At 33.8% G+C, this 144,179-nt stretch overlaps 8 protein-coding genes, 2 long non-coding RNA genes and 1 pseudogene across 25 annotated transcripts; 4 read left to right on the top strand and 7 right to left on the bottom strand.

Moving 5' to 3' along the window:
• Window positions 1–3,292: 3,292 nt before the first annotated feature.
• On the top strand, window positions 3,293–4,267 carry LOC123690155. The gene is made up of 2 exons (XR_006750951.1): window positions 3,293–3,984; window positions 4,170–4,267. It is a non-coding gene; the product is annotated as an uncharacterized LOC123690155 (long non-coding RNA).
• Window positions 4,268–5,048: 781 nt separating this feature from the next.
• Window positions 5,049–10,147, bottom strand: LOC110997800. Its single transcript, XM_022266120.2, has 5 exons — window positions 9,471–10,147; window positions 8,966–9,154; window positions 8,588–8,757; window positions 7,940–8,102; window positions 5,049–6,661 (listed from the first exon to the last, which is right to left on the bottom strand). Exons 1-5 carry the CDS (start codon window positions 9,635–9,637, stop codon window positions 6,595–6,597), a joined length of 756 nt encoding a protein of 251 aa, XP_022121812.2. The 5' UTR covers window positions 9,638–10,147; the 3' UTR covers window positions 5,049–6,594.
• Window positions 10,148–10,459: 312 nt separating this feature from the next.
• LOC110997799 lies at window positions 10,460–22,656 on the top strand. Of its 2 annotated transcripts, XM_045633110.1 has the most exons (15): window positions 10,460–10,744; window positions 11,057–11,158; window positions 11,472–11,596; window positions 11,813–11,928; window positions 12,177–12,295; window positions 13,637–13,743; window positions 14,944–15,060; window positions 16,109–16,254; window positions 18,167–18,266; window positions 19,362–19,408; window positions 19,621–19,864; window positions 20,086–20,188; window positions 20,275–21,325; window positions 22,072–22,252; window positions 22,356–22,656. In XM_045633110.1, exons 1-13 carry the CDS (start codon window positions 10,580–10,582, stop codon window positions 21,241–21,243), a joined length of 2,460 nt encoding a protein of 819 aa, XP_045489066.1. In that variant the 5' UTR covers window positions 10,460–10,579; the 3' UTR covers window positions 21,244–21,325; window positions 22,072–22,252; window positions 22,356–22,656. The 2 variants fall into 2 exon arrangements, with proteins under 2 accessions (XP_045489066.1, XP_045489065.1); XM_045633109.1 differs by having other exon boundaries at window positions 22,072–22,656.
• A 570-nt stretch (window positions 22,657–23,226) lies between these two features.
• Window positions 23,227–26,299, bottom strand: LOC110997802. Of its 2 annotated transcripts, none has more exons than XM_022266124.2 (7): window positions 26,141–26,299; window positions 25,997–26,056; window positions 25,624–25,848; window positions 25,285–25,430; window positions 24,919–25,063; window positions 24,249–24,519; window positions 23,227–23,461 (listed from the first exon to the last, which is right to left on the bottom strand). In XM_022266124.2, exons 2-7 carry the CDS (start codon window positions 26,016–26,018, stop codon window positions 23,293–23,295), a joined length of 978 nt encoding a protein of 325 aa, XP_022121816.2. In that variant the 5' UTR covers window positions 26,019–26,056; window positions 26,141–26,299; the 3' UTR covers window positions 23,227–23,292. The 2 variants fall into 2 exon arrangements, with proteins under 2 accessions (XP_022121816.2, XP_045489089.1); XM_045633133.1 differs by having other exon boundaries at window positions 26,242–26,260.
• A 3,571-nt stretch (window positions 26,300–29,870) lies between these two features.
• Window positions 29,871–39,251, bottom strand: LOC110997796. Of its 8 annotated transcripts, XM_045633114.1 has the most exons (8): window positions 38,923–39,251; window positions 37,276–38,464; window positions 36,906–37,086; window positions 35,134–35,646; window positions 34,624–34,798; window positions 32,775–33,028; window positions 32,068–32,339; window positions 29,871–31,705 (listed from the first exon to the last, which is right to left on the bottom strand). In XM_045633114.1, exons 4-8 carry the CDS (start codon window positions 35,202–35,204, stop codon window positions 30,132–30,134), a joined length of 2,346 nt encoding a protein of 781 aa, XP_045489070.1. In that variant the 5' UTR covers window positions 35,205–35,646; window positions 36,906–37,086; window positions 37,276–38,464; window positions 38,923–39,251; the 3' UTR covers window positions 29,871–30,131. The 8 variants fall into 8 exon arrangements, with proteins under 8 accessions (XP_045489070.1, XP_045489071.1, XP_045489069.1 ...); XM_045633115.1 differs by having other exon boundaries at window positions 35,134–37,086; window positions 38,290–38,464; XM_045633113.1 differs by having other exon boundaries at window positions 35,134–37,086.
• Window positions 39,252–40,479: 1,228 nt separating this feature from the next.
• On the bottom strand, window positions 40,480–43,090 carry LOC110997798 (WD repeat domain-containing protein 83). The gene is made up of 2 exons (XM_045633135.1): window positions 42,892–43,090; window positions 40,480–42,583 (listed from the first exon to the last, which is right to left on the bottom strand). The coding sequence occupies exon 2, from the start codon at window positions 41,790–41,792 to the stop codon at window positions 40,884–40,886; it is 909 nt and encodes a 302-aa protein (XP_045489091.1). The 5' UTR covers window positions 41,793–42,583; window positions 42,892–43,090; the 3' UTR covers window positions 40,480–40,883.
• A 539-nt stretch (window positions 43,091–43,629) lies between these two features.
• Window positions 43,630–49,897, top strand: LOC110997806 (sorting nexin-16). 3 transcript variants are annotated; one of them, XM_022266125.2, is made up of 5 exons: window positions 43,630–43,868; window positions 44,729–44,866; window positions 45,299–45,538; window positions 47,192–47,355; window positions 47,773–49,897. In XM_022266125.2, exons 2-5 carry the CDS (start codon window positions 44,739–44,741, stop codon window positions 48,093–48,095), a joined length of 855 nt encoding a protein of 284 aa, XP_022121817.1. In that variant the 5' UTR covers window positions 43,630–43,868; window positions 44,729–44,738; the 3' UTR covers window positions 48,096–49,897. The 3 variants fall into 3 exon arrangements, with proteins under 3 accessions (XP_022121817.1, XP_022121819.1, XP_022121818.1); XM_022266127.2 differs by having other exon boundaries at window positions 44,732–44,866; XM_022266126.2 differs by lacking the exon at window positions 43,630–43,868 and adding an exon at window positions 43,888–44,011.
• An 892-nt stretch (window positions 49,898–50,789) lies between these two features.
• LOC110997812 (zinc finger protein 611) lies at window positions 50,790–62,499 on the top strand. Of its 2 annotated transcripts, XM_022266134.2 has the most exons (14): window positions 50,791–51,108; window positions 51,412–51,537; window positions 51,687–51,801; window positions 52,120–52,217; window positions 52,385–52,454; window positions 52,721–52,812; window positions 53,621–53,694; window positions 54,279–54,371; window positions 55,235–55,340; window positions 55,798–55,907; window positions 59,471–59,579; window positions 60,637–60,735; window positions 61,953–62,069; window positions 62,337–62,499. In XM_022266134.2, exons 1-14 carry the CDS (start codon window positions 50,989–50,991, stop codon window positions 62,472–62,474), a joined length of 1,467 nt encoding a protein of 488 aa, XP_022121826.2. In that variant the 5' UTR covers window positions 50,791–50,988; the 3' UTR covers window positions 62,475–62,499. The 2 variants fall into 2 exon arrangements, with proteins under 2 accessions (XP_022121825.2, XP_022121826.2); XM_022266133.2 differs by lacking the exons at window positions 59,471–59,579; window positions 60,637–60,735; window positions 61,953–62,069; window positions 62,337–62,499 and adding an exon at window positions 57,113–57,881 and having other exon boundaries at window positions 50,790–51,108.
• An 873-nt stretch (window positions 62,500–63,372) lies between these two features.
• On the bottom strand, window positions 63,373–78,677 carry LOC111001939 (zinc finger protein 92). 4 transcript variants are annotated; one of them, XM_045633120.1, is made up of 13 exons: window positions 78,598–78,677; window positions 75,316–75,465; window positions 74,499–74,718; window positions 73,806–73,929; window positions 72,630–72,746; window positions 71,008–71,125; window positions 70,209–70,424; window positions 69,141–69,265; window positions 67,996–68,106; window positions 67,034–67,237; window positions 66,290–66,401; window positions 65,429–65,536; window positions 63,373–64,382 (listed from the first exon to the last, which is right to left on the bottom strand). In XM_045633120.1, exons 2-13 carry the CDS (start codon window positions 75,400–75,402, stop codon window positions 64,206–64,208), a joined length of 1,719 nt encoding a protein of 572 aa, XP_045489076.1. In that variant the 5' UTR covers window positions 75,403–75,465; window positions 78,598–78,677; the 3' UTR covers window positions 63,373–64,205. The 4 variants fall into 4 exon arrangements, 3 of the variants coding, with proteins under 3 accessions (XP_045489076.1, XP_045489074.1, XP_045489077.1); XM_045633118.1 differs by lacking the exon at window positions 78,598–78,677 and adding an exon at window positions 76,261–76,581; XR_006750948.1 differs by lacking the exon at window positions 78,598–78,677 and adding an exon at window positions 76,261–76,582 and having other exon boundaries at window positions 64,262–64,382; window positions 67,034–67,152.
• Window positions 78,678–97,651: 18,974 nt separating this feature from the next.
• Window positions 97,652–98,428, bottom strand: LOC123690152 (annotated as a pseudogene).
• A 12,819-nt stretch (window positions 98,429–111,247) lies between these two features.
• Window positions 111,248–111,869, bottom strand: LOC123690159. Its single transcript, XR_006750956.1, has 2 exons — window positions 111,744–111,869; window positions 111,248–111,676 (listed from the first exon to the last, which is right to left on the bottom strand). It is a non-coding gene; the product is annotated as an uncharacterized LOC123690159 (long non-coding RNA).
• Window positions 111,870–144,179: the final 32,310 nt, after the last annotated feature.

The raw sequence follows: 144,179 nt of genomic DNA on the forward strand, positions 1-144,179 counted from the left end.
GCTTATTGCAGGTGAAGTTATAATGTAAGGTCAGTAGATCCCCAATCCAGTAGGTCCCGAGATTACCCACACACACATACCACAGCCACATAAACTTTACCTCATAATAATATTATTATATATAAAAATATACACTTAGGATAGGAAACAACTTGAAATAAAACACGTTTTATCAACAATAAAAGCATTTATTCTAACCGAAAGTGTATTCTAACAATAATATGGCGATACATTGCACATGACACAACAGAGATCAATAATAGCAAGAAACCATGAAAGAAAAATAGCGATGGCAACACCAAACTGTAATCATAGGATATACATATTAAACAGGGCTAGAATGAAGAGTACCCACCAAAGCTGTAATAAAAATATGGCAAACCCCAAGTCTGCTACTTTGGTCACAGAAACACCATCTAAAACTATGAAGAAATAGCAGTTTAAATAGATTTCGGGGAATCTGAAGAGTAGGTTGCAAAAATCTTATGTACCCTCATCGTGATATTTCCATTTGAAATTATTTGACGGCTGTAGCTGGTTATCCTTCCTCTTATATCAAGTATTTTAATTGTACACAAATTCATTCGGAAATTTGAAATCAGAATTCACACAAAAATAGTTTTTATAAAATATGTGTTCGATATACGTTTATCAAATTAATAACGACATAATTTTGAATTTAATCATTTCATACAATTAAAAATCAATCAATTGATAAACTGTGCTAGATATTTGATAATATAATTTCTGAATATATATCTCCTCCTAAACTACCGAACCGATATCAATAAAATTTGCACACCGTGTGCAAGATAACTCAATTTATACCCGCAATATTATATTATTGCAAATTTTTGACAGATAGCGCTGTGATAAAAGTACCAACGTTTCGCATAAGCTAGTATCTACCTTTCACATAAGTTCTCCTACCGTTTCACTTGAATAGTTTACTACTATGTAATATAACAAAAACCTAGGCACAGCAACGCTTGGCCAAGTCTGCTAGTTTTATATAAATATTAAGCCTTCCACCTCTCTGCCTCTCATTTTCGCAGAGCTATCTTTATCCAAAATACAAAATTGTATCATGATTATCTCGGTTTTTACATCATATATTACGTAAGAATTCTATTAGTTAGTTATAGTAATTAAATATAAAGCATGCTGTGTTTCCCTGTTAAAGGGTGTAAGGTGTAATCAGATATATAACATATTGAAACAGCAGACTTGGGGATTAACACTAGAAGCAGGCGTCAATTCATTAACAATCAAAATTAATAGTAAAAATAAAATATATGACTAGTCTTAATCTATTGACAAAATACAACAGCACGAAAACAATTACCAATATGTTATACATTACAACACTTTCGACGTTTCATATTAAAATAGAAAGTATGGTTTAGAACCATTTACATTTTTAAGAAACTCAACATCATCAGAACCTTCTACGATAATGTAAAATAATCAGGTCAACAGACAATACAAAAATCTTTGACCAACTGTCACAGAGATTAAGCCAATTTCTTCTCTAAATTACTCTTTTGTCTTTTTCTGTCAAATCGTGTTTACCGTGTGATTAAAAGAGATGTCGTCACTGTAGGATAATATCGTATGTCAAACCATTTATTTTTTATTCTTAGACACTGTCATTTAACTGATACAATCTACGCCCTTGACTTGCGAACTGGTAGTAAATGTAAATTTACAATTAATTTAATTTTTTTGACGTTCATAAGTGTACTTGTTTACCTAGATGAATAAATATATTTTGTTGTTGTTGTATAAATAAATATGTAAGTATTTTTTAGTATCCAAGTCCATGTACAGAAGCAAATAATAATATTTTAACGAACATTGATGAAACACTTTTTCGTTTCCTGTAATGTTTGGTTCACACAAACACACACACACACGGGGTTATCATACAGTGACGTGTTATCATTCTTCTTCTTCTTTTTTTTGACGTTCATAAGTATATATATAATGTTACCTATATTATTATTTTTGATTTGATTTGACGATATGCCCTTTAGTTAAAGCAGTGCTTAGATGATTTCATAATAATTGGGTTACACTCTGAGACAACTTGGAGCTCAATCGCATCTGTCAAATGCTGATAAGATTTTGAAAGATGAAAGAGTTATTTTGCGCCTAGACCTATCTTTGAATCAGCGAATTTTACCTTCAGGCTACATCCCATCATCAAACCCCATAGACGGTGACAACCAAATAATCAAAGTCATATGTCAATCCGAGAAAAACTTGTCTTTGGATTTAGCCTTAATTTACATGCGAGTGTTGTTTTTTAAATAGTAAAGTACCTACATATAATGGTATGTCTTTCAAATGATATCGTTGCTTCAAAAGCTTCTAAATGTGACTTCTATGTTATAGATATGGCGCAGCCAGTTAGCGGTTCTTTAACAGCCAAGTCTATTAACTAAACGGCGTCGTTTAACTAGCGGCCTGAAAGATTTAATAAACTGGCTGGCTAATGACCATTCGTAGGATAGTCATTATTTGGCTAAGTAATAAAAAAAGATGAAACATATGACATGAAAAATATTTCTTTTAAAATTAAATTGCTTGAGTCAAATTCACATAATTATTTCACTACACTCTTCCATTGAACTTGTTTTTCATGAAGACTTGGAAAGTTGTGATTTGCCGACGCCATATTGACAGTTTGAAGAGTTTAGTTTCGAGTTTAAGAGTGACAAAAGGTGGAATTAAATTTAAATTAACAGTCAACAGGCTAAACAAGTAATGAAACGTCATCGATCTCAGTCAATTGCCTAGATGTTTGATCAACTGGCTGAACATCTTTTACGTCGCTAGTTAAACGGCTAGGGTGTTAACGGCTAATTAACTGGCTGCGACAGACATACCAGATATATAGCTGAGAAACTTTCAATTTGCACCAACCTTATACCACCAAACAAATATTAATAATTCAATTAATATTGCAATTTAGCACCTCAATGAAAAAAACCTTAAGCCTAACTTTAAATGAAATACAGCCTTTTTAGGTCCATACATAGAGTATTTACTTAGGAGAAATAAAAAAAACGTGTATTTCATTTAACTGTGTCCTACTCTCGTAAATAAGACATTATTAAAAACTCTCATAATAAAAAAACAAACTTAAAATTAAATGAAAAAGTAACAAATAATCTTAAAGATTATTGCCATACCAAAAAGTGCCGGGTTCTTACAATATTAGTTTACATTTAACTTCAAAAGATCTTAGTTTTATCACCCACTGTATACATTTACTTATTGTTGTAATGGCGCTTCTAAACGGGCCATGTTTTGCTGCAATTGATGGCTGCAACACATGGCCCGGCAACATTGCAAACAATGTCAGCCACACTATGCAATGTTGCAGTAATGTCCCGGCCATATAGCCAAACATGTTTTGTGTAGCCACTTATGGCCGATATGGCCCCGATGGGTTGCCGAACGATCGCTAGGCTATCGAATTCAACTGCAATATTGCACAGCCAGTTCTATTGTTGTATCAGTCACTCTCTTTGTTATGGCATAGTGTATCCTTTTCTACGCGTCATGAAGTTTGCTATGAGTGAAGTGTGCCTGTTGCTATATTCTGTGTTTTGCGATCAGCTGCATTTTGACAACTACGTAAAAATGGTTACTGGTCTAACAAGACAATTACTGATTTTATTGAAGAAATACATTTGCACCCAGAGTTGTGGGATATAAAAACCGGCTCATACAAAGATAGAAATTCTAAAAAAGATGCATGGAATGAAATCGCTGAAAAGTTTGGCATAACAAGTAACGAGGCTTACAAAAAATTCAGAAGCCTAAGAACTTACGCAAATAATGAGGAGAAAAAGAAGAAAAGTGGTAGTGCTGGCGGTAAAACAGTAAAGTGGTTTGCTTAAGATGCGATATCGTTTCTCTTTACTCAAAATACCACGAATATAGGATTACATAGTGAAAATGAAAACTTCTAACGTAAGTATCTTTAATAAAATATTTTAGTCATTATAAATGTACATATCTCTGTATTACGTATGTATCATATCGATTGATAAATTGAACTTCTTCCCTCGAAATCTTTTGCAACTTGTTTCTATTCTGTTACTCCTGATGGCATCTGAAAGGCTTAAAGATATACTAAAAATTTTATGCATTCACAGGCGACTGAAACTACATACTGACATCAGTGCTGACCCACGTGAAGTCGTAAAATCAGAAACAACCGACACTTTGGAAGCCGTCGATACTACTCCAAAACTACGTACTAAAAGGCTCAAAATATTATACGCGATGCTGGCGAAAATAAAAACGAATATGCTGCTACTAGATACCTATTATTATTAAATTTAAAAAGTACATAATAGTTACTACCTATGCGTAACATATTTAATAAACCTATGTTAACTTACCTTGATGTATTATTTTAATCCTTCTATAATAGCTGTACACACCTCTTGTATAAAAGTTGAAATCTAACACTCTACTTGAAATCTAACATCTAACACGGAACAGGTACATAAAACTTTTAAATGAATCTCCTGTTGCCAAAAACCGTAGAGTTATCGCAAATCTCGTGATGGCGATGAAACAGGTATTGCTGTTCTCATGTTTGTATCATTTCTTTTTATTTTTGGTCCAATTTTGTTTAAGAGAAAGTCAAAGTCGCCTTTTGAAATTCTAGCCAAGTTCTTGAATAATTTATTATCAAGGCTTATTACTGCTAGACTCAAATTGTCTACAGTTTCACGCCTATTTAAATAAGGTCGAATCCTCAATCTCTTCTTTTTCTGTTCTTTTAAAATTAATATAAGCTGCTGCGACAAGTGTGATTTCATCAGCCATTGTTGCCGGTATGTGTGGCCCGTTTAGGAGCCTGCATCATGGGCCATACTATTGCTGACATATTGCAACACATGGCCCGGCCATAGATTGCTCGGCCATCATCTGCATTAAAACATTTTTGTGATGGCCGGACAATTAATTGCCAATAGTGCAGCCATCAATTGCAGCAAAACATGGCCCGTTTAGAAGCCCCTTAACTGTAGCAAAATCTTGAAAAAAATAAACTAATTTCGCAAAACGGCTCGCCCAACTATTGTTCTTAACCTAAGCAATACGCTAAGAAGATATTTATTAGAATAATTATTTTTAAAAAACACTTACTCTAAAATTTTGTACTCAAAATCGGCCGATTCAAAATTTTTATTTCTACCATAAACTAAAAATATAATGGTTAATCGCCAATTTTGACATTTTAACTACCTACTGACATTATTATTATTTTTTTCAATCTATCCCTAATGGAAAAGGCAACTATGTTGCCACCTCTCAAATAAAAAATATCCCTAATGTTTCGTTGCGTCACATACGTTGCTTTGGCAATCGTATATTTTTGTGCCATATTTGATACAGACAGAATATTGTAAAAACTTTTGTTAATTATGGTCAAAGACAAAACCAATAATTGTTTTAAGATCAATTTTAGTAAAAAAATAATTTTCTTCATGTTTCTTTTGACATCTTATAATATTCCGCCATGTTTAAAAAACCATAAACCAACATCACTTGTCAAAGCGAACCATTATTTTTAATTTATGGTATAAAATCCTAACTTACATCACATCCAATCACAGATTGTAAACCCTGCCATCATTTACGTCATCCAGGTTTTAAAATAAGTATTACAAATGTTTCCATTGAATTCAAGTTCAAATTTCCCCAAATTATATAATATATAATTAAAAGATGGTAATAATCTTAACTCCGTAATACTTATTTTAATCCTGGACAACCACCCATTCCCCTTGAATACCAAAACGCCAAATCATCTATCTATATCTATTAATTTTATAGGTGTGTACGTTAAGTCGTAAAAAGTACAGATAAACAAACCACATGTACTTCGAATTCTCGCTGTCTATGACGTGTTTAATACTGAAGGTAAAATATTGCAATACTTTGTGTCTGATAGATTTTTGATGATAGTATTTGTATAGACTATGTAATTTTTTTATTGCAGGATATTTATATTATTTATATGATATTTAGATTCATTAACGCCAACGGCAACGAGCGGAACGTCAATTGTCATATTCTGATCAATTCTAGCATTCATAAACAATAGAAAATCATAACAGAACAGGGATTCGAGAACTAATTCTAATAAATAGTATCTTTACAACTTAGCGTACCTTATATACTACCAGCAAAATTTCTATCTCAAAATTAGTAGATTATTTGTCGAAAAATTGTGACTTCCATATTTTAAAAAAAATACATAAAAAAAATAAATTTAAATTTGGAATTGATTAATTTGCTGACAGTATACCTAAACTTAACAAGTAATGTAATCTAAATCTTTACTATTGTAATATTTGAAATGTCACTGAAATTTTTATATACTAGAAAAATACAAATGCGTTATTTGTATGGATTTTTGAAATCAAGATATGTCACTGTTGATTCCTTATCATTGAGCTGTGAATTTAAAAACATTTAAAACGTGCATCGTCCCGCGATTTCTAGATTTAAAATCCAATAAAATAAAAAAAATATCAAATTTCATATAAAAACAACAATATTTACTTATTGCGAATTCCGTTGCTCTGCAGTAAAATGTGGGTTTTCAAAATGACTCATTTTGAGATGACGCCTGAAAAAACAATTTAGGTGCTAATATCAACTAGAACTAACACATCAAAATAGAATTAAAAACACCGAAATTGAATTCAATTATTTTGTTCTTAAACACACAACATGAATATTTTTAAAGAATAATTCTCATTACAAAAAATGTTTTTTATATGAGAACTAGCGACCCGCCCCGGCTTCGCACGGGTGCAATGCTGATACTAAATACACTACAGAAAATCTGTGAACGTTGTATATAAAAATGTGGGTTATCCATAAGAGATAGACATATACCATCATGGACTCTTCTGTAGACCTTTTCAATGTGTACAATACTTAGTACATTATTTTGATAAAATTTGGGTTCAGCCTGCGTTTGCAATGTAAGCGGAAAAAATGTAATTATTTACGAGATCACATTAGAAACCTTAAAAATAACAGTACTTCTCCACCATTTAATGGATGTTATTATACATATAAACCTTCCTCTTGAATCACTCTATCTATTAAAAAAACCGCATGAAAATCCGTTGCGTAGTTTCAAAGATTTAGGCATACTAAGGGACATAGAGACAGAGAAAGCGACTTTGTTTTATACTATGCAGTGAAGATAATATCCTACGAACGAGACACGTCGCCATCAGACAACCGTCACAATTTTAGTTTTTTTGTATAATTTAGAATTAATTAATTAAACGCGCTATTAGAACGAATTTTAGACGGTAATGGATAAAATAATTACACCTCCTTATATTAAAAGACTTCTTCAAATAATTTGATCGCGACTTCGGCAAGATAAGCAAACTCGCTTGAGGAGTACTGTTTGATTTTTTTAAATAATAAGCTATGTTGTTGTTGTTTCATCGCCATAATTTCGGTTTTATTAGTCTGTGTTATCTAAATAGTGATTTTATTAATTTATTTTGTAGTGTTTGTATGATAGAAATTTTGTTTTTGCATGCTAATTTTAATTAGATATATGAAATGTGGCTTGACTATAAATTAAATTATGTACATATGGCGGAATACATATTATAAGCAGACACTATAGTGTATTACATGTACTATGTATATGTAAATGTGTTTACTGATGTATATATACATCAGTAACATGTGTGACTGTCTGATATTCTGAAACAGACCCATTTCAGTCCGTTTACCTGTTTTTTTAGGCAAGTATAACATTTACAGCCTAACCCTAATTAATTAATAACATACATTGATACTCTGTGCCTACTAAAATATTTATGATTATTCATAAACAATGGAGTAAATAAAATAATGAAAAAAAAACACCCACCTAAGTCCTCTCTCCCCTCTACAAACCAAGTTGCAAATTTTGCAAACTCTTTTATCTTTTATAGATAACTCAGAGGAGTCTGAGTCTTTGCTTTCTATTATCTCTGGTTTTGACATCTTCTTGTCTTTGACTGGTGTTGGTGATTTGATTTTATATTTGAGATCTGAAAAAATATTATTATTTAGGTATGATATTGACTCAGAAGTGTTGGTTCCTTACTATAGGGGTTCCAATATTTTAGTTGACAGCATTACGAAGTCATTTATCACCAAGGGTTATTCTAAAACTTCAGATCATTATTGAAGAACATAGAAAAGTTCCGCATACAATTGAACCCAGACTCAGTACTCAGACACAGTAGTTTTTTATTAACATAAAATATATCTATAAACAAAACAATATTATGTAATGTTCAAAATAGCTATGGAGAAAGCAAGGGACATGAGATAAAATCACAATTGTACAGGAAAATGGCTTTTTGACAGCTTAGTTTTCAAGATTTTCGTTTGGGGCCCTGTTCAATCTCTGGCCATATTTGTAAATATTTGTTTATACTTCAACACTACCACTATCATCTACTAATAAATATGGTTGAACAGAGACAACTTTTTTCTCTTTTTGAATCTTTTATGTCCATTGTAAACTCACCACTGGTGATAATGACAATATTAGGTACCCCCATAACGTCATTAGGTCTCTCAGGTGACGTACTTCGTCTAACATCTATGTCCCCAATTCGGCTGAGTGGTACAGCCTCATCACTAGAACCATCTGACTGTTTGGATTGTTTTTGATGCTTCTTTATTCGTTTGCGGAATCTAAAACATTATTCTTATTTAAACCAACTATCAAACATTCTGTAAGGAAAGAGTGTATTTATATACTTCTAAATCAATTTACTTATCTCTCATTTAGTATGAAAGAAAATTGTATTTGATTTTAAAATTAGCTTATCAAGTGCTTGTTATTGTGTTTGTCCAGAGTACCATACCATATAACTTTAAAATATAATTTCAAATTGAATACCTTTTCTTTGGCTTTTTTGGTTGCCAGGTCTGCTTTACTCTTTCTTCATTGTTATTTATGTTAATATACTTCTCACAAGCAATGCTACCCAACTCCAATCCTTCCAGCTCAGTGCTACTTGATATAGATGATTTATCACAAGCAAAAAGGTCTGTTTCATTACTCAAGTCATTGCTGTCAATAGATGCACTGAAAATATTTATATTAAATTAAATAATTAAAATAAATATTCTAAGTGTAAGAATCAAAAACAAGACATAGCATTAAATGTGTGGGATTTTATCATAGTTTGCATCGAGTCTTGTTTTTGAACCTCACAATAAACTTCATATTAATTTATTACAGAGGGAATACAGACTGAATGTTCAAAGGATGATTATATCTTTTACCTCATCTGAGAAACACTAGCATGATGTATTTATATTAATTGCATTTGTATTTTTTTAAACCAAACCAAATTCTATATGTATCATTATATATAAAACTTCTACTGGGATAGTTATACCTTTCTGACAAATCACTCTGAGGTGGATTCTCTAATTTCTTCACCGGAAATGTAAGATTTATACGTTTGTATATCTCTTCTGTAATATTTCTACATTTTTCATACTTTGAGTCCAATTTTTTTTGTTTTATATTCGTCCAATCAGTTTGACTGTGTAACGTCGACATTTTTAACGTAGTATTGTAGTTGTAATAACTCTTATTAGAAAATTGTTAAATTCATCTTTTCTTAGTGTGAAAACCGTAATACACTACATTGCAAATTGCGATTTTCCAGTTTTATTACAAAATGGCGGGATATCCAATGAACATTGTGTCAATTAGGCTCTAGAACATTTGTTTCACATTTTCATAGCGTACTGATATCACTTTTCAAAACAAAATCACCATAAGAAAGTAACTTCTTTTCATAACAAAGAAACCACTAATAATAAATGGCACGAAAATGAATACCGTCAATGATTTTATACTTGCTACTTTTCTACATTGAAAAAAGGGACTAGAACAAAAAAATTGCACTAAATATGAGATTAAAACAAGAAAAACAACATTTTTAAACGTAAAATTAAAATATACACAGCCTTTGCGGCTTTTTTTATATTTTTGACGTTTTCAATTTAGTGTTGCTTGACACTAATTGCTCGTAAAATATTAAAATTAAAAAGTCTTTCCTACCATAAACATTACGATTCACGAGTCTCGTCTCTATTTTTAGCATTCTCAACAGTTGTGACGTAAGAAATTTGAACAGAGCAACACCAAAAAATATTTTAATAGATTACAGAAATTCAGTACCCTTGGTTTCATGTTAATTTATAAGCTACTAAAAAATACTTTTTTAAATTTTACTTTACTTCAAAATGCCAAAATATGATTAGTGCGGAAATATCATAGAGTTCGGTATTATTTATTTACATAAGGTAAATGGTAACACAGTAATTATCAATTTATCTATAGTATACTTTTTGTTGTCAGTGTTGACTCTCCCGCCAAATTAATGAAATACTATAGGGCGATTCGATTTTCGTGGTTGTTCGATTTTACGTTTTAATTGTGAATAAAATCACTTAAGTGTGTTACTGCTAAGAAGTGCTGGAAAATTGGCGCCTCATGGCTGGAAGATATTTATTACCTACTCGAAAATATCAACACACGTTAGCTCGAGTTGCCACTGAAAGAGCCCCTTGTTGTTTTTGCAAAAGAGACGTTGATGATGAATTGTTATATGGTAAATTGTACGCTATTGGAGACATACATTGTCACTATTTTTGCGTCGTAAGTACCTACTTTTTAGCAGTTTTATTTATAAATATTGGTTAAAAACATTTACTTTCATTAGGTACATTAAATATTACGTCAAATTTTATAGTAATTACTATTTTCTTTTCATTAATTCACATTGCCATGTCCTAAATGAACTATGCAGAATTATAGCTTGCAAAATACAGTTTAGTTATGAAACTTGCATGTATTCTACATGTTATGTACTAGTACTACTACAACTCCTACTCGCGGTCAATGTAACAGACAATCATGATCTAGATCTTTTGTACAGACAATGTTATATATATCACAAACTGTTTTTAGCTGTTGTCGTGTTGTTTAATTCAACACGGTAAAGATGATGAAGGCTTATTTGGGTTTTTATATCCAGATATATTGGCAGAAGTTGAAAGAAGTAAAAAACATGTAAGTACAATCATATAGCACTTCAAACCAATGATTTGGTAGATATATTTTTATATGCATAGTGTGCTGTATATTTCTAAATTAATAACATTTTATAGGTATCTAAGTAATATTAATGTGTGATATGTTACCCTTCTAAACTTTAAATTTCTTAAATAGTGAAATATTCGCTTCCTTGGGATGTGATGATGAACTAAATCTGGGATGTTGCATTCTTTTAACTAAAGTATTCTCTTAGAGTCATAAAGAGATAAACATATATTTTTATGAATCAATAGTTTTAGTCTTTAAGTTGTAGTTGGTTTAATTTCAGAAATGCTCATATTGTATGAAGGAAGGTGCAACTCTGGGTTGCTCTAAATCACAATGCAGGAAACAGTTTCATCTACCATGTGGACGGAACAAAAATGCTGTGTCTATGTTTCATGGGAATTTTAAGTAAGTATATCTATTTAAACAAAGCTAAATGTGACATTTAGAGACAAGTTTTCCACAATTATTAATTAATTAATTTATAATTTTTTATTTATATTAATTATTTTATAATTTTTGTAATTTCACAAAATTAAATAACAAACATGTGAAATTTAAATTATAGTAATATTAAAAGCTAGCTCTTTTAATAATTTATTGTATTTTATCTTTTAATTTCAGGTCATTCTGCCAACACCATGTACCAAAACAGAAATTACCAAATAATATATTAGAAAACATTAAGGATAGGAAACTAAAGATGAAAAAATCCAAATTAGATAATGATTTGTCTGAAGGTATTTAAAAGTATTACTTTTAAAAAATTTAAAAAGTTATAAATACCATTCTATGTTTAACGCCTGACATACTCAACTCATTACAGTAATATTTTGTACAGATGTAAGCCACAGTTGAAAAGTTTCATACTTGTCATATTTCTGTTCAAATCAAATTGGAAAATCATTTTTCAAGACCAGTCCTATGGAGTTTTGTTGCATTTATTCGGTTTTTATCCTCTATTGTTATTACAATTAATTTGTTTTAGATATACAAGAGATGGTATGTGTTATTTGTTATGAAAGTGTTGACGCGTTTCCCACAATACATACATTTTGGCCACCCTGCTGCGCTCGCGATGCATGGTTCCATAGATCATGTATACAGGTATTTTTAAGCTTTTTAATATGAATAAAAAACATTTATTATTCAACATATTTTCCTAGTTGTTTGTTTACGAATAGGAAAATATGTTGAATTGTAAAATTGCTTCTTGCTTTTGATCAAATTATAATAGCATGTTACTGGTATTGTCAAGAGAACAGAAGTAAGATATAAGTATCTTACTTTTATTTATTTTATATTTAAAATTGTCGTGTCGCGGTGTTTGTGGTTAACCTCCTCCGAAACGGCTTTCCCGATTCTCATGAAATTTTTGCGCATATTGGGTTAGTCTGAGAATCGGACAACATCTGTTTTTCATCCCCGTAAATATTAACGGTAATCAACCCCTAACTTTTTTTAATTTTAGATTTTAAAAAAAATTATGATACAGCATTAGTAAATACATAAAACCCTAAATTTTCAACCCTCTACGATCAACCCCTATTTTTTAATTATAAATTATATACATGGCAAAACGACGTTTTGCAGGTCAGCTAGAATTCTTGTGAGCTGTCTGTAACTGATCTTTAGCTATTCACAAAGCTGAGCACGCGTCATTTCATGTTTTTGCCGCGCACCACCACTCTGTGGAACCAGCTGCCAACTGAAGTATTTCCCAACCAATTCGACTTAGGGTCCTTCAAGAAAAGAGCGTACCAATTCTTAAAAGGCCGGCAACGCACTCGCGAGCCCTCTGGCATTGAGGGTGTCCATGGGCGGCGGTATCACTTAACATCAGGTGAGCCTCCTGCCCGTTTGCCCCCTGTTCTATAAAAAAAAAAAAAAAAAAAAAATATTCACAAAGATTACTTTGCAACTAGAGTACCTACTAGACTAACTGTAAGTCTAGTTAACATCTTATATCTTTAAACGAGCAATTCTTGTATATATATATATATATATAATTGGAATCTCGGAATTGGCTCTAACGATTTTCATGAAATTAAGTGTACGGGAGGTTTCTGGGGCAATAAATCGATCTAGCTAGGAATCATTTCTAGAAAATGTCATTTTAATCGTGTTATATCAACTTAAACATAGAATTGCTTGTTAAGGATATCAGTCAAATAAAAACTTAAATATGAATATAATCTTTATTCGATAATTATATTCATATTTCTTCATTTTATAAGTATGTAATTCGTATTTAAATATAATTTCCAATAACCACAATTTATGAAAATAAAAAAAATACCGAGCTAGGCTCAGTCATCCAGGTACTAAAAAATTAATTTAGCAATGCTGCCTCAAATCACGAATTTCCTAACAGACTAGCTCTATACAATATTGGTATATTAGCACAATTAAATATGTGTTTTGTTTGTAATGCAAAGTTTGTTTCAGCGGATGGCCTTAAGCGCAGGTGTCCATTACCTACGATGTCCTTTATGCAATGATAAAGAAAGGTTCTACGAGGCCGTGTTGAGTCAAGGATATTATGTACCAGACAGGTAACATTTGCATCTTTCAATTATCACAAGATTTGTATTGTAAATTGTAATGTGGCTTTCGACATGTATTCTAATTATATAAAAAAATATTATAACGAAATTTATGATATAATGTTAATTAAGTTACATAATATATATTTTAGTCACTAATTAGAAACGTAAACAAAATGTAAACAAGCATGACACTTGAAGGCAATATGAGCCTTTTAGTTTTTATCACACTCATAAATTGTATTTACCCCCAATTATATATCGCAGTAAAGTAGTTAATTGAATCTCTAGACCAGTGATTCTCAACATTTTTTTTGTTTCGGCACATATTAAACGATTTAAACTTTGGCGGCACACATTTAACGATTTAAAAATTTGGCGGCACACAAAGAAAAAGATAAAAACCTATTTACTTACTACAACACACTCCATAAATAGTTTATGACAAAAGTTTTAAATATACAGAATAAACTAATATTTGCTTCAATAAGAATAATTAAAAGTTTATTACGGGATTAATCACAAGCTAATAATATTTTTTTTTTAATTGATATAATTTAATGTTGATATAGTTATATGTTCGCAAAATTTGGCGGCACTTTTGAAATCTGGCGGCACACAAAAGTGCCTCGGAACATAGGTTGAGAATCACTGCTCTAGACAGTTATTTAAAGATCTAGCATTCAATAAAGTCGCTAGCATTTTGATTTAAATCAAGCAGCGTCGAAAACGTTTAACTATCTGTCTGACCGAAAGCCAGTGTGTTGATTAATGATGTAAAACAAGATGGCGGTCACGACAACAGCTGATTACTTTTAGAATCTTTTGGCAAATGTTGGTTAGTTGTGTAAGTGGTTTTAATGTTCAAATTGTGGTCTATGGTATATTTGTAAACATACCATATTTATATATTAGGAACGTTTGGGAAACTCGATCAACGTTTCGTTCAAGCACTTGTCTGACGGAGTTTAGCGACTTGATTGAATATCGATAATTAACTGTCTACAGATTCGATTAACTCTCTAATTTAATAACTTTACCGCGACAATAATAATTTCATTTAGATATATGAACCTTTAGATAAGCCAAGTTTGTTTTTGTAATAAATATGTACCTTGTTATATATCCCAGCTTCAAACAAAGAGTTTAATTTAAAAAACTCCATATGAAAACCCGTCACCGAACTTGAATGTTTAATGTCGTTTTCAGAGATGCGTCGTGGGAATTGGAACAAAACGCGTTTGCGGAAATCTATGAACGGACCATTGAGTGTAGTGTACCGGAGTGCGAGTGCCCCAACGGAAGAGATAACGACTTGGAAAGCGGGTAAATTATGTATAGACTTTATTTATTACGACGTTAGTTATAGCGTCTAAATCAGTGTTCCCCAAACTTTTTTGTGTCGTAGACATCTTGACATGTTTTTCCATGTTGGGTAGGGGATCTACCTACCTACTTACCTGATATTGATTTCCTGTAAATTTCTAAATTTAGTTAAGTTTAGAGTTAAAAACTTACAGTTTAAAGACATGTTAATTTATTGATTGATTTTTTTTTGTTTTTACAAGTTCAAAATGTCTTGCAACCACAAAGCGAATACCAACATCCTACAACTTACACAATTTTATAAACATATATAATAAATTTTTTGCTTCATAGCTACTTTTTTAAATAATGTATATTTTTGATCCACTATCGTGGACCTCCATTTTCATTTCATGGACCTCCAATTTTTTTTTTTCGCTGACGTAGACCCTTTGCAGGTTATCATAGACCCCTAGGGGTCGATATAGACCACTTTGGAAATCACTGGTCTTAATCTAGTCCCTAGAATTTAAAGCATACAGTATTTTAATAATTATTATTTATTTTCTCTCATACAATATTTGCAACAAACATTAAGATTAGAGTTAGATAAGGTATTGGAGACTGGATTCCAAAGTAGGTGAGAACCTGTGATATGGATAACCAGGCTTCCGTTTCACATCAATTTCATACTGAGTGTTAAAAAAAAGTTCATACATATGTGGGTAGGCAAACATATATAACGTTTTAAATAAGAAAAAAAAATAAACCAGTCAACAAGTAAGTAGATATAAATCACACACAAAAACAAAAAAAAAGATAAAATTGTATGGGTGCGAGGGTGTGTGTATATGTGTGTGATAGTATTACAATATTCTTATTGCTAATTGTGGCTTTGGATTCAAATAATTTCCTTTTTTCTTGTAAAGCCGGCAATGCAATAAATCGCAAATCAACAAACACAAACCAAATGTCTTGAGTTCGATTTCAGTAAAATCGTTAGTTGTATGTTATGTACATTCACATGAAATGTAGACACAAGAAAACTACATATTATATTAATTTTCAGCCCATGGGATATAAAACTGTGTTTGCTTTGCGGGAACGTTGGTGCGCATGCGCACTGCGCAAAATTAAAGGGGCAGATATATGTTTGTCCTACCTGTTTGCCTGCTGCACCCAACGATCCGAAATATTTAGAAGCCATTCATGCTAGTAAGTTTATGATTCAATATATATGTACATGCATATGCTACTAAGGGGGCGTCCATAAATTACGTGAGGTGTTTTTTTAATTTTCTGACCCTCCCTCCCCCCATGCTGAGATGTCGTGAGATTTTATTCAACCCCCTCCCCCATCCCCCAATCTCACGTGAGATTTTTCAAAAAGTGAGTTTCATACGTAAACGCGTTGGATTGTTATTGTAAAAAGAAAAAAACAAATTTGCTTCGTGCTTTTATTTACGACTAGTGATCTTAATCGTATTACGATTACGCTTAAGATTAAATCTTAAGCATGTACAATCTGGATTAAATGGACCAAAATAGTATAATTTTTTTTTGTTTCAATCAGAAAAAAAATTGCGTGATATTTGCCGAGACCCCCCCTCTCTCCAACGTAAGATTAGATTAGATTTGACTCGACCCCCTCCCCCCCTTAAACACCTCACGTAATTTATGGACGCCCCCTAACTACTACTAACACTATGTAACTACTGGCCAATAAATAACATATACTTGGCTTTATCGACACATTACATCAACATATTTTTTATCGTTTCTCGCACGTAATTATAAAAACGTCATGGTTTCGTTATCGTTTCTCGCACGTAATTATAAAAACGTCATGGTTTCGTTATCGTTTCTCGCACGTAATTATAAAAACGTCATGGTTTCGTTATCGTTTCTCGCACGTAATTATAAAAACGTCATGGTTTCGTTATCGTTTCTCGCACGTAATTATAAAAACGTCATGGTTTCGTTATCGTTTCTCGCACGTAATTATAAAAACGTCATGGTTTCGTTATCGTTTCTCGCACGTAATTATAAAAACGTCATGGTTTCGTTATCGTTTCTCGCACGTAATTATAAAAACGTCATGGTTTCGTTATCGTTTCTCGCACGTAATTATAAAAACGTCATGGTTTCGTTATCGTTTCTCGCACGTAATTATAAAAACGTCATGGTTTCGTTATCGTTTCTCGCACGTAATTATAAAAACGTCATGGTTTCGTTATCGTTTCTCGCACGTAATTATAAAAACGTCATGGTTTCGTTATCGTTTCTCGCACGTAATTATAAAAACGTCATGGTTTCGTTATCGTTTCTCGCACGTAATTATAAAAACGTCATGGTTTCGTTATCGTTTCTCGCACGTAATTATAAAAACGTCATGGTTTCGTTATCGTTTCTCGCACGTAATTATACAAACGTCATGGTCTTGCACGTTTCGCACGTATGAGTACGTGCATGCAGTTGGACCGAGTCGCACGTAATATAGTGCAGTTGGTGGCTTGTTATTGGATGCTCAAATATTGACATTGTGATCCAATTTTCACCACCTTTTCTTCAATAAAGAGGCTATAATAATAATATTTACTTTTTTATTGTATATTATTTTTGTAATTTTAACAAAACAAGTGTTAAATGAATTATTTTAAAAAAAAGTGGTTAATTTATCTACCCCATATAGATTTTTGTATTTTAATATTCGGTTCAATTATTTTGCCGCCCGTTGCATCCCTTGTAATTTTAATAATTAAAATAAATAAAATTAGTTAAGTCTATATGGATACCTTTATCTCAATAACTACAGAACTGATTTCTAGGCTAACTCCATTTTATGTAGTTTCTAAGAAATTTATAGACAAACATATTACATAAAGAAATTTCATTTTTTTTTCGACTGTCGGAACCCCTTGGGTAAAGGCCGGATAGTGGTTTTAACAAATCTGAAGAAAGTTTGTTAAAACCACTCTCCGATTTCTCCCATCTCTTCCTGGTATGACTTCTGTATCTTCTATGTTTAAATTATTTTATATGTTTTAATTAAAATAAAACTGTAATTTTTATTTGTAGCACTCGAATTGAAAGCTCACGTTTTATAGTTAAGTTTTTTAACTTTTAGTTACTATTCCGGACCCGAATCAACCCTCGCGAGTTCAACACGGACCCAGGATGCCAAGTCGTATGTCGATAAGACGGACAAAACCAAGGCTGCGTAATGTGTATGTATATAGTTAGTTTTATCTTAACAGTTACTACTAATTCGATAGAACTCCAAAATAATCCAACAATTATTCTACATAAAAACATTAAAAAATTAAACTTGTATTCCTAAATCTTATAACTAACAATATATATTATAGATTGTCATAATATACATATAATACTAAAAGTAAGATTATAATAATTTTTAGTGTATATATAAACTTAACTGTGCCATGCATAACATTTAATGTTCCTGCTCACACTTAACTTTTAACTAGAGTTGCTACGAATAGTGATTTAGCCGAATACCGAATGTTCTGCAACGCTACCGGCCGAAGCGCCGAATATTCGGCCGCCGAACATTCGGCACTTAGTACATACTTGTCGAACGCAAAATCATGTCGCGACCAGGGGGTCTAGTCAAGACGGCTTAACAGTAGTGTATGTAGAAAGTCGAAAACTAAATTTGTATGAAAATGACAGCTAGTATTACTATAACGTAAGTCTAGCGCTGGCCGATACGTGGAGGGAATTACTGCGCATGTGTACTGTGGTGCGGGGGCCGGAATGCGACTGGAGAGCCAATCGACGCTCTTCATTCCGCTAGCCCCCCTCACGTACCTTATTATTTACTTCGGCGCAATAACTGTCAGCGCTAGTTTCGTGCCGCTACTAATAGTTGGTACCAACTGTCGACACTAGCTGTCAATTGTCATTTTCATACAAATTTAGTTTTCGACTTTCTACATACACTACTGTTAAGCCGTTTTGACTAGACCCCCAGGTATATTTGTCGTTGTACGGATTTATCAATTTTGTGTTTCGATGTTTTGTTTTGCTTTGCTTCTGTATCATAGTTTTACTAGTAAAACCTTTTGTGGATACATCCAATGTGTTTATTTCATGTTTTATTTTTTACAAGAGGGGGGGGGGGAATTAATTGCATTAAATTCGTTTACGTGAACCAAATATCGAGGCTTTTGGTGAATATATCATATATATTCACCAAAAGCCATATATATATAATATATGATAGCCTTGTATAGTTGTAGAACTTTGGAAGACATAATATGAAAAAGCCTTTCTCTCATAGTATGTGTTTTTATTTGCAGTGGGTCCAGTTCCAACACAACTGATCCGTTAACTACCACATTAACAGGTGAACATTAATATATATTACTTTACCTCTGGAGACAGGGGGAGAACGGGCAGGAGCCTCACCTGATGTTAATTGATACCACCGCCCATGGACACTCAATGCCAGAGGGCTCGCGAGTACGTAGCCGGCCTTTTAAGAATTTTTTATAATGTCCGAAAGACCACAATTTATAAATAGAGTAATTTCAATTTTTTTATTTAATTGGCTTTCAGTACATTCAGAAAACACGATAAATAGTCGTCAAGAGCTAAATCTTGGAACGCCGTCTCGACCCACAATCGAACATTCACAAACGGTTGATAATGGAAATCAGTCGCCGGTTAAACTCTTCAAACAACAGTTGTGTGAAATGAAAGTGCTGGACAATTTTGAATGGGATTCTGACAGTGTGATAGAGTTGGTGAGGGAAAAACTGATGAAACCGAAGCCCCTTTCTATACGAAAGAAAATAATTAGGTAAGTGAATGTCTATTAAAAAAAGTATTTGTACAAATTTAACAAAGTAATATTTATTTTATACATGGTCCCAAAAATACTTGGATACCCACAGATATGTAATTGTATTAAATCGATTTTGATATATGTTGAACTGTTTCCAATATATGTGATTAAAATTAAAAATTATTTCACGAGAAATTTTCTGAACTTACTTTTATATTATATATTATTTGTTGCAGCTTTATAATAGATAGTATTTTAAATGAAAAATTAAAACCAAATATCAAAAAACAGATAAAGGAATGGAAATCTCCGAAGAAAGACGTATTAGATGTTGAAATGGTAGGATTTGTAAAGTACTTCGTAATTTCAATTTATGTAAAAACTGGTAAAAATTTTCAATTTACGATTTAAAATTTCGCTTTCAGAAAACTTTAGAAGAAAATTGTATAGCACAAGAATTGAATGAATCTATAAATGAAAACGAAAATTTAAATAAGACTTTAGAAAATATAGATTGTGATATATTTAAAGATCTGTGTGAAAATAAATCATTAAATCGTGAAAACGGTACAAAAATTACAATTGGAAGTGAATGCGATAATGTTTTAACTAAAGACTTTTTAGATAAAAACCTACCCATAGTGAGTGCTAAGTCAAATCCAATTTTATTAAAGAATGATTCTTCTATGGAAATTTCGGAAAATAACCAACAAATTGATATTAATGTAACTCCGGGAAAGATAAACGAGACAATTGCCCTGAAATTCAGTCCAACTAAAGAAGTTTTGGGTGATAACATAAATATTGACCTTGAAATATTTAAAAATCATTATCTGAATGAAGTGGGTGGCGACCATTTGTATAAAACAGATGCTTTACCATTGAATGAATGTGCAAAAGAATCAAAAACCAGACGCAGAGATAAAAAACATAGAAACCTAAAAAAGCATCGCAAACAGAAAAAGTATAAAAAAGACAGAGAACACAGTAATGTAGATAGACATTATAAAAATATCGACAGACATACAAACAATGATTGTAAGAAAGATAAAAACTATAAACCTCTAGACAGTACAGGTATAGTACTAAAATTTGTTTCGGAGGAAGAAAATGAGAATAAAGAAAAACGCAAGCCCGAACTATCGATTCGTAATAAAAATATAAAAGTCAATATTGAATGGAAAAAGGAGAAATTTAATATAAAAATAACTAATGGGAATAGGAAAAAACAGCATGCCAATAACATATTCGAATATGCCAATAATAAAATCATAATGACGCCCGGCATAGTCTCCCGCGTTAAGAGAAAATATAAGAAAACAGAGAAAATTACTGATAAGTTGAAGCAAACATCGCTTGACAACTTTTTTACTGTCAAGTTTCCTGAAAAATAATCAAAAGTTATTTTTTATAGTTTAACTTAAAAAATCGTCATCAAAAAATCGCTTTGGCGATAATAATTGTTAGTACTAATAGGTAAGATATTTATTTAGACTTCATTGCACAGAATCAATCATTCTCTCAGAAATCAATCATCTCAGAAAAAATAGTATATTTCATTACAAGTGCGGAAAGCCTGTCATTGCAAATAGTTTTGACAAATTTTTGACAGTCGGAACAAGTTGCAATGACGGTACCGCACGTGTACTAAACGACTATTTTTAATACAGTTGCGAAAAAATTAAGCAATTTAATAAATAAAATAAATATCGTCGAAATTACTCATTTTGTTTGTGAAATTACATTTTTGGAAAATGGCGCCAACCGTCAAAGAATATGAGTAAATTTTTTTTCTTTTCTTCACCCATTCTGGGTAGGCAAAGGGAACTTCGCCCATACATAAAAGTCTTCAGTAGAATATTTTTATTACTATTTTATTTTAACCAAATCTAATTCATTGAATCCAATCATAAAAACTGATATTTAAACAAATTAGTAGCTTCTTTTTAAAATATTTGCGTGAATCATAAAAACTTTTATGATTTTTTTTTTAGTAAAACCTTCGTGGTTGGTTTTCTCTTTTTGATAGACATTGTTTTGACAGTTGGCAAAGAAAAAGCACGAGTGTGTAATAGCCCTCTTTCCGAACGCTATACCTCCCTGCAATATGCCACTTTTTGAGCAACTGGATTAAAAATTATGTTAAAAATTCATAAGCAAAAAGGTTGAAAGTCATATAAAGTGGTAAACGTGGAGAGAGAGTTAATAAATAATTCTTCCAGAGTACACGGCGCCTTGTGGAACACCAACATTTAGCTTATTCAAATAGGATTAAAAGCCGTTGTTTTAAATATGCTGGCGGCGACGATATTATTTCTTGTAGAAAGAAAAGCATAACATTTGATGTAACGTTTTTGTTAACAACAATGAGGATTTTTTAACTCTCAAAGTGATAAATCACTTGTAAGTTTGACAATAATTTATTATTCAATATAGTTTGTGAGATGAGTAATAAAAAAAGCCATGGTATATTTTCGTATAATTCTCAAATTGACCAATTTCTCAGGGAGCCAAGGGCTTTGTTAGAAGCGCCACACCCGGTCCAACGCTTTCGCTAAGTCCAAAATTTCCTGAAAAGCAATCGAAACGGCGAGCTATGTAAATAATGTATATTCGCGTTCGTATGAATGAATTAAAGCAATGTATGAAATTAATCTAATATATAAAATTGTGTCGCGGTGTTTGTGGTTAAACTCGGAAACGGTTAGACCGATTCTCATGAAATTTTGTGTGCATATTGGGTAGGTCTTAGAATCGGACAACATCTATTTTTCATCCCCCTAAATGTTTGTATTGTACACAATTTTTCGTTTTCATTTTTTCACGATTAACCATACAAAAATACATGCAACCCTAAATACCCCTCTACGATTAACCCTTATTTTTATATGTTGAAAATAAATAATTTTTTGGCAATTTTTTTATTATTTTGTGATGACAGTAAAATAATTCACATCTCTCACAATTTTCACTCTTATACGATCAACCCCTATTTTTACATCCCGTTTTATCTAGCCACAGATCCGCAATAAGGTTGCAAGATGGCAATCAAATATTATAATTGCAGTAGAATTAAAAATATTTAATTTTATGGTTGTTTTTGTATTAACACTGTTTTTATTGTATCTACTTAATTTCGCTGGTCGTGTCCACATGTTTAATGGACGACACCGTTTTTAATAATCAAAAATCATTTATTCATATAGGCAACATAATGTACACTTATGAACGTCAAAATATACTTTAAATTATTCTAATTTTATATTTACTGCCAGTTCTCAAATCAAGTTTACTACTTTTACTATTTTTGTATGTATGTTAATTTTGACAGGTGATTCTCCAATTTTGTGGGCCAAACAAAAAAAAACAGTATCAAATAGGTTAGTCAAGGTCAGGTCTATAATTTATTATACAAAAATGTTGCTATTTCATTAAAAAATAAACTAATCATTCATATCTCCCTGGTAAACGAAATTGTTTGATTTCGTTTTATGAAATATATGGAATAATTCAGACGTCGGTGGAATCGCACCCAACTTGGCCCAATGTATTAGAGATTTTGCCACGTCTTCCGTCTTCAAGTCCATTTCCATTTTTATTTCCTTATTTAATCTGAAAATTAAGATAAGTTAGAAACGTGTGTTCATATGTTTTTATTCTTATTTAAAATATTTTATATAGTCGGTGACACGATCTACAACGCCAATAAGTGATTACATCTACACATGCATTTTTATTTACATACATAATATAAAAAAGAGACAAAATTCTTGGGATATAAACAATGTAAAAATGCATTAAGCAATAACAAAAGAGATATTAAAACGCCAGGTGCATCAATCCTTCAAGACCATAATAAGCTAGCAAAATTGTTTGACGATAATGTAATGATATTACATTACAGTAAATCATTTTGAAGCCATTCAAAACTCGCTTTTTAGATCACATATTTATATATTATAGTTTGTAACAATTCTGTTATGTTAGCAATACTTAATTAGGTATAAAGTACACTGTTTAAAGGGCGTAAGGGGTTATAAGTTTTTATAGGATTTTTTCGTATGTTCCTAGATGCAAGATTTTTATTGTAATTCCCATTGGGCATTGACTAACTCATAAATAAATGTTTATTAGAAGTAACATACTTGAGATAACAGAAAAATATCATTCAGAACTTTGAACTACATTTAACTAGTAATCATGAGAAGTTTGTAATCTTAAATTGTGACAATTGTGGCTAAAAAGTTAAAATTTTATTAAATCTTTACTTCTTACTGTGTCTTGTGGTGTTGTGTACTAAAATAAAAACAAATAATGTAAAATTTATTCCAACACTTCCCATATAAATATGAAAATTATTTTCTATTACTTATATTTTACTTTACAGTAAAGTACTTACATATTAGGATTAAAATATTCCTTTTCTGTTTTTATTTTCAACATCCTCACGATAGGTGGGTCTGGTCCAATAATTTGTTGTACATAATGTTCATCATATGCTTTGCCTGTATAATCTATGCCCGACTTAGTTATTATTGGTGTTGGATTGTATTCTGGCAACCCAGATAAATGTTCAGCTCGATTGGTGTTGCCTGTATTGTATATTCGGAAAAGGGAGTCTATGTCTTGGCCGCAAAGAGACACGTCTTCGTACGTTTCGTAGCCCAGTCCTGAAAATTATACATTATTCAACAATTATTTTACTATTTTCTAACTCTACATGGTTAATAAGTAGTAATTCCTCTATGGTTGAGTGGAATTTGGCATACTGGTTTCCCTGCCCCGGAAAATAATTATCTTCGGATTTATCTATCCATAACAAATTTAGGTACTTATGTTTTGATGTGAAAAAATTTGTATAAAACTGGAAGCATAAAATAAACCAAAATGAACTATTAAAATATGCAAACTTTTACATATGGGTATCATAAGGCCACCTAGGCTGTAGGGAGTGCTAGTTTGAAACAATATAGTCGGTATTATGTACAAATTTTGAAATTAAATCACATTTACCTTGAAATAGAGATCTGGAGTTTAAAAGTAACCAATTCTTATGTCACGGGACTTACCTTTAACTAGTGCTGCAATTACACTAGACCGCAACGCACTAACCAAAGCAACATCTCCTTGTAAAGGTACCGCCATATAAACTGGACTTGTACCTTGAATTTGAACACTTATGTATACAAGGCTGTTCATTTTAAATGTTTGTATCTGAAATTATATTACAAATGAAAAAAACAAACATTCTTAATTTCATAAATATCCTCACTATGCAAAAATACTCATACTGTAAAGAATATTATCTAAGATTTCTTTGCATCTATGTGAAACAATGGACCCGATTATGAGTTTATTTCTCATGAGCATGTCGAAGAAAGCAATTATATAATTAAAAGAATAGACCTCTTCTAATCTTAATAAATCGATCATACCTGAGGTCGACGATTTTTGCAGATTTTTGTAGTTGTTAATGCTTGTTTTAAAAAAAAGGGTAAATTTGGAGATAGTATAGTAGGTTCATCATCATTCTTGTTGACTAATTTAATGACATGCCATGTCCTAGGTTGGGTTGTGACCACTGAAAAGTAAAGTTGAATGAGTTATAATATTATTGTATGTAAATAAATAAAATATTGATATTAGATTGAAAGATAGAAGCATGATTATAGAGTTTAGCAATGGAGTCAAGATTACACAAAATGAAAGTTTCAGTAAAAAATTAATGGTAATGTGGAGCTGTTTAAATACAAATAAAATTTTAAATAGCTTACATTTTAGTCTTAGACTTGCAACCATTTCAGCTAAATCCTCTGGAAGGAAAGCTCTGTGAGCATAGTTACACAGGACCTTAGCAACATTGGCTGGCTCCATTCTCAGCCTAGAGTTACGCACCCCTCGAATTACATCTGTCCATTTAATTCCGAATTCAGGCAATGCCAGAACACAGCATACATTGAGTGACATCTTTGATAGAATGCTTTTCAGCTCTTTGATGTCTGAAATTGGTAACAACATGATTTATATCCTTTGTAGAAATTGAAAAAAGTTAGGTCATAAAACTTTTAGCTGTTTTTAAGATTGAATTAGCTTAAAAGGTAAATAAACAAAGACTGTAACAGAACTTATTTAAAATATAATACTTACTGTTATTATCGACACCCTCCATTGTTTACTTGTGTTTTGCTTTCAGAGAAAAACCTTTATCTGCAATATATTTCAATTTAATTTTTGAGATTTAAGTCACACTATTTTATTATATTGTTTAATTGCACATTATTATATTCGCACTTATTTTTATTGTTTCGTCTCTTCATGAATATACACACAGATTGAGAAAAATACTAATAAGTACGAAACTGCAATATACATTAGTAGAATAATAACCCAACCGTTAAAAATTCAAAACATATTTTATAAAACACACACACCTGTGTGTCACATAATCTGTGAAGGATCGTAACCCTTAGTTCATTTTTTTTTAAATTTATTTATTAGCCGGATACAAAGTCCATTGGCAGTTCATTTATATTGCCAATGTTGCTAGATTTATAATTAACGACTATTCAATGGTCGATAATAATTATGACTCCTTAGTCTATCATATTATTATTATTGAAAGTTATTTATCATAATTCTAAATATTAGAGACTCGATGACAATAAATATTTGTTTGAGTTTTGACTCTGTAGTCTATTCAGATCTGACTAAATTGCATGTCTCCCGAGCTATCGCTTTGCTTGAAGAGGGTCGAACAGTGTTCTCAACCGTACGATAATTTCATAGCTATGTACGATGGTACTCGACTATCGTACGCAGATTGTACGATAATTTCCGTTCTCATGAAAAATTTGATGATTACACAGATAGCCTGTATTAATTACAGTTTTTAGTGTTAGTGCCATCTATTGCCTCATTGTTTTATTAGGATCACATGCCGTTGCTTCATGGCGCAATCCTTTCATTGGTTGTTATTGTTGTTCAATTCGAATTAAAAATTCGAAATGTTGGCACGTTCGTCACATTCGAAGTGCCCACTGCCCTCGTCCACTCCCCGCTCAAGTCTTGCCATACGTCGAATATTTCATTTGAATAATTTTTTTAATTTAAAAAACACAAATTTACAAGATTTAAACTATAAATCATTTCCAACATTTTATTGTCACGTTTTATATGATTTTGAAAAGTATTTTATCCATTTTCCTGACTTGTACGATAATTTTTATCCATGTACGATAATTTTTCGGCCCTGGAACGATAATTGCCTGGCTTCAGGTTGTGAACACTCGAACTGTGCGTTATGTAGGAAATGATCTAGGAGTAGCCCCTTCTGTTATCTACAGACTTTGGAAGCGATACCGTGAGACGGGAGAATACTCACGAAGGCGTGGTCAAGGTCGAAACTCGAAAGAGAAAAACTACACGTTTGCAAGATCGCTACATCGTCAACTGTGCTTTACGTAACCGCATCACAACTGCAAGAGATCTACAAAATACACTAAGGACGGCTACTGGTGTAGAAATTTCCGACTAGACGGTAAGAAATAGGTTGTTGGAAGCCAATTTGAGATCACGCCGACCAGTTCGGGCTGTGCGTCTAACAATTCAACATAGACAAGCTCACCGACAGTTCGCGCAAAATCACGCTAATTGGCAACTTCGACATTGGAGGCTTTTTACTGACGAATCACGATTCCGTCTAACACGTTGCAATGGTCGTCTCCGTGTTTACAGACGCCCAGGCGAGCGATACAGTGCAGCAGCAGTCCAGGAATATGACTAATTTGGATGTGGCTCTGTGATGTTTTGGGGCGGAGTTAGAGGCTTATTACACTATGCGATATTCAGACTGACTTAGTAAGACTGTCTTAAAATCTAATTAGCAAGCTCGCTATTACACTAGACTGAATACCGCATGCTAACTCATTTTTACTCATTTGCAAAGCGTACGTAGTCGGTGACGGATGTCGCCATGTGACTTAAGAAACTACCTTAGAGTAGGAGCTGCCGAGTTTGAATGACTATTAAAATGTTATATTAGTAATTTATATTATTATATGTAATTTAATAGATACTCCGTACATTCAATATGGCAATAAAAATGGCATGTCTCGGTACAAATCAAGAACAGAACCAGGCTGGCACACTTTAGTATGTTGTCATTAGAGAATCGCAGAAAATTTATTTAAATTTATTGACACATCGTTTGCAGCTAAGATATTCTATAATAAGATTGATTTGTCCGAACCTTCTTTCTAAATTTAAGATTCATGTTTGTTTTTACCAATGTATCAGTGTGTCGAGCGTTGGCTAACTTTATCTATAAAAAATAAAAAACATTTCAAAGTACTTTTTTTTCTTGCGAACACGCCATGGTGCACGCGGCCACAGAAAACAAACATGTACAAACGTCTTTGCTCTGCGACTGCCGCGCGCTGACTGAATGATTTAGCGTGCTAAGTCTTATTACACTACACGATATTCAGCAAGTAAGCCAGTAAGCACTGCCGAACCCATTCGGTCGGTCTAATTAGACAGGCTAACTGGCTAACTCTTATTACACTAGGCTAAATCTTAGTAAGACTGTCTGAATATCGCGTGGTGTAATAAGCCTTTTAGTTTGGACGAGCGCACAGATCTCGTCGTTATTCCCGGGCGCTTTTGTGCTCAAACCTACATTGAAAATGTGCTCGAAGATCATGTTTGGCTCGCAGCATATGGTATGGGCCCAGTTTTTTTTAATGCAAGATAATGCCAGGCCGCATACCGCAGCCATCACGTCAGATTACTTACGACAGCAGGAAATCCGTGTAATGGAGTGGCCTTCCATGAGCCCTGACCTAAATCCAATTGAACACATTTGGGACTTGCTTGACAGGCGCATCCGAAAGCGTCCGATTGCACCTCAAACACTGCAGCAGCTCACTGAAGCGTTGATTGAAGAATGGGAGCGGATTCCACAAGATATTCCGAGGATCATACGAAGCATGCCGCGTCGTTGTCAAGCCGTGATTAGGGCTCATGGAGGCCACACACATTAACGTTACACACGATATAAGAATATTTCTTTAATCGACCTTTTTTATCACCAATTAGTTTTTCGTCTACAATGCACATTTGAATTTTTTTTAGTAAAAAAAATACAAATTGAATTTTTTTATTAATTGTACTAATTAACAAGATAAAAAATAGCGTTCAAGTTTATTTAAATCTAATTTCAGTTTTAGCAATAGAAAGGAGAAAAATCTTGTTCCGCTAATTGTTTTGAGCAGTACATAACATCACAAAACAAAAAAAAATCAAAGAAAACTTAAATTTATTACTAGCAATCAGAAATAAAGTAACAAAACATTGGTAACAAGGGTTTAATAAAAGGTTTAATGTCAATAGTCTGTTGTATTATTTAAATTTTTTTTGTATGAAGTTTTTTAAAATATTTTAAAAATAAAAAACAGATTGTAAATCTTTTTTGGCAAATGCGAATTCTTTATAACTTATTAAGTATAAAATAAAACTATGTACATTTAGTTGTTAACTAAACAATTCCATGCTTTTAATAAACAAAAACCATGATTTCAATTTAATGTCTATTCTCTTGATATAGTTTAGTATAACAAGTGCAATTAAGAAACCAATAGGAAAAAATTCCTTGAATACATGATGATGTAGTCCAAAATTAAATCATTAAAACCTTAGCTTGTTAGAATCTGTATAATTAAATTTCAGAACATTGACAATTTAAAGAAATACACTTTTAATGGATTGAAGTTATGAATTATTATTTTAAATTTAACTGCTGTGATACTTTATTGACATTCACCACCTATTGTCTTCAGTCACCGTGACCATGCACTTGAAACGTCGGTTAAATTTAAAATAATGTTTAAATAATTATAAGTTTACAATAATACATAACTTCAATGCGTTAAAAAAGTTTTTTCTTTAAATGTGTAAAAGTTATGTTAATAAAAGACAATAATACATTGACAATTTGTTCTGTTTGAAAAGAGAAACTAGTATATTGTTTACAATATATAATAATATATATAATTCATAGCTAAACAGTGATCGCTTAACATTATCTTTTTAATTCTTGACCAAATACAAAAAAGTCAGTCTAATTTGCGCTACACAATTTTAAAACAGAATTGTGTAACCATCATCCTGCAAAAACAAAAAACGATCTTTGACATAATTGTTACAATAGTCTTATAACTAGCATTATTATCTAGACTTAACTATAGATACAGTAAACATGCAGACAATCACACAGACATTAACACTATAATTTTAATACTAATATATTACAATCACTATCTTGTTCAATCACTTCATATTCATAATCAATTTTTTTAGGTGTTCTAGTATTATTTTTCACTGTTTCTAATTTAACACTTGGTTTTTGTTTAATTTTAGGTTTAAAGTCATCGGCTTTACTTGCTTCTGTATCATTTCCCACATCTGAGTCACTGCTATCAACATCTGTATTAACTTTATCATCTGTTTCAGTACTTTTAACTTCCGAGTTGTCCTTTTCATTCTTATTGGTATTATCATGAGTTAAAGGTGATGCTTCTTCTTTAAGATTGGATTTATTAATATTGTTCGATAAAGTCTGTGTTACAGTTATGTGTTCTGGTATTGAAACACCAACAAGATTGAAAAATGGATTTGTAGAGGTGGTAGGAATCATGGTATTCACAGGGGCATAAGGAACCGCTACAAATACCATGTTATTATTCATCAAATGATTAGGAGCAGGTGTTACAATAGGTGCTAAACTACTATGAACATTTTCTGTAGTTGAAATATTGTGCGGATTGACTGGAGAATCAGCCACATTATTCATTGAACTGCCACTATTATTAATGTTTACTGAACTAACAGTATTCACTTTAGAATTTGCAGTAGACTTTTTAGAAGTTTTACTTATAGTGTCAGTTACATCAGCAACGCTACTCATGGTTATATTATTTTTCTGACTGCAATTTGTCTTTATAGTTGTATGTGAACGACGTGACCGAGTGACCATTGGTTTGGATAAACTTAAGTTTTTTCTAACAAAATCTCTATATGTATCGTTAAAACTAGAAAACTCCGTGTCTTTATCATCTAGTAAATCAATTTTAGTGTTACAAGATTTAAATTTCTGTTTACCTACATAATTGCTAATTAAAATTTTATTGTCAATATCATCACAAGAATCTGTGTCAGATTGTTGACCAACAGGATATTCTGCTAAGGAGAAAGTATTTACTATTTTAGGAGATACATCTACCATATGGGCTTTTTTCTTCAACGGCTCTGAAATATCTAATTCTAAATTTTCTCTCTTGATTGTTACTTTTGCTTCTTGTTTTAAGACTTCGGTTATTTCTGCATCAGTCAAGGACTTTGTTGGTACGTGATTAGGTTTTATAGGATTGTCATCATCGTCGTATCTGTTTAATATGATTGTCATTTCTAATGCTTTTTCTACCAGTTCCTTTAAGCCAGATATTTTTATTTTAGCAGCTGCTTCCAGTATATTTTCCAATAAAGTTTTAAAATCTAAATATTGATCATATCCATTTGAGTTGTCTATTGATTGCAGAAAGTCTGTGATACGATATTTTCGAAATTCTTTTGCTAGATTATACTCACAAGTTTTATGATTAGCATGGGTTTTATACAATCTGGCTAGAATTCCTTTTGAGTATGATTGTACAACAATTATAGATGGACATCGTTCAGTGAACACATCTGTTATTTTGGTGTTGATGCAATGGTAAAATTGCCTTCCATTTATTTCCTCTGACCATAGACGGTATTGAATAAATGCTAATTTCTCTATATGGTCCTTCCATAAGGTGAACTCTGAAATTAATTATAACAAACATAATTTATCTTACTAAGATTTTAGAGTTGGCAACCTTTTACCCACAATTATGTGACACATTTGATTTAAAGATTAATGTAAAACTTTTAGTTGTATGTTCCCAACTTTTACCTAATTTTAATTGTAAGTATCTTAATTGATAGTCATATTGAGGAAGTGAACAATAATTTCATTGTAACATGAGTTTGTTAAAAGGGCAATATTGTTATAGTAGTCATAATAAAAATTAAATGAATAGAATATCAGTCTCTTGCAGACGTCTACTTGTGCAAGAGGTTATAATACATCACATCTTTAACCTAGAACTAATTGTAGATTTGCTATATGTAACAGTACTTACGTGTCATATTAGGAAAGAACATGGTCTCAACACTTTTGCTATGTTGATACTCCACATGAACAGTGAATTTGTTTATGTTATTGAAAACTTTGCTACACAAATAGCAATAATAATGTTCTTCCTTTGATTTCCCCTGTTTCTCGGTGGTTGCGTCATGGCCCACACCAATTTTATTTTTCTGTATCTCACAGTTACACTTGTGTAGAGCTAAATTCCTGTTTTTCTGCTTGCAATGTGGACAATCCTGAAGTTTTACTGGGTGGATGGCTGTTCTGAAATAAAAAGGTTAAATCACTACTGAAACAATTCAGATACAACAAAAAGGACAGCATGCAAGTATGCCTCATGTAAATGTAGTTTTATTCTTTGTACTTTGTACACATAATCCACCAACTCTGTGTTTAACAGTGCCAATTTATGTTCATCAATTGTTATACATATGACAATTGTTATATGTTTAATTAGACATATTTACAAACATAGCTATATAGGTATATCATGATAGTGCATGATATATCTTACAGTTGATCTGAAATATCACTAATGACTAGACAGGCATGCAAAATACAGTTGAACAATATAGGTACAATTTATATGTATAATGGAATAATGTGCAATTTAATCTCACAACTATAAAAAATTGAGTAAATAAATTTTACTCTATTTAACATACATTCAAAAGTTTTAAATCCATATACCATACTTACAACTGTTTACTATGATAAACCTCTATATGCTTGGTGGCAACAAATTTTGAGGGGAAAATTGCTTTACAAACGGGGCACTGGTATCTCTCAAACTTATCAGTTGCTGCTTTGTTTTTATTACCACACGATTTCATTGGAGGTGTATTATTTACTATACTGTGCATGACTCTCTTGTGATTCTCCAAAGCATTGTTATTTGTATATGTTCTGATACACTTATCACATTTGTATAGTTTTCTCCTTTCCGACGTTTTCTGAAAAAAATATTCCTTTCTTTTAATAACTACATAATAAATGTTAGATATAGAAATAAGGTAATTAGGCAGACTATGGCATTTTAAAATTAATGTTAAATAGACTTGTGTCAAAAACAATAGATATTTCTTATAGAATGTGCAGATGCAGCACAGAAGCATCCTACAAACTATAAATTATACATAGAATAAAGTAAAACATTTGTTCAAGAAAGAAAAATCATTATTTGAAACCCTAAATCACAGGAATCAAAATAAGGTGTCAAAGAAATTACAGAGAATATGTTGGGATATGTTACCCATATTTACTTTTGCCTTTGGATGTTAACAAAGATACCTTAGTGTCTTAGTATGTAACTGGTTTTGCGTATTGCTATATGAAATACCAGCTACCTGCTATCTCAGATTTGATTCACAGTATAACAATAGGTATTGAACCCAGTATATGGAAAGTTTAAATAAGAATATAATGTTCTATGTTTAGATTGAGAATCAGAATTATTTAAATAATATCACATAGAACACTGCATTGTGTATGTAACAATTCTGATATTCTTTTGATTTAAAATATATTTTTGGAGAGGGTTTTGGGCAGCTTTAGTATATTCAAGCATTAGGTTTGTCCAAAAAACTCACATAAAATTTTTCATGAAACAATTTAGCTGTCATTTTTGCTTCACAATTAATTAACTTAAATGTTACAAAGTTTAAAAAAACAACAAAACAGTCACACTTATGAATTAAGACACAATTTTTGCTTCACTCACTATTACAGGTCTTAACTTGCACCAAATACATTATATTTTGCAATTTCAAAGAAGTATACTAAATTCAATTTCTTAATGGAACAGATTAATTTTGGGATAAAAATAACAACACAAATTCAGATTAAGTTATGTTAACCTATGGATGGATTCAAGCGTAGCACAAGAAACAGCAATAAATTTTTAATGTTGCTGCGTTGACAAAGTTTCCCCATATTGGGTAAAATTATTACAAATTGTTGTATTTCTTTTGAATATCTCTGGGGAGATCCATGTCTGGTAGTCGACGACTGTTGGCTGATATTGACTACCAATTAGTTATGATTACAAATCATCAAGGGAAACTGAGATGGATGGGGTGGAACAAACTTTGTGCTTTTCTTAGTAGGAATATGTGGAAGGAAAGGACCATCGTCAGGATATTGTGGGCAAACAATAATAAGGCAGAAATAAAACAATTCTGGTATGCAAAAGCATTTAATTGAAAAGTTTTACAACAGCCTGCTGACTCTTAAACTAGGTTATTGTACATGTTGCTAATTCTTGCATCTCGCTGAGACAGTTGAGATGAGATGTTACAGTTGAGATGTTATAATAAAATTCATTCTAACTTCCAGATACCTCAAAGTTATGGCTTTGATACATAACAAGACATGGTTTTCTAAAGAAATTTGTTCATAAATATGGCCGCACAGATCAGATAAAAATTGTGTAGCAATATATTTTTTCAAATTTTCTACAAAAATATGCATTACCATGTTTAGCAAGAATTAGCCTTAAAAAAGAGATAATTTGGTAGCCAGATAAATAAGTAACAAATATATTACTTACATTTACGCATTTTTCAGGTACTGAATACGGTTTAAGTTGTACCTTTTTTCCTCTATACACGAATGAGGCACCATGAAAATGAAGTGAACAAATTCTCGAAAATTTGGTTGGATGCCAATTTTTTCGCCCAGTGGCCTCCAACCATTTAATTTTAATATCTGGATTAGATGGAAACCTAAAATGTAATTTGACAATGACAAAAACTTTCTTTTTAAATGTAAATGTCCACAACGGTTCATAAGAATAACATAACTATAATACGGCCGATGGAAAGAAATCAACAAGAACGACTGATGACAGCAGCGAACATGACTTCCTTACGTGACTAGGATTATATATAAAATAAAAAATAGCAACACTAAATCTTTCATAATCTAGGTTATTATGAGCCTAATTATTGAAAACCCCTGACTAATCTAACCAAAAAGCATTGAATTTCACTGTTAAATATCATAACTGTCCATATTATAGCATTGCAAAATCAAATAAAGAAAAATTCTGTGTACTTACAAGTGAAAAGTTATTTCATGAAGTTTCCGTTCACTACGGCTTTTACAGCCTAAAACGCTGCAACCCACCATTGTACTTGTAGTGTTTTTATCTAAAATCACTGAATACTTTCCTCAGAACACTATTTTCACCATTATTTCACACAATAATCCAAAGACGCGAGTGTCATTAAGTGTTACCAGAACTAATCGTGACAAACAATAAAAATCGGCCCGACAACCAAGGATTATTCATGTTTCCATTTCTTGGTAATCGGACCAAACAAGTGCAAAGTCACAATACAATCGCCGCAACTGTGAATTGTCAAATCAAAAACTTATCTGCAGGCACTTGTGCTATTTTAATTTTACACTAGTCACTAGTCAGCAACCGCCAGGGTCCTTGACATAGTTGGTCCATAGACACAATAGTTAACAACCATTGCTATAACTGCATCTCTATCTAACTGTAAAGTTCTTAGCTCTAGTGTAGTATAATGCCAACGTCGCTACAATATTTTCTGAAGAGGATAGACTGTGGGAGAGTACACTTTTTACTCAGTGTCCATAAATTAAAGATTACAAAGATATTCGAAAGCATGATTGTTCACGATTATCATAGCATAAGTTTCGGAAAAAATAAGCACATAATTCTGGTTTCCAAACCAAATTTTATTGCCAACAAGGTTTACGAAAGGTTAATTAATATGGCTAACTGCAAGTAATGTCTGTATATTTATTTGAATATTTCTAGTTAACGTTCCAAACTTATTGTTGATAAACTGAACAGGTCACAGTATTCCTTAACCGCCTATTATAAAGTTATAGGTAAATATATTATACACCAAGTAGTGAAAGCTCCGAAATATTTGCGATGTAATTGTCACCCTACATAAAGAATAGTAAAATACCTTTAAGTTATTGAAATACAACTATCAAAATACGTTTTACCTTTAATTGACCAATACAATCGATGTTATCGGACCATAATGTAACGGAAAATATTTTACACTAAACACTTTAAGAGTTGTAATACGGCTGTTTTAACGCATTAAAGCAGCCATATTGATCGTTGTTGTTATAAGCTATATACATGCCTACACAGGCACAAGACATCAACAGACGAATCTACTTGTAACTTTTTATAGATATTACAAAAAGTTATCATGTAATTATTTTTATGTACCTTACCTAAATTACTTGTCTTTTCATTTCATTTTTCAGAAATGTAAATCAATGAATATGACAAAAGTTCGATCATTTATACATATTATATAATTATTTTCTGTATTTTTCTCTTTATTTCCAAATTCCGCATGAATAATTCTGCTACCTGTATTGTACAGTTTATACCTAACCATAGATTCGTACCACAAAATGGCTGCCATTGTTCAGGGTTGTCACGTCATGCCATGTAAAAAATCACGTATGTAGATATAATTTATTCACATTTGTGTATCACATATTTATAATAATAATTTAAATAGTTTTTTAAAGGCATTGAAACATTTTAAGTTTTATCTCTTTTAAGGTTACGTTCATGTTACAACGATATACGGCCCTAATTAAAAAATAAGTTACGGTGATTTATATAAAACTAAGGAAGAAAATTTAGGTACAGAGACTCTTTACAATATCTATCACATTTTATGTTGCTTTTGTAAGGCACTGTCCACTACAAACTTTAAAAGGAAAAAGTCAACTAAGTCATGAGTATTCTATTTTTCTGCTGTATGATTTGTGCACATAGTAAATGTCGACAAAATGAACGCTTATGAATTTAATATAACTTACTTGATATGGAAATATTGATGGCAGTGAGTTGTCACGAAGTCTTATGACATCAAGTGTTTTATTAAAACAACTTTTTTCAAAATGTAATGAACAGACCAACCATTCTTTTTGCCCAGGATCTATCTTCCTCTCACCGATAGCCTCAAGCCATCTTTTCCTTAAAACTTCATTTTTTGGAAATCTACATATAAAATTAAAATTTAATTAATATGATAGAGGGCAACCCTATTCAAGTATACAAGTTACGCAAAATATAAATAAACAGATAAAAATAAAACCGAATTTTAATAGCTGTTTAGTCTTGAATTGTGTTTATTTTACAATCAGAATTATTTTACTATAGTTATGTTGCTAAAAACGGGGTACTAACCTATGAAGCGTCAATTCAGGTTGTTTTTTGTTTTTTCTTGCACCACACATTAAAATACAACACTTAGCCATTTTTTGTAACAGTTTACTTACAGTAACGTTTTTTTAACTAATATTCGTGTTGAAGTCGCAAATGTCTTTTTTTAATAACTAATTGATTGCTCAACTAGCTCCGATCACGAATTGACGACAAACTTTAATGCATAACAAGCGTATGTATATCATGGCGGATTCTGACAGTTGTCAGGACTTAAAAGATATCATTATTAATTTAAGTATTAACGTAAATACATAATATGTAACTTTTGTTAAATGCAATTGTATTTTAGTAACATATAGATTAGGTTATTGTTAATTGCGGTTTCTATAATTTAATGACTTTGACATTTGAAACTAACTTGTTATATTAGCGCTAAACTAGTAAAACAATAGGTCGTGAATCGTGAGATGTAAGAATTATTAAAATAATCATTGAATAAAACTCTCATTTCTCTTCTTACGTCGATAGATAATATTAATATTTCGTTTAAATGGGGAAATAATTGGTTTTGTGGTTCAATGTCGACTAATCTCAAAGAACAACGCTAAATTTATACGACAACTCTTAACATCAAATGTGACGTCTGCTGTATCACTAATCTATTGAATGAACATACGCAAATTAATAAATTTTAGCTATGTTCCTTATTTATCTTTGTTTTAACTCAAACTTTTTTTAATGATTAAAATGAACAATTTGGTTTTGTACTGTTAAGACTTTAGTATCATAAATATGATAGTCATGATGTGTTTTTAGTTTTCATATGAGTAATTGAATGGGCATTGGGCTTTCTACTTAATAACAATAAATAATATCAAAGTATAATTTTATCAATGAGATGTTGCCAGAATTATGGTAACATGACTGAGGCACACAGCTGTATTGTGTTGAATTATTATACAACTCAAAATACAATATGTTACTCATTATATGCGGAGTCTATATGGGTAATTAAGATTTAAGAAATAATTTTACCTTAATGAAAAGTGTAGGTATTGAATGTGGATTCAAGTAGGTTCTATTTGATTTTTGCTGGAAGCAACTAGGGTCAAAATGTTTAGAGCAAATCCGAGAATGACTCTTTGGATTCCAATTAATTCGATGAGTGCACTCAATCCATGCATCTTTTAATTGAGGATTATTGGGAAAACTGAAAAAAGGGTTGCTATATCATTATTTAAATATTTATGAAGAGCTTTAAATCTAAAATACTATGTTAGCAAAATTTGCATAGAGCACCACCACTATTTGGAACCAGTTGCCCATCAATGTATTTCCAAAACAATTCTAGGAACTTTGGAGCTCTCTGGGCCCTCGCAATGTGAATATCAATGGAAGGCAGTATCACAGCAACATCAGATGAGCCTCCTGCCTATTTACAATAATATATTATATGACATATAATATTCTTAGCCCCATAAATAATTGGTGGGTGTAAAATTTAACAAGTAATCTTTAACGTTTTTAATATCAATGGTTGGTTACAAGGCCGAAACAAATAGATAAATCTCTCTTATAAAAATGCATTAACTTAATGTACCAACTTCAGTATAATAGGAATCAAAATAATTATATAAAAAAATATTTATTTTGCTTTATTTTACTTACCGATGAAAGGTTATGTTTAGCTGATTTCGTTCAGTGCGACTTTTGCAGCCATATACATTGCAATTCACCATCACTTTATTTTATAGACTAAAAAAATATTCTTAAAATTTTATCGATCAAAATACTTCATAAGCCAACAATTTATCTGGCTTCAGTTTCTGAAGGCAAACGAATAAAGTAATCCATTGTGTATGTAGTTTGTAGTACGTAAAAGAAAGACAAAATATGCATCCTTTGTCCCATTCACTCTTAACATTTATGTCACAGATCAAGTAGAGATACTAACTATTAATAGTTTTCTAAAACCTAAATCCTGTGATATAACAAGTCTTTATGTAAACTATTACCAAAATAAGCTTAATGAGCTAAGAAATATCTAATACTTATATACAAGAAACTGGCATAAAGTTAATAATACTAATAGTAAAGTACTATAGCCATAAAAAAAATTAATACATTGGGGAAGATCGTTACGTTCGTGAGTCCAGGTACCAACTTTACGTCAACGAAGTTTCGATTAAGATTTTGAGGGTATTGTATTGCTATTGAAGATTTTAAAACCGTATTAAATAGAAAGGTTATTTTTATTCATCATTTTAAAATAATTTGCTGCATACGTAAAGTGACCATTTATTTTTCGTCACAAAACGGGACATTGGTTTAATTGTAGTCAATCAAAAAATAGCTAATGGAAACAAAAAAACAAGTTATTGATTTAGAAAAAGTTAGTTGGGTTGAAGTTTTCGAATCAGAAAATAAAGGTAGGTAGGAGGTACTCAAAATGTTTAGTTATATATTTTATCAGAAGAAATTTATTTTTTCAAGAGATGATGGTGACAACTGACAATTTCAAATAAGAATTAAACTCTTGACACATTTATTTTAAATATTCTGCTGGTCTGGGAAGTTTTATAAAAACGGGACAATTTTACGTCCCACAATTAATTTCGGGGACACTGGGACTCGTAATTATTGGTAAAAGGGACAGTCCCGTTTAAAACGGGACGTTTGGTCACGTTATGCAAATCTACATCAGCTTGCATTTTTTCAGACAAAAATCTGTATAACGATTTGTTACTACAAATGATTTATCACCACCATCTTTTTAACTAATGCTTTTTGATAGCGCAAGGGACCTGATATCGGGTGTTAATCATTTTTGCAATAGCAATAACGTCTTCTAAAAGATAGATTAGCCACGTAGCAAGAGTAGCAAATGCTACGGGCCCCACAAATTTGGGGGCCCCGCGCTTCAACGTACTCATAATAAAAAGATATTATTTACATAAAAATGTTGATTTCCTTACGTTAAATCGTAAAAAATTATTTGGTATTTTATTCTGTTGAACTTTGTTGAATATATATCATGATTTGCTTAAATATGTCTGTATTGAAAGTGTTAATCTACAAATTTTCTTAATAATATGCTCAGGAATTTAATTTCAATTAAGCTAAAAAAGACCGCATATTATCCGACAAGTTACTGAAGTTCCACATTATATTTATGCAAAACAAAGCAGCTATCATTCATAATGTTTTAGCTTTACTTTTTTAATTATTATTGGTTTGTGGTTTCACTTTCGTAACTACAATTTTGAGAGCTTATCTTGTATCTGTAAATACGAGCATTTTACAAGTGAGAGCAATAAAATAAAATAATGTAAACATTTTATTTTAGTTATACTTTATATTTTTGTAGTATGTTAACTTGCTGTTTAAAGATGTATACATAGGTATATTAAGATTACTTGCATTTAGAAATCAAAATTAACAATTTTTAGATGTTTTACCCAAAAAAATTAAAACATACAACTAAATTTTTAATTTGAACTTCCGAATCTATTTCATTGATCATTTAAGGCAAGTAAGCTATCACCTTTCTATGCCTACTGACACAAAATAATTATCATTTTACATAGGATACAATAACCTGGGAGATCTTAAACTAAATAACAGATTAATCATTCTTTGCTATTAACACCCCACAGTTTTATTTCATCTTCAGAAGCTGATAGTAAAATGCTATCAGATGGATGGTGACTAATTGTCACCACCGGCTTGTTAAATTTATGAACTAACTTGTTAGTAATATTACTACTAATTAAATCCCAGTAAAATATTTCACCAGTGGCAGAACCAGAAATGATCTGATTATCTTTGTCATTAATACAATTTTCAAGCAAATAATCGTTAGTCTCATGCCCCATAAAAGTATTTAAAAGTTCTCCTGAATCCTTATCTATTAATTTTATGGTACCATCTGAACAACTTAAAACAAAGCATTGCCCATCATGTGTTAAACTTCCATGTGTTATTATTGAACCAATATAATCAGATATCATTTTTCCAATTCGTAGATCATATAATCTTGTATGGCAATCGACAGAAGTAGTCAAAACCTCATGATCAGTAACCTGTATGGATGTTATAGTATCTTTTGCGTCTCTAAGTATCTGTACTGGCTCCTGTCTTCTACTAAGAACATCCCATAAAGCTACTGTATTGTCTATGGATCCAGAAATTGCCATGGTTGATTCTTCATTGAATTTTATACATGTTACTGAGCTAGCATGGGCCCTATACCTGCGCAAGGGTTGACCAGTAGTAACATCCCATAGGATAACAGATTTATCGGCACTACAAGAAACAATCTGACTATTATCACTTGAACCTGCCACATCTAAAACTTCATTTGCATGACCTCCATAAGTTTTTAAGAGCAAATCGTTATGCGGATTCCACAATTTAATTTTTTTATCAGCGCCGCACGTTAGGCAATAACTCCCATCGATATTAAATCTCACTGCTCGAACAACTTGTTGTTTGCAGTGTATTGTAGAAAGCACCTCCATTTGTACTATTTCAGACATTCTTGGCCTTTCAGAGATACTTTGATACGCATATTATAAAATAATCCAAAGTGTATATAACTAGCGGTAGATCATTTCATTTAAATTATTAGCAATATCATAAAACGCATTCGCAATTGAAGGTTTGTAAATAAGTTGATATATTTTGTGGTTTCGTAGACGGCTGACGGACTATGGTAAAGACCAGGCATCAGCGTACAGCATGTGAGATAGCGACTGATGATCGACATAACGTCATAATATTTATCTATATCTATATGCCACTAATATTGACATGAGATAAATTTTCCCTATTTGAGGGGTAATTTTTACGATAAGAAATACCCAAAAAAAATTTTTTTCAGGGAGTGCTCACTCACTCCACACGCATATAATCAGATGAAACCACACCCGATCAACAACTGCTGCATAGTAACTGTTCTACCTTATACATCACAGACGACGTTTTACACAGTGTTTTTATACACGCACAACTGTTTACAGTCTATATTGGTTAGGTTAAATTTGAATAAAGGCCCAAGCTTTTATCAAATTTTAGCGCCGGAAAAAAAAATTGTGTTATTGGTAAAACAGAACAGCAATTTTACGAATATCACGAAAAGAGTTAAATACTTACGTGCATAAAAAGTGTAGGTATCGCATGAGGTTGTAAAAACGTTTTATTTTTTTTCTTTTGAAAACAATTCATTTCAAAATGTCTTGAGCATATCCGGTCGTATTGAGTTGGATGCCAGTTTAATCTATCTGTACACTTAGTCCATTTATTATTTAAATACGGTTCATTCGGAAAACTGAAAAATGTGGATAATTTATTCAAGTGCTGGCAGCCCCAACGAGTTATATTCCAACTATATCCGGCTAATAAATCAATTTAAAAAAATATATAATCCAACTATTTACAAAGGACACGAACTATGGCAACTACCTTACGTATGTAACATGATTCGCAATTTAGTCGGTTAGCACTGAAAAATATGTTTGGAATTGTCATATTTACAGTTTTAATTAGTTGAAGATTGCTTATCATTGACCAAAATACACATTCGAATGAATAATTCTTGAACAAAGTTACTAAGTCGTGACAAAATGAGCTACTTACCGATGAAAGGTTATGTTTGGTTCTTTACGTTCACTATAGCTTTTACAGCCAAGTATGCAACAATTCACCATGACCGACGCTTAAATATACCTCTTAGAAGTATAAAGTCTTAAAATATGGCATTGATTTGGGTTTGTGTGTGGTGAAAACTTGTTTACCAACAAGGGCTCGGTGGTATACAAATAAAACCAGTTACGCAAATAGAGACAGAAAAACTGATACTCTGTTTCGCTCGCACTTAAGTATTTCACGTTAATGCCTTCTCTCTTCAGTAATTATTGTTATTTTAGAAGCAGTGTTGCCAGATCAGGGGATTTCACCCTAGATTTAGAGGAATGTCAACCGAGTTAGGGCCAGAATAGGGTGAAAAATATTAAGGGTATTTTTTAGGGGAAATTTTAAAAACACGCCAAGTACAGATTTTTTGCTATTGTATATTTCTTTCCTGATATTGGAACTAAATTGAAGAACGAAGAGATCGTAAGAACAGAACCCGTATATCTAACCTTACTAATTGTATATTTGATTTTAATTAAATAAAAAATTCTACAATTACATTAAAATACAATATTATTTTTTTGTATTTGAAGGTTTTTCTTTTTTACTAACAATACTCTTCATACCGTAAGTGTTTGTATACAATACAGTTTTTACAGATAACAATAAAGTATTGTAGAGCCTTCTTTTATCTGTATATAAACAGATAAAAAATTTAATGTGTGGTTTTTTCCAAATATAATTTATAATTATTATTTTTTCTAACGTAGGTTTGACATTTCTGAGTAATTAAAATCATATTATAATTATACCAATTAGCAATTATAAGTAACATCTAGATTCTAGTGAGTATTATACCAATTATGCCATAAATCAGAGTTCTAAGCTAGAATTGGAAACACAAAGACAAGTGAAGAAAGTGTTTTTTATTTCAATGTGAAATGTCAAGAAAACAAACAATAATAATTATAGCATATTGAGTAAGTTTATTTTTTATTCTATCTTATTTGTGTAAATCTACCGATAAAAAATAACATATTTAGATATACAAAATACTTCGTTCGAAAGATAAATTTGAAAGCTCTTGTTGAATGCTCGCCTAATTGTGAGAAAGGTTCTTAAAGTATATTTTAAAAAATTTACCTCACGATATTATTATTTACTGTACTTGCGAGTACTTAATGTACACATGGAAAGTTTATTGGTGCACAGTTAGGGAATTAGCCTATGACAACAGGGATGAGAGTTTCACGCTGAAGCCAACACTGCTCTCTCTGTTCATAAAACCAGGTTTCAATTTTATAATTAAGCTTTTTTTAAATTTAAAGAATTCCTTGATCTTTGCTTAGCGCAAGCAATGTAAGCTCCCGAAAATATTATGCCAAAACATAAAGCCTTTCTCATACAAATTACCAAAAAAATTTCAACTATTTACTCCAGAGATTGGCCTATTCAATTAAACAAACAATGTTTTACATAATAGGCATGAACTAATACTTAATAATATTATATTTCATGATTGTATGGCTTCCTTACTATTTTAATGCTAAAAATAATATAAGATGTGGGTTGCTTTGGATGATATTTGTATTAGTAACAGTGTTTCTTTTCAGTGTACGCTATTGATTAGATCCTTTCTGAAAATCTAAAAGCTTTGTATTTTGTGCATGCTTGAAATTTAGTATTCAGATGAAATTTATATTTTCTGTATATATTCAGATTTTTACTTCGCAAAATATTTGCTACTTACTATTATCTAGATATTCAATAACATGCTCCAGTCTACAGTGCAAATGTCTTGCTCAAATTAGAATTACCACCATTACTGGTTTATTTCCAGAAGTAGTACTATGGCGGCAGTGCAAAAAATGGACAACACTCACACAAGAAACCAAGAAAAACGAGATGTCATGAATAATGAACTCTCATCTACATCTAGTGAAGAAAACCAGATTTCCGTCAAAGTTTATAAAAAAAGGTATTACAAACCAAATTTTGTTTTTATTGTGTTCCTTAAAACACGAAATATATTTTTGTAATTGGAAAATTTTTCTCAAGTCAACATAAAATATGATAACTCACCAGTGTGCTTTACCAACCTTACTTTTGTGTTCAAACGTGCCCAACAACCTTATAATTGTATTTTATATAAGTACTGCTGTATCGTTTTTAAACTTTTGAAATAGAAAAAACTAAAATCTATAGTCATAGTTGCCAGACTAATGAAGTTGTATAAAATATAAGGCTGTTGGTACTAAAATTTCTCCACAATGAACATACACTTACCAATATCTACATAATATTTGAATAGGATACAGTATTCATGGCAATCATTTGGGTGTATATATTTTTGCCTATTTTTTCTGTTTACTACACAACTATATTAAGAAATTCTTATTCTGTACTACAGGTACAAAGACTCTACATCAGACAACGAAATGGACAGACGGCTACAACGAAACCACTACAAGTCAATGGGAAACATAAATGAGGGGTTCAGAGAAGGGAAGAGGAACAGTGCCGAGGGATTCAGGGAAGGGAAGGGATTTAGAGGAGGAAAAAGAAGTAGTATCAGTGTGAGTAATGTGGATTTGAGCTTGCACACTGAGGAGATTAAGAAATTTGATCGATTGCAAATACCAATTGTTGGGTACGTATTAGAACTTATAATTGTACATATTTATAACTATACTTTGTATGAGAGGTAACATGACCAAGTGTCGCTTGTCGCTTATCGCGTTATCTGTGACTATGCCTACCATATATCAAAATCTAATATATTATCAACGTTTCTTGTCTCGTTTGATTATCTTGTATCACATGTCAAAGTATTCACGAACGATTTGAATTTTACACACCCAATTGGATACTCTGAATATCGACGGAACTTGTTCGTGTTTTAACAATTCGACTTTGGGTCCTTCAAGGAAAGAGCGTACCAATTCTTAAAAGGCCGGCAACGCACTCGCGAGCCCTCTGGCTTTGAGTGTCCATGGGGGGCGTTATCACTTAACATCAGGTTAGCCTCCTGCCCGTTTGCCCCCTGTTCTATAAAAAAAAAACAATGGTGACGATTCCTCCGGACTTCTTAAGGGTTGGTATATACTAGAGCTCGATCTCCGGCCAAACATTAGTTGCTATAAATAAAGGCTTCAGATTACTTTTCTTTTTTTTCGTAACTTATTTTTTGTGTTTACAACGGTCGTGGTGAGTGAATCAGGTCGCTAGTTTTTGTGTTACGAGGAAATGCATATAAAGTTTATCTTTCTGTTCGCAAAAACATTAATAGTAAAAGTTCATCCAAATTATATTGAGCACGAAAGCGTAACGAATACATTCACTTTCACATATAATTCGTTACTAAAACAAAATGTTATGTCACATTAAGATTTTTATAATATTAATTATTTATTTATTTAATTATAAGTAAGCCTACTTAATACATATTATTTTGCAAAATACTTATACAATACAGAAAGCAAAAACAGATTACATAGATTAACAAATTATGTATAAAAAACAGAAAACAAGCAAGCGCATTAAAAGACAAAGATACGTTTAAAAAAAACAAAATAATAAAATTAAAAAACTGAAATTTGACATTTAAAAGCAACAAATAATACTAAGAATTTATAACTACTACTTTAAAAAAAACATTAACTTTCTACAGTTAATCGCTTTAAATTACTTGTACGGTTTTAAAATAAGAAAAAAAGAAAATTAAGAAAAATGTCAATCAAATCAATCAATCAAAATTCGTTGATTCAGTTTAGATGCGTCTTAGGACATGCTTATGAATTTCAAAAACGTTTATAAAATTCGCAAAAGAGCAAAACTACCAGGAGGCCTTGTTCTGAGAAAGAACAGGCAAGAAACTCAGCAGGTTTTACCATCCCTCAATGAAAACCACAATGTCATTAAAATAAAAATCTGTTCTATGATTTACCACTTTCACCATTACATACATATTCACAACACTTCCCAGATAACAAAACAAATTATAACAATATAATTAGAACTATTTCCAAGCGTTTATGAAAAGGCAAATAAAGGCATACGTTAGTAAATGAGATATTGATTAGAAGCACCAACAAAAAAAAACGAATGATCACGAATTAGAAATAAAAGGGCCATATATTAAAGGTTAAAAAAAAAACAAAAAAAAAGTTTATTTTAGAACATAAGATCATCATGGTATTTTATTCGAAATTTCATACTGAATAAAATTAATAGCTTTATTACCCTCAAACTTTCCGTTTTCGATAATTCTGAAACTAACAATATAGTTTATTAAACTTTATAGATACGAAGTTATGGAAGAACGTGCAAGATTCACAATATACAAGTTAAAGGTGGAGGACGACTCTCGGGACCAGTCATGGCTGGTTTTTCGACGTTATACAGACTTTGTTCGTTTATATAACCGGATACGAAGTGAACGACCGGATATTATACTACCCCTACCAGGTAATCCATACATATTATATAAATTAGGCCCGGCCGCGTCTATTTGTATGACCGTGATATAAATAATATAGATTTTATCCTAAAGAAGAATTAGCTGCATATTTAATTAATATATTGACCGAAGCGCGTTGTATATATTGCCAAATACAGGAAAACCAACACGCAACACACACAGCTGCATAGATTAGCTGTCAAATCTAAGCTCTCTCATCTCCAATGTTGTAACACTAAATTGGAAACACTGAACACTAAAACATCGTGGAAGTAATAAGCTTGGGCGTTGGCTATTTTTTCCAACCATATACTGGTTGAAAAAACTACTTGGAGTTCTTCTAGAGAAAATTTCTATTTACTAGCCAACTGGATATATCTTCTTTCAAATGAGATACGCATTTCTAAACATATTTTTTTTTTCAGGAAAACGTCTCTTTAGAGACAACTTTGAGCCAGCGTTCCTCGAAGAGCGCGTACGCGGCCTACAAGCATTTATCAATTCCGTCCTGAATAAGCTACCAAACGACTCGACAGTCCGTGAGTTTTTTTGCTTAGACGAACCACCTCAGGTGTTTACCTACCAACCAGAAGTACAAGCGGTATATGGAGCATTGGAAGATTCTATAACTACCCTCAAAATGCAGTTAAAGCAGAAAGATGCAACTATAATGCATTTACAAAAACAACTCGCTCAAATGGAGGTCAAAGTTAAGGGGTGTCCAAACTGCTCCAAAGTACAAATTTAGGTTAGACTGGCTCATACTCAATGGGAATATTTATTTTTTGTCAACAGCCATATTAAAGTTTCGTTTATTCCGGTTCGAAGGACCAGGTAACAAGTAACAAACAGGGTTTCAAATGAATATAGTTAATTGTAGTGAGTATAGTAAAATTATAGTTTGTAAAAATAACATGTATGTCAAAATAAGATTTTGCGAATAGAATCTCGAATAGTTAGGTGTAGATCACTTAAAAAGCAAATATTAAGTCCATCCTAGTGAATATGAGCCTTAGTTTATGCATTTATTTTTATTTTTTTAATACATTCATGATTAATTATTCATTTATAGTTTAAATAGTTAAAACTCACCAAAAAAATGTATAATTTCGTGATTTTTTATAATATAGTAAAGGTGCTATGTGCGCATTTTTACGTGATTCATACGATACTTTAAGTTATTTCACTGAAATATGTAACTTAATGTCCACTACTGACACTGTCATCAGATATAACTCCCTAGCAAGAGTCTTTTATGATGTGATCAAACATTTGCTCTTTGCCATGCGGTTTAGGTTATTTAAGCATATTCGCATATTACAGCCTTGAATGTTTTACAAGTTCAGCCTGCCACACTCCCGAATGTATGACACAATTGGATGTACATCTTGTTCTCAAGCTCTAGTGGTTGTGAATGTAATTGATAATGTAGTATTCAACTATATTTTTAAACTCAAACAACGAAGCAAACATTTGCTATTTAAAAAAAATATATATTTACATGTGCTTTAAAGGGTCGCACTCGCCCTAAAACAATACCGCACTTAATAAAATGGAGACATCCACTAAGAAATAAAATGTATGTATGTGCCCCGCCAGAAAGGTTTATAATCTCTGACATGTCAAAAAATGATAGCTGTCTCCTGACACCGAATCCTTTCTACGGAAGTAAATGAATTGAAAATCGGAATTTGGAGGTATATATTTTAAAGCGTGTCTTTTATTTTTTGTGTTGGCTGAACTTGTGTACCCATGAGGAATTCGGAGTTTTCTTAATCGGCACTTACCTGCATATTAAGAAAAATGTATGATCGCGAAACATATACATACATTTGAGGTTCATAGCTTAAAGATTATTTGTCTATGGTTTACTATAACTATATTTGTTGACTCTTATCATTTAAATATCAAATAAAAGTATCATAGTGGATGTTAAGTTCGAATGTTTGTACAAATATTGTTAGGATAGAAGGTCATACTTAGTGGTCTTTAAACAGTTAAGTATATTATTCATGATAATTATACCTTTATGAGTGGAAAATTATTTCGGTAGATTTTAATATAGCAAACTTAGATAAAACATATTATACCGTACCATAAGTGTTAACATACCGAATTCTAGTAATATTTTAAATGACCACGCCCATAGATTATATTATTGTCAGGCCTAATATATATACAGTGTTGTGATAAATAAACCTATGTACAAGCAATAAAGTGCCTTATATGTACAATTTTACTATGGTTAAAATGTAGTTTTAAGGTGTTATTAAAATATTATTACAATAATTTCATAGTAATGGAAAACTATAAGAGTGATATCTATTTAGTAAGTTGCGGTAAGACGATGTCTAACACACCATGTTGCCGTTTGTTAATTTTACAAATTCTTAGATACAGAAAATGTCCATATTTCGTCGCTATCATTTGTTTTTCTCTCTATTCATAATAATTGATGAATTATCTAAAATGTTGTGTATTTACCGTTTATTACAATAAAAAATATATTATACAATGACGTTTTTTACTTAAGCCACCTGTAAATTTTATAAAACTATATTTATTTTCTAAAAACATTACATTATAAGACTAAATGATGTTTAGAAATAATGTATATTAATGTTTGTAAAAATTAAAATATTTTTATTTTGTTTTATTGTTTTACTGCTTTTGACACAAGTTTTCCGCCACGTATTCGACATGGTAAGATATATCTTAAAATATTACGCTATTTAATTGGTTAGAAAAAACAAATGAACAACTTTTTTTAGTAACGAGTTTTATGGTCAGGTTTCGATGCCTTCCCTATTTTAGTGCATAAAAAAACATATTAACACTAAGTACAATGTTCTATACATTAAGTAGTTACACAAATACACCACTTGCATCGTATTAAGAAATTTTTTTGTAACCAAATTTACCTTCGATGTCATTCTTAGCCTACCTAAAATCTGAACCGAATACGGTCCACAAATAAAACTCATTTCGGAGCGAGTGTACACGTTGTCTTCGACTCCAAATACGCCTGTGAAGGTTATTGGTGGATAGAATAGAAATCATTGCGTGATATATTTACTTTTTATGTTTAATTTTTTTTGTCATGTAAGTCACGTGTACGATTTCGATCAGGAAAAAACCTTTTAAACTTAATATTTTAGCCGATTACCCTCACGTAACACGTTAAATGGACTTAGGCTGACGTCAGTAGTATAAGAATCGAAGTCGATAGCAAAAACTATATTTATAGTAACATGCATTTTAGATAAAGCCGTGTAATGTCCTCCATGAACACATTTCATTTCTCGCCCTCCTATAATTATGTTTACTGTTATAATTGTGTTATCTGTGGAATAGTCATTCATCTAATATGTCAGCTGTAAGCTATCTAACGTTTCATCTTATAAAACTAACGAAAGCATAATCTGTGGCGCACTGCGCAGAGCTTTTACCACAGGCTTTTACTTAGAAGTTAGTACTTAAAAGTGAGAAGGTAGATTTAATTTGGATTTTACATCGATTTTTGTATTTGTTCATAAAAACTAATGGTGGTTTTGTTATTGTTTTGAAGTAAGAGATAATAGGTGAGATAGAGGCGAATAAGTTAATATCTTATTCGCCCTATCACATTAGAGTGATACATTATGCCGCAAATTGACTTAAATAATGTTTTATGTGTATCGTGTTTGTGTATAGGAAGACGATTACAAAAACTAAGTGAAAGTTTAACTAAGTTTTATATGGATGCTCTATACGAAATACCAGTAAGTTAATGAGCGTACTTACCTTGATTTAACACCATTATGTTAAATACACTTAATTTTAAACTTAATTTTATACATTTTTATAGGCTTTACTTGATAGCACCTGCCTGTCTACTAATATAATAATATTTTTCTTATACATCAATAAATATATTGTATCCTATGTGAAATAGAACTTTGTGGGCGTTAATACTGAATAAACCACTCTAGCTATTTTAAAAACATTGAGAAGCTTTGTGACTACTAATTATACAAATTAAGTAAATGGAATATACTTTTATAATTTTTCTGTAATTATTACAGCTATCCAATGTGGACTGTATAGATCCAGTTGTGTGTTGGGAGTGTGAAGCAATTTTGAAGAAATGTCTATCCTTTCGTGAGCAAGTTAAGGATTCATATAGAATTCTTCAAACTTACACAGTAGAGGTAATTTTGCTACAATTCACCGCATTAGTTTTTTATAAAAACTTATGATCATAGTTTTGTTTTTTTTTATATTGAATTTTTGTTAATTATTTTAATACATATAAGTAATAATTTTGTGAAATTATTGTACTTAATATATTTTTTTCCAGAACCTTAATGAATGTCTGCTTAGTGATGTGTCTCGTCCACCAAGATTAATTGTTCATAACAATGATGCAGTAAACATAAACCCATTTAATGAAGTTAAAGTTAAATTTGAAACAGGTAGCCAATCATTATTATTTGTTTTTTTATATCATCCATGGAGTTTCTAAAGAAAAGTGTAAGCTAATGTGTCAATACTCTTTTTAAACAGATATTATCCAAGTACAGTTTTATAGATATTGAATGCCAGACAGGACTGTTTCACTGATAATTATCCATAGTTTTTAGGCAAGAAGTTTCCTCTAGCTTCTGAGCTTGTGAGCTATGTTAATTGGGCTAAAAACTCTAAAAAATAATTTGACTAACTTCCAAGCAGAAAATGCATTATCAACTGCTTATATCAAAAATTTAGAATTTCATGATATTTTCATGTTTTAGAGATACTAAAAACCGACACAGACTACCAATTATCAGATACAGATGACATAAACAATGATGAGATACAGACAGTTTTGTGCGATATTAAAAATGAATTTGTAAGTTTTTCTTTTTAAAGTATTTTGTAACATTCAAATTTAAAATGTTGAATACTTTATTACATCAAAAATTTTAACACAATGTTTTAATAAAAAATATATTAGGTATATTCTTAATTTAAGAATTAAGATTTAGATCTTTACTTTAATTGGAACATTTTTTTCAGGTGTCAACAGAAGATGAGAAAGACAGTCTTTCAATGAAAAATTTTGCTGACATAAAAGATGAAAAAACTGGTAAGTTTTATATTTAAAAATTATTAATAAGTAATATAAGTATTGCATCATATTGATTTTTCTTATTTAAGGCTGGATATAAATGAAACACGCACAAATTGTGTCTTCCCCATGCCCCATTATTTTGCCTTAGAATTACCAAATTGCAATACATATTTAATTAATTGAATGAGTCGGCAATAACACTTATATTTTTACATGTTAACTTTTAAATTTTCTTAATATTGTTTGTTTTTAATATAATTGGAATACAATATCAATTACAGATTTTGATTTACTAGTAGAAAAGAGAGCTACTAAAGACAATGACAAGAGAAAGTTAAACCGAGTAAGAGATAAAGGGAGAAGCAAAATTAAGGTAAGCAACTTAAAGATAAAAACCCAAATACATGCTAAATTTGATTAGAGAACTTATATATAAATTCTACACTTGATGTTTTTTTATATACACAACATACACTAGTGTCCTCCAGTTATATTCTCATTTTTTTATTGGAATTTGATGCTATATATTATTCAATATATTGTATGAATTATATCCAAATTTTATGAATCTTATCAAGAGCTCTCAGTCTTTTGTCTTAGCCACATCATAATTAAATATACTGCTATGCTCAACTTGAAGACAGCTGGAGCCATCTGAGTAATTTTAGGACTAATTTCTGAAGTGTTTTATGTTTGTCTTCCTACTAGTCTTTAAAAAACGACTTAGTGCATTACTTTTGGAAAAAATGTACTATTCAATAAATGATTATTTGCGTGAGACATTGTAATTTATACAAATTTAATAAAGTATGATATGTACGATACAGATAATATAAGAATTGACTTTGACTAATAATGTTAAATGTAAATTAAGATAAATTTGCGCGCCATTGTGTGTGGAAGAATATGCGAACGATTTTCGATTGTACCGCCTTAACATTTTGTACCATATTCTTGCAATATATAAATTATTATTATTAGAGAAAATTTTTAAAAAGCTCATATTATGATGGAACACAGGTCGCGGATGCAGCTAGTAAATAAATGAAGAAGTGCTTACATACATTTCATTTGTATAAGTATAGATAACTTATATCTATTACATAAGACTAAATATGTTTATTTACTACAGTTTTTTAATAATGGTAAATATTGTATGTGTACTTTGTATATTGTTCCAGGGTGATTCAACCAAATATCCAACTTATAAATCCTTACCAAGACAAGTTATACATAGAAATGATCAAGTTCAAAGGTGCAGTCTCAACTTTATCAGATTATTTTAAAACTATTTTTTTATTTTTTTTATTTTAAAACGGGTGTTTAGCCAAGTCCATGTTTCAAGGATCGTCATGCTTACTTAAATGTCATTGGTTGTGGCGGCGTCCATGCGTCGGGTTGTCTCTCCCTAAAATACACTCTTAAATTAAATAAACTCTAATGTTAGATAGGCTTTTCACTAATGGATTTTCTATACGGTGGAGGTAAACATCGTGACAAAACTGACATGAGTTTGTCAAGTCACAGAAGAACTGCTTTATTAAGAACAATAAATTATCCCGAAATAGATGCGTATCAGAGGCATATGCGTACTATTAATAAACTAATTGGGGATATTTATCCAGTTACTCGTAGCTTGTTAATGTCATATAAAAACAAGTTTCATGAATGCTCCTGCCCGTTTGTCCCCTGTTTTATATAAAAAAATGCAATTTTGATTCGCGCCATTGTCTAGAAAAATGTAAAATTTTATCAATTTACAAATTATTGGGTTTTAATGGAAAGCGCAACATTTCCATATACATTAAAATAGACGTAAATAAATTATCGAATTTGCAGGACACCAGAGCTTAAAACTCAAAGGAAAAGAGTTCAATGTGGCGAATGTGATAAAACATTTAGTCATCGTGCTGGTCTGATGAATCATCGTATGTAAGTATATTAAAAAAATCTAACACTCCCTGCCCTCTGCTTACAAGTGAGGATGTAAGGCAGTGGGCATTAGGGGCATAGTTTTGTGGGTTTTATTTTTGTTTCTTCACATCAAAAGGTTTTGTGAACGAAGGTAATATCACTACATATTATAAAACAAAGTCGCTTTCTCTGTCCCTATGTCCCTTTGTATCTTTAGATCTTTGAAACTAATAAACGGATTTTGATGCGTTTTTTTTATTAGATAGTGATTCTAGAGGAAGGTTTATATGTATAATAACATCCATTAAATAGTGGAGAAGTACTGTTATTTTTGAGGTTTCTAATGTGATGTCGTAAATAATTACTTTTTTTCCGCTTACATTGCAAACGCAGGCTGAACCCTACGAGTTTTATCAAAATAATGCACTAAGTATTGTACACATTGAAAAGGTCTACAGAAAAGTCCGTGATGGTGTATGTCTATCTCTTATGGATAACCCACATTTTTATATACAACGTTCACAGATTTTCTGTAGTGTATTTAGTATCAGCATTGCACCCGTGCGAAGCCGGGGCGGGTCGCTAGTATATTATATATCGAACCAATTCGACTTAGGGTCCTTCAAGAAAAGAGCGTACCAATTCTTAAAAGGCCGGCAACGCACTTGCGAGCCCTCCGGCATTAAGAGTGTCCATGGGCGGCGGTATCACTTAACAGCAGGTGAGCCTCCTGCCCGTTTGCCCCCTGTTCTTTAAAAAAAAAATGATAAGGAATATTATCTATTATTTTACCTAAGGTTCTACTGAATGTTGTGTAAACAATCTCTTATTTAAGTAGGCCGGTCGCTTTAAAACTAATGATTAAATATTATTTCTTATAGTACAGTGCACGAAGCTCAAAATGAATTCCCATGCAAAGTATGCAAAAAGGTGTTCAGGTGGAAGACAAGTCTTAAACGACATCTGGAAAAACACGCGGCGAATACTGTAACTAGAATATTTTATTAATTTATATTTAAATAGAATATTATTTTGGTTAATGATATTTTTATAAGTTAGAAAGGGAACAGTGATTGGCTGCCATGTACATGGTCTGTAGTCTCGAACGTCAATCAAATTCTAATTCCACGAACTGTCAAACCGATTATTCTATATGACGTTTGACATATGTCAACATAGGTCAAGACATTTTGACATGAGATTCGAATTAGATCTGTAACTTTTAGGTGCACAATTATTATTTTCACCGATCAATCTCTTCGCCTTCTCCATCTACATGACACTGGCGAAGTACCTTGTGCCCAGTTGGGACAAATTAAAGCCATGAAAAAAAAAAAGAATCTTAGGGTTATAATTAAATTAATCGCCGCTTATGAAACTTTAACGGGTGGTGGAAGTAAAATGGTGGCTTGAAAAATATAACAGATTGTGTACTTTGTTTTAGCAAACTCCTGAAGCATTTTGTTCTCTATGTGGTATCGGTTTTGGGAGTGTAGCATCACTACAGCGACATCTTAGAAACAGTTTGAAACATGTGACGCCGGATCAACTTAAGTGAGTTAATAGATATAGATATATAGTTGATATAGATTTCTGTATTTGTTTCGTGATATCTTTCTAACAATCATGTAAGTGTAATCGACTTTTTGGGACTAAGACATGAAAAATTTATTTTATTATTATTTATTACTTATGTCATGTGGTGTAATGGCTGAAGCTTCTTCCAAATGTTGTGTAAAAGAAAAAACTTGGCGATTAAAAAGAGGGGCGTAGAGTTTATTGACTGTTCTTCTCTTCCGTTCTACGCCTTAGGAGATCCTGTACATAATTTGTTGAGAAGTCACTTTCGTCGTTTCTTGAATTCGCGTCAATCACGCTTTGCACTTCTATGTTCAGGCTCTGTCATGTCTTTCAAAAGTTGTTTATTTGCGTGGTGCCTTTCAAGATATTTTTTTTTGCTTCAGTATTTTGTAAGGTCTTTGCAGGATCTAGTTTTAAGTTCAGTCTGTAGCGACGTTGTATTTCAGCATTTGTCAACACCATTAAGTGCAGAAGTTTCTGAGAAAAAAAACTCAAAATATGTGGGTATTTCGGGTTTCATTTCGTATAAATAACGTTAAAACAATTGTGTTATCTATACAGCGTTACTTTTTGATGTGAAACATCGTCGCCATGCGCAATCTACTCTGCAATTCTCTCCCACTCGATCCGCTAAGCTATCTCTCACGCTACACTGAGCTCTGATAACTACAGTGTATACTCCTTAGTGTATACAATGTTGTTAAACAGATAACCCGTGTTTTACTTAAAAACAAATTATTTTTCTGATAATAAAATGTCTGACCGTGATAATTTAACGAGTGAAAGTGATCAGACTTCTGCAAAGAAAGCAAAATCACACTATGACCCACTATCAAGTAAGTTAAATGTAAAATTGTAAAATAAATGTAGATTATAATTCGCATACATTTTATTGCATATAATGTTTTTAAATTATTTATTAATTTTTATTTAAATTAATGCATTAAAACAATTGCTTGGAGAATAAATTTATTAAGTGCAGCGCACGAATATATTTCTTATTAGTATGAAGATTTAAAAAATTAATTAATTTTTCTAATCATAGTGGAATTTATAGTGAAACATGTGATCTTTAGTAATATATTGAAATATCTAGCATTCTTGAGTTCACTAATATATTGAAGCCAATTTTAATTTTTCTGTATATTTTAATAACATATTTTTTATAAATATTTCAGAACCCAACAATCATCACAGGGGTCAGAAAAAATTAGAGTAAATAATAATAAAAGAGAACGTCAACAAAGATACAGGGAGAAGAACAGAGACAAATTGAAGGCGCGTGAAGCGAAAAGAAGAGAACGCATCCAATATTCACAAATTATTGCCAGACCATCTACCTCTTCAAACACGAATAGACTAGAACTGAAAAATGAAGAAATAATTACTGCTCAAAGTTCATCTGGTTCGGAAAAAATAGAACCATCATCCATTCAAAGAAATGATCTAAATGCCCTACAAAAAAAAAGAGAACGTCAACAAAGATACAGGGAGAAGAACAGAGATAAATTGAAGGCGCGTGAAGCGAAAAGAAGAGAACGCATACAATATTCACAAATTATTGCCAGACCATCTACCTCTTCAAACACGAATAGACTAGAACTGAATAATGAAGAAATAATTACTGCTCAAAGTTCATCTGGTTCGGAAAAAATAGAACCATCATCCATTCAAAGAAATGATCTAAATGCCCTACAAAAAAAAAGAGAACGTCAACAAAGATACAGGGAGAAGAACAGAGATAAATTGAAGGCGCGTGAAGCGAAAAGAAGAGAACGCATACAATATTCACAAATTATTGCCAGACCATCTACCTCTTCAAACACGAATAGACTAGAACTGAAAAATGAAGAAATAATTACTGCTCAAAGTTCATCTGGTTCGGAAAAAATACGACCATCATTCAAAGAAATTATCTGAATGCTCTCCAAAAAAAAAAGAGAACGTCGACAAAGATACAGGGAGAAGAACAGAGATAAATTGAAAAAGCGTGATGCGGAAAGAAGGAGGCGTCTACAAAATGCACATGTGATTACAGAATTATCAACTTCCCCCAACATTTGTTGGTGATATGTGTGCTTCAAACGTTAAACTAGAAGATGGAAGTGAATTAAAATAAAATACGTTTATTTTGGAACATAAGATCTTCTAGGTATCACTTATTCCACGTCAATCAATTCGAACTTGTTGGCATCCCTACTCATCGGCAAAGACAGAGGGTGTAGGCCGAGAGAAAAAGCCGGCGTAAAAAACTCTCGGTACTCTTTTAAAAAAGCAAATCATCAAACAATATTTAAAACAAATATATCAAATTAATTAGAGGCAGAGGCAGGCATTGATCATGATTGTTGTGTACATATCTCCTAATAAAAAATAAATGACGTCATTTCATTTTTACACGAGAGATTATTTCAGTCGCAGAGGTTTAATAAATTTCAAAACCAGTAAAGACAGACTAGCATTTATTTTAGTTGGGGATTATGTATGTTAATTTTGCAAAAGATGAATCAACGCGAAATTACGTTTCACCAAGAAGAATTTCAATTGCAAATTAATAATGATCCAAGAGAACATACCACCTGATACGGAACAACAATAGATGCTGTATTTATTAGATATCTTGATAATGTTTTCTAATACTTTTGTAATATAATTCAGTTACCATCGACGAAATTGTCACAGTAATACCGTCCTCAGACGCAACTTGGAATACAACTATTACCGAATTTGAAATAAATTCTTAATTTTTATATTTTATGAAAATAAATGTTTATTCAATAAATAGTTATTTGGAAAATCGTAATATTTTATTTTATCATTATGATATTTAGTTCCTATCACAAGATGTTCTTTTCTCTGGCTCACATTTTTTTCAGTAACGCAGTATAGCAGTTAAGTCGAACAACTGACTTTTTGTAAATTATCACAAAGTAAAATGATTTTCTTATTTGTTGGGGACACTGATTAAATTATTCTTAATTTCCTTAAAAAAAAATCTTTTATTCGTGTAGGTAACATAATGTACACTTATGAACGTCAAAAAAAGAAATATACATTAAATGCTTCTAATTTTACATTTACTGAAAACTCAACACTAACTGGCAATAAACTCTCCGCCATTCTTTTTAATCGCCAAGTTTGTCATGTGACGCATGGCCAGCCATCGACCCCCTCGCCATATTTTAGGGAGGGAGAAAATCTGACGCATGGACAATTAATGTTTCATGTAAAAAACTTCTATTGGCATAGCAATAAGGTCCACAGTTGGCATTGTTTTTGTGGTCTTGAGGATTGAACGTCATCCAGGAAATAGTTAAGTATACTTCAAACACTTGCTCAAGGACAACGGAATTTAGTACGAATAAGTACTGCGTTACTAAGAATCTCAACTTTGTCACCGTAATTTTCAAATTAATAACATATTTTAGACATAGTATACCATTTTCACAAGTTTATATTGTTTAGATATAAAATTTTAATTTTCATTCCAAGGGACTGGTTTTTAGGCATCTAAAATTTGTGAAAATTTATTTCAGATTCATATGCGATCATTGTAAGCGTCGTTTCGCTGACAAAACAAAATTGCGAGATCATATAGAAGACAAACATTTACATAGAACATACAAATGTTATATATGTGATAAGGTAACTAATTGTTTTTAACATATAAAAACAATGTATATACGATATCCGTTTATCCGTGGTCGGATTAAAACAAAATATACTTGTTATATTACTAAACTACTAAAGTAAGGTTTCTGAATCAACTGAGGATATAATTTTTACTATATTAATGACTCACGTAAAATAAACGAATAGATTCTATTAATGGCATTAATTAAATGTAATGTATGCTAACTAAAGTGCAAACATCTGCCGATATATGCACTGCAGCTGTATGATAACACGATAATTTAATTATACGCTTAAAATACTATAAAAAGTGAATGAGCAATCTTTTCAATTATTATTGTCTCCTTATTTTTAAGAAATATTTTGAAAGAAAGAAAAGTCTGTTAAATCAAACCACGAAACACGATTTTAAAACTTGAATCAATCACTAATTCTGCACTCGCTGAATACTAGGACCCTTCGCTGTTACAGCCGGATCAGCCCTTTAGACTTAATATTTTTAAGGAAATCTATTTATTTAGTACTTTTTGGTAAAGACACTATGTACACGCCTTGACTACCCGCAAATACTGAATATTTATTTATTTATCACTACATTTTCCTATCTTAACAGTAATTACTAATACGATAGAATTCCAAAATCCCACACCAACTATTCTAGATAAAAACATTAAAAAATTAAACTTATATTCCTAAATCTATCTATCCATAACTAACAATATAGCTAGCAACTCTTGTGAACTCAGCCAGTGTACAAACAAATAGGTCCACCTCAATAGAAACTCTGTTCACTATCCGTATTGCCCGCGTGAGTGGCGCTTTGCTAATCATTTATTATTTATGAATATATCAAACTATAACACATATCATTACAGAAAAACGAACAGTGTTGGTAAAGTAAAGTGACTTCCGATACTCGAATCATGACCATCCCTATTTTTCTATAAGCACATTTCTATAATGCAGATGTCGTGTATAAACCCAAAGATTTTCACGCGCTTCCAACATGGAACGCTCATCATCCACTAATTATGTATGTTATGGTTATTAGCAAAGAATTAATTTTCAGCCTTCAAAAAACCGGGTTGGATTGGAACAACACATCCGGAACGTGCATAAGGGCAGACCAAACAATAAAATGTGTCATCATTGTGGAAAGGGATTTCCGGTGAGTCTTTTATGTTTGTAAAACTGTCACAAACTATGTTTATAATATGAAAGCACTTGTTCATAGCCCTAATTTGATCTTTTTGCATTGCGAAACGACCTGCTTCTCTCTAGATATCGAAACCTTTTGTTCTGAGCATTATACCCATGTCTGTAGAGAGTTCGTTGAGGAATATGCTTAAGGCGGTTTCCTCAGTGTTTGCTACATGTCCGTCTAATGTTGAATTTTTGAAATTTTAAAAATTTGCAACGACAAAGATAAAATAAAATACGTTTATTTTGGAACATAAGATCATCTAGGTATAACTTATTCCACGACAATCAATTCGAACTTGTAGGCATCCCTACTCATCGGCAAAGACAGAGGGTGTTAGGCCGAGAGGAAAAGCCGGCGTAAAAAACTCTCGGTACTCTTTTAAAAAAGCAAATCATCAAACAATATTTAAAAAAAAATTTATCAAATTAAAGAAATACTCTATGATAGAATTGCGTTTAGGATTCATCATGTCTCTGGTAAATTGATTGAAGTTCTAAATCCGAATGTGGAATTGTCTTAGTTTTCGCGAATCTCTCAATAAGAAATGTCCTTAGTTCATCCCACGTTTTATAAGTTTTAGTAGTGTTGTAGTAGTATCTAGCAATGTGGTCTGACTTCGCCTTAGATTAAAACTATTATATTTTAAATTTAATTACTAATTTTCTCTTCCTCTATTATTCCTAAGATTACAAATAAAAAAAAAATACGTTTATTTTGGAACATAAGATCTTCTAGGTATCACTTATTCCACGTCAATCAATTCGAACTTGTAGGCATCCCTACTCATCGGCAAAGACAGAGGGTGTAGGCCGAGAGAAAAAGCCGGCGTAAAAAACTCTCGGTACTCTTTTAAAAAAGCAAATTATCAAACAATATTTAAAACAAATATATCAAATTAATTAGAGGCAGCCTGCCCAGCACTAGTCCCAGGCCCTTTTATCAACTAGATAATCAATAACTTTATTGTAAGCCTTTTTACACAGCTTTTCTTTAATACATTTCTTAAATTTATTAAAAGGCAGAGATAAAAGAGCCTCTGGGATTTTATTAAAGAAGAGTATCCCTTTTCCCAAAAAAGAATTACTAACTTTACATAGTCTAGTACGGGGAAATTGCAGCCTGCGATTAGAGCAGTCTTTGATTAGACAGTATTGATAAAGACATAACATGCATTTTTTCAGACAAAAGTCCAACTCGAATCCCACATCCGAACACATACAGGCGAGAGGCCATTTATCTGCGAATACTGTCCTACGACCTTCTCACAACAATCGAACTTGTATAAGCATCATCGGCAGGCAAGTCTCTTGTTTATTCTAGAATATCAAAGTTTATAGTAGTTTTGTGACCATACGTTTCAGAATGCACTTATAAGGTGGGTATGACTAAAAATTACTTTTATATTGTATTTTTATATGTAAATTTTGACTTTTTTAAACTATTGGGAATATTTTTCATGCGATTTTCTTAATTTATTACGTTCAAATATTACTGCTCTATTTGAGTTGATATATTTATTTATAGTTGTCTTCGTTTTTATATTTAAATATTTTTGTGTTTACCAGGTCCATCAAAGTATAAGGATTAGAAAAAAGAAACTACCCGCAATAAAGAAAAATGATCACGAAAGCAATGAAGAACCCGTCTTACCCATAGCAGTCATACAATACATGGCTCTACCAGATAATGTGTTCACTGTATGAAATAAAAACTGTCCCCATTGTATAACTATTTTTTTTTACTATTTATGGAAGCAGGTATCCACAGAAGTATTTCCGAACCAATGCGACTTAATTGCCTTCAAGAAAAGTGTACCAATACTTAAAAGGCCGACAGCGCACTTGCGAGCCTTTTAAGTGCGACAGTTGCAGTGCCCCGTGGGCGGCGGTATCACTTAACACTAGATGACAGACAGTCCTTGGAACAGTATAAATAAAAATTAAACGTATTGATGAACATAAAAAATATTTTTTTTTAACAACTAATAAATCATAATATAATTCCGCAGTGGGATTAGAAAATTGGGTATAAAGATTAAAAAAAAACACACTTTTAATTAAAATAAATTTATATAAGCATAATATATAATACTATTAAATAAAGCGTAAAATCTTGGGAAGTTATAATTATAATTCATAGTCAATAAAACAATTAAGAATTAAGGCTCATCAAACATCTGAGCTCGTATTCTGTAACTTTTATAATGATACTAAAAATGATAAAAATTGTCAAATATCAGTATCAGTATCGTACCAGATGGTGATGGTGAATTTTTTAAAATGAAAATAAGTATTTTTACAATAATTTCAATCTGAATACATATCAAAAGCTTTTGATAATTCAAGGCATAGATGGCGTATTTAAATATATGTCATAATACATAAAGCCTTTATTTATATCTCCTTATATATATATGTTCGCATGTTACAAATTAAGTATCTCATATAAATAAAATACATTTTTATAACATAAACTGTCTCATTTAAAGAAAAACACTTTTTTACGGATTATAGTTATTATTGTATTTAAACTTATAATTATTTGGGCATAATTTTAAATTTAAACCACAACATTTTCTGCAGCTGTAATACTTTTTTGACATTCGACACCTTTTGTCTTCAGTCACCGTGAACACGCACGCTGTAAAGCACGCGAAACGTCGGTGTATGTGTAAAAGTTATGTTAATAAAAGACAATACTATAAACTGTCTCGTTTTTTCTGTCATTGTACGAATTGATGATGGGTCATGGGACTCTGTTGTTTGTTGTCAATGGGCTCGCAGTAAGAGCTCATGGTTGGCCCACAGAGCATATGATACGTTTCACTGATGTTTTAAAATGTCAATTTCCCACGGAACATAAGACCTTCGGGTTAAGAGGACGTTCAAGTATTAAGTAAGCACTATAGGCGTGGGGGGGGGGGGGGGGGGGTTTGTGTGTGTGTGTGTTTGTTCTTATTTTCTTATTGGGTTATTACGTCAACAGTAATGTTTAGCTTTTATACACATATTACATATTGTCTATGTCTATGTCTAATGAATACGTTTATACACCATTATTTTTTTGTTTATTTCACAAGATAAATTAAAATATAATGACAATTTAAATTGCTGTAAATCCACTTACGTAATATGTACTTAGCGGCCCCTAATTAATGCACATTATCAACTAAGCCACAAACGGTGTTTAAATTCATTAATATATATACATATAATTTATTTACATTATTTACATAACTCCTTATAAAAACTTATCTAAACGCATTATACAAAGAACATTAATAAAATTTTCAATTTTCAATGTTTTGGATTGAAAGTGTTACTCTATCAATTGTCAAACTTTATAGATTAACAAATTATAAGACAAGATTTTTAACGGCCTTGGCCGGATTACCTAAAACTATGTAAAGATGAAGTTTTAAACGCACCTAGTCTTTAGGACCCATCTCTATCCATAAACTCCACAACTCGTTTCTGGGGCTGAACTTTATGTACACGCTTCTTATGTGTATATAAGGATGCCTTTTGCTTGAACGATTGCGAACAAATCTCGCATGTCAACGGCCTCTCCATTGAGTGGATCACCTCGTGTTGGTTCAGGGCCTTTTTGTCCTGAAATATAGACGCTGGAATTATTTTTTTGTGCAAAATTTCCATATATATATATGAAGGGGCAGGATGGCCTTCATCAAAACTCATCTTGTGGGTAGGTGGGCGGGAGAGGAAATATCACAAGTCCTGGTTACAATTACATTTACAGTTGTATAATCAGCACGGGGCTTAATAATCGAAATACACAGTCAAATGAGCAATGTACAGTCTAAGCAACACGCCATCAACTTGATTATAACACTAGATTAAACTATCACTCGGATTCAAAGCAATTCGTCAAAAGCGCGGTGTGCGGGCGCCGTCTCGAACAAAAGTGTCAAGATGGCCGCTCTCACAACCATCGACAATGACGCTTCGCTAGGCTGACTTTGACAGCTAAAAGTCAACCTGATGTCTGACGTTAACGGATGCGCCGTCATATATATTATAATTATTCTACAGATATAAAAATAAACTCATAGTGATATTCAGAAACCATACTTTTCTGACGTTTCTACGTGACAAACAGACGTACAAAATAGGAATAACAAATTAAAAAACCTAAAGTAATAAACTACAATTCAACTGCAAATTGACGATTTTTTTATTATTTATTTTACAAAATAATATATATTACAATAAGTTACATTAGAAAACCGCTTTGGTTTTTATTAATGTAACCATAGCACTCTTGTTTAGGAGCGCGACAAATGCATGTAAAAGTAGTTTTTTAATTTAGAATTTATGTTGGTTAGTGTTATCTATTATCTGATTGGGTAGACTATTTATTAGCCGTTGCAGCAAATACCGCAACGTGCACTCGGCGTATACGTTGTACGCTCTTGACGTACAGAGCCGAACTTGCGTTAACGCTCGAGTCTGTACGTCATGCTCCACACGTTTTTTATATCATCTCGAAAAAAGTGCTCGACTAGAAGACATTTGTTTACTTTTTCTGTTATTGGCAGTATTTTACAGTGTTTAAAAAGACCTCTTTCTTAATTTTTATATGAGTCGAGCACGTTTCTCGATACGACGTGTTTGAGTTTGAATAAAAATGTACTAACCGAAAATTTCTTCCCGCATAGATTACACATATGATTCTTCGGTTTCTCCTTTTTCTCGCGATGTACCCTCATTATGTGCTTTTCAACATTCGCCTTTGATGCGATCGGCTGAAATTTAACCATTCATGAACATAATATCCTGGAGTAATCAATTCGTATGGGACTAATAAAAACAGATTTGTTTTTAAACATTTATACTCTGATTTTTAATCCCGTAGAATTCTGACAGCTATTATTTTTTGACATGTCAGAGATGGCAAACCTTTTTGTCCTGAACATTTCTCTATTTTGACAAGCCTGAGTCTGAGATAAACAATAAAGTACATTTTATTTGTTAGTGAAAGTTTCCATTTTAATAAGTGCTGTGCTCATCATTAAAAGTACAGTTTAACGTCGAGTAATAATTACGTCCCTTTTCATCTCAATACAAAAAATGCACAAGTAAACATAACAATTTTGATTTTTTTAAAGGTTTTTATGTTTATTTTATAGCTTAAAAAGGTTTACTAAATCTGAAATTTAGTAGGCAGTGATGCCATATAAATAAATAAAATAGAGTAATTAAAGTCTATTCGATCGATATACCTATTGTTCGTGATATTGAAATATTTGTTATTTTTGTATTAAGTCACAAATACTTAGATTTATCTTTTTGCAGGTAAAACAAAAAAATATTCAAATAGGCATTTCATGTTTTATTAGGTCCTTACCTCAATTGGGTAATTTTTTCCCCTTTTTCGGTGGAGTACTTTTTTAGTAGCAACACTTATAAAATGTTAGAATTCTACCGAATTAAAAATCAGAGTATAGGGTCACTAGATTAGTAATTGGCAAAAAAATTTTTTTTTTTAATGACATTACCTTGCTACATATCGGACATTTATGCGTCGTTTTCCCCAAATGTTGGTAGTTGAAGTGGTCCTGCATCGCGTCTTTCGTCGGGTAACCCTTATGGCACATTGGACATTGAAATCTGAAGTATAGTGAATAGGGACGTTAAATCTGTTTACTTTAAAGCATAAAGTACTGTTCATAAACTGATAACCTCTTTTCATTAAAGTCGGTTAAAAAAATTAATAAAAATGTTGTGTGGTTTTATGAAACCACGGTAAAAGTGAAACTTTTTTTCACATTATAGACATTTCACTAAAATTTTTTGAAATAATATTCCATTAAGGATATAAAATCGCTTTATCAATATTAATTTTATACTTGGAAAATTGGAATGATAATGGGTCTAATAAAAGTAGACTAAGTCTCCAACTAATATTTTTATTGAATTCTGTGTCTTAGTACGACATACATACATACTTAACAATAATTTAGATTATATACACATATTAAAATAGCGTGGAGCATTGGCACAAATGAATAATATATATATGTGCGCCGCCATATTGGCCTTGGCTGCTATGACGAGCGCCTTTCACTTTATCCCTACTCCGCGGCCGACCGTCACGTGACATGCGTCACACAGACCAAAAAGTTTGAGATGATGTAATAGAAATTTCACTTTAATATCATAAACTCAAAAAAAACTGCAAAATATCTTTTGACATAACTTATAATATATAGTTAAAACGTTATAAATGGTACAATACTCACTTGAACACTGTATCCGACGCGTGCGCCCGCGAATATTTAAGATGCGCCTGATACGTCGCAAGATGCGAGAAGACTTTATTGCAATCCGAGCACTCGTATCGACTGGAATTCTGATGTCTCTGTATGTGATATTTTAGTTGAATCACGCGCACCATTTTATTACATATAGGACATTTCTCCCGGGGCAAGGGCCCTTCGTGAAGTCTGAAATTTGATACAATATTCGTACAATACATTATCGAATTTAAACGCGTTACTGATAATTACTGGCTACTGACCAAGATTCTGAAACGCAATGACGTAGAATATAAATTTGTTTAAAATAATACAAAAAAAACGTCATGTCTATCAAACTTTTTTTTTATAGAACAGGTGGCAAACGGGCAGGAGGCTCATCTGATTTTAAGTGATACCGCCGCCCATGGACACTCTCAATGCCAGAGGGCTCGCGAGTGCGTTGCCGGCCAAAGAAAAGAGCGTACCAATTCTTAAAAGAATTGGTACGCTCTTTTCTTGAAGTCGAATCGGTTCGGAAATACTTCAGTGGGCAGCAACTTTTGAAACACCTCCTATTTCCTACATTGCTTACTATATGTACTATCACAATTTAATTATTTCAAGGGGAAGTTAAATAATAAACCTAGACTGCTTTTATAATGTAAACTGATTTTTTATTCCGTAGAATTCTGACATTTCAAAAGTGTTACTACAAAAAAAGTTCATCAGCGTAAAAAATACGTAGCATTTTTTTATGTTTTACTTACAAACTGACATGAAATTTGACGCCCAGACCACAAAAGGTAATAAACTATATATATATATATATATATATATATATATATTTTAAATTTATATTTTATTAAACATTGTAACGGACAACATTCCCTGATCACCTTTTTTCACGTCGATGATTTTGTCGATTAATAAAAGAGTCGCGGTTGTACACGCACATTTGTTTTTACCTCAAATGAGTAACCAATGTCGTCCGGTTCACAAATCGTTTTTTACAATGGTCACACTGCAATCCTTCTCTATGGCATCTGGCGACGTGATTTTTTCTTGCGCGGGAGTTTCTGTAAAATAATTATTATGAAACAAGTTCACCTAGACTAGACACTCATTTGTACAAATTCTTAAAAGGCCGGCAACGCACTCGCGAGCTCTCTAGCATTGAGAGTGTCCATGGGCGGCGGTATCACTTAACATCAGGTGAGCCTCCTGCCCGTTTGCCCCCGGTTATTAAAAAAAAAACATCGTGCGTTCCCGACAAATAGATTTTGGAATCAGTCTTACTGTTATCGTCATATATATAAAAAATATAGGAATGATTAACTTGAATTTAAAAACAATGATAAATAACAATTTGTGTAGTTCTATGATAACTTATCGATTTTTTTTTCAATCTTGTTTAATAGTAAGTTGATATTTTACCGTTTCTAAAATACATTTTTATTAAAAAAAGTGTTATAAGATGTGCTTAAGACTAAGGGGCAATGTTGCCCTAGTGGCTTTAGCGTGCAACACTCAACTCTGAGGTCTTAGGTTCGATACCTGGCTGTACACGAATGAACTTTCTTTCTATGTGCCAATTTAATATTCACTCGAACGAAAAGTCAAAAAGTCGATGGCGTGCGTCAGGCACCTGATCACCTACTTGCCTATTAGATTTACAAATAATCATGAATATTTCATATTCACAAATATAATTCCCAGGGCCTAAAAAGATCTAAGCGCCATTGATATATTTAATTTCTTAGGACCACGAATACTGAGTTTGCTCCAGTTCAAACAATTTGTATTAAAAACTTGGCGATTGAAAAGAGTGGCGGAAAGTTTCTTGCCAGTTCTTCTTACCCGCTCTACGCCCTTGACTTGCGAACTGGTGGTAAATGTAAATTTACGATTAATTTAATTTGTTTTCCTTGACGTTCATAAGTGTACATGTTTACCTAAATGAATAAAGATATTATGACTATGACCACGAATACTGAGAACTACATTAAAATACAAATACATGGCAAAACAATGATTATCCAAAAAGAAAAGTCCAAACCAAATACGTCTAGCTATGCTTATTGCAAAATGAGTATAAAATAAATCTACTTACTTGAAAAATAAATCACATTCCAAACACTTGTAGCCAACTATAGTAGTTTTTGATAATAACTTTCTGAGATCACCTGGTTTCGGATTTGTTATTTCTTCTACTACTTGAGACTTTTTCTTTCGGCGCTGGAAACATTTTTACAAGCTTGATATATGCATATATTTATAATCTATTGCTTAAACAATATAAATAAATCATTGGTACAGCAATGATAATAAAAGATTTGCTTTTTTAAAAGAGTATCGAGTGTCTTTTACGCCGGCATTTTCTCTCAACACCCTCTGTCTTCTTTGCTAATGAGAAGAGATGCCTATTAAATTTTAATGACGTGGAATAAGTGATACCGTCTTATCTTCTATCTCCGCTCGCGAGATGAAGATAAGACGACGACTTATGAGTGATTCTAAGCTATACTAAAACTTTTAATTCGATTCAAGATTTGACAATTTCAGTGTTGCAACGTTATGAAAAGTAATAAATATTTCCGGATCGATTCTTCTGGTTTATAGTAGTATATCTAATAACTACTACTTTAATAGAAACTAAGTATATCAGGCAATTAAATATTTCTAAACGGATAATTAAGTTATGACGACTTAATTTTATTAAGTTCATTACTTTTTCAGTAATACAAAACAAAAATATTAACTTTTTATAAAATAAAGCAGCGATTACTAATTAATAAAGAATTATTCTGAATAATTATGTATTTATTTAAATAAAAATCAACAATTTAGTCTTTAATTGGCACACCAATATTAAATAAACATAAATCGCGATTGCTTATCAGTTTTTGTGGTATAATTTTTTTACAAAATGACAGTAGCTAATGTCAAATGTGGAATCGAAATATAAGTCGTGGTATAGATACTATTCTGAGTTACTGACAACCAATACCAAGAGTTGCTTGCTATATTGTTAGTTATAAGATTAAGGAATATAAGTTTAATTTTTTAATGTTTTTATGTAGGACAGTTGTTGTGGGAATTATTTTGGAATTCTATCGTAGTAACTGTTAAGATAGAAATTTACTGGAATAAATAAACAAATAAACTTTCTCGCTATTACCTTTTTCACACCGTCGCTATCCCCAATTTGTATAACGCTATTGGGCAATTTCTTATCCAAATGTGTTTTAACGTGAAGAGATATTAATTTGATACTATATTCAACACGCGAACATAGTTTACATATATATCTTATGTAGTGCTTGTCTATATGTGCCTGCAGTTTTGACGACTCGACATATACGTAGCAAATTTTGCAGGGTGTGCAGCCAGGTCGCTGAAAATTTATTAAATTGTAAGCCATACTGATTTTGACGTATGAAAGTCATACTTAGCGCTATATATAAATAAAAATTAATCGAGAAAATTTTGCTTAGGTCAAAACTGTAAGACAGGTGTACTAATTTGTGAATTCATTTTTATTTATTCCTTCTAAGAATGTTTTGGAGCGAAAAATTGTAAATATTATTATGTGTGTACACGCAGTATAAGTTATACTTCTTTGGCGTAGAAAAATAAAAATCTTTTCAAAAATGTATCTTACGCCATATTCTAAATTTGTAGACAAAACGACGCTAACAATAGCCAAAAAACTAAAATGTTGACTATAGCTAACTTCAGGGTGTCGGTTTTTGTGACGGCATGCGTACGCATCGTCAAAATTGACTCTCATAATTTTACTCCTAACGCGCCAAAAGAACTATAACTTAACAAAAACTAAAAGTTTAATTTCCCTTAATAGAGAATCTCTCTTACCTAAGCCTGCTCTGCTGCTATAGAAATGTTTCGTATGTATAAGGCTAAAAAATCATATAAAACAAAGCTCACGGGGGCTAATTACAAGTAAATGTAATTCTTACCTCACTATGAGCCGCATCGAAATGTTCCTCAACCTGTTGTTGCAGGTAAAACTCTAATATACACAATTCACACTTATAAACCGAGCTTACATAGCGTACTTTCTTCTTTAATTCCTCCCTAAAACACAAAAACAGTTCTTCTTTTTTTGACGTCCATAAGTGTACATTATGTTACCTATATGAATAAATGATTTTTGATTTGATTAGAAAAGTCAGTGAGTCTTCTAGCAGTGTGTCTATGGACGATCACTGTACATAGGTGAGAATCCTGCCCGCCTATAGAACACACAAAAAGTATTTTTTTTAATTAAAGGTCGACGACACTTCTTTGATTTTAATTGATCAAAAACGAATCATACAATAAACTTTTTATTTTTCTTGTGTCCTTTGGGCGAGTTCAAGTAGAAACCTGAGGCTTACGTCTAAACTTTTGGATGTACCGCGCCACATTCCAACTTGGTTAGCAAAGCGCCACTCACGCGAACAATACAAATAATAAATTTCTGTTGAGGTAGACCTATTTGTTTGTACACTGGAGTTCACAAGAGTTGCTTGCTATATTGTTAGTTATAAGATTTAGGCATCTTCTTAATATATATATTTCTTGTGTGCGTGTGTATGTGACTGAACTCCTCCTAAACGACTGGACCGATTTAGACGAAATTTTTTGTGTGTGTTCAAGGGGATCTGGGAATGGTTTAGATTCACAATTTTGTCCGCTGGACAATGTTTTTTTAATTAATTTTCAATTTATTAGTTGTTGTTGATTTTGGAATGTTTTACATTGGATCCGACAGACGGCGCTACCATCGCAGTGTCAAATTTTAAATAATATTCGAATTTTAATTTTAGTCTGTCCCGAAATTTAAAAAAAGTTTTGTTATTATTGTGTTATATCGTTTGGACCATGTGCTGGATCGTTAGATATTGTCATAACATTTGAATAATAATTTTCATCAAAATGGCTTATTAAAAATTGAAATTTTGAAATTAAAGACGTGTAGACAGGACAACGTCTGTCCGATCCGCTGGTATAAGTATAATTTTTAAATGTTTTTTATGTAGGCTAATTGGTGTGGGTATTATTTTGGCGTTCTATCGAATTAGTAGTAACTGTTAAGTTAGAATAATGTAGTGGAAATAAATAAATAAATAATTAAGTCATGTAATGCGCAGTAACGTTTTTCTGTACCCAATAGTTAAACGTTTCGGTTAGTCTAAATAACTACATATAAACTTGTAGTTTTGCACTTCTTATTATTTTTATACTTGTATACTTGGAACGTAGTCTTCATAAATAAATAAACGCGACAAAACAGATCTTTGGAACACGCCATTTTGAGTAACGAACTGTTTAATTTCATGCCTATTAATGGAAACGTTACGTAAAAAATCTTTTTAAACTTTACTCAATCTATGGTAAATAGTATTCAAACTTTGTAACGATTTCTACCATAAACAAAAAAAACTGTGATTGGAGATACAAATGGGATACTTATAAATATTCCGTATCTACTAGTTTCCGATTTAGATCGTTTTCTGTACCAAACTTACAAGTACTTTCAATTTTGTTATGGTCTTGTAACACCAAAACCCACCCAAAAATTGTATTATTAACTTACCGAGATGCCAACATGTCCTCTTGCGACATATACTCAGTAATAAATCCAGATTTTCCTTCTGTCGTCTCATCTTTAGACTTCGATTCGTCTTTCATAGATTGCATGTTTTCTTGCGGCCTGCAAAAAAAGTGTTCTTTTCAGTATGTATACTGACTTCAGCCTTCAACCCTGATGAGATTTTATCTTCGTGTTCAACACAGTGAAGGAATTCATCTTGAGAGCCCAGAGGCTCTTTTATCTCTGCCTTTTATTAAATTTAAGAAATGTATTAAAGAAAAGCTGTGTAAAAAGGCTTACTATAAAGTTAGTGATTATCTAGTTGATAAAAGGGCCTGGGACTAGTGCTGGGCAGGCTGCCTATAATTAATTTGATATATTTGTTTTAAATATTGTTTGATGATTTGCTTTTTTAAAAGAGTACCGAGAGTTTTTTACGCCGGCTTTTTCTCTCGGCCAACACCCTCTGTCTTCTTTGCTGAAGAGTAGGGATGCCAACAGGCTCGAATTTAATGACGTGGAATAAGTGATACCATGATGATCTTATGTTCCAAAATAAACGTATTTTATTTATTTTTTATTTAGAAGAAAGGTTTGAACAGATATTGAATTTTAGGTCTAAGGCATTTAAGGCAATTTCTTTATATATAAAATTCTTGTGTCACAATGTCAAACTCAAAATATCTTTATTCATATAGGTAAACAAGTACACTTATAAACGTCAAGTTCAGTTCCCACTACAGTAGGTCTGGGGGTTACTATCTTTTATCATATCATATCAAGATGTGGACGCACCCTTATATAAACTTTTTAAAAATAGATTTGTAACTTTACATAATAAAAAGTAAAGAACAGTATGATTTGGTCGTGTACATCGGTTTCAAACTTAAAACTCAAAATATCTTTACTCATATACGTAAACAAGTATACTTATGTATGTCAACACAAAAGATGTTAAATCTATTCTAAATAAAAAAAGAACAGTTTGCAAAAACTGCCAGAATTTAATTCGCACGTATTAATTCATACTGTATAGTGTATACATACGACGCTAGACAATAAAATCAATAATAGTTAAGCAACTAAAGTTAATTATTTACATACATTAATAAATAGCTGTAACTTATTATGTATGAAGTTTTGTAGATAAAGATTATTATTATTATTATAGTTACTCACTGAACAATCAGTTCCGTCATTTCCCCCTTGACATTATAATCCACTGATGAGACCAGGGCATCTGTCCCCACAACTATATGTGATAAGGCACCGGTCACCGGGTTTTTTAGCACGAGCTCAGGTACTGAAATACAAATGGTAAAAGAGAATAGATTTAGTTGACATTTGATATTCATTTGTTTATATTTATTTATATATTTATTTACTAATAACCTTAAATATGTTACGAAAAATGGCTGATTAAGGAAATTAAAGAATAATGTATAGTAAATAATAAAATCTGTACATATATAACTTCTTTGCATGTTTTTTTATTAAAATACTCTTAAACAGCTGAATTGATTTTTATGAAATTTGTGTGTCCTTGTAGATTCCAGAATGATGAACCTTGATACCTTCTAAAAAGGGCACATTTCTTGTATTAATCCAATCAATTATATATGTTAACGGATGTTTTTAATTGTACATTGAGAAAACAGACAAAATTTCTACAATTTGTCACTGCCTATAATAATTATTTATTATTCTTTAGTTTGTTGACAAGATTGAGTTTTTGTAAAAAAACAAATTCAGATGATTTTATTGTCTGTCTGGTCCGCTAGTGCAATTGGAATCTTTGTATTGCAGTATTACATAATAAAACTGTTCAAAGATCCGAGTGACATGTCAGTCAGAAGCATGTAGTCAACTAACCTTCTAAAACTGGATCATCAGTTCCCAAGGTAATGTTGTCCCTAAGTGCTTGTGATACCTCAAATGACTCATTTTTAACATCCTGAGTAGTTATTGTAATGTATGGCTGAGGCCAGATTTCTGTATGTTCCTGGTAATCTATGTAGACTCTATCATAATTATTTTTTATTGAATACTCTAATGGAGACAGTGATTGGGCCATATATGTGTGGTCCAGATTCTGCAAATGAAATCAGATATGTAAAAGGAATAGTAAGTAAAATGAAAAAATAAAAAAAGTGGACAATTTGAAATATAGAGGCTAGAACAATCTCCAAGCTTACTCTACAACTGTAACGTTCCCCTTGTCAAGGCAGACTATTCAATACTTTATTTATATATAACAATAATTCATTATCTTCATATAAAAATTACATATGGTATGATATAAAGGTATTATTGCCATATGTATCAGCTATCGCTCAAGAATTGAAACTGTAATATAAATCTTTCATGCAGGGCTTGTAATTAAACTCGTCAGAGTTTAGAACAATATTAAATAAAAAATAATGTGTTCTAGTGGATTACAGTCTCTTCTCAGTGTCTTTGAGGTCCACTGCTAGTGTATAAGTTCATAGAAATATACTATGCTTTATAAAAGGAATTTAATACTAAAACTTGATTAATAATCTTAGGTTTTTACTATAATCTTTAATATAGCAATGTCATAGTGCTAATTTGATGGCATGTAACACACTTGATATGCGAATAGAAAAATATTGAACAAATCACTGCTATATAAAAATATTTTTTCTTAATTATGTATAATTATACAGACCTCTTGTGTTTGAGTCAAGGACAATACTTTTAAATGCTCATATGCGGTTTGAACTTGCTGTTTGAACTTTTTAAATTTGGTTAACATGGCAACACATTCCCAGCACAGTGTTAATTGTATTTTATAAAAGTAACTTAGAGAGTCTTCAAGCTGAAATTAAAAATAAATCTTCAGTACATTACAAAACATATTGTATTTGTTTTAGTAAGCATTTTTTAAAAATAAACAAGTAATTTGATTTCTAGAGTGAATGATTTTATATTATAGGACCAGGACTAGTTCTTATAATTTTTATATATTTATATAGTAGATATTAAGTTCTCTTCCAGATATTGGAAGATGCCTCTATAGCATTGTTGTCACAAACCCATGACTCCCATGAGTGTAGTATACAAAAACAAAATATTACAGTTGGCATTCCAGTTATAAAATAATTTGAAAAAATAAGCTATGAGACCTTTAATATTCAAAAATATAATATTGAGCTATCTTTTCATTTAATTTACATTGTAAATACTGTATATTTAATTGATATGATAAATAATATTTATTATTTACAGTGTAGAATGTTAAAAGCTGTAACTAATATGACATTTTAAGATCAATACTGTGGAAATACATAAAAATCTTAAGTTCTAAGTTTAGGAATTACATGTTGTATGAGTAAGAATATTTAAGTAGGACTTTAAATGTCTGTTTTCTGTTGCAAATAAAATTATTATTATTATGCCATTAATATAAAATCTAGTAGTTTAATAAAGTTTAATAATATATAATATCATTGTTTTTATTTTTTTAAAATTACCTATCTAATTTAAATTATTACTCTTTTCACCTACTATCTTCTTCATATTATACCCCATTTAAGTTATATAATAAGAATTAAGAAGTGAAAACATATTAGTAAAACAGGCAAACTGTAAACGTAAATTTTTAGAAACTTACATTTTCTCCCGCGTAATCTGCTAAAAGCGATCGAAACAACTTAAAAAGGGTTGTAGATTGATTTACTTGTGTAAAATTTCTATCTATGCTTAAGCAACCACTACAGACCACTTTATAACAAGTATCAGGAACAATAAGCTCCATAGTAGTTATAAATTATTTCACAAAATTAACGAAGTAAACAATGTTTATTTTGATTACTTTTCCCAAAACATAACAAAAAGTTATACCCCCATGTAAAATAGACGAAATTTAGTCAACATTATTCAACGCTACAACGACACCACAAAATGGCTTCTTTACTTTAGTGATGTATCTTTTCGCTTCTGAGTCCGATATAGAGATCGAATCGTATGAGATCCAATTGACGTTAGGATTGAATCCAATTTATTTTGTCGTATTTGAGAGCGATGGATAGACTCGACACTTCAAAGTTCAATATCACATTTTGCATTAATAGATAAATTATGTATAAAACCTATACGTTATATTAAACTTCAAAGTTGATCAGTTTTGTCCTTTCCCGGGTTTTGATGTATGTTGAATTCAATATAATCTTTAAAAATTAAGTATTATTATTATATTATGTATTAGATTTTTTATTCTTTATTTTACAAAAAAAAAATTAATATCTCACAGTATGAAAAAACAGCTGTGGTTTGTATTAATGTAACCATAGCAGTATATGTTTAGGAGCGCGACAAATGCATATGAAAGTCGTTTTTGGAGTTTACTCCTTAAGAATCGATTTTCATATTATATAAGGCGCCCAGTATGAGAAAAATATGACAGGTAAAATCTACTGATGAATGACCTCGTTACTTTTTTGGTCAACTTTCTAATTTGGTTGGATTATATATATAAAAAATAAATGATAATTGTCAGATAATAATAATTACATAATTTATCAACATTCCTAATGAAATATTTGTGCACATCTGAAATTGACTATTGTGAAAAGTTTAATGTAAAATATTTCGCCGATTAGTTATAATAAATGTATATAAAATGAATAAATATATATTTATTATAAGCAGAAATTGCATTAGGGTTAAAAACCGCCTTCACCGGGGAAGGCGAGGACCTTTACTTCGCACTTCGCTCACTCCAGTGAGCTTCCGTCCTGCCCTTCAGGCGATTGACCCCCCCGCGACGGCCCAAGCCGAGGTTCGAGTCTCACAGGAGACGCCCTTGCGCGAGTCGCGGGAAACCCCCCCTTTCCGGCTGAGCTAAGCTCGCCAAACAGCCCGTGCTGAGCTGTAAAGGCCCTTAAGGACAACAGCGAGATTCCTTAAAAAAAAAAAAAAAGCAGAAATTGAACAGAGGGCAGTAGTAGTGGTTTCGATCCCCACCCGCTTACTATAACAGAAAGGCCTCAGTGTGGCACGCCAGCATTCGCTGCTCGGACGTTGACTAGAAAGGTGGTTAGTTTCGAAGCCGCGTACTGTGAGTTCGTTCCATGTTATTTTTATTCGGTGTGATTTTGTGTTATTGTTTTAAGATTAACGGTTGTGTTTTTAAAATATCTAAAGTCGTGTTGTTTTGTTTGTATAAGTCAGTTTTAAGATAATTTTAGTGTGATTTTGAAATTACCGTGTTTTCTTAGTTTGTTCATAAAATAACTTCTTAGGTTATTTCGAATTGTTTTTTTTAAATTTAATAATCACTTCTGGTTGCTAAAATTATATATTATTTTCATTAATTTGTTAATTTACCCTTTCATATGGTATTAATCTTATTTTCAGTTGGATAAACTCTTTTTGCGTATGTTTAGACAATCGTACTTAAGGAGTAAACTCCAGTCGTGCGTCAGAGCTGACACACACAATTTTTTTTAAATTTAGAGTTTATGTTGGTTAGAGTAAGGCTATCTAATATCTGCTTAGGTAGACTATTTATAAGCTGCAGTAGCAAATTCCGTAACGTTCTCTCGCCATATACGTTTGTCCGTATTGAATACTTTGGTTAATTAGGCTTTTGAATGGAAGGAAGTAGGAGATACTTTTATGTTGTTTAATATCACACTTTTTTCAACAGCAGTGCTAAAATGTAGGGAAAAGTTGTGTGCGATTCAATTGCTGAAATATAAACTTTAAAATTTAAAGAGCATGACACGATACTTACAGAGCTATAAAAATCGTTCCATACCTTTGCAAGTCGGTTGGATAGTCTGTTTTCTATCGAAAATCGATTGCATTTTATGAAAATCGGATCGTCACATCACTATAGTTCTATCTTAAGTAATTTAAAATTTTATTAGTCTGTACTGCACCATGCTCGTGAATTGTGTATAAAATATATAATAAGTAATATAAAATAATTAATATACCACTCTACCTTTGGTTGGTGATCATACTTCAGTAACAAAGTTAAACTTTTTTCAATTGGTTTTCAAAAACATAACGTGTAAAGTTCTAGATCTTTTGTAATTTTGTTTTCGTGTCATAATATATTGTCAATGTCGCCGTATCAAGCGTCCTGGACAATGCATTTCAATTTCCAATAACCATGGCGTAGTTGATACGTAATACGTGGCTAATAACTAATTTAAGTGGTGTTGTAACTTTTGACTCCACGTATTTATTATTTGTCTATATATTGTCGTCTGCATTTTGTGTTTTACTGGTTAAATGGAGTGACCATTTATGAAGTAACATGTGATTTTAGCGTTATCCTAGCGCTTTTTCATGGGTTTTGAAATAATCTTTAAAATACCTTTGGACTAATTGGGTAATGTAACTGGAGTATCTGTTAAATCAAATCAAATCGTTTATTTGCTAGAATAGTCTTACAATTTGTTTTACATGCTATGGTATGAATACAAGTGAGAATTATTGAATCTGTAATGGAAAGTTTTTCCCATTTCAATTTTAAACATCTTCAGGCATTGTAATTCATGTATTGTTGTGTTATGGTGTCTTGATTTTTCTTTATGGTTTCATTGTTGCTACTTCCTTAGCCTTCTGTTGAGATTGTTATCAGAAGTATCTAAATCTAGTAATGAAAATACTTGCGAATACAGTCTTAGTTTGATCTTCAAGTTTTAATAATTGTAATCTGTTGTAATGTCATGTAAGTGTGGCAATTGGCAAAGCTGGGGCTTTCCACTAAGATTAATAATAATAATAAAACATCCTTCATGTTCTGAAACAGTGCAACCTTCATCTTCAATAAATTATCACGGTTTTGTGTGTTAAATTATCACGGGAAATAGTAGTTAGTTTTCTTGAATCTCAATCAACTCCATTTGTAAGGGTATTGGAGCATTTTGGTCATAATGTTTTGTATGAGTTGCAAATAAACGGAACAGTCTTCCATGTTTTGAAGTCGCTTGTCTGTTTGAAAATTGTTCGGATAGTAACTCAAGTTCTTCAGCATATTGGGCCTCAGCAATATTTTCATATGCAGAGAGAGTGTTGAAATGGTAACTGACGGTTATCAGACAACATTTGTGACTACCACAAGCATAGTTTTATGTGAAATGAATTCAAATGGCTCTACAAATCAGTTGCAAATCACCCTTGGTTTTGAAGTTTCAAATTTAAATCATCTAAATAGATCGACCAGAATTGCTATGTCACATATCCATTTTGTTACTTAATTCACTTAGTGGTTTATCTTTTGTTTTTATAGTCTGCTATCTCATTTCTAAGCTTGAAAAACCGTTTTAACCGCCATTCCCTGTCCGACGAACGGCAACGCGAGCATGGCCAAAAAGCTTGTTGTTCATCCAGCGCAATGTCAGAACAAGAGGCAAAGCGAAAAGTGAGAGTAAACGCCTGAGCACTCGCGGGCGCTCGGGCGGTAACATTTTTATATGTTTGATACGAATAAACAGTTTGAGTGGTAAACGTGGATCAATAATTTCTGGCAGAACGCATTTGAAATAAAACTGCGTTAGTTTATTTGGTTCTTTGATAATCTTTTCATATAATGATCCCTTTGGCATCCAAAGAACAAAGTAACAAACATTTTTCTTTGCAATTTTAATTTGGGCTTGGATTTGGTAAAAGTAATTGTGATTTCTTAGACAACTTTTTCATTTTTTATCGCTTCTAGAGGTGTCCGAAGATGGACATTTTATTTTGATAATTCCGTCATCCCCAATTAAAACAATGGACTTGCACCAAGGAAGCAATGGTCTTTGTCAACAAATAACCCATAAGGAGTGATGGTCATGTTTAGCTCGTTTGCAATTACTTTGAGGGCCGTTACTTCATTTGACTTTCCATATCTGATGGAATCATTTCCAGTAAATGTCGAATAAAGCATTGTTTTGATGACAGTTGAATGACGAATTAATTGTAGAGTCTCTTGTAGAGGTAGCAAGTGAATTTATTTTGTACTCGCTCTAACATGAAACTGTATTTAGCCTCATATGGGGCCCACACCATTGCGTTGCACCCAAAATGACTTCCCACTAGCGCATTGTATAAAATTTTTAATCGTACTGATGTTCTCAAAGCCACAAGCTATTCTTAATACGTACCTCAGATTTCTGTAGGCCTTTTTGCATATCTTATCTACATAGTGCGCAAAACCAAAATTCGTAATAAAATACACTCCCAGTTCTTTGACCTGAGACTTTAGCCAACGTTAGACCACCAATGGTATAATTGTACCGACCAATCGTGCCCTTGAGAAAGATATGACTTTGCATTTCGCCAAATTAAACTGAAATCTATTTCTCCTGCTCCAAATAACCACTCGATCAATGTCTTCCTGTAGCCGTTGCTGTCATGTTGCGCCGTCTTGTTGAAACCACAGTTCTTGGACATCATGATTGTTCAATTCAAGGTTTGTCTTCCATACACACAGGTGGAAAGTCGCCCTTTCGCAGTGTAAATGTTGCTTGCACTGATTTACTAATGCTAGGCTTGATTCTCCACCTCTGTAGGCACACGTTCACCTTATTAAGCTGTTCCTATAGTTTCAGTGATGCGTTATACGGGTTCACATCACTTGCAAGGCATGCAGTGTCATCTGCGTATGTTGCTGTTACAACATTCTCTGTTTCAGGCAAGTCTGCCGTATATTTTGAGTAAAGGACTGTGCCAAGCACTGATCCTTGTGGAACTGACTCAGTTCAACTGAGGCAGTGATGTAATAAAGCCTTGAAATTTTTCCACCTACTACCCAAAGCTATGGAAGATATCACAAATAATAATGATGGCAAAGCCAGGGAAACCACGGTGATTGGTTAGTTCTTACGGTTAGAATAACTTTATTTCTCATAGGAATTAAGAAAAAATTCGCTTACTGAGAAAAAAACATTACAAGAGACTAAATAATTATTACTAGAACGCACAGAAGGTACCTATACAAAAATTCAAAAACAAATACAGTAACAAAAATGCAGGTAGACACAACAGACTCGAAACAAAAACATAGGTTTAGGATTGGACTTATTGGACAGGTTCTTGACAAGTCCGGAGCAGATTTCTGTACAGCCTTTGTAGTCTTTATTCTCTCTGTCAGACCATTGCTAAAAAGCAATTCATCTGGGCTCGCCTGTAGTGAGTCTTTCATTTGTTTGTTCGCCGATGGTGTGGACGACACACTGACCATCGACTCGGTATCCGAGTCAGATATTCGCGCGGTTGCGCAATCCTCTACTTCTGCGGGTGTCACTGGGATCGGCGTTCGACTCAGGACAACTCGCAGCTCTCTCCCCTTCTCTATACTCTCTTCCATCATCTGATTTCTCATCTTCTCCTCCGTTAACCCTACATCTAAAATTGTTTTTTTTTGTTTGAGTATTGTATTCCATATTGTGGTTTAGGTAGGGGTATAGATCGTCCACCCGGGCGGAGGCCCCTGCACCCGAGTAACCTGAATACCGCTTGGAGGTCGGGAATTATCCAAGGGTTAGCCGCTAGTAGCTGGACTCTACTGATCGAACGACCCGCTTGCCCGGCGGCAGAGCGGGGGTGCAGCGTCACGCGAGGCCTTTCATGGCGCCCTAACGCGTGCACATTCAGGGTTTTTTATTGTGGTTTTCCTTCCACTCGGACCGGCAGGTTAAGGCAAGCCCACTGGCAGGGTGCAATCCGCGAGACATGTCCACGACAATAGCACCAAGCAACAGTTAACAGCAACGATGACACATCGCCGCCGCGCCACGGTACTACCACAACCGCTAAACGCCATGGTGTATCCACCACCTTACCACGCTGCAACGCAGCCGCTGATTGAATCAATCTCTTCGTGTCGCGCTCTAAGCGCGTTCGGCTTGGCGTTTCGTCTCCTTGTCTGACTATCGTGACGTCTTCGTTAGTCGGACTTCCTTTACCGACACCGGGTTGAGTCGCAGGCATCGCGGGCTTGGTCCACAGCTCCGAGTAAAGAGAGTCTGCAACATAAACTAGTGTAGGGAACTAGCGAGAAACTCATCCGCTGAGCTCTGATGCCCTCTCCAGAGACCGGCCATCAAAGTGAGGGCTGGTCTGTTGTACCTCCTTATTTGCTTCCCCTTTACGACGGCATTACTGCAGTCCAGATCCAAAAAAAGTACTGTATAAATTATCAGGGGATGAGTTGTCACACAGAAATAGCTTTCTATACACCAATGCTTCCCTAAATCTGCCCAAACGGTCATTTGTAATTGTGAGTTATCAATATTTTCTTCTTTTTACATGGTTTTTGTTGCCTTAATTGGAGTTCAAACCATCGACCAGTGTGATCAGATTTAAATCTATTGAAAATACAAACATTCAAAGGGGCTATGTCACTATATATTATCTATGCAAGTTGCGGTGCTGGCTGTTATTCTTGTCGGTGAATGAAATTGATTTATTAAATTGTAAGAACGAAAAAGACTAAGTATGCGTATACTTGCATTAGAATGACAAAGTAAATTGACATTGAAGTCCCCGCACACAATTAGCCTTTTATTACACTTTACTAATTTACACAATATCTCCTCTAATACATTTTCAACATTATTATAGACAGCTGATGGAGGACAATATAGACATAGAACAATGAATTGCTCCAGTTCCACACAGAAAATTTCAATAGTTAGTTCTACTGAGAGGCTCATAATATCCTTTCTTTGCATTTAAGTTTTTTATTAATTAGGATTAAGGAGCCACCATGAATTGCATTTTCTCTGCAGAACACACTACCAACCCTGTGGTTACAAAAATTAAACAAAACTTCACATTTTTTTAGCCAGTGTTCTGTTATGCACAAAAAGTCTATTTTTTGGCTATTCAAGAATAGTTCTATTTCTAACTCTTTATTTTTAATTCCCTGTATATTTTGATGCAATACAATAATTTTTTGGGACTGACTTTTACCACTAATACTCACCTTATTATTATTGCAAGAGCGGTGCTCTGTTGTCTTATTATCTAATTTAAATAAATATTATTTGGAATTCCTTCCAGTTTTAGAATCTAATACTTGCTCAATAGAAGCAAGGGGTCTAGCCAAATTCTTGGCTGTCATCTCTATAAAATATGATAGCGAGATAGATATCTGTCTTTTTAAGAAAGCAGGCAGATAATAATATCTATCTTTTGTTATAAAATACTTTTTTAAATACCTATTGGTATCTATGACACAAAATTTATCATTATACATTGCCAGCTTAGAATAATTAGACATAGAAAGATAGTCTTCATACAAGCGCTCTGTCAAAAGTGACGCACTAAACCGGTTCACACAGGCGGGCCGATTACGTGCTTACGCTCGGCGACACGCACACATACACTTGTGTAATGTTGCCAGTGAAGGTCCAGTTTTCCCGAAAGTGGGGTAATGATTCGGCCACTGATAACCATTTGTTTTTGGCAATAATGCATAAATAGCTATGTGTGGTAAAGTGTGGATGTGTAATATTGTTATAATACGGGAATGTTTATTTTTAAGAAACGAATTAAAGAAAACAACAACACGTAAAAATATATATATTTTAATTATTGTATACAATTATGAATTTGTATACTGTGTAACTAAAGTAAACCAATCAAATCAACAATTATTTCTAATCGAATAGTCTTCATATTAAGAAAAAGAAAAAAATAATTATTAAAAAAATAATCAGTTTAGAAACCTGTGAACTGTATTTGTTTCCTGAGTAATTGCCGCTTTGATAGTGCTGTTTTCATTACATTGTCTTTTTTCGACTCGTAAAAAAGACGAATGCGCAAATATCTTTCAATAATGAGCCTTGACAAATTGTTAACATGATTTTTCTCATTTACATGTTCCTCTGCATCAGGGAAAACAGACCTACCAACAAGTTTTTCCATAATTGTCAAAGCAAGTTTTGTCTCTGATGTTTTATCTAAATTATTTGTCTCCGCCATATACTTCCGGAAATAATTTTCGGCTATGCCGCAGATTAAGTAAACAGCTTCTGATACATAAATTAAACCGCCGTTGTCCCTTAGAGTGACCAATTTGTGAAACCACAATTTTTCTTTTGTGAGCATGCTATCGATACAAAAATTACACTTAATTTTTTTCATTAAGTATCTCGCAACATTCCCTGCAATGTAGCCTACGACATAATTTTTGTAGTTTGGGTCATCAGTCGAAGCTATCAGAGAAGCAATGTCTACATCAGGTGCGTGTCTTTCTGATTCTTGGTACGGCTGTTCTTCGTCATCGTCAAAACGTTCAGAAAAAGTGGTTTGATTGATACATTTTATTGCAGAAGAACAAGTCAGGACAGAAATATCTTCTAATGGCACACAGTTGCCTGTTACCACTGCTTGTAGTTCCATGTGGCATAATAGTTTTCTGTATGCACCTTTGAACTGAAGGACATTTGGATTATCATTATGCCCTCCATTCATTCTTATCATGCCGAAGAACAGTTCCAAATGATCTTGGCTCAAACGGTACGTAGAAATATAGACCATTTCTTTTGTATCCTCAACAAGAGTTTTATACAAGTGTTTTAGGCTTTCTATGCATATCAACATTCCTTTAAAACCTTTATTACTTTGAACACTTAAGACTGACTCAAAACTTTTAACTTTTATTCTTATAGCAGCCTCATTTTCATGGTACGTACGCTTCCTAGTAGTTTTTATACTTAAATTTAAGATATATTTTTTGGCTTTTTCAAGAAGATCGAATATATTTACTTTATTATCTTTTGACAATGGCCGACAAAATCCGTATTGTGTTAATCTTCTTGAATTAAAAACATCAAATAGGTCGTTCAAAAGCATAATAAAATTTTCTGTGCCCGCAGATTTTTCAAATTTGTCCAGTTTTAGGGTTTCGCGGCAAAATTTTAGACTGATAGAAACACTTCTGCTAAGAAGTTGCATGGCCAGTTTAACTTTCATAATTGTATTTCTAAATTCTAAATGTCTTCGTGTTAGCTTGTTCGCAATGTTCAGTCCTTCTGTATCCTGCAAATCATTTAAAAGTACCAAGTAGTTCCAATCCACAACATTTTTTTGCTCATCGAGGAATTGGCTTTTGTCTTCCCAGTGATTACGGATAAGCTTAATCATGTGGCATGGATCTAGAAATACCGCCACTTCGTGATCTGATGAAGGGTGCTTAAAGGTGGTTTTCATATTTTTTGGATCTTTCACCCGACAACCTAACAATTCCATCGCTGAAATATTGGTGGGGTGACCATCAAAGGTAAGAGATACAACTTTAATTCCAGCATCATGGCATTTAGCTAAACATATGTTTATTAAATTTTTTTTATGTTTTCCCTCCAAACTGTGAATTAGGAAATATCCCAAAGGGATTTTCCAACGCTCATTCAGGCAAACAAGCATAAAAACATAAGCCTGTGAGGCTTTTATACCACTTGTTGTGCCTGTGCCAACATCTACATTTCCCAGACCTCCTTTAATATTTTGAGGTCTTATCGCCATTTCATCGGCAATCAGTCCACATATTAACGTTTTGTCCGAGCTTTGGGACTTTGATTTTAAAAGTTTAAAGGATTCATTTGTAAAACCCGGTGATCCATCGATGCTGCAATACCAATTATACAACGTTTTTGGGTGTGGAAGACACGTATCAAAAGTATTACGAACGTATGTATATGCTCGAGGACTATGGTAGTGCAATGTAAGACAGAATTTTCTGAACTCAGGTGTGTATTTTGGCATAGGACGCTTTTTATCTTTTTTAATTTTTTTTACCATGTTATTGAATAAATCGGCTGCAAAAACATTTTCAGACAATAAATTAGACACATCATTACTAATGAATCTCTTTTTTTGTAGTTCACTTAAAATTCCTTTGAGCGATTTATTCCTCTTTTGGAGACGCCGGGTCTTTTGTTTTAAAGTTTTTATAACTTTTCTATGTTTGAGATTAAGTAATGTGCTTTTCTTTAACTTTTTTCGAAGGAGGGCCTTACGAGGAGTGTCGAATATATAGTCGAATTCGTCGTCTGATGGGCGCCTCACATTCCCGCGTGACGTACTCTGTAAAATAAAAGTTCTTATAAGTTCATGCCACAATATTTACAAATTCTGGGTGCAACAAGGAAATGACCAATTTAAAAATCTACAGTTAAATTTTAAATACCCAAATTCAACACTTTTGATTGGAATTATTAACGATTACTTACAGGCTGCGATGAACTTTCAGTAACTAAATTTCTATTTGAAGCTCCACGAACACCTTCCGTTTTGTCTTCAGCAGCATTTAAACCCTAAAAAAAGTCAGGTAAGTAAGTTTACTACATAGACAGTTTACTAAAATTAAATAGTTATTAACAACTTCACTGTCTAAAAAACTACCAAACGTCTTTTTCGTTTCTGTAAGGTAAAATAGCATTCACACTAGCACTGTATTAAATAAATATATTTCATAAAAATAGTTGTTTATATTTTATTTTATGACTCAAAAATTGGCGTGGCTAATGGGCGTGGGGAAAAACATTTATTTTCCTAAGAGTCACATGTGACTCATTTGACAGTCAAGTTGTTTATATTAACCATTACACTCACCGATAGCCCATGAACAGGTGAAATCTCATCCACATTATCTTCTTCATCCAATTGATCATCTGTGCCTGTGCATGAAATATGTAAATCCTGAAAAAAGTAATTTTATTATCATTTGCTTCATTTATTTTTATCAACATTGTGTCACAAAATCCCAAAATACACATAATAAGTACTAAATAATGCTTTGATAATTATACCTTAACAGGGACAGCATTTCGACGCAACCTACACGATCCACCCTGTGTTATGTACTTATCTTCATTCTTAAAATGTTTTGAACATATTCGTGTATTTTTGGTTGGCTTCCAATATACTTCTCCACGACTAAGCCTTATATTTTTCACCCACTTGTCAGCAATAACAGGGTCGATGGGAATCCTTTGAACAACAACACGCAATACTCCTATAAGTTGTAATTTTAACAAGTGTGGAAATAAAGTTCGTTTACTTCTCAACTTTCAAGTAATACAATTTCAGGTATACGATATCGCTAAATCACACAAACACCTACATTAAACAACAACAACAGTAAGTAACAGTAGCAACTGTTTTAAAATTAATTTGTCGGAGCAATGAAGTCAGTTAAAATGGGAAAATATTTTAACAATCGGGCAACACTGTGCATTGAATTAAAACTTTTCTGTTTTGTTCTATTTTGACTTAATTAACTACAAGATACTATGAAATACTGAAAGCTTACCTGTGAAAAGTGATGTTATCACATTTCTTTTGTTTTTCAGATGTGTTGTGACACAATTTAACTGCACAAATCGTCATAATAATTTTTTTTTCGCGAGACACGTTCGCCGTGCGTTGACATTGAACACTACGGAGCGGCCCGGCGTTTGGAGCCATTTATGGCTCCAATTAAGGTGCTTCAAAATTGACGCGCGGACTTGGTTTCTATGTCTTATTATTCTAAGATTGCCAGTGTATGCAAGGTTTGATTGAGAATATATACCTTGTCATTCCATGACAATTTCCTCCTTAGTAAAGCTTTGGCTATAGGGAAATGTAAACATAATGATCCTTTTAGAGTCTAAACAACAAAGTTTTTCATATAATACTAAAAGATCATGTTTATTTACACTTCCCCTGTTCCCTATAAAAACTATTAAATTATTACAATTAGAATTGTTTTTCATAATATGATTTTTAACAATGTTTTTGAAACTAGCACTGGGATAACAGTTGTTTTGTATTTATTAATTTTAATATATTTTCTAATTTTGTTTTTCCCTAAACTATTTAAATTCTGAGTGGGTGCAGAATGCTTGAATTACCAATTAATGTATTATATAAGGCATTGGTTTGTGTAACTTTTTCACTTTGTAATTCTGCCTCTAGTTTATTTATATATTGTTGAGCCTCCAATAGCTGTTTTTCAAGACTTCTAATGCGCTGCAAAGAAATTTCATACTTATGACCATAACAGTCAAGTTTATTTAATTCCTGCCGAAGGATATCACAATCATCTTTAAGTGAAGTATTTTCTTTAAATAGCAGGGACATTTAATTTTTGAGCTTCCTGTTGCTTTCCAGCACACTTAAGATTTTTTTTTTCATTTTCTTCTCTTTCACTTGTTAATTTGGTACATAAATCCCTGCAAGACTGCAATTCAGTCGGTGCTAATTTCAGTTTAGATTCTTCTTGCAAAGCCAAGCCTCTGCGAGTCATCATATTATGGGTATACAGGGACAGTTTTCCAATGAACAAGTGAAAAAGGTATGTATATATGTAACTTGTGAGTAGTGTTCGTACTTTGTAGTATTTATTATAATTACTATCTAGGGACTGGTTTGAAAGCTAAACACATACAAAATGGGCTTATTTTGTCGAGTAAATTATGTAGTATTAATTGCATGGACTAATGTTTTCGTCGTCGTTTTTGCTTCCACTAGTTGTCAAACAAAAGGAGACATAAACCGTGCCAATGTGTGATGGACGTGTCTCAAATAACTGAGCAGTATTTTGTGATGTTGTGGGGTCAGTAAATACAAATTAAACAGAACAAAATACTCCCCGAGTTTGACAATATTTTAAACTTCGTTACCGTTATGGGGTTGAGTTGGCAGTCGATTTTGGTTCCCCATGTACAATCATTTTATATTATACAATATTCTTATTTTTAAATGTATTACTCTAATTTAACTTAATTTAAACCCCTTTTTTTACAACCAGTGTTGCCAGTCAGTTATATCACACTATTCACCGAAGTGTATAATTATATAATAATAATAATAATTTATTTATTTTTCTCCCTTAAACATTAACAATAATAATTCATAATATAGTGACAGTATTGGGAGACTGGTTTCCAAACTAGGTATGAACCTGTAATATGGATAACCAGGCTTCCATTCCATAGCAAGTCATATACATAACAAAAAGGAAGTTTGTAAGGGATTGTGTATGTGAGTGTGTGTGTATTTGTGTGTGATAGTGGGGAAGGGTACGCATGCGTGTGTTAGTGAGTGTTAAAGGGTGTTTGACATGACAAGAACATATTATGTGAAAATTATTATTTTATTACTTCTAGTAGAATTTCAGTTTCATCATAGCTCAAAGTACTTAAAAATTTATGAATTGTTTGCTTTACACATTTTTTTGTTTTAGCATATATATTCAGAGTTTTGTTGAGTTTGTTATACAAGTAACAGCCAAGTATATATATATTAAAACAGCACTGTATATAATTGTTATGACAAACAATTAATTCAAATGATAAAAATTGTAAATAACGTGGTGGGAGCGTGCAGTGTACGAACAAATAATACCAAATCCCGAGTTTATAAATGTAAACAAACTTTTCGCTAGGTAGGGGACAGATACGTACTACAGGACGTAGACAGGAACCTGTAGACCTAAAAACGCGGACCACACGTGAACACCGTTTGATCCGGAAACTTCCGCCACTATTCTTAAGGCTAGTGGAGCGGCGCACATACGGCAATCTGGCACATTTAGGCGGTCATAAATAGTTATTTCTACTTAAAGGTTTAAAATACCTTGTATTGTTTGAGATGGGTAGTTACTTCATTATGCTAGCTTTTCATTTTCTTTGATAAGTTTATAACAAAAGCGCCCGAGGGTCCGAGAGGTAAGCGTCGTAAAGTGGACGGTTAGTTACTTACGAAACACGAAAGTCACAAAACTTATTTTTTGTTCATCTCGTGTAAGAATCTCAGTGTTCATTATGGATATGGAAGCTACAGGTATGTTTGTTATATCACAATATTAAAACTTAAGATTTTTTCACTCTAGTTAATATAACTGACAATTTAATACTTGTCCTATTTATTTTATAATTTTTTTAATAACTTAGACATACAAAAAAAGTTCCGCTAAGTACCGCTTTCGCTCCTTGAAAGTTACATGTGCGAGTTTGTCGACCGTTAGTATTGTAAATTCTAGGAACTCATACCAACTCATTGTGACACAATACTCTTTTCTTCACAGGTAGTCGGAGTGCAACGCGCTTCTCGGAGCTATCCGTTAAAAAAATAGATTTGGTTTTAGTGCTAAAAGGCGAAAACTTTTATAAACAATCATCGTCTCGGTGCATAGAACGATTATCTACTTACATATTAGATAGATTTAGTGAATATAAACAGACAAAAGAGAATGAAAGTAAAATTAAAACTATTCTAAAAGTGTTTGTTTCAAAATTGTTACAAAAGTGGAAGAAATCTAATTGGAATATGGAAAGATTTATGAAAAGCAATTTAGAATGGTTGAAAAACGATTTGGTGTTGCCAGCTCAAGGTACTATAAGTGCAAAAAGTATGCCACAAATGCAAAAAACTAGAGGCAGACCTGCGAAATCTTTTGAAGACAGCTCCCCACGAACCAATCGACGAGTGCTTCAACCAATTATTGCTGACACAAGCCCAGAGCTGTTGTGTTCTGCTGTTCAAACAAGCCTTACTAAGAAAGGAAAGAGGACAGCTGCACAGGTGATGAACTTAGCTTTAACCACAAGCCCACGCAGACTTAAACGGATGAAACAAATACATGCTACACCATCATGTTCAGCTATAAAGCCTTACACACCAGTTGAAGCCTTAGCTCTTATAATTGACACAGACATGAGTAAGGAAGACTACATCCACTGGCAATAAAGAAATAATTTATGATAGTGACGAAATTGACAGCAATTAATTAAATTAAAAGTATGCATCTGCTTAATATTAATCGAATAATTTTATGTGGTTGCCTGGAAAAGATCGCTCAGAAGCGAAAACTCATTCAGATTCTGAACAGGAGTAGTCTGTGTCTTCAGGTTCTGATTCGTCAGGCATAAGTTTATTTGGTTTCAGCAAATTTATTGTTTCTTGTAAGGAAGCTTTTAATTTTTTAATTCTTTTTGGTCTTGATGCAGATAACAGAGGGTCTGAGGTCAAAAGTAATGTGTTGATCACATCTAAATTACAAGCTTCTCCAGAACATTTCCTAGCAACATTTTGACGATATGCCTTAAAATGCTTATTTCTGGCTTCGCAAGCCTCTGAGAGCTGCCCTATTTGGTAACAGTGCATGTTTAATAATAGTTGCCCCATGTATTAATTTAATTTGTGCATTGTAGGTGTCATGGGACACCAAAAATACAATTGCACATATAATTTTGCGGTATCTGCTGCATATTCTGAAAAATTTTCAACGTCAATATCATAACCACTGGATATTGCTTCCAAGATAACTTTACATCCGTAAATTAAATTATAATCAATTCCAGTTATCTCCGAGGCTAATTGATTGTCCTCGAAAAACCTTTGGCTAGTGTTGCAATCATTAGTGTCACCAAAGCCGGCTTTCGGTAAATCTGCGAGTAAACCCATCTATAACTTAAACTTTTTTAGTATATGAAAATTTGTTCTAAGATTTCTGTATCATCCACATTTTTTTTTGGAAATACGTTTATTTTGTATAGGCAATCTGTACGCCAAATGCGCAATGGCTCTCGAAAATGGTGATTCGAGCATGTAGAATAGATAACCCAAAATCTAAAGAATCAGGGTTTGCTATAGGTTCGGTATTTAGCTTATTTAAATTGGATAAAGTTTCTTTACATATATAACATCTTAATGTTGATTTGGTATCTGTGGCTGCATTGCACACTTTCCCATCTGTCATGGTCAGTAGTATTTTTTGTTTGACTTTGAAGTCAGTTTCTTCCACAGTTATACTCAGGAATTCCGGCATTGATGCTAGCGATTGCTTGACATATGCTATTTCTTCATTGATAATTTAGGGGATGTATATTTAAACTGATAAATAAAGACAGTGTTTAATAATGCAAAAGTTTAATTGAATAACTGAGACAATATACACACGTGTGTTAAGTACAATCCTGGGGAGCGGACTGTGTGCCGCATTAATATCAACGTGCTATACATAATAAATTGCCGCATCAGCAGCGTACCTAGAATATTCTTCCCCTTTAAAAAAATGATATACAGATATGGAGAGATAGAGAATACAAATTAAAAACAATATTACATTTCATTACTCTGAATATTATTAAATACTAAGTTACACAAGACTCTAACAAAGTATGACGTAGCATCGTAGCATTTGGTATTTAGTATCCGTATACAATTACATAGGTACATGTTGTGAAACGATAATGATCACTTAAATTCTTCACAAACACTGGGTGGTAAGTATCTTGGGAATGAAATGTGACACCTTATTATACATATAGATTAGAATAACTATGGTTTACCTATAGAGCAACGTTAATACAATTTAAGTACAGGATACACTTTTACACGTATGGAACAGATTCTGGTTGCTGCGAGGTTTTGTTAGCTTGGCTCAGTGCCTGAGTGCCACAGTTAATTTCGCGGGCTGATGTCACGCAATTTCAGGTTTATCTCCTTCCTTTGGCGCCTATACATATATTTTTTCCTGCTCGTAATATTTATCTTGATATTCGGAGAAAGTTCCAGCGAGACCGACGTTTATTTCTATGTGATTTTTATAAATCTCGTCCCAACGCGCCTTAGAATCTTCCAATTCGTCCATGAGTTCAAAATTTTCGGCGGAATCAATATTAAATTCAGCACAATGGTGATTGAATGAGCTGAACAATGTTATCTGCCTGCAAAGTAGTTCCTTAGTTTTTTCCGAACCCCCCTTGATTTCTATAGTATCGTTATCAAACCCCTGTTGCGGCTGAACCGATTCTAGTTTCTCGAACTCTCTCGCACTTGTACTTGCCTTTGGCGTTTCGATTTGTATTATGTTTTGGTAGTCCTGACTCAATGCTTCCTTTACTGAGTGGTATGAGGCTTTGGATCTATCATATTCCCATTCCTTAAAGTACTTATGATCCTTGCTAAGCTCTTTTAGCATGTGCTCATGGTTGGATCGAAATTGGCTCCACAATTCTTCCAAATGCGACAGTCGACTTTTAAAATAGTCGGGATGTTTTTTTCTATCTGCTCCGTCCTTCTTGTAATTGTTCATCAATTTTTGAATATCCCCCCATACTTTAACCTGATCTTGGTTTATCCATGACTATTTATTGTATGCCCCAAATAAGCAATAATTATTGTGTAACGTTGCTATATAACTTGCGCTCCCCCTTTTTTTTATATACTGTTGATCCCTCTGGATCCTTATAAATGTTGGGAAAGGACTTATTTTCCATTGCCTCCCTTTTTTAACGATTGACGTCCGTTGCCTTCTTCTAGGTTCAACAGGACGCCGATCCGGCTCGAACCACCAAAATGTACGGTTCCTGGGTCATCAGGTGGTAGAAATAATAGAAGATTTGTAGATTACCGTATATTCACCACTTCCGTATAACAATAGACTATGAGCGATATAATAAAATTATAATAAAATTGTAATTAAACAATCGAAGAGAGTGCCGACGTCTGGCTATGCTCTCGGGGTGTAACTCCGACGATATAGGAAATCGTCATGCTTATAAAGTTATCCAAGTGTACAACCAGGGCACGTACACACATTGGAAATGTTCACGTTTGTAGTTGAGCATGATGTATGAACCTTGGCACGTACACAGGGAAACATCACGCTTACAAGACTAAGAAACCTAAATAAACAAAATGTACAGCCTTGGCTCGTACAGCGCCACTGCTGAGATTAGTTCCTTCCGGGCCCATTTCCTTGCGCCTTTATGACACCTTTTGCATGCGAAATATATATTTAATGTGTAGCGCGCGTGCTTTCGAACACGTTATCAGCGATAGTCGCAAGCTTTTCTAAGTCCTTAACCTCCGCAACCGTCAAAACTGCCTGAATCGTGCTAGGTAGATTCCGTTGCCATATCATTTTAAGGGTATCGTCTGGGAATTTAACAAGCTCTTTCACGCGCCGCAGGATCTGCGACGATTTCTGGTCCCCTAGCTCCATTTCACTCACTAGTTTTTGTAGTTGCCGGTTCTGTGATATTTTGTAAATTTGTAACAAACGGGCTTTAAGGGTAGCGAACTTATTAGTGGGTGGCGGGTCCATCAATATATCAGTTACTTGTTGAATAGCATCGTGGTTATTTTACCGTGGTTATGTTATTCGGGCATGACCGTCTTTTTTGCATATGAAACATGCCATTGTATCTGATGTGAAATAGATCCAGTAATTTGTTTCTTCAAAGTCAATTGATATTTTTTCTGAAAGTCAGGTGAAATCCTTGGGAGTTACGTAAACTGGTCTTCGGAAGCTTAGTAATTGGTTGCAGCGCGTTTCATTGAAACCAGCACGCAAGAAAGAGATGGAAGAGTGGGGTGTGATATTCATTCAACAGTTTCTTTTCAATATCGATGTGCGAAATAATGGGACAAACGTTGGATATAATGATACGTCTGTTTCTGCTGATCAGCGGTCGGTTTTTGATTATCGATTGTTACATATTTTTTACTGTCAACAATCTCATCAGCGATTTGATTGACCTTTGAAAAAACGTAAATACAAATTCTGTTGTTTGATATTCTTGATAAAAATCGGATTTCGGAAGGGTCTATGATTCTTCCTAAAGCTTGGGCATAGTCTTTCATTTGTAATTTTTCTAAAGCATCTATGACAATTGCTTGATCTTGATATTTTTTTCTCGGAATAATCTAGAACTATGTTTAAAAACTCTCTAAGCAGGATGGCACTGAGAAGCAGTTGCATAATTCTAGAGCGTGAATACTCTTCTTTCACACATTGCTCCGTCCTTGTCGTAACGGGGCGTTCTAAGCCTGGCTTTGATAAGGTTCCGATCGTCCCTCTCACGCGTATCATTCCGTCCTTGTCCCGTTTAGAATATTCCTTCATCAAACGGGTATAACTATTTCTTAAAACGCCTGAAAACGTATTTACTAGAACTATCTGAAAAATGTTTCAGTCTCCGAACGAGGGTAACATTATCAAATATTCTATTGTAATTTGCATAGAGTCTCTAATGAGACATACATCTTATTTTCCTTAACGGACGTCAAGGCAGACTACAAATTACCTTCCGTCGTACTTAAACGTCCGTCGTTCCACAACAACTGAGTGTTTTTTTAAACAATTTTTTCCGCGCACCACCGCTATGTGGAACTAACTGCCCACTGAAGTATTTCCGAACCAATTCGACTTAGGGTTCGACAAGAAAAGAGCGTACCAATGCTTGAAAAGCCAGCAAGGTACTTGTTAGCCACTTAAGTTGAGCCTCCTGCCCGTTTGCCGCTTAATACATACAGAATCTAAGCATTCATCGTGGGCAGCCTCACTGACAGAACCTTGGCTTGCTCGCAAAATTCTGCCCTGCTCATTATTGGCACCCACAAAGTTGGTGCCTCTGTCACAATAAATGTCATGAGGTTTGCAACAATGCGATATAAATCTACGCAAAAACATTTAAAATTTAGTTAGAGTTACTTTGCATACGAACACACACGATCAATTTACTAAATGTACTGCGTGCAATATTACCTCCATGATGGGCCAATAATTCTAGTAGAATGCTAAAATCGTTCAGGCTCACAATTTTTATGTCGTGTTCTTTCTGAAACAATAGTTACGTAAAGTTATGACATATTATGTTTATGTTTTTTTGAATACATACTCAGTACTAGTAATAATTTTACGACGTAACGAGTAGCTCAGTCTTTCTAGATTTCACTTTCACAGATAGATCAATTTATAAGTAACAATATTAATTATCAAGTAACTATAATATAATATCTAATAGATACAATTAACCTTATGAAATTAACTGAAATGAGATCAAAATCATTATTAAAGTATTTGAGAATGCTAAGTAACAAACAAGTCTTATAGGTATTTATGATTATGACAGATACCATCAGGATTTGATGAATCTGTCGAACGAATGACTGGCAAAAATTATCACAATAATGAGTTTAGAACTCTTTAGTTTAATCAACTTACGATAAATAATAATTATTTTAAGTAATAATTGTAAAAAAATATAAGTATTAAAAGAAAATCAAATTTTTTTTTGAAAATAAGATCGTAGAAAACAAATATTGTTAATGGTGTTTTTTTTCTCTGGCATAGTAAATGTATCATCAGATCGGTTTACAATTGATAAAGTTGGAAAATTGGAGGTAAGGTAATAGGAAAGGACAACCACAATTTACCTGTCTATATAATATAAACTAATTACATCATAAAAGTTTCTTATCTCCAAATCTAAGATTTCATCTGTGCCATACAGATTTTTTAATTTACCTAACATTATTATTAAATCATTAATATTTAATATAGAATGGTGCAATAACTATAAATTTTCTATTCTCATTATCCCATTATATAACTCCTGCACGTTATCGTTTATAATGTTATATATTAACGAGCGGTGGGAGTATTGGATTACACTTTGATTGTCAGAGTTAGACCTGTTTATCATATAGTTAAGGGCTTTGCTATTTTTTTTATATTTCTGTTAATTATTCAATACCGGAGTTTGTTGTATGCTATATTCATGAAAAAGTGAAATATGTTGATTAAAACTAGATCTTAACTCTTTACTATTTGATTTTAAAATATGCTGTCTCATATATTATGATTCCCAGAAATAAATTTAACACGTTTGCTGCGACAGTAACTTCTCAATACTTTCCGTTCCTTCGGTACACGGCCTATACACCTGGTAACAAAACATCAATTGTGGCGGCGCAAGGCTTATAGACCCTGTAAAATTTAAGAAACTTAAATCGTTTTTCAGGCTTCATTTTAAAATATATATGTTTTTTTTGCTCGTAATATTAATAATAATGAATTAATTGACATACACCTGAAGGCGTTTGTTAACAACTTGTTTAGTTCAAAAATTATAGCTAATGTCAAAATACAGGGCTTATTCACCCTGTGCCGCACTGAATAAGGGTTGTCTAGTGCGTATGTTAAGGATGTGAAATAGAAATACCGATAGGTGTAATTAAGTTTTAATAGGTATAGGTAATGTAACAAAAGCAAACATAATTTAATGTTTTTCAATAAAACATGGGTAGCAATAGTTTTTTTTGCACTGAACACATTTAGTTAATTTTTTTTTTACTTTTTTGTCAGCTTGGCGACTGGTTAAAAAGGTTCGGAGTTTTGCGTAACATCCGACACAATTCCTCTTCTTATCACCTTTTACCAAAGTGTGTTTGTCAACTCTTCGTGCGGGATCTGAAAAGATAAATTTATAAATTTATTATTATTATTTGTAATTGTAAGTGTGCGCACGTGCGAGCGTGGATGCGTGAATTAACCTGTATCATTGTCAAAGCCCTTTTTTGTAAAATCTTTGATAATTTCCTCCACGAATTGTAGTTTAGATATTTTATTCCCGTCATTAATTAAATTATACACAATCCAGGCATTAACAAGAGCTGTACCAAATAACAACTCCATTATTATTTTCCTCCACCACTTCAATCCTTTTTTTAATGTTGTGTAGTAGGAGGACATTTGGTCGCTGAAATCAATTCCTTTTTTAGTCTTATTGTACATGAGCACACATTCTGGTTTCCTAACAGTTTCATCAGAGCCTCCTTTTTTTTTCCTGTATCTATTAGCTTATCGTCGTGATTTCTGCAGGTAGTTAGCATTAAAACTTGTCTTTTATCAACCCATTTTAATACTTTAACTCCGTTTTTATTCATTTTTCCTATAACCTCGCCCTTCTTTATCTTTGATAGAGTAACTGTCTTTGGCAAATGCTTTCTTCTTACGTTTAAAGTTCCACATATAAAGGTCTTTTGTAATAGGAGTTTTTCTGCTAGATTCAACGAAGTATAGTAATTATCTACTATAACGGTTCTCCCTTCACCTGTTAGATTTTTCATCAAACGCAGCACTACATTTTGACTGTGATCGACTTCTCTTTTTTCGCCTTTTTTACCTGTATAAACTTCTATTTGGTAAGTATAACCTTCGGGATTGCAAAGCTTATAGAGTTTTACGCCATACCGATGAGACTTATTTTTTATATATTGGCGGAAACCTAATCGGCCTCTCCAGGGTATCATTGTTTCATCAATGACTACATATTTACCTGGTTTTAATATCTGCTGAAACTTTTCAATAATCTTTGAAAACATATCTCTGATTTTATGTAGTTTGTCAGTTTTATCATAATTCGATATATCACTGACATGCCAGAATTTGAGGAGCAGTAAAAATCGGTCTCTGCTAATTGCCGAACTAATAAATTCGTTTCTGTATAATTTATTCTTGCTCCAATACATGTTTATCTGAGGAACCTTATTCAATCCCATTGCCATTAAAACTGCCATAAATGTTTTCATTTCCTGAAAACTAGTATCACTCCACTGTTTCATGCGTGATTTACGTTTTAAATTTCTTTGATTGGTTTGTAAATAGTTTTGTGCGTAATTATTTGTCTGAGACACCATTTCGTAAATCATGTCGTCTGTTACAAATAACTTATATAAATCTTCAGGAGATTTTGCGAACGTACCCACGTTCGAAAAACATGATAGAGAGAAATGATTTTAGTATCTCTTAATTTAAAGGGAAATAAACCAGGTCCATTGTCAAGTCTGTCAAGTCAAATTTCTTGGGCTTGGGCTAGGGTTGTCAGAGTCAGTATTAGGTACGTGTAACAAAGTAGAATCTTTATGTATCTTTTGTCGTTTTAATTTAGATTTTGCTATCGGTCTGCGTCTTGTGGAGTATATATGTGTATAGGTAAGTTAGCTATGACCTTGTCTTGCGTATAGCGCGTGGCTAGCTTTTGTCTAGCTGCCATTAGTTTCGTACATATTTATTATATAGAGCATTTCGTTGTGTCATGATCGCTTCGCGTTCGGCAAACGATGAGTCATGTTTAAGTCGGTATATTGTATCCATTTTATCATGATGGTTTTGTATATATTGTTGTAATAAACGTTCGGATAAATCAACGCCATCGAGATATATTACACTTTATATTTTGTTAACGAGACCTTGAAGAACATTGTCCATAACACGTTGAAATGTTGATGGAGAATTTTTAGGCCCATGGGCATTGGAAGGAATTCGTAATGACCACGCTAAATGCAGTTTTGTGAATGTCCTTGGATGACATCTCCACCTAGTGGAAACCACTAGCCAAATCTAATGTACAGAAATATTGGCATTTACCTAATTTATCTAGAATGTCTGTAATATTTGAAATCGGATACTTGTCGTCAAACGTTTTGTCATTTTACTTTCGAAAGTTAACCTTTCCAGATGCGTCAGTTTTCTTTGGCACTATCCATATAGCTGCACTCCATGCGGAGGTAGAAGGTCTAATTATACCTCGATCTAACATTTGTTTTTGAACCTCCTTGTATATATGGATATTTACGTTTTACTATAAACAGGCAATTCATCGGTCGTGTTAATACAGTGTTAATTAATACAGTGACTTTACTAATAAAATTAGAAAAGTTCAAAGGTTCGTCTTTAAGATGAAAAATGTCTGAATACTCTACAAATATTCTTTATATTAGCAGTCTCTTCTGCGTTTAAATGATCTATGCGCAAACGCGATAAGACATCGCGTGTTTGGGTATTGTTATTAAAAGTATCATATGACACTTGTTCATTAACCCTTAGTAGCCTGATTTACGCGAGTCTTCTTTTTTAAATATTACTGTGTTTGCTTGAGGGTCTAGATGAAGGGAAAAATAGCTAAATAAATCACAATATTTATTTTACATATTTATTTTAAAAAAAAAACAGGTATCAATTTTGATACTTCAGGCATTATGGCCATAAAGAAATCTTAAATGACCTATGCATGAAATAATGCGAAACATCGATTGTTTTTATTATCGCATAACGATACTTTGCATTTTTTACAGAACCAGGAGGTAAGTTTCCTACAATTACTAAATTTACATTTATTCCTAGACTCCATAAATATTTTTTCATGGCCAATACAATCGGAACGCACGTCAGTTGGGGGTAGTACTTGTGCACCTGTCCGGGGTTTTTTAGAGGGTACTGTATTGTCTTGTTGACTGTTGGTACTGGGTCTGCCCCTTTTATTTTTTGAGTGACTTTGATATCTACATAAAGTATCGGCAAGCTCAGTTCTAAAATCTGCTAACTTCATAATATTCTTCTGAAGTTTTCCTTTCCTTGTGTTTACCTTTTTGTACAGTACCCAAGCATTGATGACAGTCATGTCTAACAAGTGGTAGAAGAGCCTCGTTGTCCACTTTCTCGACTTTATGCTAATGCGATATCGACCAATGAAGCTATCCATCAAATCAACGCCGCCCATGTGTGCATTATATTCTTTTACAACCCGAGGACATGATATTTGAATATTGGCCTTTAGTTTTTTTTCGTAGCGGGTTATAGTATCCGCTGGTTCAGCGCCAACATACGTGAATAGTAATAATACCTGTTTGTTGTCTTTCCAACTTGTGGCCGACAATTCTAGGCCTTCGTGAGAGGCCACATTTTCGTGATATGTTCCTCTGGGTACGTTGGATTTCATAATCTCCCGTTTCTCCGGCAACTTGCACGACTTTCCAAGCCTGTTTCTCTGTACTGTTCCAAGACAATAAATACCTTCGTTGGTCAAGTAATGTACCAGAGGAATATTCGTATAAAAATTGTCAAAATAAATTATATGATTGACATGCCTTGGTACTGGTCGTAGCAATCGAATAACTGTATTCGACACAGCTCCGAGGTCTGGTTCGCCAGGTAAACGGTCCATGTCCTTAGCTCCCGAGTAAATCTCAAAACTGTAGGCATAACCAGACAGAGAGCATAACACGTATAATTTGAATCCCCACTTATGGGGCTTGTTGGGTAAATATTGTTTCATAAAATGTTTCATTTTTGTGGAACACATCTGCTCGTCTAGTGATAGACGATGCTCAAATGGTAAAGTAATAAATTTCTTGTTCAAATAGTCTATCACTGGTCTTACTTTATGCAGTCGGTCGTGCTGGGGGTGATCAATGGGCAAATGTTTAGAGTCGTCATTCATGTGAAAAATTTCTCTAATTTTATCAAATCTGTTGCGATTCATTGTTTGTACTATGGGTTCAAACTTTGTAATGTTTGACCAGTATGACCGAACACTAGGATAATGATATACACTAGTAAAAATAAGAATAGTATTGTCTTTTATTTACATAACTTTTACACATTTAAAGAAAAACACTTTTTTAACGGATTATAGATATGTATTATTATATTTAAACTTATAATTATTTTTACATAATTTTAAATTTAAACCGACGTTTCGCGTGCTTTACAGCGTGCGTGGTCACGGTGACTGAAGACAAAGGTGTTAAATGTCAAAAAGTATTACAGCTGCAGAAAATGTTGTGTTATCTGTATTTATTTCCCCGGAGTTGGTATCGACTAAAAGATGTAGGGTTTTTGCAGAAATTGCTCACGGTGTCCTCCATTTTCGCGGGTTGTTTATTTTGAGATTTTAATTTGGATATTATTGGATCCCAGGTGTTTGATAATTTTAGGCCGTCCTCTCTATTGAAATTGGCGTGTTTTTTGATTTCAATGGCTTCGCGTACCAATCTTGGGAAGAATCTTTTTTCTTTCGCAAGTACTTTCGGTTGGTCAAAGCGTATGTAGTGATTAGGCCTATCTAGTGTGTGTTCACAGACTGCTGATTTTGTGTGTCGTCTATGTCTTATGTCCGCGATGTGTTCCTTGAGTCTGCTGGACATATTGCGTTTAGTTTGCCCTATGTAAGACAGGCCACAGTCGCAATCCAGTTTGTATATACCTGCATCTTGCAATGGGGTGTTACTTTTGATTGGTCTTAGGAATTGCTGAATCTTCTTGTGCGGCTTGAAAATTGTATTAATGGAAGCTCGTTTTAGGACCCGGCTAATTCTATCTGTAACTCCCTTCACATATGGCAGGTAAGCTGGCTGGCGAGGAACTGTTTGTGTCTTGTTTTTGTTTCTGTGATGCAGCCGGGGGATGCGCAACTTGTTTCGGTGTAGCACCTGTTTGACATGCTGTAGTTCCTCCTTGAGGTGGGCCGCATCACAAAGACGTTGGGCTCTCTGAAACAAACATTTACCGACAGAGAGCAGTTGTGACGGGTGGTGGTGGGATTCACCATTGAGGTACCTATCTGTGTGGGTTGCCTTTCTGTGTATTGTGTGACCTAGTGTGCCATCTGCTTTGCGTATAATTAAAATGGACAGAGAGCCCAACGTCTTTGTGATGCGGCCCACCTCAAGGAGGAACTACAGCATGTCAAACAGGTGCTACACCGAAACAAGTTGCGCATCCCCCGGCTGCATCACAGAAACAAAAACAAGACACAAACAGTTCCTCGCCAGCCAGCTTACCTGCCATATGTGAAGGGAGTTACAGATAGAATTAGCCGGGTCCTAAAACGAGCTTCCATTAATACAATTTTCAAGCCGCACAAGAAGATTCAGCAATTCCTAAGACCAATCAAAAGTAACACCCCATTGCAAGATGCAGGTATATACAAACTGGATTGCGACTGTGGCCTGTCTTACATAGGGCAAACTAAACGCAATATGTCCAGCAGACTCAAGGAACACATCGCGGACATAAGACATAGACGACACACAAAATCAGCAGTCTGTGAACACACACTAGATAGGCCTAATCACTACATACGCTTTGACCAACCGAAAGTACTTGCGAAAGAAAAAAGATTCTTCCCAAGATTGGTACGCGAAGCCATTGAAATCAAAAAACACGCCAATTTCAATAGAGAGGACGGCCTAAAATTATCAAACACCTGGGATCCAATAATATCCAAATTAAAATCTCAAAATAAACAACCCGCGAAAATGGAGGACACCGTGAGCAATTTCTGCAAAAACCCTACATCTTTTAGTCGATACCAACTCCGGGGAAATAAATACAGATAACACAACATTTTCTGCAGCTGTAATACTTTTTGACATTTAACACCTTTGTCTTCAGTCACCGTGACCACGCACGCTGTAAAGCACGCGAAACGTCGGTTTAAATTTAAAATTATGTAAAAATAATTATAAGTTTAAATATAATAATACATATCTATAATCCGTTAAAAAAGTGTTTTTCTTTAAAAATAAGAATTCCAATAAATTTACGTAATTCTAAGACAGTTACAGGTTCTGTAAAGTTGGGATTCTTTTGGAAGGCATATTTATTTGACTCGTCCACTAGAAATCTCAAAATGTCTTCACTGAAAAAATAAGAAAAAAACTGAAATGGAGTGTCTAAGTTCATAATTTCTTGTGAATACTCAGTATTTCCAGCAAACTGGAAAGCATTTTGGACTAAATCCATATTTTTTACTCTCCACACTAAGTTTCTAGAGTTGAAAGGTGCAGTTTCCACTGAAAAGGGGTGTTCGGCAGGGCGATCCCATGTCGCCAAACTTATTCACCGCACTTCTGGAATTTATCTTCAGAAAGCTGGATTGGTCAGGGTTAGGAGTAAATATCAATGGCGAAAATTTAAGCCATCTTCGGTTCGCAGATGATATTGTTCTAATAACTGAAAGGCATGAAGACTTACAATACATGCTGCGAACCCTAGAAGACATAAGTAAATAGTGTGGGCTAGAAATGAACCCTGAAAAAACATGTATAATGACAAATGGCATAAAATATAGTATAACCGTCAACAATAGAAATATAGAATTTGTAAAGTGAGTTACAGAATCGACAGGCAGAAATACCTATATAAAATGTATGAATATAAAAAATAAATAAAAATAAAGTATGAAATAAAAAAAAATTACCTCTCGTCTCCTGAGCTAGTTTTATTTCATACAAATGATCTTTGACATAAATAAAAAAAATAAAAAAGCCTTTTATTTCCAGTATTTAACTCTCGTCTGGAACCCCAAGTTGGGTGTAGGCCTCCTCCAGTGACGCCCATTTATCTCTGTCTTCAGCTACTTTACTCCAATTTTAGACATAGACATATCATTTATTACAAACAAAACACACACACATAAATACACAGCTCAGCAGTAATCAAAGAGAAAAAATTAAATAAAAGATATAAAGAGAGGTATATTATTTTTTTCCTTTTCCCCTTCGGCCCGCCTCAAGCATATATTGCGTGTGTGCTGTGGCTGTAAATGGGCCATTGGCTCAGCATTATGCTGAGGAGCAGAGTGTTCCACAGCGCTGGTCATTCTGCCAGAGACCACATCAGCTAGTTTGCGCCTCAATCGCAAAAAAAGAATATAATAATAATCAGTAGGAAATGATAATAATAGTATTATTGAAACTTAGCAATATCGGTAACAAAGTCTTGTGTAATATGGTGTGAAGTAAATAGGTAAAATTGAAGGTTAAAATAAGAATAATTGTTAAGTTTTATTGTTACAATTTTTTTTTGACCAGGTATCGCTTTAATGTCGTCCTCCCATCGTGTAATAGCTCTAATAATTTTGTTCTTTTCCCTAGTGGGCCTTTCCAGAAAGTTACTTTTTTAGTCCATCTATGATCAGTTAGCCGGGCAACATGTCCTGCCCACTTCCATTTCAATTTTTTTGCGTAGCTTAAAACGTTTGTTGCTTTGGTTATTTCTCTTATTTTAGTATGACGTATTTTATCTGATTTTCTTCTATCTTTAGCATACTTCTTTCGAGTCAGAGAGATGTTTGACATGCCGTCGTTTAATTAAGATAGAGAGAGATAAGGCATTATTACCATGGACTTTTACAAATTAGTAAGGACCTTTCCATATGCAATGCTTTCCTTCAGCGAAAATGATTTTTTAAATAAACGAAGTCCAACTTTATATTTTACCGTTCTTGTTCTATGTCCTTTATATTTTTCTTTAGAGGCTTATATATTTTGAAGTGAATTTTTCTGTGCTGTTTCTCATTTTCTGTAATTCTTTTGCTACTACACAGCCTCTGTAATTATCGGGATTTTCTCGTGGCGTACTGTGAGATGCTTAACAGTACATGTTACTACTTGGTGCAGTATTTCTGTGTGTGCCCGACACCTCTTGCATTGGGGAATCAATTTCGGTGGTTTTGTCTGTACATAAATTTCGCAGCAAATTCCAGAAGATTTCGAAGTTTTCTTTTATGGTATCCTGATGGTGGAAAGACAAAATGAACATATTATAACACGCCTAAAAAATTTGATATGAACCAACTGCCAATGTACCTGGAGTAAATATTGACTCTCTCTAACGAGCTCAGTGTTCCATTCTTCGGCTGGCAAGTCTGGAACGCTGGAAGTGTCATTATTCGTGTCTATATATTCAGCGACTACTTCATGTCCGTCAATGCAAACTGCAGACCATATTTCAGCTAAAATAACCCCTGCCTTTTTGAAATTATCCTTTTCCAGACTTTCGTCTAATGTTCTGCCGCTGGAAAAGAAGTTACTTGTAACTTAACTAACGTAAGTAACTTCTTTTACGGGGGAAGGGAACATTGTTATTAGTTATAGGTATCATAAATAGTTCCAGGATGCGCACAGAACGCATCGGTACCTTGATTTCTAGTTTCTCTAAAAGGTAGGTGTCAAATGAGCCATTTGCTATTTTATGTAAAGTGCACAGGTCGCTCATCCACCTCCTCCTTTCAAGACTTACCATTTGAAAGTGGGCAAGACGCTGGTCATATTGCTTTATTCTTCGCCTAAGACCATACTTACAGCACAATGCTCTGACAAACCGCCTTTGTATAGATTCTAATCTATTTGTATGAGTTTTATATATCGGGGCCCAGACTGCTGAACAGTACTCAACCATGGTTCTCACGAGAGAGCTGTATAAGACAATCAAGGAGTCAGCTCGCCTGAACGGTTTAGAGGTTCTAAGAATAAAGGATAGCATCCGGTTAGCCGGAATCTACATATATGATCACAATGAGGTCTAAATGATATCATTGTAATCTTATATTGTAATCTAATAATCTTTATGACTTTTCTGCCATAAATATGGCATGTCTCGGTACAAATCAAGAACATTCGAAATTACTTCTTTTTCTTTCGAACACGCCATGGTGCACGCGGCCACAGCAAACAAACGTATACGACCGTCTTTGCTCTGCGGCTGAACGGTCTAAGCGTGCTAAGTCTTATTACACTACGCGGTATTCAGCAAGAAAGCAAGCAAGCACCGCCGAACCCATTCGGTCAGTCTAATTAGACAGGCTAACTTGCTAGCTCTTATTACATTAAGCTAAATCTTAATTATAATAATAATAGCCTTTATTTCCAAAAAACTTTACAATTTAGGGATGATAAAACGTCATTCAGTTAAGTTTTGGTTTGTCCACCGTTGGACATAGGCCTCCTCCTTCCGGTTCCACTCGCGTCTGTCGCGGGCCAGGCGCGGCATATTCATTTATCATATCTCTTATTTTTTTCAGTTATAATTTAGTTATTTCTCTTTACCCCTGGTATTGTTGGTAACTTTTCGACACTGGTTTTAATTCGATGTATAATATTATTATATTGCTCTTGGATATTCTTAGATTTTTCAGTGTGTTGAACCGAAAAAATTGTCTTAAGTGTTTCTTGTTCTAGTGGGTTCAGTCCTGAGTCTGCCTTTAAATTGTTTTCTACTTTTAATTTTTGCTGAAATTTTCACGGTTCCCCGAACCATACGGTGGTCTGTTGGGTCTTCGACGGTATGATGATGATAGGGTCTTTTAATAATAAAAAAGTCTATTTCATTAGCGGTTCGAGTATCTGGTTATCACCAGCTAAATCTTAGTACTTAGTAATCCCGCGTAGTGTAATAAGCGCTTTAGTATAATATGTATAATCAGTGTCCTTTTGTTTGTTCTGACACTCGGATCGAATCTTTTTCCTTTTGTTGTGGTGTTTCCAATCCGGGGGCTCGCCCCCCAGGCCTTCAAGAAAATGAATATAAACTTATCAGATACTGTAGAATATATACACAAATTAATGAACAAACCAATGTAACTGATCTGAAAATATGCAAGCCCTGTTTTCCGCATGGCCAGCTTGCACTCGAAACGTACCTACGCCTACGTGCAAAATTTATTCCTTTAATATATTCTACAGTAACATAGAAACAATCGATGTATTTTTACTGATTCCATGCACTCGGATGTTCCAATAAGAAAAACCCCTCCAGCCTTATCATGGCAAGATCGTTTTCTAAGCAATTTTAGGGAGAGTTGGAATGTTATAGTAGCTTTTAACGTATACCAAAAGATAATAATATAATAGATAAATATAATAAATAAAGATATAATATAATAAGTAAATAACATGAGTTAGTAAACATGTTTAATTTAATTAATCTTTCTTGGACATTTTTTTTACAAAATAATCGTATTATAATAATTCATCCTATCCAATCAAAATAAATTTTTTCTTTATTATTAATTATTCTTTATAAGGCATTAACGACGAGATTGTTGAGGTGTTGTTTGTTTTTGGCTGATTTTAGTTTTTCCCTGTTTTTGGTCAAATTTTCAGGTTCAGATTTTAAATATTTTTTCATAAGTCCTGTAAATGCTTTATTACATGACCGATGATAACCATTTTCTGTGTACTCATCAGGCATAATAATATCTTTATGACCGGTCATAGCCACGCGTAACACAGAGCACTCTATGTTTGTTAGCGACGGCGGGTCTAGCGGCGAGCAGTGAAGCGCACGTCTATAATAGGTGAGCGTTCCGCCTTTTGCCGTAGGTCGGTCGTTTCTAACTGCGACGTAATTCGCGAATCTAGGTGCGCGAACGCTGGGTTTGAGAAACGTTTCCTGTACTAGGAAAATGTCTATTTGGTGGCGAACGAGGAAATCTCGGACCAAATCTGCCTGCGGCTTGAAACGGTTTGTGTTAAATGTCACTACGGACAGCGATCGAGCCTTGACCCTAGACGAGGTCGTAGCTATTGTGGTGTGTTAGATTCTACAAATTGCCGCAGGGATTGAGGTAGCAGGGCATGCTGGGATACGACGTTAACCTTGGCGGTCACATCTTTAGCGGACGTATAGGCTTCATGGAATGCAACGAGGGCATCCAAGTCTAAAGCACCTACAACGCTGAGCGCAAGATTAAATGCGCTGTGGACTTTTGCGGACTCCGCAGATGCCTCCGCGGTAGGGCAGTGGGCTTGAGGGGGAGGGCTCGCCTTAGGGGTGGGCCTCTCCGTTGTGACGGGTGTCGGCGCTAACGCCTGGTAAGGCGCCTCAGATGCCGCTTTGGTTGGTACAGGCGGGTAAGGCCTTTGACGTGAGCTGGGGAGGGCCCTCAATTACCGGGGGCTTGACCCAGGGACTATTTTCAGGCTGTGGGGCCGGCATGTAAGTGGGCTTTGCTCCCGTGCCACGGCGGGACGCGTCACGCCCGCTGAGCGTTGCCCACAAAGCACGCACGCCGGCGGCTCGGCGCACGGAAGTGTGCGCTTGCAGTCTGCGGTGCCATGGTCGCCTAAGAACTTAACGCACCGCGCCCTGGTGAAACAGTTTCGGGCTGCGTGCCCGTAGAGTTGACAGCGATGACACTGTCGTGTGAAGGAATGTTTGAGGGGGGTTTTAACCCTCAGTACCGAGAGCTTACAACACTCTCTGAGACTAAATATCTTTTTCCCGCTCGGGGTACTACGAGTACCATATAGTACTTGTTTTATTAGTAATTAAACACTTTATTTAGGAACACAACATGGTTTATTAGTTTAAATATTATGTTAAGTAATTCTTACAATGTCGTGCAAGCACGTGTTAAAAGAGAGAGAAGTCCCAGGATGACAGATGACATATAGATCAACGATTATTACTCTGTGTGTCACTGACACTACCACAGACTACACAACATCTTTCTCTTTTCCAAACAAAAGAATATAAACTGAAAATATTTATGAATATTGTTCGGGTACTAGGCGATGATGATAGATTGTTGATAAATGATAAAACTGTATGTATAAGTTTACAAGAGTTTATTGGGAGAAATAATTACTTGATACTATTTCTAAATGATAATAAGTGACACGCGACGTGATTGATGTCTACAAACGTACTCAAAGTAATGAAATTAGGTTTTTTTTTTTATAGAACAGGTTAAAGTGTAAAATGATGATGCGGCGAAATGATGTGCTGTTGCTGTGTGTGTGCCTTGCCCGTACATGCTCCCGGGGGCGGAATAGGAGAGAGAAAATGATTGATGACCTTACTCTAACATGGTGATTGACAAAGTTTCTTTAAAGTTAAAATATATTTTACTTGATTATTGATTCTATTCTTATTTGAAATTAATATTAAGTAATTCCCAGATTAGTTTAACTATTTCTAAATAAGTACTAAGTATGATAAAGTCTCTAAATTGTTGCTTCAATTCTAGGAAAAACTACTTTATTATGTATAGGCGACGAGCCTTTATCTAACTGACTACAACCCGGATTATTCACTTTAGGCACGATTTGCCTTTCACTAATATTGCCTTTATCACTGATCATTTCACTTGAAATATCGACAACCGGGTTATCGCATTCACTGAATGTTTTCATGCTGATGCACTGACACTGACGCCTCGGCGAGGGCGTCGGTCCGGCGGTCCCGCTCCCACGATGCAGTAGATGGCTACGTAGTGGTGCACGTCGTGGTAGGAGACGCTGGCCGCCAGAATCGCGCTCTCCTTCACCTTCTGTATGTTGTCCTGTATGTCCTCCAACGCCTTGTCTGACCCTTGCGTGTCAATGGTCGGGGGTATGATCGGAACGGTTATATTGATGTAGTTGTTGATCGGCGATAATACAGGGAGACTAATGTCAGCCTTATTATCCACTCTGCTAAGACGTTAGTAAGAAGATAGAATGTTAGTAACAATGAATACCTATACAACCACTACGTTTGTAACACTTAAACTTAACGTAATTGTTAACAATTTATATGAAAATCTATTTTACATTTTCTTCCCCCTTCTCTAAACAAATTAATATAAACTAAAAAATGTTGACTACACAACAAAGATATACGTAGTTCTAATTTAACATTTGTACTAGGTACTTAAACTTAATTAAATCTAAAATTAAACACAAATTCAAAGTGTACAGTTTACATATTATGTATATTAGTACTAAAGGAAAGCTATATCTGTAGGTACATTTGTTATTAATTTATGCTTATACCTAAAGTATACAAAGTTAGATAATATACCCATTCAAGCAGCACACCCAGCCAACGCTTACACTGTAATTATATTGGTGAATCCCCAAATCATTGTGGTCGAAGATGATAAGAAGTTCTAGTATATCTAACTCCATTATAATCTATCAGGTCGTATGACCTAAAATCATTACATTTATAAATGGTACCTGGTAGCCATTTATTAATATTCACATCTTTCTTAAACCATATATTTTGTCCAACAATAAATGGTGCTTTTATCCTAGTGTTACAATTATAATTTCTGTTACTCCTAGACTTTATCTTATTAAAATCAGTCTCAATATTTTTATTTAACCTTGGCTTTAGGTAGGTATGAGAAACAGGTACCTTAGATCGTAAGTTCCTACTCATTAACAATTCAGCAGGAGAAAAATTCGTTCCACAGACTGGAGATGACCTATACTGAAGTAATGCTAATCTGTAATCAGATTTGTCATCATTACATTTTTTAAACATTTTTTTAGCTATTTGAACAGCACGTTCAGCCATGCCATTTGATTGAGGATATCTTGGGCTTGAAAATGTGAATTTACAACCCCATTCCCTAGCGAATTCTCTAACCTCTCTTGAGTCAAGCTCGGCAACCATATCGACACTCACAGCAGCGGCAACAGCATGAAAACAAAGCTAAGTACAATGAATTTAAAAATAATAATGTATCTTACTTGTGTAAAAAATGTAACTCGAGGCATGGACCTCGTAGTTGTTCTGCCTATGGGGAGATCTGCTCGAACTGCAATAAACCCAATCATTTTAACGAGTTTAGGGTTCGCATCTTCGCCTGTTAAGAATGTGTTGAAGAACAACTCTTGAGCTGCCTGTCCAATGCAGTTTAGCAGAATTGAAGCTTTTCTGGTTTCCGTAATTTGTCCCAGTCCAGCTGCAGAAAAGAATATCTTAAAGCTCTGCTTGAAACGCTGCCACTGAGGATATAAATTATCCAGTACTTCCAGGTCCATGGGTGCCGGCATCCGGTATTCAATCGCGGCCGCCGCCATTGCCATCTCAATATTAGAAATGTCGTCGTTAGATGTGTTAGATTTTATTTCCATCACGGGTTAGTGGTTACTCCGTCGGCTGCGCCATGTTTTATTAGTAATTAAACACTTTATTTAGGAACACAACGTTGTTTATTAGTTTAAATATTATGTTAAGTAATTCTTACAATGTCGTGCAAGCACGTGTTAAGCGCCCTGTAAACGATCAAATTTGTTTGACAAATTTGTTTGTCAAATTTTACGTTTTCATCAAACATCAACGCAAACGGTCAAACAACACTTTAAACAAATTTGTCAAACTAACTTGCAGATTCGGTTTTCTCCTTGTCGTGACGTGACGTGCTGAGCGCTTAAATATAATGAGTAATACAGATGACGCATTTTTGGCATTGACTCTAGCTTTGTGTATGAAAAGAAAAAAAAGAAGGCGATGGAGTAGAGAATGGTTGAAATTAAGAGAAAAATATACTCACGAAAATTTGCTACGGGAAATATTACGCACAGAACCAGAAGACTACGCAAACTTCCTGCGCATGGACCATAAAACTTTTGAAGAATTACTAACATTACTCCGTCCTCGCATTGAAAAGATGGACACCGTTATGCGCAAATCTATACCAGCTTCTCAAAGATTATCAATTACTTTGAGGTACCTAGCCAGTGGCGCTGATTTCGAAGATTTAAAATTTCAAAGCTGCATTGCACCTCGTACATTAAGCGACATTATCATTGAAACGTGTGAAGCAATAAATGAAAAACTAAGGAACAATATTCAGGTAAGGTTTTAATTTGAAGAAAAAAACATATTAATTAAAATGAATAAAAACTTTCTAAGTATTTTGCTGCTGTATCAACTTCAGTATTTTCGTTTATTTGCGTATTTGGAATATGAATCATCACAGGCCGCTCCGTATCCGACAAATATGTTTGTTCTATTGGAATTAATTGTGATGCTTGGGGAACAGGAGCCTGTGTGTGAGCGATAGGAGATTGAATGTGCGGAACGGGAGATGGAGTTTGTGGAACAGGAGACTGAGTGTGAGAGATAGGAGATTGAATGTGCGGAACGGGAGATGGAGTTTGTGGAACAGGAGACTGAGTGTGAGATATAAGGATATTGAATGTATGGAACGGGAGATGGAGTTTAGGTAATGGAATATGGACTGCTCGGATTAATTATAACTGAATGCCTACGAAGATTTCCTTCTTCCCCTTCAAAGAGTATTTCGTTAATGAACTTTTCTGCCAGTCGTCTTTGTTCAGCAGACATCCGTTCTAATTTAAAGGCCCAGTTTCTTGCCATTGCTTGATATTCATTTTCAGGTCTTTTGAAATGATCCCTGGCTAATGTCATTAAGTCATGTTGCAAGTCCTCCTTTTTCTTCTTCTTTGGTTTCTCTGGACTCGTAGATGCCGACGAAGGTGTTGCAATTAATGATTGTGATGATGATGATTGCTGGAAATTAAAATAAAAGTGTGATAAATATTTTCTGTTTTAGTTACCCAGAACACAGGAAAACTGGAAGATGTCGGCACGACAATTTGGAAATACATGGAACTTTGATCATTGCATTGGAGCTGTAGATGGGAAGCATGTCACTTTAGAAAAACCTGAGCATTCCGGTTCCTACTATTATAACTACAAAGGAACATACAGCATAGTACTTATGGGTATAGCTAATGCAAATTATGAATTCATCATGGTTGATGTCGGTACAAATGGCAGAGTGTCAGATGGAGGAGTAATTAAAAATACAAAATTTTGGCATTACTTTGAGAATAATCAGTTGCAAATTCCAGAACCACATGAATTGCCGAATACTAATAAAACAATGCCCTATGTGTTTGTGGGCGATGAAGCTTTCCAATTACTTCCAAATTTCATGAACCTTACAACAAACAAGTGTTAAATGATAACAGAAGGATATTCAACTATCGATTATCTCGTGCTCGACGAATAATTGAAAATGTATTTGGCATTCTCACGACTCGTTTTAAGATTTTCCAAAAGCCTATTAAATTATCTCCTACAAAAGCAAAAATTGTAGTTATGGCGTGTTGTCATCTACACAATTTACTTATGAAACAAAAGAACTACATTCGCCATGGAGAAGTAGACATGGAAAACACTGTTACGGGGACTGTCATGCATGGTACTTGGAGAAATGAGCCAATGTTGTTAGGCATTGAACGTACTCGAGCGTGTAAACACCTGTACGCATAGGTTATCCCTCAACGTACGGGCCTTGTAGTTAATCGACTTAGTGTCGAGAAGTTTAGAAAGGGCGGACCATACACCCTTGTCCCTAATGTAGACTGGCGGAGGTGTTTTTATGCGGTCCGCGGGAGCGGACGGCGCAGGTTTTTCCGATAAAAGGGGGCTAAGATCCCTCTAATGAGGGCTTGAGGGCTGGGTTGGTCTCTTGGCAGGAGAACCGCCTTCAGCCGAACGCTTTTTCTTGCGCCCTACTGTTTCAAAGCCGTCTGATTCGTTCGACGACGTTTCGTTTATTGATTCCGCCCGAGCGGATTGATCGACATGCGCGACGAAGGCCGTGATTGGCAAGTTATCTCATCGCTTACGCTTTCCACTTCACGGAGCGGTGAGCGCGAGCACGAGCGAGACCCTGATTGGTCGGTTGCGTTTCGCGATGCCTTCGCGGAGGCACATTTAAGCATCAACAGTGTGGACTGAAAGCGAATTGTGAACGCGAAAATATTTCAAAAGTTTGTTATGGGGTTTTAACTACAAAATAAAACAAAATAAACACATGTTAACCTTTTTTTTTATTTTTTAACCTTTTTTTTTATTTTTTATGACGTGGAAATGCACTTATGCAGGCTCGCATCAAGAATATCGAACTTGACGCGGGGACTGTGGGGCTGGATCTACACTCAAAACCCTCTGCTATTCAGAGGGGTAGCGAGACCCTACTCACTAAAAACACCTCAGCCCATCACACGCCCTTAAGATGGGCCCTCGGGGTTCGCTAGGCATTCTACCCAAGGGACCCGGGCTTATATCCGACATAGAGAGCTAATCATGATTAGGTCATGACCTGCGGTTCCAGGCTACTCGAGGTCGAGCCTCCAACCTTGAACTACCGGTCCTTCTACAGTCATTCCCAGACCTCTCCCTCAGTCGCTCAGCTGCTTCCTTCTGCAGCATTACATGCTCACAGAAGGAGACCATTGCACTCCAGGCCTCCTCGCTCCCTAGCATAGCTATTATAATACCCGGTAAAGTGAGGTCCGCCCCTATAACTGATACCAGGTCATGACGCTCCCTTGTCCAGGTGACACACTCAGCCACAGTATGCTCCGCCGTGTCATTTGGAGCGCCGCAGTGGTGACACAACGGATGCATCTCCCTTCTAGGCACCTTATGTAGATACCGACCAAAGCATCCATGCCCAGACAATATCTGCGATAGCCGAAACGTCACAGCACCCCAACGTCTATTCACCCAGTCTTTTAGGACTGGGCGGATTGCCCCTACCGTCGATGCACCAGCGCGGGGCGTAGCAAGATCGTCAGACCACCTTTTAAGAATTTCTCTGGCATGACGCCTCACATGCCCCGCTATTTCCCCCCATGTGACGTTCCCACTAACCATTACCTCGGCCTTCGCGCGGTATAAGGCAGCAATCAGTTCCACCTCCCGCTCCCAAGGAGGAGTACAAGCTAACACACAGGCCGCCTGTTGTATCTTCAGATTTAAAATGTCAACGTCCACATTTTTGCAGCTAACATTGCTCTTTCTGCAAGCCACTCGAAGATCTTTATGCTTTAATGTCTCATTTTCTGCCCTCGGCTCTATAGGACGAATAAATGGAGGTGGTATGGTATTTAATCGCTTTAACTTCCATTTTTGTTTATGTGCGGGGCTTGTTTTAAAATCATCTTTAATGTGAGGAGAAGTATTCGAAATAGAAGACAGCATTTTCATTTCATGAACCATTTTAAGAAATCTGTTGGACTTTCGTTTGTTTCTGATGTTATATGTGCCACAACCATAACACTTAACACCGGGCTTCTCCATATTCTTTGTTTTGTATTCATTAAATAGTTTTTTCCTGCACTCATCTTCCATGTGACCTTTTGTTACAATAATTGCACCTTTTGGTTATTGAATCTCTCTTCATGATTTTTTAAACTTTTGAAAATGACCTTTTAGATCCCGAAATATTTTAATGTCTGACATTGGAATATGTTTTTTCAAATATATATTCAGCAAACAATAAATTAAATCAATTTGATCTTCTTCCTTATGCCGTTGTGTAGGTAATTGTGATAAATTGCACGTTTTGTAAATAGAAATCTATCAATTGATTCCTTAAAACCCTGGCGTGTAGAAAATAATTCTAAATGAATTTCGTGAGGTTGCTTTTTCGGTGCGAAAGCTTCTCTAATCGAATTAATTGCTGCAGTCTAAGTTTTTGCCTCCGTTTTTACTCCTTGCCACCAAGTTGATGCTTGACCAGTTAATAAATAACCCCATAGCTTCTATGGCATCATCGTCCGAAATATTTTCAATTTTCTTGAAGATACTTATAGTGTTAATAAATCCCTCCACAATATTATATTAAAATCTCGTACACCTTGACAAACATTTAGCAAAACTTGTACGTTGCATATCGGTATCCGAAGTAGATATCGACGAAAAAGATTGTATTAGTCGTTCAAAACTTTCTTCTCTTGAAGACAGAGATGATGATTTTGATACCGCTTCAATCAAATGAATGAGTTGATTGTCACTCATAACTATATTGGTAAATTGTTAGCTCACTCTGAAAAAAGTTTGCGGGTAGATTGAAATTTTAGTATATAAGTACCCGTATATATTTTTATTATACGCTAGTCGTAAGACGCAATGAAAATATTGCGGGTCTTTTAATTGTTATTAAACCCGTCTTTTTCTTTCTTACGTTGGGCGCCAGTTTTAAGGCGCTTTGACAAATTTGCGGGTCTTTTGAAAGTTATTAACCCGTCATCTTTTTACATTGGGCGCCAGATGTAAGGGCGTGTTAAGAATTAAACTCAATTGTCCTGGGGTAAAATTTGTTTCTCGGCAATAACTCGGCTATCCGACGAGATTAAGAATTTTTGTAGGATACTTTTTGTAGCTTTCTTTGTGCTCTACAATAACGCCCGAACCATTTTTAGCGTATCATGCATCGTTATCGAGATTACGATCGATAAAGTCAAAAATTTAGGACACAATTTTTGTTTTTTGCTTTTTTTTTTCTTTGGGTAAATATGAAAAATTGTGGAATTCAAACTTGTAGAGCAGGTACCGAGCAGACACGCTTGACGATAAAAGCGGCAAATTCATCGTTACGTCCGAGCAGATATTTTAGGACGTTATCTTTCATTGACTTTTCTCGAACCGTTCGAATTGCGTGTCGTCGATGCATTGGTATTTTTGTTTGATCGGAAAAGGTTACTCCACAAAACAAACATTTATTTTTAAAATCGAAACGGTCTTCGAGCTGCTGTTGTTGTTCGGGTTCCGGTTCAGGTTCAGGTTCCTTTTCTTCCGAGACTGATTTTGTTCGACGAGCGAAAACGACGCGAGGTGGGCTCACGAAAGGTGACAGTGTCAATTTTTTTTAAAGCTTCATTTGTCCAAATGGATTTCGAAGAGACGGAAATGGAAAATTTGTAAAATTTTGATCTGTACGTCTAGTTTATTCTCCTCCGGGACTGCTTTTAACAACGGCACCAAAGACAGCGCAAAATGCTTTTCCTTGTCATCGTCATTACAGTCACTTTTGTTATTTCTCATAGCCTCGATAAACCTGTTATAATCAACTCTTTTGTTGTTTAAAATCTCTAGAAGCCTTTCTTCGTAACATATTATATTCTCTTTTTCTTTCGGGAATATTCTTCTCGCTGTAGTACTTCCACACTGGCATCCTGACTATCTTCTTCTACATTGCAGTTCGAGAATAGTATACTACAAACAATTATATAAAATGAAGAACCATTCGAAGATTACTAATTGCTTTATTAAATGCCTTATAGTGCGTTTGTAGCAACTCAAGAGTAAAAAAATGTTCCTTTTTAATTTGTATTCGTCTACAAACGATTCTGATGAATGTAGTACAATTTTTTTTGCCGTCTTAAAAATTAAAAAAACAAAAATTAAAATTCACTTAAACAATTAATTATGAAAATTAAATTATTGAATACATAATACTATTTCGATTTTTCAAATCAATTTTCGCGCCAGATTCTTCGATCAAGAATGTTGCTGTAGCGCCACCTGTATGTCTTTTTTGCTGTTATTATTTCTATGATGCATTGAATTCACACAATGTTTTAAAATCGCTACTCTTCTTTTTTGCTTTTGAACCTCTGGAGATATTTATTATCATTATCTTTAATAATATGCGAAATTTTGCTCAGGTGTATTTTAATCATTATTAACGGTAAGTTCGTTGAACATGTTATCTTATTGTAAACATATACATAAATGCAATTCCAAATTTAAGGTTATAATGCTTTATGAATTTATTGTTTGTATATGTTATCGTTTTTAATTTATTTGTAAGTACAAGCAAACGTCAAGCTTTGTAATAATTTATAGTTTTAATTGTTTATTGAGATTCTTAATTATTGAGCAATTTAAGTAAAATAGTTTTTGAAAATTTAACTAGGTGGCAACACTTTATATGAAGGATGATTGTAACTAAGTGTTCTTGCTGTCATTCATCGTATTACCAAATAAAAGTTATATTTGTGCTAATTACTATCGTTTCTTTGATAAACGACCCATAATCCTTCAGGTTATGGGCCCAGTAGATTCTGCAATTGAAAGTTTTAAGAAAAATAGCAAAGAAAAAGTTACAATCGTATTGTGAAGAAATTGACAAAATAACCTCAAAATGGATTCAATGCGGTCAATAAACTTAGAAAAATTTGATGGAAATAACTTTAGGCAATGGAAATTCCAGATAAAGTGTGCCCTAAAAGCAAAAGGGATTGATATTTCAGTGCCTAAACCGGCTGGAAATAATGTTGAATGGACAAAGAATGATGGCATGGCCATGTTTATTATAACATCTTCGATGGACTTCAAACAAATAACTTTAATAGAAAATTGTGAAACTGCTAAGGAAATAATGACAAAACTTGAATCAATATACGAACAGAAGAGTGAATTATGTAAAATGTTGATCCATGAAAAGTTTTATCAGTATAAAATGTCTACAAATGACAGTGTAGCTCAACACATTTCTAAAGTGGAATCATTGGCCAAGCAGTTAAAAGAAAGTGGCGAAAGTATTAGTGAAATGGCTGTGATAACAAAAATACTTGGAACACTGCCTCATAAGTATAGATCACTCCGTCAAGCATGGATGTCTTTGGATCCAGAGCAACAGACTCTTGTCAATCTCACTGCTCGTTTGTTAGATGAAGAAGCTAGTTTACAGTGTGAAGAAGAACAAGAAACCGCTCTTCTTGTGGCTAAGAAAGGATGGAAAAATAGCCCAAAACAAAGTGAGCTGAATAGAAATGCTAGTAATTCAAATCAAAATAAAAACAGTAAACACAGATTTGAATGTTATAATTGTGGGAAACGAGGACATTTTTCTCGAGAATGTCGTGCTCCAAAGAAATCCAAGTATAGAAAACCTCAACAGGAAGGTGCAGACTTGTTAGCGTTTAATGTAGAAACCAAATTCCATGAAGCTGAAGACAATGTGTGGATTTTAGACAGTGGTGCCTCTGCACATATGACCTATAGAAAGGAGTTCTTTGTAGAACTATTGGAATGTAACCAGAAATCATTGACATTAGGAAACAAACAATCAGTGGAAGTGGCTGGCATTGGCAAGGTGTTAATAAAGAGATGTGTCAATGGACAGTGGGAGAACAGTGAACTACATGATGTATTGTATGTTCCGAATTTGCGACGAAATCTGTTCTCAGAAGGTGTGATAATGCGTAAATCATATATCATTATCAAGAAAGACTCTGGTGCATTCATTTACAAAGGAAATGACTTGGTAATGTGTGCAACAATAACAGAAAATAATTTATACGAATTGAAAATTAAAGCTGTGGTCTCAGATACATGTAACTTAGTTCAAAGTGATCAAAATAACATTAAAATGTGGCATGAAAGACTGGGACATGTTAACCTAAAACAAATCAAGAGTATGAGTGCTGATAATGTGGTAGAAGGCTTGAAACTGAATAACAGTGATAAAACTGATTTTGTTTGTGAAGCATGTGCATATGGAAAGCAGTGCAGATTTCCATTTCACAAATCTATACGAGGAGAACTACAGCCAGGTGACCTTGTATATAGTGATGTCTGTGGACCTATGAGTCATACATCTATCCAAGGTATGAGATACTTTATATTATTTAAGGATGCTGCTACAAGTTACAGGCATGTATATTTTGTCAAACATAAAAGTGATGTGATGGACATATTCATGAAATACAATGCTTTGATCAAAAATAAGTACATGCATAGTGTCAGAATATTGCATACTGATAATGGAAGAGAGTATGTGAATAAAACCTTCAATGACTATCTCAGCAAAGAAGGTATAATTCATGAGTGTACTGCGCCATATACACCAGAACAAAATGGGCGTGCTGAAAGAGAGAACCGTACCATTGTGGAGAGTGCACGTTCAATGTTGTACGCAAGGGATGTGTCACTGGAATTATGGGCTGAGGCTGTGAATTGTGCAGTATATTTATTAAACCGGACTTCCTCCAGCCAAACTCCTAAGAAAACACCATTTGAATTATGGAACGGCATCAAACCTCATATAGGCCATGTGAAGGTGTTTGGAAGTATTGGATATGTCCATATTCCTAATCAGCTAAGAACTAAACTTAACAAAAAGAGTGAGAAAATGATACTAATTGGGTATGATAATAACAATTACAGGATGTTCAATCCAGAAACCAAAAAGGTTAAAATATCAAGAAATGTAATTTTTGAAGAACATAATGTTCCAGAGATAAGGAAGAATATTACACAAATATACATTGACGATGAAGTGAAGACATTAGGACAACAAAATCAAATGCAAGAAACAAATGTAGAGGATACTCTTGTGGAAACTTCATCATCAGAGAATGAAGATACCATGTTGAGTTGTAATAGTAATGACCCTACATATGAACCTTCTCAAGAATTAGATGATGATTTAATTCAAAGCAACATAAATTTGAGACCAAGGATTAATAGACGTTTTGAAGCAAACCTAATTGAACTGTCACTGCCACAAACGTATGCTGAAGCAATGAAAAGTCCACAAAGAAACGACTGGTTGAAAGCTATTGATGAAGAATTGCTTGCACATGAAGAGAATAATACTTGGACTCCAGTAGAGAGGTCTGGTCAACGCACGCTTACTACAAAGTGGGTTTTTGCTATAAAAAAGGATGAAAATGATCAGGTAAAACGGTTTAAAGCTCGTTTATGTGCACGCGGATTTAATCAAATAAAAGATATTGACTATCAAGAAATATTCTCTCCAACAACGAGATATGACTCTATAAGAATTATCCTTTCTATTGCAGCTAAATATAATTTAGAAATTCAACAGTTTGATGTAAAGACTGCTTTTTTTAACGGGTATTTGGAAGAGAATATTTTTATAGAAGTACCAGAAGGAATTTCATTTAAAAATGATTGTATCCTAAAACTTAATAAATCACTGTATGGACTTAAACAGGCGTCTCGTTGTTGGAATAGAAGATTCACTGAGTTTTTAATAAAATATGGTTTTGTGCAATCTCAGGCTGACAGTTGTGTTTATGTAGGTATTTTCAATGGGGTGAAAGTATTCATAATAATTTATGTTGATGATGCACTTGTAGTCTCTTCCAGTTCCTCAATGATTAAAAGAGTTATAGAATATTTGAAAAAAACATTTAAAATAAAAGAATTAAAATTGAAATATTTTGTGGGAATGGAAATAGAGAGAGTAAATAATTGTATCTGTATTTATCAAAGAGATTACATTGAAAAATTAATAGAGAAGTTTTGTATGAGTGATTCAAATCCTGCCAATACCCCTGCAGATGTAAATGTTGTTATTTCAAAGAAAATGGATGAAAATATTATTAATTTTCCATACAGAGAAGCTATAGGGTCCTTGTTATTTTTGAGCTCTGTTTCAAGGCCTGACATTTCTTTTGCTGTAAATGTTTTGAGTAGATATGTAAACGATCCAAGTCAACAACATGTAAATGCCATTAAACGTGTTATTAGATACCTAATAAATACTAAAGATTTATGTATATGTTATGGAGAAAGTAGTGATCTCACTGGCTATTCGGATTCAGATTTTGCAGGTGATGTAGATACGCGTAAGTCTACTACAGGTTATATTTTTAATATGAATGGGGGACCTATAACATGGTGTAGCCAGAAACAGAAGACTACTGCTCTCTCCACAACTGAAGCAGAATTTGTAGCTGCTTGTGAAGCTGCAAAAGAGATATTATGGTTACAGCAATTATTATTAGATTTAGGTGAAAATATTACATCTGTTCCATTGTATGTTGATAATCAGAGTGCAATTAAGTTAATTAGCAATCCTGTTTATCATAAGAAAACCAAACACATAGATGTGAAATTTAATTTTATAAGGGAAAAGGTTGAGTTGGGTGTAATTAAACTAAATTATATTCCTAGTAACAGTCAATTAGCAGATATGTTAACTAAAGCGTTACCAACTCAAGCTTTTATCTATTTAAGAGATCACATTTTGTTTTTCTTTTCACAACTCTAATTTCAGTAGGAGTTTATTTTTTTTTATATTTGTACCTAGTTTAAATTTTAGTGGGAGTATTGAGCAATTTAAGTAAAATAGTTTTTGAAAATTTAACTAGGTGGCAACACTTTATATGAAGGATGATTGTAACTAAGTGTTCTTGCTGTCATTCATCGTATTACCAAATAAAAGTTATATTTGTGCTAATTACTATCGTTTCTTTGATAAACGACCCATAATCCTTCATAAAATCATAAAATCAATGAAATTACTAAGTTGATTATTTAGTAGATCTATATATTTCTTGTGTAAGGTTGATTATTAACGAAACATTTTAATATTTACTATAATGATTTTTTTTATAGATATCGAAAAAAGTGATAATGCCAAGAGTTCCTTTGTACTCGCCTGATGACGTTTACAGTCGCTTGAAAAATTTGCAATTTCGAGATGAGACTAATAAATATTTGCCGTACAACGATGAAGTTTGGCAAAGAGCAGTTAAGCTCTTGCCTGGTATTAGTTTGGAACATGTTTGGTTGTATATTACTCAAAATCGAAACATAGTAAGGTAAAGTCACTAATGCCAGACAGTGACCTAAAGGATGACACCTTCGTTAAAAATTTGTTGTATTAAAAACAATTTTAATAAAATGACTCTTATTACAATATCGTACGACACCTAGCACTATCTCTGAATAGTTCTCAAAAACTTCCAACAGCTTCTAAACGAAATTGCCAAATGGCTTCAGTCTTTGTAAATCAGGTAACCGAGTGAGCACGCGTTCCGCCATTTCTTATTTTTGAGCTTAAGGACGCCGAAATTTGAAGGTGAGTTTTGAATCGATTTTGGAGGCCTATGCTGAAAAGCAAGACAATCAAGAAACCGGTGTCTAATGGGAAATTATATGATAATATTTACATTTACCTTAATTTAATTTCGTTATTAAGCATAAGTAGTGTATAGAGTAGAAGTAGGATAAAATGTAACTTAAATGATTGTTAATAAAGGCTATATTTATTTATTTGAATCGATATTTATTAAAAAATACTTTTTACTCATTTGTCAACGTATCAATGATAAGTTGGGATAGTGATAAACGTGATTGTCTTGTGATTGCTATTATTTTTTCTGACAAATTATGATATGTCTACTATTAGTTCCAAAAATAATAAATATCTAATCGATGGCAGACGTGTCATCCATTGGTGTTTCAAGATATTATACTTTTATTTCAGGTTCAGAACGATTTTTAACTCTATTCCTAATGAAAAGATTACTGTAGAGATATCAACAATTTTAGATCACTTTTACTAAAGGTAGACATGGTGTCTATTATTGGGATATACATGATGTCAATTATTGGTTCTATTGTTCTAGACTGATAATTATGCCGCTAATAAAAGGACAGATGTTTCGTTACTCTAAGGCTGATATGGAAGCCGCTATTCAAGAATGCGGATGAGGAGTTCCGACGTAAACTGCGCCAAAAAAATTGGGGTACCTAGGGTAACTCTGAATAAAGTAAAGGGTAAGACACCAATGAAACGAAAACTGGTAAGAATCAGATGATACTGAAGCTTTGCTTGTAAAGTGGGCAAAAGCAATGGTGAAACAAGGATTCCCAATAGGCAAAGATAATTAACAAGATAGTGTGAAAAAAATGTTGATGATTTGAATTTAGAAACTCCTTTTAAGATGGGAGGGCCTGGTAAAAGATGGTACAACAGTTTTATAGCACCAACAGCAACAGCAAAAACAGCACCCAGAGCTTATTAGTGGTCCGACAATGGTTGGATGACGATGGAGACATTTTATACAATAATATAATTTATCAAATATATTGTATTTTATAATATAATAAAATACAATATATTTGATAAATGGTTGAATGACAATGGCATTCAAAAACCTGTCAAACTTTTTATGGATAGGCACACATCACATATCTAATCCTAATTGCTCTCTTTCCTAATGCCACTAATCTCTTACAGCCCATGGATGTAGCTATTCAGAAACTTAAAGAGCGACTGGAAAACTGCTGTATAGTCTTGGCGTTTAGAAAACATTGATTCCCCCATTTTGGGAAAAGTTAATTTTTGTCCTTTGCTAAACAAAGTACTTAAAGTACATTATCACTTGAGATGTTTCAAAACGGGTTTCGTAAGTGTGGACTCTCACCCTGGAATCCTGATGAAGTGTGCTGTGCATCAGATGAATCACCAACAGATGAAATGGCATTACCAAAAATGGCAAAAATTAAAGAACTGGAAATGGGCCTTAAATTCCTGGACAAATATATTGCCTCAGAAAAAAATGACGAAACTAGTCCTTGATGTACCAAATATTATTATAACTGGTGACAGAATTAAGAACAAATTTGATAGGGCCTTAGAAGTTGATGGATAAGAAATTATATCTAAGTTAATTAAGTATATCAAGCACACTGATGCTCTTAAAACTCCAACTGTATTAATTAAATGGTATGTCAACTATTAGTGCATTTGTGTGTCTACTTTAGGTGATTTTCTTTTTTTGTGATGTTATCTATTGGTGACTAAAACAATATATATATAAAAATAAATAAAAATTAAACATATATTGATTATTGGAATTTTATTACTTAATATAAATTTCTAAGATACGAGGCATTCATATAAAATAACTGTAATTGTTTTGTTTGATAAATATATAGTTATTGTCATATGAACAAAGTGTTTTCCTTAAAGTGTCTAGCATTAGTGACTTTACCTTATCTGAAAAAATTAATGGACCTGTCAGACAAAAAAAAATAACAAATAGCGACTTGAACTGGTCAATGCAAAATGCTCCTAAAAGCTTGCCTCCAATTAAAAATACCATTCATTTCAACAGCGTCTGAATGGAAAAATTTAAATCTAAAAACAAAAACTTTCAAAGATAATCGAGAATATGAAGTATTTGAACCTGGTTGGACAGATAAAATTTACAGCTATGTGTGGCATCATTTTAAACTTTCTTGTCCTTTCTCTTTTCAAACTCCGAAAATATCAAGAGGCAGTGATATTTTCTTATCTATTAATGGTGCTTGCAATGAATGCAAGCTTAGAAGATGCAAGTGATGATGGTATAGATTTTCATGTATCTACCTGTGACACTAAACATATTAAACATGTCAAAAAGAGGCAGCTTCGTGGAAATACAAGAAAAGAAGTAATCAATGAATTGAATGGTAAGTCTACCTATATGTGGCGACGACAAAAAGCTGACGAAAAAATGGAGTTTGGAGATGATGAACCAGCTGATTTACCAAAAGAAAGTGTCCTAAGAAATGCTAAATACACGAAGAATCGTAAAGATTTAGGTCTTGAATCTTTTTCTCATCATATATTAGCTGTTGAAAATTTGAAGACTAATCCAAAGTACTCTGAAGCCCTACACGAGATTGCATTCAATAAAATGTATGTTATGTACTGGTTACCAGAGCAGATTTCTTTGTATAAATTATTTATGCAAAGGGATCCAATTAAGGAAATTAAAATCGATGCAACAGGAAGCTTGATTCAATGTTTATCAGCAAACGATAATTCAAAACGAGTTATTTTATACTATCAAGTCATAGCTACCTATCAAAAATCATCACTCCCACTTCTCCAAATGGTCTCTGAAAAGCATAATGCTAATACTTTGTCTAAGCAAAAGAAGACGAAACATTGGATATTTTTAAAACAATTTTCTAATGAAGAAGATGAACTTCGTAAATTCTGAATGTATTTGGTCGCGGAATTACACACGTGCCACTGAAGATGGTCAAAAAAGGTTCCATCGCGGCAATAAATTCAAAAGGAGAGGGCCGCAATGCGACGCGGAGTCTTATTTGTTATATGATGACGATAAGGTATATGTGTATCAAACTGACTCAGAACATAACCATAGTGCTATTGGTACCCGAGAAACTTACGGCATTCACGAGAATACAAAAGAGGAAATTAAGAAATTGTTTAATTTACGCTTGAAACCCAAAGCAATTTTATCAGAACATGCTAAAATAGACGGAAAATACACTTACCATCAAAAAGGCAACTCTACAATTATTTGTCGAATCTCAGAGCACAAAAATTTGGAAAATCGGGTATTTGTCTGGGCGAATTAGAGCAGTGGATATTTAAACGTACCGCTATTCCAGAAGATGACAACGAGTTTTCGTCATTAGTTACCACGTTATTGAAGGTGATCAGCCAAGTTTCCGATTAAATCTATCTACAAAAACATTATTGAAAAAAAAATTATTCACGGAACTCATACACACTGATGCCACTTACAAACTGATATGGCAGGGATTTCCGGTGCTCATTGTTGGCACTACGGATATAAATCGCAAGATTCATCCTATTTGCTTGGGAGTAGCTACAAATGAGCGCCAAGAAGATTTTCAGACAATGTTCCAAGGAATAAAGGACAAAGTTATGCAATTATACGATTACACAATAAAACCCAGAGTTCTGATCTGCAACGCAGCTCAAAGTATAAAAAACGCATTTTCAGATGTTTTTGGTGAAGAACCGACTATTCGTATGTGCTGGGCACATGCTAAAATAAATATACAAAAGAAAGTAGAAAAAATTGTGCCAAAAAAGCGTTTTGAGTGAGCATAACGCAGCTTCACTCGAAGTGTTTAATGCCGCTTCGCAAGCGTTCCTTGAGATATGGAAAACACAAACCACCTTTGTAAAGTACATGGAAGAGGAATGGTTCAAATTGGTTCTTAGGTGCAGCACCTATGTCGCCATCGACAAATAATGCCCTCGAGTCATTTAATAGAAACATAAATGACCATAATACATTGCGAGAACGATTTCCTCTGTCGCGATTTCTGTCTGTTGCTACCGATAGCCGGTACCGGCTACCGGTAGCCCAGCGGTCATTAGTAAACTCTTCGTTACCTGAGGCACCTACGATTGAGCTTCGACAATGGACGGAAGCTTACGTCTGGGCGAAGAAATGCATAAATATAAAGATAGTAGCATCGGATCCTACCAAAAAAGTATATTTGATTTGCAACGAAAATGCTACAGATTTAAACTACAATGATCGTTGGCAGACTTTTGACGAGTATAGAAAGCAGTCAGTTGCTTTCCAGAAAACCACATTGCCAAATTTGGACTGGCAAAAAGGATCGTGCGACTGTCCCGAATTTTTCAATAGATATGTATGCAAACACGTTTTGGGACTAGCAATTCGGCTCAAGCTAACAACACCACCACTGGAAGCAAAAATGATACCCATTGGACAAAAAAGAAAACGAGGCCGGCCCACTAAGTCCAAGCCCGCACTTATTTGCCAGTGACGATGAGTAGTAGGGCTCCTCATACCTATCAATGTTTCTTAGTATTAATAAGAAGTTTTTTTTTAGTTGACTGAAGCGTCTTATTTTATTTTTTGTTCATTTGATTGAAATAAATGCATGCATATTACTTTATTTTTACGGAGTACATTGTTTTATTTAATTACCCTTATATTTCAATAATAAAATTTCTAAAACTAATAGAATAGTGTTTCTTCAAATAGTTATTTCATATTATTTTTTTTTAAATGTGAGCTCATTATACTCTGCTCATTAGTGTATTTTTCAAAGTGGTTTTTGTATTCGAAACACTTCATTTAAGATAAAATACCGCTCAGTATAAAAAATACATTTGCCAAATATTGAAAAAAATGCAGGACGTAACGTTGACACTCAAACAAATATTAGGTCGCTCAAATATTATGAAGCTGCTCATTTTGTATTTTAAGTAACTCAAATTAATGTTTGTAAGTTGCTGTTCTGTTGATTTCTCGTCACTCGCAGTCAGACGCTCACTTAGTAATTCTATAACCCAAATTAATTAATTTTGACACTTATAATAATAATAATAACCTTTTTTATCGGACATTTCGGCGTATTCTTTATTTTTATTTTTCGTAGATTGATTCTTTCTTCCATTTCTGCTTGTCCGCTTGCCAGGTGGCAAAGGCCTCCTCCAATCTACTCCATTCTGGCCTTTCTAAGGCCACTCTACCCCATGTTGTTTGTACCCAATTTTGACACTTAGAACTGTAATTTACAGTCACTCGTTTTATTGCTACCCTTTAATATCTTCATTATTATTTAATTCCGAAAAACAAGGTAAGGTAATAGAATAGTTATTCCTAGTAGTTGGACATTAGTCACCTCGAATGGATCAAATGTCAAAGGTATGTCTGAAAAATAATTACTTACTGCTTCGGGGCTAATAAAAGATTGATTAGCACCGGTATCAATTAATAACTTAAGTGGTGGATTGTAAATTTGAATATACGGTAATTGTCGTTGAATATGCAAATTAATTTCTATTTTGGCTTTTCTAACTTGACCGATATTTGAAAATCCTGATCTGAAGTTGAACTCTCTTGTGACTCTTCAACAGTAGGAGGTGAATAGTTATTAGCGTCTTGATACTGTTCATATGTCATGTCATAAACAGGCTCTGAATAATAATATTTCTGATAATATGGGTCATAGTAATAGTCATGTTCATAAAAGTCATAGTCGTTTTGGTCGTACACTTCGTTAAAATTAACATCTTTAAATTTCAAATAATTAGAGGGTGGTGTGTTCCCATGTCTAGACCAATCATGCCCGATAAAAACGGGTTTAGGTTGAGAGGTCTTAGTAACAAAATGACTTACACCACTCATCGGTTGTGGACCGTTATTAATTGGTCTCTGTTGAGGTAATATGAATACATTACTCTGAGGACGATAATTAGGTGGAGGAGCACCAATCTGCTCTGCCGACCACGAGGCAACTGTGGTTTCATAACTGGCATAGGCCTATTAGGTTGCGGGTTCAAAAATCTAGAGGGGCCTGGCTTAAAATTAGGTACAAAATTAAAGTTACGCTGAGAATTATGGATGTTTGGTGGATTATTATCATTATTATATAATTTTCTATCCGTACAACTCTGGTTACGCTGTTGAATGTTTAACGTATTTTGTTCCTCGTGTACAAACTCAAGAGCTTTCTCTATTGACTCCGGCCGCATACATCTAATTCGAGATCCAAGTGGATCACGAAGGCCACGCAAATAGGCTTGCAGAGTCAATTTTTTATATAACTCTCTCTTTGCTTCAACGGTACTTTGAAGAATCGTGCAAGCTAACATAGGTCATTATTGTTGTATCTGTATCAAAATGAACCTACTGGAGCCATGTAGTCTGTGTAATGTGAGCTAAAGCTGTCATTGTGTTATAAAAGAATAAAGTTAGTCTATTGTTGTAAGCACTGAATAACCATCGTGTTTTATTTAGAGGTTATGGGCTATCACGCCAATCACAGTTTTTTTTAGTTTAAAATAGTGGTTATCGCATATTTTATTTGAACACGATCGCGTTGTGCAAGATGTCAACGAACTATTTAGCCAGTGTGCCTAAACTGAAGGGCAGAGAGAACTATGATGAGTGGACATTCGCTGTGGAAAATGTGCTCGTTTTGGAAGGGATGTTACATTGTGCAAAGCCAGTGGTTGGAAAGGAAATAAAACCTGAAGATGATGCTAAGACTCGGGCCAAATTGTGTCTAACCATCGATCCGGCTTTGTACGTACATATCAAGAAAACGACGACTTCGAAAGAGTTGTGGGATAAACTCAAATCCCTGTTTGGCGACTCAGGTTTTTCGAGGAAGATTTCGTTATTGCGTCATTTGATTTCAATACAGCGAGAAAATTGCGAAAATATGACCACCTACGTGACTCAAATTGTGGAAACATCGCAAAGATTGAGCGGAATTGGTTTTGAAATAACCGATCAATGGATTGGATGCTTGCAGGATTACCAGAACGTTTTTCGCCAATGATTATGGCCATAGAGCATTCTGGTATTGCAATTACGGCTGACGTCATCAAGACAAAGTTATTAGATTCGGAGCCATTAGTCTATGGAAAAAGGAATGACATCGAACGAAACGCAGAATACTGAATCGGCATTTGCGTCAAAATGGGTTAAGTCAAAATTTAAACATGGCAAGTCCATTCAGAGCGGAAATGGCAAGAAGACTATGTCAAATGTCACAGTGACAGGCGGAAATAAAAACATAACCTGTTATAAATGCAAACAATTATTATTCACTTAAACACAAATTAAAGTATTTGGCTTTAAACATTATTTCTTAAAGGGTAGTAATAAAAGCTCCGATAATAAATTTAAAAATGTCCTTACTAAAAATATAATATTTACTGCCCGAAATACTAAATCTCCGACTACTTCTGTCCGACTAAAAATGACGAAACGACCGAATGATATACTTAAATCTTAGAAAAAATCTTATGACTGTTAATTGCTGTAATACTTTTTTACCATATAAAATTATGTTCTACTGATAACAATGCTTTGTAATTATTACCTTTACTTGCCAACTAGAAATTCATCAATTACATTTAATTTTTCATAAACTCTGTGCTATTTTTACTACAATGTTATACTTAAATTTCTATTGTTGGCGCTTGTCCAGAAAGTTATTAAAAATACAAAAATGTACTTACTATAATCATGAATTCTAGTTACTACAGGTACAGGGAGCAAAGAATAAAATAAAATTCAGTTTATTATATCTAAAATATTCTTTAATCAGTAGTAGAAAATGTCATCATTTCTTCTTATGACCTAAAATAAAGAGGTAGGTAAGTAGTACCTAATCTTAATAATATTTCGCGTTATAAGAATTCATTGAATTATAAGAGCAGGTCTGGATTTAGTAGGACGACCCCGTTTTCTTTTTTGTCCTATAGGTAATGCTTTCGCTTCCAAAGGCGGAGTCGCGAGTTTCAATCTGATAGCGAGCCCAAGAAGGTGTTTACAAATGTATTTTTTATAAAACTGCGGGCAAGTGCAGGATCCTTTTTTCCAATTTACATTTTCAGTTCCATTTTTTGGGACCTTGACTTTCCAGAAAGCAAAATGTTTCCTCTTGTAATCATCGAACCGTTTAACCACTGTTCGCCGTAATTTACGTCTCCTACTTGGCTACTTGGGATCAAGTATTCTGTGTATGCTGTGTTGGATGATAAAATCTTTATCTTTAAATCTTTTTTTGCCCAGCAATAACCATCAGTCCAATCCTTTAGCTCAATAGTAGGTTCTTCAGGTAAAGATTCTTTGCAGCTTTGTATAGACCATTGACCAACCATCTCAGTCGCAATGGCCAAGAAATGTGAAAGCGGAAAACGTTCACGTAAGGTGTTGTGGTCTTTAATATTCCGATTAAAAGCTTCTAACGCATTATTTGTGACAGGTGAACACGGCGCTGCACCTAAAAACCAATTCGGATGCTTTTTTAACCATTCTTCTTGGAAGTAGTTAACAAACTCGGTTTGAGTCTGCCATTTCTCAACAAATGCTTGTGACGCAGCATTAAATACTTCATATGATGTAGCATTATGTAGCGTGACTATGTCCTGTATGATTTCTTTCTGTTTTGTTTTGTGGACGGTTTTCTGAACTTTCTGTTGCATATTTTTCTTCGCGTGAGCCCAGCACATACGAACAACAGGTGCATTACCAAAAACTTCTATGAAAGCATTTATTATAGCCTGAGCAGCGTCACAAACTAAAACTCTAGGTTCCAATATGTGATCAAATAAACTTAGTGCCTTTTCTTTGAGGCCACCAAAAATCATTTGGAAATCTTCTTGACGTTCATTTGTGGAGATACAAAGGCAAAGCGGATGAAACTTGCGGTTCTTGTCAGTGGTACCAAGAACTAAAACAGGGAACCCTTGCCATATGAGTTTGTAGGTGGCGTCTATGTGAAGTACGTCAGTGGAACAAACAATGTTGAGTAATTTTTTTGTTGACAATGCAAGACGAAAAGTTGGTACTTTATCTTCTAGCACGTAATAGCTAAACACAAAAACTTCATTTTCATCATCGGGAATAGTTGTTCGATCGAAAATCCACTTTTCAAGTTCACCTAAGTAAATTGTAGCTCTTCCATACTTTTCGCGCCTTCTGTCATATAAGTAGTTATTAAGTTGCCTTTTAGAAGGGACCTTTATCCCTTCAATCTTGTTCAGAGCCTCTAATATAGCTTTTGGCTTTAGACGTAAATCAAACAGCTTATTTATTTCTCTTTTAACATTTTCCGAAATTCCGTAATCACTTCGCGTACCAATCTGGTCATGGTTGTGCTCTGAAGTAGTCTTAAAAATAAGAACATCTTCGCAATCGTTCACAAACAATAAATACAAGGCACAATCACACTGTGGCCCTTTGGATTTTACTTTATTACAACGATAGAACCGTTTTTGGCCTTCTTCACTATCCCGCGTATAATTTCTTGACCAAGTCTTTTCATCATTCACAAATTCTTCTGCTTCTTGTTCACTGCACCGTTTGATTAACACCCAACTTTTAATATGACGGCTCTTCTTCGCCGGTACTGACGGTTCAGCTCCCACTTCTTCCTCATCAGAGTCAGAACGGTACACAGGTACCTCATCCATACTTCAGTGTCCTTAGTTTCAACTACAAATACAAATATTATAATTATTTATGTAAACAAACAAACGAAACACGCGGCGAGCTGTCGTTGCAAGCGCACTGCGCTCGAAACTTCCGACGTCACGCCGAACGTACGCGAAAACACCCGAACGCGACCCAAACGCCGTTCGCGCGGTCCGACCAGTTTCGGTATTTTCATCAATGTTGAGAGTTAAAAAATATATTTGGTAACCAACACTAGAAAATTAAATAACTCATAAAATTCGTAAAATAATGATTATTTTGACATGACCTCTGTTGTCAGTAACCCAGTAATCTCGTCGGAGGTTCAGTATTTTATTCAGAAGTTTAGTTTTGTTATTCGAAGTTTAATATATTTTTAAGTAGAAATGTAATTTGATTGTGTTCATAGGTGTCAGCAAAATTTAGGTATTTTATTCGGTATGCTTTGAATTTTTTTGTCGGTATATTATTATAACGCTGGTAAATTAGAATAAAAGTCGGACAGAGAAAGCTGGAGATTTATTTATTTGTCGGAACCATTATTATTTCCTTTTCTTAAATATAATAAATCACAGAAAGTCATCTTGAAATAATTAAGTACTACAATTTAACTTTTCCAAACATTAAATAAATTAATAAGCTCTTTTGTAGCTAACGAAATATAATGTACCTAATTTGTCAATAAGGAACATTCTGTAAAATATTTATTATAATAATTAGGCACTTTGTGATTTGGCATAGAAAATACTAAACTACAATTTAATTAAGTAGTCTTTTATGAGGTCTTAGGCAGTATTCTTAACAAAAATAACGAAATTATCTTAAGATAATATGGCACGTGGTACTGTACTGCACCTATCGCAGAAATGAAAAAAAATGACATACAAAATATTATTATGCTGCACCTACCGCAGAAATGAAAAAAAAAAATGACATACAAAATATTATGCTGCACCTACCGCAGAAATGAAAAAAAAATGACATACAAAATAATTATTGTTCTGCACCTATCGCAAAAATGAAAAAAAAATAACATACAAAATATTATGCTGCACCTATCGCAGAAAAAAAAATTACATACAAAATATTATACTGCATTTATCGCAGAAATGAAAGAAAATGACCAACAAAATAATTATTGTACTGCACCACCACTGAATTTCGTGGCATGGTCTTGGTAGTTTAATAACCATTTGTAACCTTTATCTGGTGCTGATTGTAAATCAATGAGATCAACTTGGCCCCTATAGTTAAAATCTTGTGAAATAATAGGTTTTGAGACAAGGCCTTTTTTTGGTAAGTTTCGTTTGGATTCGCAGACTGGGCATAAGGCGACAAATATTTCAATTGCCTTTTTTTCAACATAAAGTCTATTTTTTATAGCGTACAGTATTTTGTCTCGCCCGCCGTGGCCACTTTCCTTATGGATTTCCATTAAAATGTCAAAATACTGCTCCATAGGTACCAATCTGATAGTAGGATCTTCAGGATTTTTTTTATTTAAAATCAAATTATCTTCATCGGCCACATTCATAATATCATATTTTTTGTACCAATAATATTGTGTAGAATTCCGTCGAACACCAGAATCCATAGCCACCTTTGCAGTTTTGATATGCATTATAACCTCTAAAACTCGGTCCTTTGTCCACGGTTTTTTCACTGTTCCACTGTTAAATAGCCAATCAGAAACTAAATCCTATCTGAGCATGTTGAAAGGCCTCAGACCAATCCTGACCATGGAACAACAAGGCTGCGTCATCAGCAAAGGCTACAATTTTTCCATTTCTAAGGTCCATCCCACACAGATCATTTATATAAATAAGGAACAGTGTGGGTCCCAGGACGCTGCCCTGCGGCACACCGAAGGTCACTGGTAGCTCTGTACTAGACCAATCCCCGACCCTCACAATTTGCGTACGTCCAGAGAGGTAACTCGCGAAAAGTTTGTGAGTTATGCCCCTAATGCCCAATCTCTCCATTCTGTGCAGTAACACTTCAACAGAAACGGTGTCAAACGCTTTGCTCAAGTCCATGAAGATACCGATAACTTTTTCCCTCCTATCCATATTTCTAACTACAAAATCAGTCAAGCTATGCACTGCGTCATCAGTGGACCTACCCGAACGAAAACCATATTGGGAGTCAGAGATTATATTATATTTCTCGAGAAAATGAACCAATCTCCTGTTAATCAGACGTTCCAAGATTTTCGACATGATGGAAAGTAAGGAGATAGGCCTGTCTACAAGGCTTTTTTCACCACCCTTGTAGATAGGCGTTATGCGGGATTTCTTGTAAGAAGAATAGACTTTTTTTAATTGCACTTCAAAATTGTTTTCAAATTCACTGTTTACCGACAGATTTAACACATTTCCTTTGTTTAATTCACTTGTAACTTCGCAATTTAGTAACACACTTTCTGCATCCAACGCCATTGTTGTTGTTATGACAGGCAGCGCCACAAGTGTTAAAAATTGGAACTATAAACTGTCAAAGAGGCGGCTAATCCCTCGCTTTATTACATTACGGCTAGCCGTATTGAATGACGTAAGGCGACGAATACGTTTCGGCGTGTTTTCATTTAGCCGCATTCAATACGGCTAATGGTTAAACCGCCGCATTACAAAACGGCTCTGTTTTTGAAAACAGCTAGCCGTAATGTAATACGGCGGATTATACAATACGGCTGCGACATGTACATCTTGAGGCAATAGGTAATAGAGTAAGGAAACTTATCTGGATCTTTAAAAACCTACGGCACGTGGCATCCAAGCTTCTGCTAAATTCAATTTACTTGGCTCTTGCGCAATCAATCATAATTTATTGTATTACGGTATGGGGCAGTGCCGCAAAAACCAAGTTTTTGGATGTAGAAAGATCACAGAGGGCTCTTCTAAAAGTTGCCTACTTTAAACCTAGATTGTACTCCACTGAGCAATTGTATAAAGATTGTGACTTGTTGTCGATTAGAAAACTATATGTTCTTCATGCAACACTCGGAAAACATAGATCCATTATTCCTGATCCCGCCCATCTTTTGAAAAGAAAAAAAAATGCAGTTGTCATATTGACCAGTTTTTCGACCAGTTTTGCTGGGCGTCAATATAAAAGACAAACAGAACATCTGTATAAAATAATAAATGAAAAGCTTAATATCTGCATGCTAAATAAACATGAAGTTAAACATAAAATAACTGAATGGTTGAAGTCATTAAATTATGCTGAAACTGAAAATCTTTTAATGTACCCTGAATAAACCTACCGCACCGCACTGTTACCTACACACACACACACTCACCACACATTTTTTGTAGTTTGCTTATAAATATAACTTTTCCTCTTTATTCTATCTAAAAGTGTTATATCCAATTACCATTTAATGTACCTACTAAATATCTAGTATTTAAGTATTTCTTTTTGCATGTAAACCTGCCTAATATTTTACGATAGCATATCGTCGCTGCGCGTGCGGATAGCAGTAAGAGCAGTTTGTAAATACCGCGTAACAGCAAAACGCGCAAAATTCAAATATCGTGCTGGCCGATTCTAAACGCCTATTGGCTTATACTAGACTTCATCTGACTTGAATTATCCAATGAGAAACGTCAGTTGTGCTATCGAAACAATACCGCGGAACAGTAGGAGGCCTGAAGTTGGCAGCAAGTGCGCGTATTTACTACGGCCGTGAGAAGAATGTAACGCAATTAGTGTGTGCTCCCACAAATAATTATTCTGCAGTGATTAACCATCATGTAAGTATGTTTTAAATGTTTATTATTTTTCATTTGTAATATGCTCATGCTAGAATATTTAAATTAGATGTAATTCTGTTTTAATTCAATGGTTTTGACTAATATAACCCCTAAGAAGTATTTACGCGGTCTTGACATCACTTGATTTATTTGTTTTGTTAAGTTACGTGGTATTGCATTTTACTGAAACTAATAACTATTCATTTCTTATTTATAGACAAATCCTTGCGTTCTTAAGTAAATACTCAAATGATGGAGGACCAAGATATTTTTACTTTAGAAAATGCGGATATTAATGAAAACGTCGTAACTTTGCGAGAGCTATCGTTGTCTGAGAATTCAACATCCGAGTTTATTACACTTACGACGATTTTGAACCCTCCAGAATTGATGCAAAATGAAGATTATAATATTCCTACACCGATTAAATATAATAATGTGGCAGAAAATCACAATAATGACATTGATTTTACGTCTGATGATCATTTTTCTGCCAACTTATCAGACATTACAAACTTAAAGCCATTATCGCCAAAATGTATAGAGTGGTTCCCCGAAAGGGAAATAGAAGAAAATAAAAAAAATATAAAAAAACGTAAAGGAGATAAAAATAATTGGAAGAGAATGAAAAATAAGAGACAGAGAATGATGGGAAAAGAGTACATTGGATTTAAAAAAGAGGGTACAAAATTTGTTCACAACGATCCTAAGCCAGCAAAAATAATGGGTCCAATATGTATGTCAACAAAATGCTTCAGTGGTAAAGCTATGTATTGTTCAAAATTAACAGAAAAAGTTCGATCTGAAATATTTAATAACTACTGGAAACAAAAAACAATGCATTCAGTTACACCACAAAATACACATACACACTACTAATAAGCAAACGCCACCTGAACATCTTTTAACGAATATAAACGCATCAAACAACTTTACACACAAACAATCCAACATCTACAAAACACTTTCGTCACTTCTGCGAATCTCAAGGCGCAGAGGATGTCTGGTCTATCACAAACAAGTTACTAAAAACCAACAACACAATTCAACCGCAAACACTAAAAGTTAAGGACAGTACACCAACAGTGAGGAAGAGACGGTCGAGGCCCTTCTCGACCACTTCTACCCTCAGGACACACCGGACACAAACGAAATACACATTAACACTCGCAGCAGCTCTAACACACTCCCTGATACAGACGATGACCCCCCGTTCACCTCAGCAGAAATAATAAATCTAAACCAATAATCAAACACACCAAAGCCCCAGGAAATGATTACCTCACCAGTGACATTTGCCTGGTGTTTGCTCGCAACTATCCAGACCTAATTACGAACCTTTTCAACCGTTGTTTACAAATAGCACACTTCCCAACACCTTGGAAGGAGGCAATAGTTAAAATAATACCTAAACCTGGCAAACCCGATTACTCTAACCTTGGCTCCTTCCGACCAATCGGTCTAATACCCGTGTTTGGGAAGGTACTTGAAAAACTGTTTACCAAACGCCTGACTTACAAAGCACATAATCACAACCTACTGAGCCGATGTCAGTTCGGGTTCACAGAACAAACCAGCACAGTACACGCCTTGCAGGAGGCACTTAACATCATACAGACGGCAAAACATAACAAACAACACACCATAGCCGTATCCCTCGACATCAAAGCCGCCTTCGATAACGCTTGGTGGCCTGCGGTGTTGAGTGGATTACGAGCTGTACAATGCCCACGCAACATTTTTAAACTCATTCAAAACTATCTCACCAATAGAACAGTCACCCTGCAAATGGGCAATACACGAACCACACGACACACACAAAAGGGTTGCGTCCAAGGATCGGCCTGCGGGCCTATCCTTTGAAACATTATACTAAATTCCCTCCTGGACACCACCTTACCCACAGGATGTCATCTACAAGCCTTCGCAGACGACATAATTCTCATCACATCAGACACGGATATTCATGCATTAGAACAAAAAACCAACAACATACTTAACATTATCAAAGAATGGGGCGTGGGGGTCAAACTCAAATTTGGCCCGGACAAAACCCAAATTATTGCTTTTACTACCCAGGCGCAAAATTGCAAAATCCTGTTTGATAACACTCCGCTTCAATTCACACACAAAATAAAATACCTCGGCATTATAATTGACAACAAACTCACTTACAGGCATCACGTCACATACTTCACTACTAAGGCACTTAATTTATTCAATAAACTCACCAACTACACACGACCCACCTGGGGTCCACACCCGGAGAACATTAGGCTTATCTACAAAATGGTGATAGAACCAATAATTACATACGGGGCCTCCATCTGGGGCCACGCTGCAAGCAAGACACTTTTACTGAAAACTCAACGTGGCTTCGCTATTCGAGCTACTAAAGCATTCAAGAATGTATCGACCAATGCCGCTATCGCTCTCGCTGGATTCGTCCCGTTAGACCTCAAAGTCCTCGAATCCTGCGAGATAGAGAACGCGCGAACCAAAGGAAACAGTAGCTTCCTACCAGACGACATCCCAGTCGAACAACCAACACACTTCACCAAACTCCTACACCCAGCATCCAGGCCCCTCATAAAATACACCACATACAAAAACAATATCAGCAAACATACCTCAGACAATAACATAAACATATACACGGACGGGAGTAAGCAAGAAACGGGACAGACGGGAGCGGCGTTCATTGCTTACTCCCCCGACACAGTCAACATTATTCACAGGTGGAAGCGAAAGCTACACCCAACATGCACGGTTTTTCAAGCAGAATTAGCTGCAATCAGAGGAGCCTGCAGCTGGGCCACCACACACTCGCAAAGCAACACAAACAACACTACACTCACATATACAATCAACACTGACTCAATGGCCGCTCTCCAAGCGATCGGCCAACCTAACAACTCACACAATATAGTTACAGACATACACAATACCATCAGCAACAACACCAACACAAACATTAAGTTCAATTGGGTAAAGGGTCATGCCGGCATCATCGGTAACGAGGAGGCTGACCTCGCGGCTAAAGCCGCCGCCACATCACACCTAAAATACTTCTATGCCATAAGCCCTATGACGTACATAAAAAGACAGGCTAAAGAAGTAAAGACGATGCTCTGGGAAAACAGTTTTAACGATGAGCCCACCGCTAAACACACCAAATCACTCTTACACAATATTCACAATATCAGACAATTCATTAATCAATATCCCACCACTTTTCAAACAACACAGCTACTCACCGGACATTCTTTTGCTAAAGACCACCTCAAACGTTTCCACATCACCGACAACGACACATGTCCTTGCGACCCCAACACCACACAAACACTCGAACACCTCATACAAGAATGTCCACGTTTCACACAAATTAGACACACTCACTTACAGAAACATAGGAAAAGCAGAGACTTTTTGGTCACATCCTTTGTATTTAATATTTGCATTTTACTTAATTTTCTCTTATTTTTATATATTTTTTATTAAATATCCTAATCAAAATGTATGTAACACAAGAATGGAAATTGCATTGCATGTTAGTTATAAGATCCTTTATACCGCCCACTGTATATAAATTATATTTTAAACAAAAACATATTAGTCATAAGCACCACTGTAATAATATTATTCATACAAAATTGTAATACCTAAAACAAGTGTCACTTATATAAGGTTAATTCATATTCATAGCGTAATCCACATTGTAACTATATTTTTAATACTTATTATTATAAACCTTTCAATATGTCCTTTTGTAAAGTAAGATAAGTTAGTTTTTAAGACGCAGATTCCACGCAGGTGGTTGAGGGAAAGAACATGTATCAAATAGCAAAACTCGCCCTCAACCACCTCACCTATGTCCAATTGTAATATTTTTAACACCAATAATAAAACAAGTGTACTGAATAAATTCATTTAAGCTTAGCTTCCTCGGTCCCGGGGCGTAAGTCGCCGGGGAGGTAGGCCCACTAGCAATAAAAAAAAACTCTAAATAGATTGTCAAGTTATAAGAACATTAGTATAATTGGAGATATAAATATATAAGCAATAAATCAAGATAAAATTGATGCAACTGGTGAAAAATACCTAATCTTAATGACATATCACGGCCTTCTTCCTGCACATACATTTATCACACGAGATGCGAGTGGTACCTGCCTTGGTCATATATTTACGACCCGGTATGACAATAAATGCAATTTATGATATATATACAAAAGAACACGCAGAAATGTATGGTATCGATCGCAAATGCGCCTCCTTTGCTACATTAAAAAAGATTTTCTATCCTGATTTTAATTTAAAATCTAAGAAATTGAAAAAAGATACTTGCAATAAAAGTGACCTACTATTGAATCAAATCTCTAATACCAAACCTGAACAGGAACAAGAAGATGCTATAACTGAGAAGCTTAAACAAATGTTGCCTTTCATAAAAGGCAATAGTGTTGCCCAAAATCGGTCTTGGTCTTGCAGTCTTGGTCTTGTTCTTGCATTTTTGCAAGACCAATACCAATACCAAGACCGCCTTATCGTAGCAAGACCAATACCAAGACTGAAGCCTGCAAGACTTGAGCAAGACAATACTTAAGCCTGCAATACTCTTGCGTCTTGCAGTTAGGACAAACTGAGATTTGGGCGTTATCAAATTTCTTTAACAGATTTTCAACTTTATCCCTAGAGTTTTAAGGTTCAAGGTTGATTGGGAAAATGTGACTTTCTGCGAATAAACTATTGGTCGGTCGGTGTATTATATACCTACATATTTGATAATTTACCGACAAAGACGCCGCGGTTTGCAACAAGTGTATCACAGCATTTGACACTGTTTGAGCGCCGCATTCGCCGACAAAGAGTACGGACAGAGGCACACAAAATTGTTACCTATTTTGGTAGGGTTGGTACAGGAGGATAAAATTAAATGACCGTGAAGATGTCTAGCAGTAGGTAGGTATAAATTGAATGCTCTGAGTTTCTTGTACAAATACATTCTCACACTGGCTGTCGGGCGAGATGATAATTAATACCTAAGTAGGTATTGCATCTATTGAATTGCTAATATTTTGATTTCGAAATAATCATTGTTAATATCGGTAAATGATAGATAGTGAGTGATATACCTAGGTACTAAAGTGTGAGCAGATTGAAAATTGTATATGCCATGTCAGTGCTTTCGTTTTATTAACTTAAGTTTATTTTAAAAAAGCTCTCAAGTAAGATTTAGAGTTTACTATTAAATTACACACAATAAATTATTGAAAAACATGAGTACTTAGGGAATTAGTAGAGAAAATATTCTGTCGTGGATATTTTTTAATACCTAGTTATTAAAAAAGTGATAAACGTTGTGCTTACTTAATTTTATTTTTCTGTGCTAATGCCAACATTGACAATCCTACCAAAATAGGTAAAAATTTAGTCCTAGACTTTGTGTTGCCGCCGTCGCTTTCATGTCAAAGGTCGCCGCCATTGCCTATGGTTCCAAAGAATAAAATAGGTTTTCGGGTGCTCAGAACGGACGTAGATTATGTTGTCCTCGCAAGGAAGATTGTAGTCGTAAGGATATTATAAAAAATTTAGTTATAATAATATGCCTAGTTAATATTATTATTAATACCTATTATACCTTTTTGATGGACATTGTACTGCAAATTTGGAAGTGGGTGATAAAACAACGAGAGATGAGTTAAACAAACTTGAAACGTGGAAAAACTCCAAATATGAGCGACGTCATTGCTTTACGCATTTGGTTTTAAAATCACACATTTCCAAAAATCGAGATTTGCAGTGTCGGTTTATCAACTTCTATCGTATCTACTCTAGTAGCTAGTAACCTCCATAAAAACAGCAGGCAACGTATAGTTCCAATAAAAAAGGAACATAATAAACAATATTATTTGCATAATTATCTACACTTTATTTTTGCGTAGGCACAAAATCTGATTTTGATTCTGATACTTCTGTTTTTTAATCTTTTAAAGATTTATTCTATCTATCAAAGAATGCCACATTTTTCTTTGTCGGTCAATAAATATGAGTTTCGCTTCGAGTCTATCTTATTTATTATTCTCGCCCATTTACCTAGCTAGATACTCTAAATTCTTATTGCTTTCGGAGTGAATGTTTACAATTTGACATGAGTGACGAATAAATAGCAATAGGCTAATAGGTATTTACAAGTCTTGCGAGACTTGCGAGACTCTTGCTGCAAGATCAAGACCAAGACCAAGACTGAGAGCGCAATACCAATACCAAGATCAAGACCAGGTGTATTGACGCAAGACCAATACCAAGACTGGTCTAAGTCTCGTCTTGGTCTTGCATTTGGGCAACACTAAAAGGCAACTGTGGCTTTACAATAGAGGTAAAGCGGGTTCTACTCTGCATCTGATAACGTAGTACACTGCTATGTTTGGGTCGAAGGTGATACAATTCTGCTTCTCTATCCAAAAATGGATTTAAAAATGCATACAGCCGGAACTCTAAGGACTAATAGAAAAGATAATACAAAAGAATACATATTTCTGAAAAATTCAGTTTATATATGTAAATGGCAAGGTCGGTTCAAGTGGTGACAATTTCTATGAAAAATCACCTATGGGTGTAGTGTAGCTGTTAGAAGTTTCAAATAGACACAGTCAGAAAAGATTGAAACCTCTAGAATTACATTAACATCTCTTATTATCCTTCACCCCGGAAAACATTGAGATGGTACGAAAAAGTGTTTTTGCATCAACTTTGCCTTGCAGAATGGAAAAGTATCTATATTTATAGAAAATATAGTAAAATTAAAGCGTATGAATTCACTTTTTTCTGAAGTGAGTATGCTACCTCCAAACAGGATAGCCTATATAATGAAAAATTGTGAAGTATGTATATACTGGCATACAAGAAGTTGCCTTGGCAACAAACTTGTTATAAGAAAAATGTGCAGTTGATTTGAAAATGACTTACAGAAAACAAGTGTATTTCCTTAAAATTAATAAAAGCTTTAAAACTGATCTATCTTTATAGTCGACTCGTTTAAAACTTTACAAAATTGAGTAAGAAAGTGCGGGTATTGTAAACGTGTATTTGTATGTCTCTTGTCTTGTACGAAACTAAAATAGTATTTCAGTTTGAACTTTATTACTTACGGTTCCAGTGAAGAACTAGTGGCCTGCGTCACATTATTCGCTATCTTTCCTTAATAATATTCATAATTAACTTAGTTCGTAAATTACTTCTTTAACTACCTTTACTTGAAAAAATAATTTCTCAATGTCACCTTATTATGGAGGATATTTAAAAGTCTTTATTAAGGGTTGTATCCGAAATGGTGTTTCCAGAATGTAAGAGTTTCAGCAAAGCCTAATAGTAA

Source organism: Pieris rapae, chromosome 22, assembly GCF_905147795.1.
Source record: "Pieris rapae chromosome 22, ilPieRapa1.1, whole genome shotgun sequence".
NCBI lineage: Eukaryota > Metazoa > Arthropoda > Insecta > Lepidoptera > Pieridae > Pieris > Pieris rapae.

What these genes read in the sequence shown, in the direction of transcription:
- LOC110997800 (XM_022266120.2), bottom strand. Translation starts at nt 9,637, where the DNA reads ATGTCGACGTTACACAGTCAAACTGATTGGACGAATATAAAACAAAAA. An exon ending in CAGAGTGATTTGTCAGAAAG is followed by an intron (nt 9,155 to 9,470) that starts GTATAACTATCC and finishes AAATATTTTCAG; the next exon opens with TGCATCTATTGACAGCAATG. An exon ending in TATTGTCATTATCACCAGTG is followed by an intron (nt 8,103 to 8,587) that starts GTGAGTTTACAA and finishes ATATTTTTTCAG; the next exon opens with ATCTCAAATATAAAATCAAA.
- LOC110997799 (XM_045633109.1), top strand. Translation starts at nt 10,580, where the DNA reads ATGGCTGGAAGATATTTATTACCTACTCGAAAATATCAACACACGTTA. An exon ending in ATTGTCACTATTTTTGCGTC is followed by an intron (nt 10,745 to 11,056) that starts GTAAGTACCTAC and finishes AACTGTTTTTAG; the next exon opens with CTGTTGTCGTGTTGTTTAAT. An exon ending in TTTAGAAGCCATTCATGCTA is followed by an intron (nt 16,255 to 18,166) that starts GTAAGTTTATGA and finishes TTTAACTTTTAG; the next exon opens with TTACTATTCCGGACCCGAAT.
- LOC110997802 (XM_022266124.2), bottom strand. Translation starts at nt 26,018, where the DNA reads ATGGAGGGTGTCGATAATAACA. An exon ending in GGAGGGTGTCGATAATAACA is followed by an intron (nt 25,849 to 25,996) that starts GTAAGTATTATA and finishes TACCAATTTCAG; the next exon opens with ACATCAAAGAGCTGAAAAGC. An exon ending in AATTGCAGCACTAGTTAAAG is followed by an intron (nt 24,520 to 24,918) that starts GTAAGTCCCGTG and finishes TATAATTTTCAG; the next exon opens with GACTGGGCTACGAAACGTAC.
- LOC110997796 (XM_022266110.2), bottom strand. Translation starts at nt 37,346, where the DNA reads ATGGCTAAGTGTTGTATTTTAATGTGTGGTGCAAGAAAAAACAAAAAA. An exon ending in CCTGAATTGACGCTTCATAG is followed by an intron (nt 37,087 to 37,275) that starts GTTAGTACCCCG and finishes TTTTATATGTAG; the next exon opens with ATTTCCAAAAAATGAAGTTT. An exon ending in GTTCTTTCCTAATATGACAC is followed by an intron (nt 31,706 to 32,067) that starts GTAAGTACTGTT and finishes AATTAATTTCAG; the next exon opens with AGTTCACCTTATGGAAGGAC.
- LOC110997798 (XM_045633135.1), bottom strand. Translation starts at nt 41,792, where the DNA reads ATGTCTGAAATAGTACAAATGGAGGTGCTTTCTACAATACACTGCAAA.
- LOC110997806 (XM_022266125.2), top strand. Translation starts at nt 44,739, where the DNA reads ATGGCGGCAGTGCAAAAAATGGACAACACTCACACAAGAAACCAAGAA. An exon ending in TTGCAAATACCAATTGTTGG is followed by an intron (nt 45,539 to 47,191) that starts GTACGTATTAGA and finishes TAAACTTTATAG; the next exon opens with ATACGAAGTTATGGAAGAAC. An exon ending in TATTATACTACCCCTACCAG is followed by an intron (nt 47,356 to 47,772) that starts GTAATCCATACA and finishes TTTTTTTTTCAG; the next exon opens with GAAAACGTCTCTTTAGAGAC.
- LOC110997812 (XM_022266133.2), top strand. Translation starts at nt 50,989, where the DNA reads ATGCCGCAAATTGACTTAAATAATGTTTTATGTGTATCGTGTTTGTGT. An exon ending in AGAAATGATCAAGTTCAAAG is followed by an intron (nt 53,695 to 54,278) that starts GTGCAGTCTCAA and finishes TCGAATTTGCAG; the next exon opens with GACACCAGAGCTTAAAACTC. An exon ending in GGTCTGATGAATCATCGTAT is followed by an intron (nt 54,372 to 55,234) that starts GTAAGTATATTA and finishes TATTTCTTATAG; the next exon opens with TACAGTGCACGAAGCTCAAA.
- LOC111001939 (XM_045633118.1), bottom strand. Translation starts at nt 76,404, where the DNA reads ATGGAGCTTATTGTTCCTGATACTTGTTATAAAGTGGTCTGTAGTGGT. An exon ending in TCGATGCGGCTCATAGTGAG is followed by an intron (nt 70,425 to 71,007) that starts GTAAGAATTACA and finishes ATAAATTTTCAG; the next exon opens with CGACCTGGCTGCACACCCTG. An exon ending in GCGTCGGATACAGTGTTCAA is followed by an intron (nt 66,402 to 67,033) that starts GTGAGTATTGTA and finishes ACTATACTTCAG; the next exon opens with ATTTCAATGTCCAATGTGCC.